The sequence below is a fragment of the Hemiscyllium ocellatum genome, chromosome 46 (genome assembly GCF_020745735.1).
Source record: "Hemiscyllium ocellatum isolate sHemOce1 chromosome 46, sHemOce1.pat.X.cur, whole genome shotgun sequence".
Lineage (NCBI taxonomy): Eukaryota > Metazoa > Chordata > Chondrichthyes > Orectolobiformes > Hemiscylliidae > Hemiscyllium > Hemiscyllium ocellatum.
In genome coordinates this window covers 353,899-498,077 of record NC_083446.1, presented here as the reverse complement: position 1 = coordinate 498,077, position 144,179 = coordinate 353,899, and the positions used below count along the sequence as shown (strand labels likewise).

General features: G+C 45.2%; 3 protein-coding genes and 1 non-coding gene across 8 annotated transcripts in view; 1 reads left to right on the top strand and 3 right to left on the bottom strand.

Moving 5' to 3' along the window:
• mark2b (MAP/microtubule affinity-regulating kinase 2b) overlaps positions 1-36,098 on the bottom strand; it is a 171,242-nt gene extending 135,144 nt beyond the window's left edge. For 2 of the 4 annotated variants that reach the window (XM_060855447.1, XM_060855448.1), the window contains exon 1: positions 35,410-36,097. In XM_060855447.1, coding sequence (XP_060711430.1) covers positions 35,410-35,454 — 45 coding nt within the window. In that variant the 5' untranslated portion in view covers positions 35,455-36,097. Of the gene's footprint in view, positions 1-23,073; positions 23,158-35,409 lie in introns of those variants that run through there. The other 2 variants (XM_060855450.1, XM_060855451.1) reach the window with 2 other exon arrangements.
• Positions 36,099-68,103: 32,005 nt separating this feature from the next.
• On the bottom strand, positions 68,104-68,176 carry trnat-ugu (transfer RNA threonine (anticodon UGU)). Its single transcript has one exon. It is a non-coding gene; the product is annotated as a tRNA-Thr (tRNA).
• Positions 68,177-76,280: 8,104 nt separating this feature from the next.
• Positions 76,281-104,862, top strand: LOC132836313 (zinc finger translocation-associated protein-like). Its single transcript, XM_060855723.1, has 5 exons — positions 76,281-76,612; positions 77,570-77,995; positions 97,146-97,862; positions 98,605-99,336; positions 103,255-104,862. Exons 1-5 carry the CDS (start codon positions 76,468-76,470, stop codon positions 103,731-103,733), a joined length of 2,499 nt encoding a protein of 832 aa, XP_060711706.1. The 5' UTR covers positions 76,281-76,467; the 3' UTR covers positions 103,734-104,862.
• Positions 104,863-107,986: 3,124 nt separating this feature from the next.
• On the bottom strand, positions 107,987-142,383 carry LOC132836357 (reticulon-3-A-like). 2 transcript variants are annotated; one of them, XM_060855838.1, is made up of 8 exons: positions 142,085-142,383; positions 128,098-128,142; positions 115,641-115,848; positions 112,266-112,404; positions 111,863-111,932; positions 111,360-111,406; positions 110,774-110,832; positions 107,987-109,881 (listed from the first exon to the last, which is right to left on the bottom strand). In XM_060855838.1, exons 1-8 carry the CDS (start codon positions 142,341-142,343, stop codon positions 109,839-109,841), a joined length of 870 nt encoding a protein of 289 aa, XP_060711821.1. In that variant the 5' UTR covers positions 142,344-142,383; the 3' UTR covers positions 107,987-109,838. The 2 variants fall into 2 exon arrangements, with proteins under 2 accessions (XP_060711821.1, XP_060711822.1); XM_060855839.1 differs by lacking the exon at positions 128,098-128,142 and having other exon boundaries at positions 142,085-142,325.
• Positions 142,384-144,179: the final 1,796 nt, after the last annotated feature.

The window sequence follows — 144,179 nt, the reverse complement described above, 5'->3', positions numbered from 1 at the left end:
CTCTTCTGAACCCTCTCTGCTTAATAATATCCTTACTATAAAAGGGTGATCAGACTGGACATAATACTCCAGAAGAGACCTCAGCAACATTCTGCATAAAGACGTGGCTATAACATGACATGAACTGGGATCTGAATATTGCAGGATATGGAATATCTTGGAAGGAGAAGAAGCTAGCGTAAGGTGGAGTGATGGCTTTGTTAGTTAGTGGTATTAGCACAATAGGGGTCCAAGTTTAACAAACCAGGATGTGGAAATGGTTCGAGTTGCGATAAGATAAAGACAAGAAGTCACTTGTGGGAGTGGTATACAGGCCCCTGACAATAACCACATGGTAAAGTGGAGCCTAAAGGAAGAAATAATGGAACCTTTCATGAAGGCACAAGAATTATAAGAGAATTTACATACAGATTTAAAAATTCAAATGTGCAAAGGGTTAGATGAAGAGTGCATAGAATACTTTCAGGATAGTTTTTAGAAACACAAGTTCTGGAGTCAACCAGGGAGCAGGCTATTATAGACCCATTGTTATGCAACAAGATACGATTACTTAATGTCAGGATTAATTAATTGAGAACACAAACAATATTCCAGAATTAACTACAAATCAGGGTGCAAAAGGGGAGAAAGGGAGGGATGACCTTGTAAAGCTGCAGGCTCAAGCCCTGACAGACTATACCCCAAAGTCTTAAAGGAAGTGACAAATGAGAAAGCTGTTGCACTGGTTTTAATTTTCCAAAATTTCCTGGATTTGGGGAATGTCACATTAGTTTGCAAGAAAGCAAACTTAATTACTCTGTTCAAAAAGGGAGACAGAAAGCACAATATCACAGGGAAGATGTTCGAAGCTATTATGAAATAATGATGAGATGAAATAAAGGAAAAGTTCAAGGCAATCAGGCACAGTCAACATGATTCTGGAACAAGGAAATCTTGTTTAACCAACCTACTGCAGCTTTTGAGGAAGTAATGTGTGCTCTGGCAGGAGGAGGGGGGGGGGGGGGGGAGGGCGCGAAGAATCAGTATGTCATTTAATACAGAGCCACAAAATGATATTGTGGAAAATAAAAGTACATGCTGTAGAAGGTAACCCCATTGTTGTATGGATAAAAATTTGACCTGCGAACAGGAAGCAGACAGCAAACATATATGGGTCATTTTCAGTTTGGTAAGATGCAACAAGTGGTGTCCCACAGGATGGTTATGGAGCTTCTGCATTCTTACCATTTACATAAATGACTTAGATGAAGGGAAGAAGAAATTTGATGAGGTAAAGATTGGGAGGAAAATACACCATGAGGAGTTCAGAAAGAGTTTACAAAAAGACACAGATAGGTTAAGTGAATGGACAAGATTTGAGAAATGGAGTACAATATTTTTGAATGTGTAAGTGCCCATTTTAACAACAAAAATAAAAATACATTATTTAAATGAAGAGAGATTGCAGATTTCAGAGATACAAAAGAGTCAGAGCATATGAAATGCCAAAGGCTAGTCTCCAGCTACCAAGAAAGCTAACACAACATAATTTATCACAAAAGAAAGCGAATTCAAAAGTAGGAAGGCTATTCTTCAGTCATACGGGGTACTGGTGAAACAGAGTCTGGACTACCATGAACTGTACTGGTCTAAGAGAGGGTGTGTAAATATTTTGGAGGCAGCTCAGAGAAGGTTTACCAAGGGTTGAGAGTACGGAGGTCCGAAATCAAGTTTCAGGGACACAAGATGGCACCGGCAAGCAAGAATTTGGTTTGAAGTGTGTCTATTTCAACGCCAGGAGCATCCGGAATAAGGTGGGTGAACTTGCAGCATGGGTTGGTACCTGGGACTTCGATGTTGTGGCCATTTCAGAGACATGGAGAGAGCAGGGACACGAATGGTTGTTGTTGGTTCCAGGATTTAGATGTTTCAGTAAGAACAGAGAAGATGGTAAAAGTGGGTGAGGTGTGGCATTGTTGGTCAAGGACAGTATTACAGTTGCAAAAAGGATGTTTAGGGACTCGTCAACTGAGGTAGTATGGGCTGAGGTTAGAAACAGGAAAGGAGAGGTCACCTTGTTGGGAGTTTCCTATAGGCCTCCGAATAGTTTCAGAGATGTACAGGAAAGGATAGCAAAGATGATTCTCGATAGGAGTGAGAGAGACAGGGTAGTTGTCATGGGGGACTTCAACTTTCCAAATATTGACTGGGAACACTATAGTACGAGTATTATAGATGGGTCAGTTTTTGTCCAGTGTGTGCAGGAGGGCTGCCTGACACAGTATGTAGACAGGTCAACAAGGGGCGAAGCCACATTAGATTTGATACTGGGTAATGAGCCCAGCCAGGTGTTAGACTTGGAAGTAGGTGAGCACTTTGGTGATAGCGATCACAGTTCTGTTATGTTTACTTCAGTGATAGAAAGGGATAGGTGTATACCACTGGGCAAGAGTTACAGTTGGGGGAAAGGCAATTACGATATGATTAGGCAAGATTTAGGAAGCATAGGATGGAGGAAGGAAACTGCAGGGGATGGGCACATTAGAAATTTGGAGCTTATTCAAGGAAAAGCTCCTGTGGGTCCTAGATAAGTATGTACCTGTCAGGCAGGGAGGAAGCTGTAGAGCGTGGGAGGCGTACGAAGAAAGTGGAATCTCTGGTCAAGAGGAAGAAGGCGGCTTATGTTAGGATGAGATGTGAAGGCTCAGTTAGGGCGCTTGAGGGTTACAAGGTAGCCAGGAAAGACCTAAAGAGAGCTCAGAAGAGCCAGGAGGAAACATGAGAAGTTGTTGGTGGATAGGATCAGGGTAAACCCTAAGGCTTTCTATAGGTATTTAAGGGATAAAAGAATGAAAAGAGTAAGATTAGGGTCAATCAAGGATAGTAGTGGGAAGTTGGGTGTGGAGTCAAAGGAGATAGGGGGAGCACTAAACGAGTATTTTTCAACAGTATTCACTCTAGAAAACAACAATGTTGTCGAGGAGAATACTGAGATACAGGCTACCAGACTAGTTGGGATTGAGGTTCACGAGGAAGAGGTATTAGAAATCCTGCAGAGTGTAAAAATAGATAAGTCCCCTGGGCCAGATGGAATTTATCCTAGGGTCCTCTGGGAAGCCAGGGAGGAGATTGCCGAGCCTTTAGCATTGATCTTTAAATCGTCATTGTCTACAGGAATAGTGCCAGAAGGCTGGAGGATAGCAAATGTGGTTCCCCTGTTCAAGAAGGGGAGTAGAGACAACCCTGGTAATTGTAGACTAGTGAGTCTTACTTCAGTTGTTGGTAAAGTGTTGGAAAAGGTTATAAGAGATAGGATTTATAATCACCAAGAAAAGAGTAATTTGATTAGGGATAGTCAGCACAGTTTTGTGAAGGGTAAGTCATGCCTCACAAACCTTATTGAGTTCTTTGAGAAGGTGATCAAACAGGTAGATGAGAGTAAACTGGTTGATGTGGTGTATATGGATTTCAGCAAGGCGTTCGATAAATTTCCCCACAGTAGGCTATTGTACAAAATGCAGAAGAATGGGATTGTGGGAGATACAGTAGTTTGGAATAGTAATTGGCTCTCTGAAAGAAGACAGAGGGTGGTGGTTGATAGGAAGTGTTCATCCTGGAGTCCAGTTACTAGTGGTGTACCACAAGGGTCGGTGTTGAGTCCATTTTTATAAACTACCTGGATGAGGGCGTAGAGGGTGGGTTAGTAAATTTGCAGACGACACTAAGGTCAGTGGAGTTGTGGATAGTGACGAAGGATGTTGTAGGTTGCAGTGAGACATAAATAAGCTGCAGAGCTGGGCTAAGAGGTGGCAAATGGAGTTTAATGCGGACAAGTGTGAGGTGATTCACTTTGGTTGGAGTAACCGGAATGCAAAGTATGGGCTAATGGCAAGATTCTTGGTAGTGTAGATGAGCAGAGAGATCTCGGTGTCCACGTACAGAGATCCTTGAAAGTTGCCACCCAGGTTGACAGGGTTGTTCAGAAGGCATACAGTGTTTTAGCTTTTATTAATAGAGGGATTGAGTTCCGGAACCATGAGGTTATGCTGCAGCTGTACAAAACTCTGGTGCAGCCACATTTGAAGTATTGTGTACGGTTCTGGTCACCGCATTATAAGAAGGATGTGGAAGCTTTGGAAAGGGTGCAGAGGAGATTCACCAGGATGTTGCCTAGTATGGAGGGAAGGTCTTACGAGGAAAAGCTGAGGGACTTAAGGCTGTTTTCGTTAGAGAGAAGAAGGTTGACTTAATAGAGACATATAAGATAAACAGAGGGTTAGATAGGATGGACAGGGAGAACCTTTTTCCAAGTATGGTGACAGCGAGCACAAGAGGGCATAGCTTTAAATTGAGGGGTGACAGGTGTCAGAGGTAGTTTCTTTACTCAGAGTAGTAAGGGTATGGAATGCTTTGCCTGCAACGGTAGTAGATTCGCCAACTTTAAGTACATTTAAGTCATCATTAGATAAGCGTATGGACATACATGGAATAGTGTAGGTTAGATGGGCTTCAGATTGGTATGACAGGTCGGCGCAACATCGAGGGCCGAAGGGCCTGTACTGTGCTGTGATGTTCTATGTTCTATACTAATATCTGGAATGAGCAGAAAGAAGAAATATTGGATAGGCTAGGCTTGTATCTGCTGCAGCTTAGAACAATGAGAAGCAACTTGTTGAAGATTATAGCATCCTGAGGATCAATTAAGAGAAGATTATTCCTCTTGTGAGAGAATCTAGAACTAGAGGTTTAGTAACTGTTTAAAAATTAAGGGGTTGCCCATTTAATACAGATCAGAGAGAAAAATATTTGCTCACAGAGGAAATTGAATTGAATTGAATTTATTGTCACATGTTGGAATATAAAAGCATCGTTGTGCTACTGAGACTTTATAAAGCTCTGGTTAGGCCTCATTTGGAGTACTATGTTCAGTTTTGGTCCCCGCATCTCAGGAAGGACATACTGGCACTGAAGCGTGTCCAGCGGAGAATCACACGGATGATCCCTGGAATGGTAGGTCTAACATACGAGGAACAGCTGAGGATTCTGGGATTGTATTCATTGGAATTTAGAAGATTAAGGGGAGATCTAATAGAAACTTACAAGATAATACATGGCTCTGAAAGGGTGGACGCTAGGAAATTGTTTCCGTTAGGCGAGGAGACTAGGACCTGTGAACACAGCCTTAGAATTAGATGGGGTAAATTCAGAACAGAAATGCGGAGACATTTGTTCAGCCAGAGAATGGTGGGCCTGTGGAATTCATTGCCGCAGAGTGCAGTGGAGGCCGGGACACTAAATATCTTCAAGGCAGAGATTGATAAATTCTTGATGTCACAAGGAATTAAGGGCTACGGGGAGAATGCGGGAAAGTGGAGTTGAAATGCCCATCAGCCATGATTGAATGGCGGAGTGGACTCAATGGGCCGAATGGCCTTACTTCCACTCCTATGTCTTATGGTCTTATGTGCATCTTTAGCCTGAACCTTTCCCAAAAAGGCAATGGAAACTGAGTCTTTGAACATTTTTCAAGTCAGGAGGCAAATAAGGGTATCAGAGGTAGGCAGCAATGCAGATTTCAGGTTACAATCAGATCAGCCATATGTTTACATGTTCCCACCTTGCTATGTATTGTGACTTCTCCTTACAATACTGGGTACTGTCTTAACCACATACAATCTTGGTTGTAGAATTTTTTTCCCAATAATTGCACCTTTTCTCTGTTGGTCTCTTACATGTGCACCTTGTCAGGCTTCAGCTCTGGAAACTTTTTTGTTCAGTGTCTATTGTTTAAAATTGAGCCCAACTGTTTCTTCATTCTTCTTCCTTTACTATCTTGTGGTTGTTTTATGTAATGCAAGGCCTTATGTGTTAGAGATGTAACTATGTCCTCAATCTCTCAGCAATGCTGATAGCGATAGTTCACTCTGAGGATCAATTACTCAACAGAGCAAGATTTAGGTCTGTATTTCTCTTCAGTGGAGCTTTAATTGTTCATACCCCTCTCTCAGCCTCAGTTTGCTTGAGGACAGCAAGGTGAATTGGTAAGACGATTCAAGTCATATTCATGTATGAAATTTTGAAATTTCTCACCAGAAAGTTTGGGGTGCATTGTCTGACATTACTATATCCAGAAACCTATTAATGGAGTAAATGTTTTTGAGGAATTGGATGACTGTAACTGTTGTGATACAATGCAAAGTTAACTTCAATGCATTTTAAATTATCAATAATCACACGGAACATTTTTCCCTTAAACACAAAAGAAATTAATTTCCAGGCACGCCCATAGCCTTGATGGAAAGGTGGTAATAAGTTTTCTTTATGTTCAGCACAAGGAACGTAGTTAGAAATCATTCCCTCAATGGAATGGAAAACACCTAGCCATCAAAGTAATTGTTGCACCTTTGCGTGGCACTCTGCAATCCCCAAATGTCTGGTGACATTTATGAAGCCTATCAAGCTGAAGTGCTCTTCACAGGACTAATTTCTGTTGGCTGGACTGTGTGCTTCGAGTAAAAAGTGAAGTCTGCAGATGCTGGAGATCAGAGCTGAAAATGTGTTGCTGGTTAAAGCACAGCAGGTCAGGCAGCATCAGGATCCTGATGCTGCCTGACCTGCTGTGCTTTAACCAGCAACACATTTTCATCTCTGGACTGTGTGCTTGCCTACTTGCTCAGAGATAAATCCACAAAGATTTTTGAACAGCCTTGGGACAGGAATACCTGGATACTGTCTTGTTGGCATGGTAACCAGTGAAAGAACTCCTTGTCGGTGAATCTTTTTGATTTCAGCTTTAACTGAAGTGTGCAGGTGACTTTCCTCAGCATGAATAAGCAGATCAATTTAGCATTGGGTGATGTGAGATTGTGTCTTCAGTTTGCTCAATCCTGACAACAGTTTTGGGAATTCACTTCAAAATTAAGTCATTTTTATAATCAGCAATCTCAACAACATTAAAGGCCCACCTCAGCTCCAAACATTCCTGAAGGTTCTGAATGGTAGCATTTCTTTTTTAATATTTGTACTTAACCAAGCGCTGCCCTTTACCTTTTAATGAAGTTTGCCAGGACCTTGGAATTTGATCATTAATAGTGGAAACTGAATTTGCTTGAGGCATTTTAGTTGCACCCGTAATATGGAAATGATGGTTCCTGTACCTAATTGTGAGGTGTCTATGTGCTTCTAGTTTAAAACTAGAATATTTGCTTTCAGTATCATATTTTTTCACAAAAGAATTTGATAATTTTTTTGTCGTTTTTCAACCTCTTGAATGAAGCATTAATTTAATAATTTCTCCCATTATTTTCCATTGTTTGCATTTTAAAACAACAAACTGCTTTAAAATGACCCACTTTTCCACAGCTGTGGCACATTGCACCTGTTTGTGAGGCTTGTTCGTGCTACACCAGAGGCAGTATAAAATGGTAGTGACATGCTTTTTCCTGTTTCAGCAGGTTCAGAATTACATGCACTTTCTCCTTTGGGGGCTTAGAATGGGCCATCAATTTTCCTTCTAAAGAATACTGAATTCTGTTAAGTTCAGTTTGCCTCATAATTTAACCACATTCTCCAGAACTAAATGGTATAGATGAGAATATAGAAGGTATGGTTAGTAAGTTTGCAGATGACATCAAGTTTGGTGGTATAATACACAGTGAAGAAGGTTATCTACAATTACAAAGAGATTTTGATCAATTGGGTCAATGGGCTGAGCACTGGCAGATGGAGTTTAGATTAGATTAGGCCTGTCGTGGGCGGCACGGTGGCACAGTGGTTAGCACTGCTGCCTCACAGCGCCTGAGACCCGGGTTCAATTCCCGACTCAGGCGACTGGCTGTGTGGAGTTTGCACGTTCTCCCCGTGTCAGCGTGGGTTTTCTCCGGGTGCTCCGGTTTCCTCCCACAGTCCAAAGATGTGCGGGTCAGGTGAATTGGCCATGCTAAATTGCCCATAGTGTTAGGTAAGGGGTAAATGTAGGGGTACGGGTGGGTTTCGCTTCAGCGGGTCGGTGTGGACTTGTTGGGCCGAAGGGCCTGTTTCCACACTGTAAATCTAATCTAAATCTAATCTAATCTGTTTAGATGCCATTTGGCCTGTCAAGACCACACTGGCCCTCCGAAGAGTAACACACGCAGACCCATTCCCCTACATTTACCCCTGACTAGTGCACTTAACACTATGGGCAATTTAGCATGGCAAATTCACACTAACCTGCACATCTTTGGATTATGGGAGGAAACCAGAACACCCAGAGGAAACCCACACAGACACGGGGAGAATGTACAAACTCCACACAGACAGTGGCCCGAGGGTGGAATCGAACCCAGGTCCCTGGCGCTGACAGGCAGCAACGCTAACTACTGAGTCACCATGCCGCCCAATTTGCAATTTGGACAAACAAAGGCAGGATTTATACAATTAAAAGTAGGGCCTTGAGCAGAGTTGTAGAACAGTGAGATCTAGGGGCTGAGGTACATAGTTCTTTGAAGTTTGCATCACATACCGATGGGGGTGATTAAGGCAGCACTAAGAACACTTGCTTTTATTGCTCACATCTTTCAGTATGGAAGTTAGGATATCATATTGAGGTTGTACAGGACGTTGGTGAGACTTGCCTGTAATACTATGTCCATTTTGGGTTGCCCTGCTATAGGAAGAATACAATTAAGCTGAAGAGGGATCAGAAGAGATTTACCAGGATATTGCTGGGAACGGAGGTTTGAGTAATGGGGAGAGGCTGGGATTTGTTTCACTGGACCTTAGGAGGTTGAGAGGTGACCTTATAGAGATTTATAAAATAATGAGAGGTACAGATGAGGTGTGTGGCAGGTGTCTTTTCCCTAGGGTGGGGGATTTCAAGACTAAGGGGCATATTTTAAATTGAGAGGAGAAAGATTTAAAGACGAGGGCCAAACTGTTTTTTTTACACCAAGTGTGGTTCGAGTGTGGAATGTACTGCCAGAAGAAATGGTGGATCAGAGTACATTTACAACGGTTAAAAGATATTTAACTAAGTACATGAATAAGAAAGGATTGGAGGGATATAGGCCAAATGCAGACAGATTAGACTAGTTTAGTTTGGGATTATGGTCAGCATGGACTAGTTGGACTGAATGGTCTGTTTCCATACTGTCTAATTATGAATGCATAAATCATTTCCAGGCTATGATTTGTCATTTGCCTCCCAAACAACAATCCACTTTAGAAATCAACTCTGTCTTCAAACCTTCCAAAATGCAGTTCTCTGCCAGCCTATTGAGGTCATTTCAATAACGTTTCCGTGCTTTCACTTGGCCTTTGCTTCTGTCAATTAAACTTCGCCCATTCAAAATTTAAATTCTGACAAACAAGGAAATGCAAGTCAAATGCATAGAACACTCCTTCAGAGGAAGCTGTAGTCTCATCAACTCCCTTGCTAACACCTTATTAGCAATACTGCCGACTAATGTACTGACCTGGCATTCCTTATTTAAGTTTGAAGCAGTTCAGTACCTGGTGAACTTTGTCTTCCATTTCTAGGCCTTGTGTGGTCCTTCAATTGCCTGGAATGTTTCTAGAAATGGCGGATTAGCTTCCACGCTTCCCCTGAAACCTCAAGCTCTCCTTACACTGCCCCACCATTCGCAGCTTTGAGTCTTTGCGAACAGCGGTTCTATCTCAGACATTGCTTTCTAGCTCACTGCTACTGCTCCTGAACAATTTTCCCAACACCTTAGTAAATTCTGTCGCTTCCTCTTAATTGCCTTACCTTCAAGGTTCTGTTGGTTTTGCCATTTATTTTTGGATCCTCCAATACCTCCATATTATCTATGAACGCTTCAGATATTAAACTTATTATAACCAATCCCCCCCCCCCTCCCCAGTCTTTGTCCCAATCATATTCAAACTCTATTCACTTGATACATCAGTGGTTCAACTAGAAGGCAAGTAAAAGATAAGCACTAAATACTGGCATTACCAGTGACAGTGAATGGATTTTAAACATACATGCATCATTCAAGCTTATAAAAATCACTCACGTATGATTAACTGTGATTTGCAGCAAACACCATGAGGCACTCAGTGATTAATCCTTAGGCACAGTCACTTGGGGTGCTGGGACTTCCTGTCATTATTTAATGGTCCATCCTCAGCAAATAAAAGCTTATGATTAACCATTTTCAACTGCATACACAGAGTCTTCACTGCACGTGGGCAGGTCATGAACTACAACATACATAGTTATTGCCACAGGAGCCAGCCTCTAGCACCTACTTACATTTATGTGCTCTTTTGTAGAAATCAGGCATTGGATTTCATTAAAATCTTCTTAGTTTGTTCTTTTGACATTGATCCAAACACCAGTTGCTCTTCTGTAATGCATCAATTAACTACGAGTGTGCGTGTCTCCCAGCTAATATACCATATAAGGAGACACTGTGAAGGGCCCTCCATTCCATCACCCCCTGCACAAGGCCATAAGACGTAGGAACAGAAGTAGGCCATTTGGTCCAGTTTGGCCTGCTATTTCATAAAACGGCTCATCTGATAATCCTCAATCCATTTTCCTGCTTTTTTGCCATAACCCTTTATTTCCTTACTCATTAAAAATCTTATCAATCGCAGCCTTGATTGTCGTTAATGGCCCAGCCTTGACCGCAGTCTGCAGTATATAATTCCACAGATTCACTACCCTCTGGGAGAAGGAATTCCTCATCTCTGTCTTAAATGGGTGACCCCCTTATTCGGAGACCACACCATTGGTCATATACTCTCCCAGAAGGTAAAACAAAACTCCACACCTGTCAAGCCCCCAAGATTCTTGTATATTTCACTAAGGTCTCCTCTCATTCTTGTAAGCTCTAACGAGTACCAAGTCCAGGTTACTCAACCTCAGAAGAAAATTCCTCCACATTTGGTATCAGCATATTGAACCTTCTCTGGACTGTCTCCAATATCAGTACATCTTTCCATAGATAATGGTCCCAAAACCATTCAGAGGATTCTACCTTGCTCTGACTCGCATTTTGTATAGTTTTAGCACAACCTTCCTATTTTTATACACTTTGAAATAAGACCCAAAATCCCATTTGCCTTTCTTACTACCCACTGAATTTGGATGCTGGCTTTTTGACATTGATGCACAAGGACCCCCCAAATGCCTTTGTACTGCAGCTTTCTGTAGTTTTCCTCCCCCCCACCATTGAAACAATAGTCAACTCTTCTATTCTTCCTGCAGAAGTGCAGAGCATCACTTTTTCCATTCTAATGCATCCACCAATTTTTTGCCAAATCAATTAATCTGTCTATACCCCTCTGTCGACTCTGTCATAGAGATGTACAGCATAGAAACAGACCCTTCGGTCCAACCCATCCACATCGACCAGATATTTCAACCCAATCTAGTCCCACTTGCCAGCACCCGGCCCATATCCCTCCAAACCCTTCTTATTTATATATCCATCCAAATGCCTCTTAAATGTTGCAATTGTACCAGCCTCCACCACCACCTCTGGCAGCTCATTCCATACACGTACCACCCTCTGCTTGAAAAAGTTGCCTCTTAGGTCTCTTTTATATCTTTCCCCTCTGACCCTAAACCTATGCCCTCTAGTTCTGGATCCCCAGCCCCAGGGAAAAGACTTTGTCTATTTATCCTATCCATGCCCCTCAATTTTGTAAACCTCTGTTAGGTCACCCCTCAGCTTCCGACGCTCCAAGGCCATCTCTACTTATCTTCACACTTATTTTTGTCTCGCCTGCAAATCTGGCGATATTACAGTCATGGTTCTCATTCAAGTCACGAATAAGTATTCTACATTATGGTTGACCCAAAATGGATCTGGGGCATGCCACTAGTTATAGACTGCCACCCTGACAGTCAAATTGTAACTCTGTCTTCTATTAGTTATCTAGTCTTCTATCCATGCCAATATACTGTCTCATTGCACTGTTTAATAACAGTATGTGCAGTGCCCTATTGAATGCCATTTGGAAATCCAAATACACCTCATCAACTGGCTTCTCCTTATCAATCCTGCTTGCTCCCTCCTTAAAAGGCCCGAACAAATTTGGCATACAGGTGAGAGAGAAATTGGAGTGCAAGAACTGTAAAAAGCACTACGTTGCACAAACAGGCAGAAAACTAGCCACCAGGATACATGAACATTAACTATCCACAAAACGACATGACCCTCTCTCACTAGCATCCTTACATACAGATAAGGGATAGCATTGCAGGTGTGCTGAGGGAGGATATTCCTGGAAATACATCCAGGGAAGTTATTTGGGTGGAACTGAGAAATAAGAAAGGGAGGATCACCTGATTGGGATTGTATTATAGACCACCCAATAGTCAGAGGGAAATTGAGAAACAAACTTGTAAGGAGATCTCAGCTATCTGTCAGAATAATAGGGTAGTTATGGTAGGGGATGTTAACTTTCCAAACATTGACTGGGACTGCCATAGTGTTAAGGGCTTAGATGGAGAGGGATTTCTTAAGTGTGTACAAGACAATTTTCTGATTCAGTATGTGGATGTACCTACTAGAGAAGGTGCAAAACTTGACCTACTCTTGGGAAATAACGCAGGGCAGGTGACTGAGGTGGCAGTGGGGGAGCACTTTGGGTAAAAAGTGAGGTCTGGAGATCAGAGCTGAAAATGTGTTGCTGGTTAAAGCATAGCAGGTTAGGCAGCATCCAAGGAACAGGAAATTCGACATTTCGGGCCAGAGCCCTTCATCAGGAATGGGCTCTGGCCCGAAACATCGAATTTCCTGTTCCAGGGGAGCACTTTGGGGCCAGCGACCATAATTCTATTTGTTTTAAAATAGTGATGGAAAAGGATAGACCAGGTCTAAAAGTTGAAGTTCTAAATTGGAGAAAGGCCAATTTTGACGGTATTAGGCCAGAACTTTCGAAAGTTAATTGGAGGCAAATGTTCACAGGTAAAAGGACGGCTGGAAAGTGGGAAGCCTTCAGAAATTAGATAACAAGAATCCAGAGAAAGTATATTCCTGTCAGGGTGAAAGGGAAGGCTGGTAGGTATAGGGAATGCTGGATGACTAAAGAAATTAAGGGTTTGGTTAAGAAAAAGAAGGAAGCATATGTCAGGTATAGACAGGAGTGATCGAGTAAATCCTTAGAAGAGTATAAAGGAAGTAGGAGTATACTTAAGAGGGAAATCAGGAGGGCAAAAAGGGGACATGACATAGCTTTGGCAAATAGAATTAAGGAGAATCCAAAGGGTTTTTACAAATATATTAAGGACAAAAGAATAACTAGGGAGAGAATAGGGCCCCTCAAAGATCAGCAAGGCGGCCTTTGTGTGGAGCCACAGAAAATGGGAGAGATACTAAATGAATATTTTGCATCAGTATTTATTGTGGAAAAGGATATGAAAGATATAGACTGTAGGGAAATAGATGGTGACATCTTGCAAAATGTCCAGATTACAGAGGAAGAAGTGCTGGATGTTTTGAAACAGTTAAAGGTGGATAAATCCCCAGGACCTGATCAGGTGAACCCGGGAACTCTGTGGGAAGCTAGAGAAGCGATTGCTGGGCCTCTTGCTGAGATATTTGTATCATGATAGTCACAGGTGAGGTGCCGAAAGACTGGAGGTTGGCAAACGTGGTGCCACTGTTTAAGAAGGGCGGTAAAGACAAGCCAGGGAACTCTCGACCGGTGAGCCATCGGTGGTGGGCAAGTTGTTGGAGGTACATCCTGCCCCTCAGGATTCCATGTATTTGGAAAGGCAAGGACTGATTCAGGCCAGTCAACATTGCTTTGTGCATGGGAAATCATGTCTCACAAACTTGACTGAGATTTTTGAAGAAGTAACAAAGATGATTGATGAGGGCAGAGCAGTAGATATGATCTATATGGACTTCAGTAAGGCGTTTGGCAAGCTTAGATCTCATGGAATACAGGGAGAACTAGCCATTTGGATGCAGAACTGGCTCAAAAGTAGAAGACAGAGGGTGGTGATGGAGGGTTGTTTTTCAGAATGGAGGCCTGTGACCAGTGGAGTGCCACAAGGATCGGTGCTGGGACCTCTACTTTTTGTCATTTACATCAATGATTTGGATGCGAGCACAAGAGGTACAGTTAGTAAGTTTGCAGATAACACCAAAATTGGAGGTGTAGTGGACAGCGAAGAGGGTTACCTCAGGTTACAACAGGATCTGGACCAGATGGGCCAATGGGCTGAGAAGTGGCAGACGGAGTTTAATTCAGATAAATGTGAGGTGCTGCATTTTGGGAAAGCAAATCTTAGCAGGATTTATACAATTAATGGTAAGGTCCTAGGGAGTGTTGCTGAACAAAGAGACCTTGGAGTGCAGGTTTGTAGCTTCTTAAAAATGGAGTCACAGGTAGATAGGATAGTGAAGACGACATTTGGTATGCTTTCCTTTATTGGTCAGAGTACTGAGTACAGGAGTTGGCAGGCCATGTTGCGGCTGTACAGGAGATTGGTTAGGCCACCGTTGAAGTATTGCGTGATATTCTGGTCTCCTTCCTATCGGAAAGATGTTGTGAAACTTGAAAGGGTTCAGAAAAGATTTACAAGGATGTTGCCAGGGTTGGTGGATCTGAGCTACAGGGAGAGGCTGAACAGGCCGGGGCTGTTATATGGGGGCATGGATAGGATAAATAGACAAAGTCTTTTCCCTGGGGCCGGGGAGTCCAGAACTAGAGGGCATAGGTTTAGGATGAGAGGGCAAAGATATAAAAGAGACCGAAGGGGCAAAGTTTTCACACAGAGGGTGGTATGTGTATGGAATGAGCTGCCAGTGGTGGAGGCTGGTACAATTGCAACATTTAAGAGGCATTTGGATGGATATATGAATAGGAAGGGTTTGGAGGATATGGGCCGGGTGCTGGCAGGTGGGACTAGATTGGGTTGGGATATCTGGTCAGCATGGACAGGTTGGACCAAAGGGTCTGTTTCATGCTGTACATCTCTATGACTCTATAAGGAAGGACACCACTTCGACTGGGACAGCACGTCCATTTTAGGACAAGCCAAACAGAGACACATACAAGAATTCCTAGAAGCATGGCATTCCAACCGGAACTCTATCAACAAACACATCGAGTTAGATACCATATACCACCCCCTGAGAAAAACAGGAAATGACATCACCAACCCAAAGAAACCCAAACACAAATAGAAAGCAGGAATCATGTACTGTGCTTCGCCTGAGGCCCAATGAAGATGTTACCTAGTAGGGTGATGAAACGTCTGGAAATGCACCTTCCAGCTCAGCAAGCAAACCTACATCCAGAACTTCAACCTGACCTACAAATCTTCTCAAAACTCGCTTCAACATCTTTTGGAACAAAGAAGATGCAAAACATCAAGTGATCTAATTTTCACCACTAGCATTTCTGCTTCACACAAGCCCCCTCCCAGCTTACTTTATCTCACCCTATTAACATAACCTTTCATTCTTTTCTCATCTACTTAACCAGTTTCCTGTTAAACTTGACCCTGCAGTGACACACACAAACTGAGTAAAAACATTTAATATTTGAGGTTTGTAGAAGCCAAGTGAGATCAGCCAACACCTAGAATCAAAGCCAGGAATAGCCCTGAAAATTAGACCATGTAACAAGGATTATATTGGCGCAGCTAGCCCTGTAATCCCACAATTCCCTACATACTACCAGCTCAATCTGAAGCATGTTGCAACATTGTAAAAAAATTTCAATTCCAGCATATACTGGTGAGTGGAAGATTAAAAAGACTACTAGCTCAGAGGTACAAACACATGGATACTGACAGCAAAACAACATGGGAATCACAGTTCCAAGCAGACATCAGCTCTGCCCTGACAATGTCAAGTTATGAAAGATTAAAGAGAAGGTTCCTGAACATGTTAATCCATGCCCCATTGTGTCATTTTCCTTCCTTGGGTAACCAAACACAATTTTACATCTGGGTAGCGCTCAGCAACAGGAAGTGAACACGGTTCAGAGCTCTTAATTAAATTGTAAACTGTGACAAGACAGCAGAAGGAGAAGTGTGGGCAGTTACAACTGAGAAAACAGACACAAGGTGCCAGCTTCAAGCTCAGTCTGCTGAGTGAGCCGAGAACAGGTTACATGTTGATGAGAACATATCAGGGGATGTTTGGCGTCCTCACGGTCAGAGTTAATGAATTTGGACAGGGTTCTCATTCTTGACCAAAACCAAAAGAACTGCAGATGCTGTAAATCAGAAACAAAAACATAAATTGCTCGAAATGCTCAGCAGGTTTGGCAGCATCTGTGGAAAGAAATTAAAGTTAACGCTTTGGATCAAGTGATCCTTCCTCAAAACTTAAGGGATCCTGAGGAAGAGTCACTTGAGCTGAAATGTTAGCTCTGATTTCTCTCCACAGATGCTGCCAAGCTTGCTGATCTTTTCCAGCAATTTCTGTTTTTGTTACCATTCTTAACCCCTTACTTGAGGAATGCATTCAAATTCCTTTTTTGCATTGATTCTTTCATGAGATGTGAGCAGAAGTGGCAAGTTATCATTGCTGGAACCATTCTGATAGCCTTTTCTTGGTCTCTCACCAAAGCATCACCAAGCACACACTGACCAAGTGTTTGACTCCACAGCAGTAACAACACAGTAGATGCACTCACATAAAACCCACAAGCCAGATGATGTACATCTTGGAGATGGGAGTCACAAGGAAGGCTGATGCTGGTATGTAGGTACTTGAGCACCTGACAACTGGAGGAGGCAAAAGTGCAGCATGAAAACCTCACACATGTCTTTTGTATTTTTTTAAAAGCACAAACGGTGTAAATGAGCTCACACAGAACATAGAAACAAGCTGTGGCACATTCATTATTTTTAAGATAGCCATCCAGCCATTCAAATTAGCACACGTTTGCCATAAATTTCTCTCCATCTCCACTCTTCCACTTAGTGTACTTTGTGAACTCAACGTATGGCCTTAAAATCACCCAGAAATACCCACATCCACTATGTTCACTGTCTCCCTATCTTTCAACACAGTAAATCAAATCAAGCCATACAGCACATGAACTGTAGCAGAAATATCTTTGAAACCTGGGATTCTCATGGCATGTGGGTGTCACTGGCAAGGTCAGCATTTGTTGCCTGTTCATAATTCCACTTAAACTGTGACTTATATGGCCATTTCAGACAGTAGTTAAGAGTCAACTACATTGATCTGGATCTGGAGTCAGGCTGGAGAAAGATGGCAGTTTTCCAACCCGAAAGGACATTTATTATAGTCATAGAGATGTACAGCATGGAAACAGACCCTTCAGTCCAACCCGTTGATCACCGCATTAACTATTATTTCAGAGTATAGTTTTCAATTCCACATTTCTTTTCACATTAATTGCATTTAAATTTCATGTTGTGTTTTGAACCCATGCCCCCAGAACATTAGCCTGGGCCTCTATGTCCAGCATTGGCTGTGTTTCTGCTGGAATCTCACACTACAGCTCTAACTTGCTAGGAGTTTCATCTAGAAATATAATTCTTATGACTTCTGTTTAGCATTGTAAAGACTACATGTTTTTATTTTCTTTTATTTTTAATTGTGAACTGAAATGGAAAAAGGGCTGTTTAAAAATAAAGGAAGGAAACTGCCACACTTTAGAATACAAGTTACTGAAGCGCATTGAGGTTTTGTTTACACTGTTGCTTTGCAAGCCGTGCGGAAAGGTGAGATAAGAGAGTACGGCACCAGGGAGGGGTTGGCTGGCAACAGGTAGCTGATAGGTTTGTGCAATTGTGACCAATAGTGGATGCCAAAGGTTACCAGCCTGCTGACAACTCTCTGATCGGCTCCTAAGCAGCTGAACAGCTTTGGGTATGAAAGTTACAATCAGAGAAGACTCTAGATTGCTGGAATAGCAGCAAATGCGTCTCTCTCTCTCTCTCTCTCTCTACAGTATCTAAAGTCTGAAGAAAGCCAGTTATGTTCTCTCACTAGGTGCTGTAAGCTGTTCCCTTTAACCAGTAATGAAGAAATTTTATAATTAGTGTTCTGATCGCTCTATAGATGCTGTGAAGTGGCAAATCTGGAGTAAGACTGAAGAACAGAAGATCTTGGAAAGCAAAAGGAAATCTCAGCGAATCTTGTGGCCAGGTACAGGTTGAACTGTATTCCTCCAGGTTTCTTCCCTCTACCATAACACATGTTTTTGTCTGAGAGAGTGTAGAAGTTTAAAAGATGGCGGGGTTAAAGTATCAATTAGTAAAATTATATGTTGATAGTTCATGGTTTTGTTCACAAAGCTAGTCAGTTTTTCCTGTTAACTTATTCCATTAGATTGGTAAATTAGGGACTTTGAGTACTTTGATTAGATCATTCACTTCTACAGTGACACCACAAACAGTGGGACTCAAGAACCATGCACTTTACCTAGCAGATCACAACAGTCATTAACAGTTATTGCACAGACCACCCCCGAATGAGGGCAGGCCACATTAAAACTTGAACCAGTACCATTATAAGAAAGTTACTACAACATTAAGAACTGTGTTTACAAGGCATCATTAGCATACTAACATGCTCCAAAGCACTTCACAAAAGCATAGTCAAATACTGTATTGTGTGGTAAAGGTATTAGGATAGATGACCAAATCCTTGGTCAAAGGGAATATGCTTAAAGAGGAGATGTTTAGAGAAAGAATTTCACAATTTAGGGCCCAAGCAGTTGAAGGCAATGATGGAACTTTGGGAATCATGGAATGTGCAAAAGGCAATAATTGGAAAATAGTGTTAAGCACATCTCTGTTGCTTGTTTCTGAGCTGCAGCCTGTAACACAGCATATTTCAAACTGATAGCTAACCTATCACAGAGCAGGCTCAGCCTCTGTTTACATAACAATTGGATTCTGTGACCTTCAAGAGATCTGGTAGAATTTTCTCGCGTTGATTTCATCATGAGCTACTTCTGCCATTTGTAAATCAGTAAGATGACAGGAAAGGTGTATTATATTTGGGGTCCAGTATAAAATAGTGTAAATCAATATTACCGAACACCATCAAAATGCCAGAAGACAGTTAAAATGCCTTTAGCTGCATCCGGAATGTACGAGCAGAAAAATTATTTTTTATTTGGCATTCCCCACTACACTTTCGAAGAACTGCATTTTTATAGTGCTTTTCACAACCAGAGACTGGACATCTCCTCGCTTTATAACCAACTGAGGACATTGAACAAGTGTGATTATTTTGTGGATAACCAAGACAATGTGAGAATGACCCAGATGATCTGTTTTTAATGATGTTGATTGATGGATAAATATTAGCTTCAGAACACTGGGGAGAGCTCTTCCCCGTTCTTCTTCAACATATCTCCACATCACCTTTTACATCAGCGCCACCAAAGGAGTTGGGCTCAGTTTTACACCTCACTAGATAGTACTTTTGACAATGCAATGCGCTGTCTATCCTGAAAAAGCAAAGGCAGGGTCAGGTCTCAAGCTGAATCATTTGCTGACACTTATCTACGAGATCAAGTCCCACCACAGACTCAAGTACCTAATCCAGTGTGGTATTTCAGCGCAGCACTGAGAGGGGTACTGAAGAGTTCAGACTGACAACATGGTCCATCATATCCATCTAGATGAAATCTGGTATTAAACTAGAAAGCAAATCATTCACAATATTAAAATAGGAGAACCAAAATACTATCACCAGCAATTGGCCTGAACAACCTCACTTCCAACTCAGATATCCACTCTCAGGATCTGACTTACCATGAGCAACCCCACAGGATATCTACCAGTTAATATCATAGAAGGCACACTTTAGAATTTGAACATGAACCCGATTGGCTGAAAAGACTTAAAATACATCATCTTTGTACACAGGTTAGTTCAAAATTAAAAAGAAACTCTATTGGCTTCAATCCAAACAAAAAGCTACCAAACTCCAGTTACTGCCCTCGGAGCCCCTTCTCCAACATCCTCCCGACTCCCCATCAGCAAAGACTTCTGGACTTCAATGAAATGTAGATCCCACAGGACTCAAAAACGTAGTTAACTCTCACACACACAACCCACAAAAGGAGTGCCTGCAGTCTTCCCTCCTGAACAAGGTTCTTCAAGAAAGGTAAGTTATGTGAGGGTGGCAATGAAACCAGATTAATTACTACTTGCCAGGGACAATTAACATATTTTTTGAGGGAAGCCAGCAAGCAACAGTACTCAGCTCTCAGTTAGGAGATGGAAGAGAGTTTTAACTCACTGAGAAAGGATCAGATGTTGGAAGTAAAAGAGAAGAGGTTTAAAGATATAGCTGACAACTCAATTAGCCACATGCCTTCCCATCTCAGCACAAGCTGCCTTCACCAACTCAGCCATGATTGAATTAAATGGCAGAACAGGTTTGAGGGGTTTCCTGACCTCCTCCTGCTCTGTGCAAGTCATTCCTGCAAAGGGTGTTCAATAAGGACATAGTCAGGTTACTGTCATCTCTCATAGCACGGACTCAGTCTCAATCTCACACACACAACAATGGAACCAGAAGAACCCATCACCAGGTCACTGCTGAGCATTCGGTGCCATCCAATCTCTTCCCAAATCTCCCATATACCCCTTCCACCTTTTCTCAATACCTGCCTAAATTCCACAACCTCCAAATGAAGGTCTCAGGAATCTTACTTGGTTCATGACAATCTCCCAACTTCAGCAGTTCCAGAATTGGTGCAAAAAATAAATCTGGGAATTTCCACATCGCGCATCCAACTTGAGCCTGCTCACTTCAATTACAACATATCTATCAATCTTGCCAAGGGAAAAGCTGATCCCAAAGCTCCTTGTACTTTCCACAAACTCCACCCCATTCCTCACCAAGTACCTCAAGACCAAATCCACCCATCCCTTCCCCAAACAGTATTGCCATCAGTCCCTGCCTCCCTCTAGTTCGCCTTTCCACCGTCGCCCTCACAACCACCCTGCACCTTTCCACTGTCACCCGCACAAACCACCCCGCGCCTTTCCACCGTCACCCCCACAACCCATAAACCACACTGCACATTTTCACCGTCACCCCCACAAACCACCCAGTGCCTTTCCACCGTCGCCCCCACAACCCACAAACCACCCTGCACCTTTCCACTGTCACCTGCACAAACCACCCCGTGCCTTTCCACCGTTGCCCCCACAACCCACAAACCACCCCGCGCCTTTCCACCGTCACCCCCACAACCCATAAACCACCCTGCACCTTTCCACTGTCACCTGCACAAACCACCCCGTGCCTTTCCACCGTTGCCCCCACAACCCACAGACTGCCCCGCGCCTTTCCACCGTCACCCCCACAACCCATAAACCACACTGCACATTTCCACCGTCACCCCCACAAACCACCCTGTACCTTTCCACAGTCGACCCCACAACCCAGAAACCGCCCATGCCTTTCCACCATCACCCCCACAAACCGCCCCGTGCCTTTCGACCATCGCCCCCACAACCCAGAAACCACACCTCGCTTTTCCACTGTCACCCCCCACAACCCACAAACCACCCCTCGCCTTTCCACCGTCGCCCCCACAACCCACAAAGCGCCTTTCCTCCATCACACCCACAACCAACAAACTGCCCCGCGCCGTGCCTTTCCACCGTCACCCCTACAACCCACAAACCACCCATGTCTTTCCACCGTCACCCCCACAAACTACCCCGCATCTTTCCACCATCGCCCCCACAAACCACAAACCACCCCACACCTTTCCACCGTCACCCTCACAACCCACAAACCGCCACACGCTTTTCCACCGTCACCCCCACAACCCACAAACCGCCACGTGCTTTTCCATCACCCCCACAAATCACAAACCACCCCGCGCCTTGCCACTGTCACCCCCACAAACCACCCCGCGCCTTGCCACCGTCACCCCCACAAACCATCCGCGCCTTGCCACTGTCACCCCCACAAACCACCCCGCACCTTGCCACCGTCACCCCCACAACCCACAAACCACCTGACACCTTTCCTCGTTGCCCACCCACCGCACGTCCCACACATTCCCTCTTCACCCCACACCCCACCCCATAATTTCCCCCTCACCACATTTCTCCTTCAGCTCCCCCCACCACACATCCCACCCCGTACATTTCCCCTTCACCACCATCACACACCCTACTCATACATTTCCCCCTTGCCCCATCATTACACATTCCGTAGTTTTCCCCCTCACCTCTTCCCCATCACGCGCCCCATATATTTCACCCTCACCCACCCCCCCCCACTGTGCACCCCATACCTTGCCCCCTTGCCCACCCATTGCACTCCTTGTACACTTTCCCCTTACACCCCCATAGCACTCCCTGCACATTTAACCCTCACTATCCACTACAGGGAGTGCTGTACAATGTGACTGCACAAGTTGTGCCTGTCCTGTGTCGCCCATGTTGACGGAGATGGATTGTGGATTCACATCCTCAATCATCATCAGCCCCTTCAGAACCTCACAGAAGTGACAGGATAGCAATGATGAGAGCCACTCAACCTCCCGTTTGATAACAGCAAGCACCAACAGCATCCCTCCAACAGTCCCCACCCCTGGAGGACACCCTTCCAGGCAGCAAACCGGAAATCCTTTGCCTCTCCTTAGTTGTGCTAATCATCAGGTAAGTTCACTCAACCACCAGGAAGACAAACATGCACTGGAACATCAATGCCAAATTAAGTCAACACCCTGGGTTCCAAGGCTCTCTCCAAAGCACAGCTGCCAACAGGCTGGTTGATAATCTATTGTGTGTGTCTATGACAGATCCGAAACACTTAAGTAATTGACAACCCGCAATATTAACCACAAAAATCTAAATGTGATCACTAAGACTGAGGAAAAGGGATTTAATATGCCGAAGAGGCTCGATGGGCTAAATGGTATACTATCATGTGCTAAGATTTGACAAAATCATCATTTTGGTTCATTCTTTTTTCTGTTCAACCTCTGATTACGAATGTGAAGAAAAACCGCAGGCAATGTATAATAAAAGGCAGAGGGGTAACAGTCAGGAAGAGAGATGCATACAACAGAGAAGCCGAGAGAGCGCGAACACGAGAGCTAGGGGGTGGGGGAAAGAAGGGAGGTAGGGAGCCACCACTGCTCCAGCCTTACCTATGTATGGAGATCAGCAACCTGTAGAACCTATATCCACAACGGCTCAGAGCTGCAGTACTCCAGCACATTAACTCATGTTGCTAAGGGGATCTTTGTGGAGACAGCTGGTTAACAGAATGTGCTGTTATGTGATTCAGGTGTTGCGACTGCACTGGCTCGCTGCACGATGCTAATTGCTATCTGCATAAAGCATGTGTGCAGGCACCAAAAGCTGGAGCGGATTCAGAGGTAACCGGAGGGAGCGTTGGTTTTCCTTACATCATTTCCACATCAGCTACAATACACATAGCTGATTCCCTTCCAGTCTCCAGGGTATAACTAACTGTCGGTGCTTTTCTAAAAATGTGTGTGGACCCAATTATCTGGCATTGACTCTGACCGACTCGTTTAAAAGTGCTTTATCGAAGGCCCATGAGAGACATCCTGCCACTGTCCTCTCTACTTGGAAACAGCAACAATGACCGTCCACACCAAGGCATTGTTTGCTTAGGAACTAGCTTGGGGCATAGATTTAAGGAGGGCTTATCTGCCAACATTCGCCTCCAACTTGCCCCCACTCATACCGTAAGGCAACAGCAATGTGTTAGACATATCCCAGTAAATCCAATCAAGACTTCAGGAGAAATCCCTTTACCCGGAGTGGGGAATTCACTACCTCAGGGAAGGATCAAGGTGAATATCATTGATATATTTAAGGGAATGCAGAGGGGGAGGGAGAAAGAAATGGCTAGGGTGAAGGGGACAATGAAGGAGGACAAGTGACAGAGAGCCGATTCGTCTCTTTCTGTATTCTGTAGGACTCACTTCCAATGATGCAACTTTAGACTTTAGATCAGATTAGGATTTACAAGCAACATGGGATGGGTGAGATGGGAGAGATTATTCCTCAAAGTGAATGAAGATTTGGCACTGACAAACATACCAACATTTACACAGTTGGGAAGAGCATTGCACATTATGAGCAATGCAGGCAATGTGGAGTTTTATAACCTGCTTCCATGCTGTTGCACTCTCAAAGGGAACACTAGGGACGTCCTGGAGAGTTCCTCCTTAAAAACAGCAACTGATTTCCACAGCAGCGCAGCAGAGATGCAAATGCTTACTCATGTCACCTTTGGTAGTTACAGCTGAGTCTGTTTCATTTACTTATTCAGTTTGTGCATTCCAGATGACAAAAACTCACTGTACAAAAATGTATTTCTTTGTTCCCCCGAGCCCGTGATTTTATATCAATTAGCTTCATCTGATGCCCTCTAGTCACCAATCAGCTGCCAGTGGAAATAAATAAGTAGATTACCTGTTAGCGATGCCAGCTAAGGAGTAAATATTGATTTCTGGACCCAAAGAACTAGACTGATCTTCTCCAAGGATGTTGTTGGATCACCTATATCAACCGAAGACTTAACAGGGCCTCAGTTTAATATCTTGCTTGGTAGACTGGCACTGCAAGAGCCAGCCTGGATTATGTGCTGGAATATTTGGAGTGGGTTCAAACTCATAACCTGAGAGAGAGCTGCATACCAAGTTCCAGCTGACACCTGTAGTCAGCACGAGAGGCTGATTGGGCCACAAGACTATCTGGGGCCAAGTCGAAGAGAGAAACAACTCCAAGATACCGCCATTTGGGGACAGATTGGGTTTTTCACTCTTGTTTTCCAGCTGGGAAGCCCAGCCTACAATTTACAACAACAGTGAAAAAAAGATCTGTTTCAGTGATCCAAGCATGAGAAACACCGATTCAAACTTGATAGCGCCACCACCAATCCTAACAACTCATACGGAGTTTCACATCACCCTGTTCCAAAGAACAGGCACCATGTGCTTGAAACGTTAACTTAGTTACCATCTCTACAGAAACTGCCAGACCTGCTACGTTTCTGCAGCGATTTCTGTTTCTATTTCAGATCGCCAGCATCCATAGTATTTTGCTTTTGCTTCCTGACACAGATTGGTTCCAGTGCAGGAACCTGAGCGCTAGGGTCATTGCAGTAAATGAGGGCAAAAAATCAGGTGTGGTGCAATCAGACAAGGATTTAAAAAAAAGAGATAGCAGGTTTCAGTGAATACTAAGTGCGTGTTGGTGTTTGGGTCACCAATGTATCTGATAATTGGAAGAAATACCTTCTTAAAATTAAGAATTCAGAATGAACAAGGCTTCTTAACAGCCACAGCCAATCCTCTTCAATTGCCACAGTCTCCGCCCCTCTCAGGGCAGAGGGTGCATATCCCAACGAGGGGATTTATTCTGAAACAGCACTTACACTTGCCTGGCCATCTTGCATATTCAAACCATCTACCAAGATTCTTTTCAGTCCCCAAGAGCAGAAAGCAAGAGATATTGAATGGGGACCAAAACTTCATTCAAAAGACATGTTTTGTAGATGTTTATAAAGGTAGTGTGAGGAGACATAGTGAAAGGGAATAAGAGAGACAGAAAAATTAGGAGACAGAGAAAACACAAAGGATTTAAAATTAAGTGAGCTTATCAGTCAGGAGTAGTACAGGTGATGAGGTCACGTTAATGTACAAGATGTTGTACAGTGCAGGATCATTTCCCAGTGTTGGAGAGCATGGCCTTCCTAAACTCCCCTTTAAAAACCCCAGACATAGGTATGAGTACTAGAGACCTGGGTAATGGTTATTTCACTCAGATATAGATGAGATTGTGCCAGCACAAGTAGGAATAAGCAAAGATTAACAAAACCGTGATCGTGTTGCTTCAAGAATGAAGGCTGCGGGAAGGGGCAGAAGAGTTCCAAGCGCAGTTTGTCCATGGCACTCTGCCAACCAATGGAGAGAGCTGCCAGAATTAGTGCACTGGGTTAGATACCTTGAGAAACAAGACATCCAATGGCACCAGGTGGAATCAGACAACTTAAAGATAAACTGAAATATACATTTTCACACAGAAGAACAGGAGGAGGCCATTCAACCCCTTGAGCCTGTTCATCTGTTTAATTTGATCATGGTCAATCTGTATTTTGACTTGGACCTGGTTTACAAGACACACCTGGAGGTATTCAATGAGCCATTGCTGCAACGTAGAGCTCTTACAATAGAATCTACATTGTACACCAATTTGTACTGCTTCAAACAACTTAACAAAAACAGTCAGATGATGACGTGGAGGAAGGCCAGGGTGAGGTGTAACCTCAGGTGGAGGTGGATTAGTCAGTGAGGTCATGATTAAATAGCCCAGCCGGTGACACCCATGTCCCACAAACTAACAAAAACAGGTCATGTTTAGCAATCAGAATATGTTGCCTGGATGGTTTAGGGCTGGCCTGCCTACCACCAATAGAATCCTATTCAACAGAAACCAACAAGCTGCTTGCCTTGGGGCACACAGAAACTGCAAGTATGGTGTTTTGCCTTGGAAAACCCAAGGAGAAGTCACTCTGATTGGAACTTTAAGGGACTCAAAAGCACAACACAAGTAGTAAAGGCACTGAACAAGCAACAAGTCAATTTGAGGCACATCCAAGGCCGGCAATTCCGCTCAGTACTCGGATGGCTTAAGTCCATTCAGCATCTCATAATTTCTGCAGTTACTAAGTACCAGGGAAAGGCAATCTCAGATCTACACTGAAATACATATGGCAGCCCTTGTGGTGCAGTGGTTCCATCCCCACCTCTAAGATAGGATGACGCGCTCAAGTCCCAGAACTGTGTAACATCATCTCTAAACCAGCTGATTAGAAAATACCTAAAGATGATTGTTCATTATAACCAGAAGTACAGGTGGTTCTTTGGGCAACATGTTCGACTGACATAGCAACTGGAGGTCAGAACTTCTGTTACATTACTTGGTTAGGCCCAGAACAGAAACAGGAGTGGCACGGTGGCTCTGTGTTTAGCAGTGCTGCCTCATAGTGCCAGAGACCCAGATTCAATTCCAGACTTGAATGACTGTGCAAAGTGTACAAATTCTCCCCATGTCTGCATGGGTTTCCCCTGGGTGCTCCAGTTTCCTTCCAAAATCCAAAGATGCACAGGTTAGGTGAATTGGCCATGCTAAATTGCCCATAGTATTCAGGTTAGGTACATTAGTTTGGGGTAAATGGAGGATATAGGGTAAGGGAATGAGTCTGAGTGGGTTACTCTTCGGAGGGTCAGTGTGGATTTGTTGGGCCAAAGGGCCTGTTTCCATACTGTAGGAATTCTATGATTCTCTCTCCTCTCCACTCTGTCAGGAGAAAGAACATTTAAGGAATGGCACCACTGTTCTAGCTGAAAACGAATCTTCCAGCTCAGTGAGCAAACCCTACATCCTGGTTAGACTGTATTCCATTAGGCATATGTTTGAATACAAATATTATGTGCAATTCTGGTCTCCATCCTATAGGAACGATGTTCAGCTCAAAGGCATAATTAGCAATGGTGCAGTTTTACACTCCTGATCTCTGTAGTGCTAGTTTAAATATCTAACGACCTCAGAATACTGGAGAAACTCCAAGCATCTGTGGAGAGAAAACACAGTTCATGTTTTGAGTCTGATACTTTTCCTTATTCATTTGACTCTGTTTTTCTCTCCACAGATAATGTCAGACATGCTGAGCTTCTTGAGGACTTTCTATGCTCGTCTCAGAATGCCAACATCCATAGTATTTAACAAACATAACAACCTCGCCAGAAAAACCTCCCTGGTTGATATTGTAAACCTCCCAATAGCCAGTTAGAGAAAAGACTGGGATATCTCCAAGAATCCACACAAACAAACAGTAGGTGAATAATGTCCCAGGATCATCAACTAATGTGAAAAGATTGGAGAAGCTGAGGGCAAAGAAAGTTGAGGAGGAGATTCATATGAGGCATTCAAAATTATCAAGGATTTAGAATTGGCAAATGAGAAGAAACTGTTTCCATTGGCAGGGGGTCAGACTAAAGAGAGTTAGTAAATGGAGATAAGGAGAATGTTTTTTCTTTAACTCAAAACGTTGTTGTGATCAGAAACATACTGCCTGAAAGAACAGAGAAAGCAAATTCAAGAGGAATTTTCAAAAGAGGAATTGAGAAGAAAAATGTGCAGGGTAACAGAAGAAGAAATCTGCAGATATTTTAAACTGTCAGCAATACACAATGGGCTAAATGGCCTCCTTGTATCATTGCGAATGGACTTCTTCTACATTATATATTCAGAAACTACAAGGATATCTGAACACTCCAGGCTCCCAATTCTGAGACCACAACAGAGGAAACCTTCAAGACCATCAATCATACCCTTACTGTCATAAAATTCACTAAAGGAGGAAAACAACAACAAACTACCATTCCTAGATGTCACAGTAGAGCGAACTGCCAATGGGCAACTTCAAACCAGTGTCTACAGGAAAACAACACATACGGACAAAATATTGAACTGCAGAAGCAATCATCCTAACATCCACGAATGAAGCTGCAATAGAACATTATTTTGACAAAACCACCACACACTGCAGCACAGAGGAACTATGCAGAGCAGAGGAAAATCATCTATACATTATATTCAAAAAGAATGGGTACTCAATGAACACAATCCACCAATTTCTCAGTGACAAACCCAAACAAGCAGACAAAACACATCCAGAAACCCATGCCAAACACCCCAAATCAAAGACATCTCGGAAATAACTATCAGACTACTCAGACCTCTTGGCATCATGGTAGCCCACAAACCCACCAACACACTAGAAAAGCAGCTAATGAACTTGAAAGACCCTATACAGACAAGCAAAACTCTTGTCATTTACAAAATACCTTGCAAGAACTGTAACAAACACTACATTGGGCAAACAGGCACACAACCAGCCACCAGGATGCATGAACATTAACTAGCCACAAAAAGACATGACACCCTCACTATATCTTTACATACAGATGAGGAAGGACACCACTTCGACTGGGACAACATATCCATCCTAGGACAAGCCAAATGGAGACATGCAGGAGAATTCCTAAAAGCATGGCATTCCAACCAGAACTCTACCAATAAATGGATTGACTTGGTTCCCATCTACCACCCCATGAGAAAATGAATAGGAAATGATGTCACCACAGGAAATGATGTCCGCAACCCAAGGAAACCTAACCACATGAATTAAAAAGCGGGCCATACTATCAGTGCTTCATCCAGAGGCTCACTGATGTTACCTAGTATGGTGACGAAATGTCTGAAAACAAACTTTCCAGCTCAGCGAGCAAACCTACATCCTGGTTAGACTTTATTCCATTAGGCAGATGTTTGAATACAAATATTATATGCAAGTGTGGTCTCCATCCTATAGGAACGATGTTGTGAAATTTGACAGGGTTCAGAAAAGATTTACAAGGATGTTGCCAGGATTAAAGGGTCTGAGCTACACGGAGAGGCTGAATAGGCTGGGGCTGTTTTTCCTGGACCATCAGAGGCTGAGGGGTGACCTGAAAGAGGTTTATGGAATCATGAGAGGCACGAATAGGGTAAATGGACAAGGTCTTTTCCCTGGGATGAGAGAGTCTAGAACTAGACAGTATAGGTTCAATTTGAGAAGGCAAAAATTTAAAACGGACCTAAGGGACAACTTTTTCACGCAGAGGGTGGTATATGTATGGAATAACCTGCCAAAGGAAGTCCTGGAGGCTGGTACAATTACATTTAAAAGGCATCTGGATAGGTATATGATTAGGAAGGGTTTGGAGAGATATGGGCCAAGTACTGGCAAATGGGACTCGATTAGGTTACAATATCTGGTTGGCATGGACAAGGTGTACAGAAGGGTCTGTTTCCATGCTGTACATCTCGGTGACTCTATGACCTACAAATAGATTCAAGGACAGCTTGTTCCCTGCTGTTATCAGACTTTTGAATGGACCTCTCAAATGCTAATTCTGATCTTTTTCTCTGCACTTACTCTGTGACTGTAACTCTGTATCCTGCACTGTCCTGCCACCACCAGTGCATGGTACCATCTGCCTGTAAAAAAACACGCAAAACAACACTTTTCACTGTATTTTGGTACAGGTGACAACAATAAATCAAACTCAAACACAGTGGATATTTGACCAAAGTCAATTGATTGCCTATTATTCCTGCTACTGGAAATCAGAACCACTCAAGGTAGTGCTGTGGATATGCCATAGAAACTGCAGTTTCTCTCACACACAATTTAACATGAACAAGTATACAACAATCAGCATAACAGAATGACTGTCACACATACAAAGCAGCTTTATTACAAGTTGCCAGACATGGCTGAATCTTCGGCGGTCCACAGACAGTTCTGATTCCCCTAACTAAGGGAAAACATACTGTAGAGAAGCTGATGTTGCACTGCGGCGGACAAAGTTAAAAACCACAACACCGGGTTATAGTCCAACAGGTTTATTTTGAAGCACTAGCTTTCAAAGCGCTGCTTAAAAGCTAATGCTTGGAAGCATACTGGCAGTGGAGGCAATCCAGAGAAAGTTCATTATATTTATCCCAGGTATGGAGTGACTGTCTTATGAGGAGAGAATGACTTACTTGGGCTGGTATTCATTGGAAAATGAAAGGAGACCTTATTGAAATATCGTAAGATTCTTCAGGAAGCTGGCAGGGTAGATGCAGGGAGTCCAGGACCAGAAAGCACAATCTCAAAGTCAAGGGTGACTAATAAGGACAGAGGAGGATAGTGCATTTGAGGAGGTTAGTGCATATGTGGAATTCCTTACGGCAGAGGGTTTATGGTAGAAGCTGGGTTAAGTATATTCAAGATTGGGATAGACAGATTTTTAATCAATAAGAGATTCAACGGTTATGGGAAAACGTCAAGAAAATGCAGCTGAGGATTGTCAGATTAGTCATGATTTCACCAAATGGTGGAACAGACTCGATGGGGTGAATGTCCTCCTTCTGCTTTTACACATCTTGTGTTCACCCAAATCAGAGGGCTGTACAAGGCAAGACAGGAATTTGACACTGCAACTTGATGTAGTCCTGGTTGAAGAGGTAGGGGAGGTTAATCTCCCCAAACCTTTTGACCCAAGACTTCTCAGGATAGATAGGCAAGTTTACAAGGCACCTTCCTGAATGCAACAAAGAAGCAAATATCTTCAAATTTTCTGGCCAATATCTATCTCTCATCCAATACCAAAGTCACAGGATCTGTTCTTTAATCTCATTCCTGGAACCCTGGTATGCACAGACCGAAATCTGCAATTCCAACATTGCAATAGAGTCTACATTTCAAACAAAATGCCTTGATTGGCTGTAAAACACTTAAGGATATTCTGACATCACGAAATATATTCTATAAATGCACTTTCTTTCTTCCAATAGATGACAGATATTTCCACAGTCAGTGTTGACTGTTAAATATCCACCAGTCTCTTAGCAATGAGGCCTACCATAAAGTGAGAAATACACCAGTCTTAAACTGAGTAGGGTTGCTGAATATTATCCACCTGACCGGGAATGCATCTTGTGCCATGACATGCAAAAGAACATTCTAATCAGAGTTAGAACTCAAAATGATTGATGGTCCTATGTCAGTCAATTCCAGCCAAACATTATCAAACTTTATTCTATTTCCCACATTCACAAAATAAATTTCTGACTGTCATTCATCAGAAACATTTTACAATCACCAGGTGTGGGAGCAGGGAAATGCACAATGAAGTGTTTGTCGCTCTTTGCCAGGATATTGGTTCCACAGTCACAAAGGCCTCTGCGCCTGAGACACTAGTAAAGGACATAAAGAAAGTTAATACTGAACATTGTCCTCACTCAATTGCCACACACTTGCCTGGTCAAAAAGGTTAGCTCAGCAGTGGACCAGTCATCAGGTAGTGCTGTCTTTCAGCTCAAACAATAAACAAATAGGCTGGTAAGATGGATGTTAAAGGGCCCACAAAGAGCAGTATTGGAAGAAAGTGGACTTCCCTAATGTCCTGGGCCCAGTTTCCTCTCTGGACCAGCATCCCTGTGACAAGAGTTTGCTGTCTGAGATTTGGATGTTATATTTGCTGTCATAATAATTCCATAGGTTATGAAACATCCTGACAACCTGAGAACAGTCTTCATCAGCTACTACTTCCTTCTCTCCCCAATGCAAGGGTGCTGATGGCATCAGTTTACAACAGCTAACTTCATACACCCTGCTTTTCATTTCTTCACCTGCTGCCTCCAACACAAGCAGGAATGACAGTAATCAAAGTGATAAAGAATTGTTGTCTGACATGGGCTTCCCAATGTTTACCCAAATCTCCAGGATGTGACTTATGGCATCCCACTCCCTCTCTTTGAGGATACCCTTTGTTATACCTCAACTTGAACTTTTTTTTAAAACTTAAGCAGAAGAAACATTGATTTAGAGCTGATCATGGATCCGTTCTGGCCACTTTCTGCTGCAATGTGAACCAACATTAGCTATTTGGACTGAGAACAAAATCTGTCAACACTTCACAAAGTTCGAGGCAATTTGAAATCATAAGGCAAGTAAGAAATTTCACCAATATTAATCACTTCTGTATTATAGGAACGGGGAATGTATGTCATGTATTTAAATCTCTGAACATATGAGAGGCAATCTATACAATGTACAAATCACTACTTGACATTAGCACTAAATCTTCAAAATATTAAACCTACTTTAATCCCAGCAGTGTTGCACAACCAGCTTATAATATATCTTAACAGTTATCAGAAACAAATATCACAAATCACAAAACATCAATTCAACAAACATCCTTTAACTCTTTTTTTAAGCAAGATTCTAATCAAGAGTTTGACTGATATTCCGAAACTCTTGGCCATATGGTGGCTCAGTGGTTAGCATTGCTGCCTCACAATGCCAGGAATCTGAGTTCAATTCCACCCTCGGACGACTGTACAAACTTCACACAGGCATTCTCTCCGCACTTTCGGCATGGATTTCCTCCTACTGTTCAAAGATGTACAGGTTTGGTGGATTGGTCATGCTATTGCCCATAGTGTGCAAGCTAAGTGAATTAACCATAGGAAATGTACAGATGGGATGATTGTTGGTGAGTCTGTGTGGACTCAGCCATACAGATTTACAGCACAGAAACAGACCCAACTTGTCCATATATTCCAATTTAATCTAGTCCCACCTGCCAGCACCCGTCCCATATCCCTCCAAACCTTTCCTATTCATATACCCATCCAGATGCCTTTCAAATGTTGCAATTGTACTAGCCTCCACCACTTCTTCTGGCAGCACATTCCATACATGTACCACTTTCTGCATGAAATGTTGCCCCTTAGATCTCTTTTATATCCTTCCCCTCTCATCCTAAACCTATGCCCTTTAGTTCCCTGACCCCAGGGAAAAGACCTTGTCTATTTACCCTATCCATGTCCCTCATGATTTTATTAACCTCTATAAGGTCACCCCTTAGCCTCTGACACTCCAGGGAAAACAGCCCCAGCCTGTTCAGCCTCTCCCTGTAGCTCAAATCCTCCAACCCGGCAAAATCCTTGTAAATCTTTTCTGAACCCTTTCAAGTTTCACAACATCTTTCTGGTCGGAAGAAGGCCACAACTGCATGCAATACTCCATCACTGGCCTAACCAATGTCCCGTACAGCCGCAACATGACCTCCCAACTCCTGTACTCAATACTCTGACCAATAAAGAAAAGAATACCAACGCCTTCTTCACAATTCTATCTACCTGCGACTTGACTTTCAAGGAGCTCTGAACCTGCATTCCCAAGTCTCTCTGTTCAGCAACACTCCCTCGGACCTTACCATTAAGTGCATAAGTCTTGACTCAATGGGCCACACTGTACGAATTCTATGATTCTATACTTGTTTTATCTGTGATGTCCTCACCATTGTCTCTTGATACTAACAGTTCCTGTACAGCCCTGTTAGTCTACGAATTATCAATAGGCTTCTACAGTATAACAACTGAAAGATTCCATTGAGTAAACCTTATCCATGGAAGCAGTTGCAATTGCTCAAATTATTTTCAATATGGTTCTGTTTTAACAAGAACCATCATCCTCTGCCATGTCTTTCTAGCCAGACCGAGAAACACACTGAATGAGATGGCAGTGAGCTTCACAGGCCAGGATGCCTGAGGATCATTGCCAATTTTTGCCCAATCAGATGCTCTCTGGTAGATGGGGAAAAATCAGGGCAGACACTGCAGTTCCCTTTCCTAAACCTACTTGACAGTCCAATTAACTGTAACAATAAAGAGTTATAGGGAAAGCAGTGGTAGATTTTGTTCAGATTGAAAAGAAAACCCAGGCCCCTTTTCCTGGAGGACACACTGTACTAATTAATGCAGTGAAGGAAGAGAGATCCCAAGGCAGACTTGTCTGTTTGGTGTCTGCTTGCAGCATTCAATCTGCTTTCACATCCCAAGAGACTGGCTCAGTAACAAATTCAACTGACCAAAAGTAAAGCATGTAAACAAGAGAGCTTCCGGCATAACCACACTCACCCACATGGGGGAGGGGGTACACAACTTTCACTTATGACTCATAAAACATCAACGCTCTTTGGTTATTTTTTTAAAATGCACTGAATTGAACAAGACAACAATTCTACATCACGAACTGTATAGAGATATAGCAACCGACAACAGAAAATACTAAAGAGACAAAGCACACTTCCCTTGAGTTCTCTCAGAATTCAACTGAAACTATGAAGCACTTCATCTCTCCCAAGCCTTCAACCACGACACTCACTTGTCCAGACTTCTACGAGCCAATATTTGAAAACAGTCATATTGGACTTGAAACGTTAATTCTGTTCCACAGATGTTGCCAGACCTCCTGAGTTTCTCAAGCACTTTGTTTTTATTTCAGATATTGAGCATTACTTGACCTCCACAGACAGCAAGATGCACTTCAGGTTCCATGTTCACACCCAGTTGCCCCCAAACCTGTCAATTCCCTCAGTTGAGGGGTGACAGCTTCAGGACAGAAGGGGCAGAGAACAGAGACTCAAAATCCATCAACATAAATTTACAAAAGACCATGCAACATGACCTTAGACATCCCAGGTTCGGTTGAATTAGACAGGCGGGGAGGTGCACGCAGGAGGGAAGGAAAGACCCCCTCTAAATACTTAATACACTCCCAAGCACTGACATCCAAAGGTAATGACAGAAATAGGACAGTGGCAAAACAAAGTTAGAAGGTAAACGGTTGCACGAATGGAAGTGTGTTGAGAGGGGAGCAGACCCAAGAGATTGATACCCTCCCAACACAACACATACAATCCTTCCCCAAAATCCCAGGGTTCCTAATCGGTGATGGTAAAATTAAGTTAATGGCGAATGTAAATCACTGAACAAATCATCCACTAGAAAATACACTGGCAAGGGAGTTTAAATGATCTGTAAAGTGTAGAAGGGCTTACCTGATCAGACTCATTGAGTGGAGGTAACGGTGTTCTGGTGGTCATCTCTGGACTTTGAAAAGGGGATCCCACACACGCACAGAGATGAAACAAGAACTTTTTAAATAAAAAAAGGAAGGGGGGGGGGGGGAGGAGGAACACTAGAGAATATTTACAGCGCACAGAGACATCCAACAGCCCCTAAAACAAACTAGTTTGAAATGATCAAAAATCAGGGACAAAAAAAACAGAATTGCAGCGTTGGTGCTGACAGGAAAGAGATTCCAGCAGAAAGAAAATCGTATAAAGATCATAAAAATTAACAAATAAAATTACAATAAAAGTTGCCCTGTCCGGGATTGGAAAGGTCGAGGGGAGAGGGTCCTCACATCTGCGGCGGTGATCGGCGGAACTGAGGAGCAACCCGGTTTGTTCTTCACTCGAGCCCCGAGGCTTCAGGGGCCGGGGAGGAATCCGGAGGGAGGTCTCCGAAAACTTGTGGGGTCAGGGGCTTGGGTCGGCGGGGGCGGGGGTTAAAACACCAACACACACCCGGGTGTTTGTATCTTACTTTCACCTCCCTCTTTCCCCCACCCCCGTTACCCTCCTGCCCCGGTTCTTGCTATTGCCCCCTCCCTCCCTCTCGATACCCGCCGGCGCCCGGACTTTCGCCTCTGAGGAGAAAGCCGGAACCCCACTCTCCCTCTCACTATCTGAACCCGGCAAGATGGCCGCCTCGGCAATCTTCGGCGAGTTCCGCCGTCTCCACCTCCCCACGATCCTGACGGCCCTTCCCATCCGAAAAGCCCCTCGGCCACCAATGAACCCTCTCGGCAATTTCCGCCATACACCCACCGTCCCTCCCTGGGAGGGGACGGTGCGTTCGGGAACCTTCGGTCGTTTCGGAATAGTCCGTGGGAGGAAAGCTACGTCAGAGGCGGGTTGTCTTTTCCTGAGAGCGCTTTCGGTACTTCTCGGTTCTTTCCGGAACCTGAGCACGGCTTTCGGATCGTTCCGGAGATGATCGGTCTTTTCCGCCGTCATGTCGATATTGCAGGAGGAATGAGTGAAGGAAGGGAGTGGGTTGAGGAAACATACAAACAGATAGAGTTAGATGGGGAGGAGGAGCACTTGAACTTGAAGAGAAATGGGATGGAGCACTTGAGAGATGTGAACCTGCAAACCCATCAGGAATAGAATGGGGTGATGACCACATCATGTTCAAATCTCCAGCCTTTGCAGTCCACTGCTTTTAAAGCTCAGTTTGTGATACAGAGTGATGCCAGCACTGTGGGTTCAATTCTTACACGGTTTGAGATTACTATGAGGGTTTCTCCTTCTCAAACTAGTAGCAAATTGCTGCAGATGCTGGAATCTGTACTGAAGACAACAAATGTTGGAGGTTATCTGATGAAGATTCATCTCAACTCAAAACTTTAGCTGACTCTCTCTCCATGGATGCTGCATGGCCAGCTGTGATTGTCAGCATTTATTGTTTTCAGTATCCTTCTCAACCTCTCCCTTCATTGCCAGTTATCTATTTCTCTCTGTCTCTCTCTCTCTAATGAGAGAGCCAGCCCTATGGTCTGGTAATACTATGGTGACTTTACCTTTTTTATTGCATTGAATGGATTGTTCGGCCTCTTCCTAGTCTAGAATGAATGTATAATTTCAAGTCCTCAGAATGTTCCTTTCAGCCAATGAAGGACTTTTTGAAATATAATCCTGTTATAGTGTCAGAAAACTGGCAGTAAATTTGTGCATCAAACATGGTCTGATAACGACTAGATCATCTACTTTAATTACAGTATAAAAATGTTGTATGTTGGCTCCAGCTGCTTCATCAATGACCTTCCCTCCACTTGAAGGTCAGAAATAGGGATGTTCACTGATGATTTCACAAAGTTCAATTCTTGCAGCTCCTCAGATACTGAAGCAGTCCATGTCCAAATGCAGCAAGTGCTAGACAATATACAGTTGTTAAATGACAAGTAATATTCATGACACACAACTGTCAGACAATAAGCATCTTCAACAAGAGAAAATCAAATCATCACCTCTCGTCATTCCATGCCATGACCATCACTGAATCTCCTGCTATAAACATCTGATGAGAATGAGCCATGTAAGTACTGTGGCTACACAAAAGCAAGTCAGAAAGTGCAGCAAGTTGCAAAATCAAAACTCCGAAACTCCCTCCTTAACAGCATTGTGAATACCCCAACAGCACAAGGACTGCAGTGGCTCAAGAAGGCAGCTCGCCACCACCTTCTCAAGGGGCAATTTAGGACAGGCAACAAATTCTGGCCCAACCAGCAATGCCCATATTTTATGAATGAATGAATAAAAGAAAAAGACTTTAGAAGTGCAGAAATAAACTGGGACTTAGTCCCTTCTCCAAGCAAAAGACCAAGGCACATTGCCATTTGAAAGTGGTTGCTATGTACAAATCCGGCAGTTCTTTGGCCTACAATACAACCAGGAGGAGAAAATGAGGACTGCAGATGCTGAAGGTCAGAGTTGAGAGTGAGGTATGACCATTCCCTCTGCGACTCCCTTGTCAGATCTACACCGCACACCAGTCCACACCCCACTCCCGGCACCTTCCACTGCCATTGCGGGAATTGCAAAACCTGCACCCACACCTCCCCCCTCACTTCCATCCAAGGCCCCAAAGGATCCTTCCACGTCCTACTCTCCATTAACCGACTAACCATGGACATTTACGACAAGCCCACCTCCTCCCACCCTACCTCCTGTAAAAACACTATCCCTTATTCCCATTTCCTCTATTTGCTCCGTATCCATTCCCAGGATGACCAATTCCACTTAGAAAATCCCAGATGGCCTCCTTAATCCAATACCGCAATATCCCTTCCCACGTGGTCGACGATGCTCTCCAGCAAATCTCTTCCACTTCCCATCCCTCCACCCTTGAACCACACCCCTCCTAACAAGGACAGAACCCCCAGTCCTCACCTTATACCCCACGAACCTCCATATACATTGCATCATCCTCCTCCACCTACAAACGGACCTCACCACCAGAGATATATTTCCTTTCCCACCCCTATCAGTGCTCCTAAGAGACCATTCCCTCTATGACTCCCTTGTCATTTCTTTTCTTTCATATATTTAAGTGCATTGTTTGGTTTTAATTAGTTGATATAAAGCTAAGGCTTACAATGGCAGGGGACTTCAGACCTGTGGCATGTGCCTCTTGCTTGATGTTGGAGCTCAGGGACGTGGCTGACGTTCCTGCCTCTTACGCTTGCAAGAAGTGTGTCCAGCTGCAGCTCTTGTTCAACCACGTGATGGCTCTGAAGCTGCAGATTGACTCACTGTGGAGCATCCGCGATGCTGAGGAAGTCATGGATAGCACGTTTAGTGAACTGGACACACCGCAGTTTTGAGTTGCTGAGAGAGAGAGAGAGAGAGACAGTGGATGGGTGACAAAAAGGCAGAAAAAGAGTAGGAAGGGAGTGCAGATGTCCCTTGCGATCATCTCCCTCCAAAACAGGTAATACTGTTTTGGATACTCGTGGGGGAGATGGCTCACCAGGGGAGGGCAGCAATTGCCAAGATCATGGCACCATGGCAGGCACTGCTGTTCAGAAGGGCGGGAAAAAGACTCATAGGGCCATAGTCATAGGGGATTCTATTGTAAGGGGAGTAGATAGGCGGTTCTGTGGCTGAAAATGGGACTCCCGGATGATATGTGGCCTCCCAAGTGCTCAGGTCAGGGATGTCACCAGACAGCTGCAGAGCTTTCTAAAAGGGGAGGGTGAACAGCCAGTTGTCTTGGCGCATATAGACACCAACAATATAAGTAAAAACCGAGATGAGGTCCTGAAAGCAGAATTCAGGGAGCTAGGAGAGAAGTTAAAAAGGAGGACCTCAAAGATAGTGCCATGTGCTAGCCAGCGTAGAAATGAAACAAATAGGCAGGATGAACACATGGCTTGAGGGATGGTGTAGGAGGGAGGGGCTCAGATTTGTTGGACATTGGGACTGGTTTTGGGGAAGGTGGGATTATTACAAATTGGACAGTCTACACCTGAACCAGACTGGAACTAATGTCCTTGGGGGAGTTTTTGCTACTGCTGTTGGGGAGGTTTTAAACTAATATGGCAGGGGGCTGGGAACCAGAAGAGAACAAGGTGGAAACTGGAGACTGTAAGAATCATGAAGTTAGCATTAATAAGGGGAAGAGTAGGCAGAGAGCAGATGAACGCAAAAGAACTGGTGGCCTGAAGTGCATATGCTTTCATGCAAGGAGTATAGTGGGTAAGGCAGATGAACTTAGGGCTTGGATTGGTGCCTGGGAGTATGACGTTATTGCCATCTCAGCGACTTGGTTGAAGGAAGAGCATGATTGGCAACTAAATGTTCCAGGATATAGTCGCTTCAGACAGAACAGGGAGGGAAGTAAAAGGGGGGGGGAGGTGTTGCGTTGCTGGTCAGGGATAATATCACAGCTGTGTTAAAGGAGGGCACTATGGAGGGCTTGAGTGGTGAGGCATTATGGGTGGAGCTGAGAAATAAGAAGGATGCAGTTACATTGTTCTGGCTGTATTACAGGCCTCCAAACAGTGAGCATGAGGTAGAAGAACAAATAGGTAAATAGATTATGGAAAGATATAGAGGCAACAGAGTGGTGGTGATGGGAGATTTTAATTTTCTGAATATTGACTGAGATACACTTAGTGTCAGAGGTCTGGATGGGACAGAATTTGTAAGAAGCATCCAGGAAAATTTTTGAGAGCAGTATGTCAATAGTCCGACAAGGGAAGGATCCATATGGACCTGATATTGGGGAATGAGCTAGGCCAGAGTAGAAGTTGCAATAGGGGATTTCTTTGGGAACAGTGACCACTTCTGTAAGTTTTAGAGTACTCATAGACAAAGATGAGAGTGGTCCTAAGGAAAGAGTACTAAACTGGGCCAAGGCCAATTATATCAAAATTAGGCAGGAGCTGGGAAATGTGGATTGGACACAGCTATTTGAAGGGAACTCCACATTTGAGATGTGTGGGAGGCTTTCAAAGATAGGTTAAAGATAGTACAGGATAGGCACGTCCCGTTGAAAGCAAAGGATAGAAATGGCAAGAGTCGTGAACCGTGGATGCCAGGAGAAATTGTACGACTAGCCAAGAGGAAAAGGGAAGCATACATAAGGTCCAGGCAGCTAAGAACAGAACAGGCCCTGGAGGAATATCGGGAAAATAGGACCAATATTAAACGAGGAATCAAGCGGGCTGACAGGGGTCATGAAATAGCTTTAGTGAGCAGAATTAAGGAGAATCCCAAAGCATTTTATTCTGATACAAGAAGCAAGCGGGCAACTAGAGAAAGGATTGGTTCACTCAAGGATAAGGAGGGAAGGTTGTGTGTTGAACCTGAGAAAATGGGTGAGATTCTGAATGATTACTTTGCATCAGTGTTCACTGAGGAGAGGGACATGATGAATCTTGAGATTAGAGATAGAAGTTTGGTTACTCTGGATCACGTTGACATAAGTAGGGAAGATGTGTTGAGTAGGCTAGAGATTATTAAGGTGGATAAATCCCCAGGACTGGATGGGATCTATCCCAGGTTGCTGAGGGAGGCGAGAGAGGAAATAGCTGGGGACCTGACAGATATCTTTGTAGCATCCTTAAACACAGGTGAGGTGCCGGAGGACTGGAGAGTTGCTCATGTTGTTCCCTTGAACAAGAAGGGTAGTAGGGATATTCCAGGTGACTACAGACCAGCGAGCCTGATGTCAGTGGTAGAAAAGTTTCTGGAGAAGGTACTGAGGGATAAAATCTATTTATATTTAGGAAAGAATCGACTTATCAGTGATAGGCAACATGGCTTTGTGCAAGGGAGATTGTGCCCTTACCAACCTAATAGAGTTCTTTGAGGAAGTGACCAAGTTGATAGATGAGGGAAAGACTGTAGATGTCATATACATGGACTTTAGTAAGGCATTTGATAAGGTTCCCCATGGTAAACTAATGGGAGAAAGTGAAGTCACATAGTGTGCAGGGTGTTCTAGCCAGGTGGATAAAGAACTGGTTGAGCAACAGGAGACAGAGAGTAGTAGTTGAAGGGAGTTTCTCGAAATGAAGAAGGTGACCAGTGGTGTTCCACAGGGATCAGTGCTGGGGCCACTGCTATTTGTGATATACATAAATGATTTGGAAGAGGGAACTGTCGGTATGATCAGCAAGTTTGTAGATGACACAAAAATTGGTGGAGTAGCAGAAAGCATAGGGGACTGTCAAAGAATACAGGAGAATATAGATAGACTGGTGAGTTGGACAAAGAAGTGGCAGATGGAGTTCAATCCAGGCAGATGTAAGGTGATGCATTTTGCAAAGTCTAATTCTAGAGCAAATTATACAGTAAATGGAAGAGCCTTGGGAAATGTTGATGAGCAGAGAGATCTGGGAGTTCAGAACCATTACACCCTGAAGATTGCTGCACAGGTGGATAGAGTGGTCAAGAAGGCATATGGTATGTTTGCCTTCATCGGATGGGGTAATGAATAGAAGAGCTGGCAGATCATGTTAAAATTGTACAAGACATTGGTTTGGCCACATTTAGAATACTGTGTACAGCTCTGGTCACCACATTACCAAACGGATGTGGACGCTTTGGAGAGGGTGCAGAGAAGGTTTGTGAGGATGTTGCCTGGTATGGAAGGTGCTCGCTATGAAGAGAGGTTGAGTAATTGAGGATTGTTTTCATTAGAAGAAAGGAGATTAAGGGGGGACCTGATTGAGATTTACAAAGTCATGAAGGGAATAGACAGGGTAGATAGAGATAAGCTTTTTCCCAAGGTGAAGTATTCAATAACGAGAGGTCACGCTTTCAAGGTAAGAGGTGAAAAGTTTAACGGGGACACACGCGGCAAGTACTTTACACAGAGGGTGGTAGGTGCCTGGAATGCATTGCCAGCAGAGGTAGTAGAGGCAGGCACAGTAGATTCATTTAAGATGCATCTGAATATATTCATGAGTAGATGAGGAGCAGAGGGATGCAGATGCTTAGGAATTGAGCGACAGGTTTGGACTGTGGATTTGGATCAGCTCAGGTATGGAGGGTCGAAGGGCCATACCTGAGCTGTAAATTTTCTTTGTTCTTTTTGTTCTTTGTCAGATTCATGCCCCCCACTAGCCCAGACCCCACTCCCAGCACCTTCCCCCTGCCACCACAGGAAGTGCAAAACCTCCACCCACACCTCCCCCCTCACCTACATCCAAGCAGTTGCTGGAGATTACAGCGGGTAAGGCAGCATCTCAGGCGCAGGAGAATCAATGTTTCGGGCAAAAGCCCTTCATCAGGAATGAGCTCTAGCTCATTCAGCACTACACTCCCAATTATAAACGATCCTTCCACATCCGACACACCACACAATACAGCCAGGTAGGGAACCAGAGAACTGCTTCATTAGCTGTGTCAAGTGAAAGGCCTCATCCGCATTTAGGGTTTATCATTCAATATCCAATCAATTTGTTGAGTGTACTCATCATCTGCCAGGCTGAGATCAGTCAACATTTGACACACAGCTGGTCAGGTAGAAGCCTGTCATCTGCTCTGAATGCTGCTTGCTGGTTTCACAGAAGTTTGAATGTTTGAGAATGTGGTCTGTTTCAGGAAGGATCACCACAGCCCACAGCATACTGGCTCAGGACGTGTCATCAGGAACAACTTTCATCTTACATAAGACAGTTATAACCACACATAGAACATAGAAAAATACAGTGCAGTACAGGCCCTTCAGCCCTCGATGTTGCACCGATCCAAGCCCACCTAACCTACACTAGCCCACTATCCTCCATATGCCTATCCAATGCCCGTTTAAATGCCCATAAAGAGGGAGAGTGCACCACTGTTACTGATAGGGCATTCCATAAACTCACGATTTGCTGAGTAAAGAATCTACCCCTAACATCAGTCCTATACCTACCACCCCTTAATTTATAGCTATGCCCCCTCGTAATATTTGACACCATAAGTGGAAAAAGGTTCTCATGGTCAACCCTATCTAAACCCCTAATCATCTTGTACACCTCTATCAAGTCACCCCTAAACCTTCTTTTCTCCAATGAAAACAGCCCCAAGTGCCTCAGCCTTTCCTCATACGATCTTCCTACCACACCAGGCAACATCCTGGTAAACCTTCTTTGCACCCGTTCCAGTGCCTCCACATCCTTCCTATAGTATGGCGACCAAAACTGCACACAATACTCCAGATGCGGCTGCACCAGAGTCTTATACAACTGCAACATGACTTCTGGAACTCAATTCCTCTACCAATAAAAGCCAGTACGCCATATGCCTTCTTCACAGCACTATTTACCTGGGTGGCAACTTTCAGAGATCTGTGTACATGGACACCAAGATCCCACTGCTCATCCACACTACCAAGTATCCGACCATTAGCCCAGTACTCCATCTTCTTGTTACTCTGACCAAAGTGAATCACTTCACACTTACCTACATCTGATCATAGAACATAGAAAAGTACAGCACAGAGGCTGATGTTGTGCTGAAGATTATTCCTAATTTAAAATAAAAATAACATAGCCTACGCACCCCTTAATTCATTGCTGTCCATGTGCATGTCCAGTAGTCGCTTCAATGTCCCTAATGACTCTGCTTCCACCACCACCGCTGGCAACGCATTTCACGCATTCACTCTCTGCGTAAAGAATCTAACTCTGACATCTCCTCTTTACCTTCCTCCTAATATCTTAAAATTATGACCCCTCGTGCCAGTCAATCTTGCCCTGGGGAAAAGTCTCTGGCTATTGACTCTATCATTACCTTGTATACTTCAATCAGGTCACCTCTTTTCCTCCTTTCCTTCAGAGAGAAAAGTCCGAGTTTTTTCAACCTCTCTTCGTAAGGCAAGCCCTCCAGTCAAGGCAGCATCCTTGTGAACCTTCTTTGCAGCCTCTCCAAAGCCTCCGTGTCTTCCCTATAATAGGGTGACTAGAACTGAACACAATATTCCAAGTGTGGTCTCACCAGGGTCTTGAAGAGCTGCAGCAAAATCTCGCAGCTCTTAAACCCGATCCCCCTGTTAATGAAAGCCAAAACACCATGTGCTTTCTTAACAACCCTATCCACTTGGGTGGCAACTTTGAGGGATCTATGCACTTGAACACCAAGGTCCCTCTGTTCCTCCACACTGCCAAGAATCCTGTTTTTAATCCTATATTCAGCATTCAACTTCAAGCTTCCAAAATGCAACACTTCGCATTTATTCAGGTTGAACTCCATCTGCCATTTCTCAGCCCAGTTCTGCATCCTGTCTGGGTCACGCTGCAGCCTGCAATAGTCCTCGATACTATCAACGGCACGTCCAACCTTTGTGTCCTTGGCAAATTTACTAACCCACCCCTCAACCTCCTCATGCAAGTCATTTATAAAAACTACAAAGAGCAGAGGCCCAAGAACAGAAACCTACAGGACACCACTCACCATTGACCTCCAGGCAGAATACTTTCCATCTACAATCAATCTTTGCCTTCTGTCAGCCAAGCAATTCTGAATCCAGATAGCCAAATCTCGCTGTATCTCATACCTCCTGACTTTATGAACGAGCTTACGATGGGGAACCTTATTAAATGCCGTGCTGAAGTCTATATACATCCACTCTCGACCTTCGTTGACCTGTCTCATCACCTCCTCAAAGGACTCAATAAGATTTGTGAGGCATGACCTGCCCCTCACAAAACCATGCTGACTGCCTTTAACCACGCTATACTTTTCCAAATAGTCATAAATCCTGTCCCTCGGAATTCTTTCCAAAACCGACTGACCACAAACGTAAGACTGACTAGTCTGCAATTGCTAGAGATTTCCCTATTTCCCTTCTTGAAAAGAGGAACAACATTCGCCTCCCTCCAATTCTCCAGTATGACTCCAGTGGAGAGTGAAGAAGCAAAGATCTTCGCCAGTAGCTTAGCAACCTCCTTTCTCACTTCCCGGAGCAACCTAGGGTAAATCTGGTCTGACCCTGGGGACTTATCAATCTTAATGTTTGCCAAAATTTCCAGCACATCAACTTCATCAATCTTGATCTGTTCAAGCCTGTTTCCCAGCTCCTCAAAGTTCTCATTCACAACAAAGTCCCTTTCCTTGGTGAAAACCAAAGCAAAAAACTCTTTAGGGCTTCCCCTATCTGCTCAGACTCTATGTGCAAGTTCCCTCCGCTATCCCTCACCGGTCCTACCTTCTCCCTGATCATTCTCTTATTCCTCACATATGAGTAAAATGCCTTTGCCTAATCCTTCCTGCCAAGCCTTTTTCATGCCCCCTCCAGACTCTCCTCAGTCCATTTCTGAGCTCCTTTCTAGTAAGCTTGTAATCTTTTAAAGCTGTGCCAGATCTTTGCTTCCTCCACCTTACATAAGTTGCCTTTTTCCTTTTGATGTGAAGCTCCTCTGTTCTCATCATCCAAGGCTCCTTAATCTTACCCTTTCTTGCCTGTCTCAGAGGAACAAACTTGTGCATCACTTGCAACATCTGCTCCTTAAACATGTCTGTTGTGCCCTTTCTGTGGAACAATTACTCCCAATCTGTACTTCCCAAGTCCTGTCTGATAGCGTCATAATTTCCTTTTCCCCAATTAAATATCTTCCCTTGGTAACTGCTCCTTTCTTTCTCCAAGGCTATGGTAAATGTGAGGCAGTTGTGGTCACTGTCACCAAAGTGTTCTCCCACTGCGAGACCTGACACCTGTCCTGGTTCATTGCCAAGCACCAAATCCAAAATGGCCTCTCCCCTTGTCAGTCTGTCTACTTACTGAGTAAGGAAACCCTCCTGAACACACCTGACAAAAACGGCTCCATCCAAACCATCTGCACTAAGGAGGTTCCAGTCGATATTGGGAAAGTTGAAGTAACCCATAACATCAACCCCACTACATCTGCATTTTTCCAAAATTTGCCAGCCTATGAGTTCTTCAATCTCACTACTGCTATTAGGGGCTCTGTAGAAAACCCCCAATGAGATAGCTGCTCCGTTGCTATTCCTAACTTCCACCCATACTGAATCAGTAGACAAACCTTCCTCAAAAACCTTCCTTTCTGTAGCTGTGATGGCACAGATCAATAGAGAATCTGTCATTCTTCTTATAAGTGGGAAATATTAAATGTTCAGTGTTTATCTTTGTTTAAATCTTGTGTGTACACTTACTATTCTTTAACACTTTTTATTGAGAACAGAGCCTAAGTAGTTAGATGTAATTGTTCACTTGGCTAATAGGGGGCAATGTGGGACAAGTTTCTGATTTGGCTGTTCTCAACCCTGTCAACACCTTGTGATAAAACAATCATAAAATCAACAAAACTGAGCACAGCCACATGCAATGTGCAAATAATGGGTAAAAGGTTGATTCTAGTGTGCTTGTAATGCAGTCATAGTGTCCCTAGCTCTGAACCAGGAGTCATAGACTTAGACAGCACAGAAACAGAATCTTTGGTCCAACTCATCTACACCGACCAGATATTTTAAACCGACTTAGTCCCATTTGTCAGCATTGGCCCATATGCCTCTAAACTCTTCCTATTCATATACCCATCCAGACACCTTTAAAATATTGTAATTGTATCAGCCTCTGCCAGCTCCTCCAACAGTTCATTCCATACACTCACCACCCTCTGCGTGAAAATATTGTCCCTCAGGTCCGTTTTACATCTTTCCCCTCTCACGTTAAATTTACACCTTCTAGTTTTGGACTTCCCTACCCTTGGCTATTCACTCTATCAATGCCCCTCATGATTTTATAAACTTCTATAAGGTCACAGTCCCATCTGCTCCAGAATTCTGTAATAGCATTCCTGAACAGGTTGATTAGAAAATAAAACTAAAAATCAATTCTAGTGCACTGTAGTTTAATGGTATGTCCCTACCTATGAGCCCGAAGACCCAGGTTTAAGTTCCATCTGCTCCTGAAGTCTGTAATAACATTTTGGAACAACTTAATAAGAAACCATAAAATTTGATTTTATACCATCAAAGACTTTCCAGATTTCAGGTATCCACTGATACACTATCAACAAGACCACAGTAATTTTACTCATTTACGTCTCTAAATAAGATTTTATTTTTAACTCCAATTACTCAACGAAGAAATGTTAAACCTTCATTAATCGTTGATCAGACTGTAGTACGACGATTGTGTCTAACTCCAGACTTTAACATAGAAAGGATGTCCCACTCCTGGGCAGCTTTGTGGTAAACACAGGCGTCCCAGGAAGTCTCCATGTAAACAAAGTTAAAAATCACATAATACCAGGTTATAGTCCAACAAGTTTATTTGGAAACACTAGCTTTTGGAGTGCTGCTCCTTCATCAGGTGCTTCCAAATAAACCTGTTGGAGTATAACCTGGGTTCTAGAATTGATTTTTAGTTTTATTTTCTAATCAACCTGTTCAGGAATGCTATTACAGAATTCTGGAGCAGATGGGACTGTGACCTTATAGAAGTTTATAAATCATCCCTGGAAACACTGACCCTTCCGCATGCAGTCTCCCCGTAAATGCAGGCCTGCTCCTGGTCAGTCTCCTTTTAACTCAGGTCTGCTCCCAAGAAGTTTCCCATTGTATACAGGCCCGCTCTGGGCTGGGGGGGGGGGGGGGGGGGGAGGTCCCTGTAAATGTGACATAGGACAACATACACTGTCTCAATGTAAACGGTTAGGCTGTGTACACTGTCTCAGTGTGAGAGACTAGTCTGTATACACTGTCTCAGTGTGTGGGGCTAGACGGTGTGTGTGTGTGTGTGTGTGTGTGTGTGTGTGTGTGTGTGTGTGTGTACGCGCATGCGCATGCATATGTGCACACACAGGGTGTATGTGTGTGTAAGTGTGTGGGTTTGTAAAACACAAGAAATAATTGATTTCAGTCAATGATCAGGTGGATGTAGGGAAGATTATTCCTCTTCTAGGAGGATGAAGGACAAGGTGATGTTTAAAAATCAGCAATTGCCCATTTAAGGCAAAGATGAAGAGAAATATTTTCTGTCAAAGAGTCATGTGTGTTTGAAACTCTCTGCCTCAAATTGCAAGGGAAGCAGAGTCTTTAAATATTTTTAAGTCCGAGGTGGATAGAAGTTTGATAAGCAAGGTGGTGAGAGTTTGTGGAAATGTGGAATAATCAGGTCAACTGCGATCTTACTGAAAGGACGCAGGCCCAAGGTGATGAATTACTTACTCATCCTCCTTATTTTGCCTTAGTGACACTTCCTTGCCTTGGGTTCACAAGTGCTATATAGTTGACCCTGGAAGGTTGGGGAGAGTGAGAAGATACAATTTCATTTCATGGGTCACGGAGTTTCACTTCTAAGGTCATGGAGTTATAGACCAGTACAGCAGGAAACAGAGCCTTCGGTCCAACTCGTCCATCCAAACAGACATCCTAAATTAATCTAATCCCATTTGCTAGCATTTGGCCCATATCGCTCTAAACCCTTCCTATTCATATAACCATCTGGATGCCTTTTAAATGCTGTATTTGTACAAACTTCCACCTCCTCCTTTGGCATCATCTTCTGTGTGAAAAAGTTGCCCCTTAGGTCCATTTTAAATCTTTCCACTCTCACCTTAAAGCTATGCCTTCTAGTTTCGGACAGGCCAACCATGGGAAAAGACCAGGGCTGTTCACCCTATCCATGCCCCTCAAGATTTTATGAACCTCTATAAGGTCACCCCTCAGCCCCTGACATGCCAGAGAAAATAGCCCCAGCCTATTCAGCCTCTCCCTATAGCTCAAAACCTCCAAACCTGGCAGCATCCAGGTAAATCTTTTCTGAACTGTTAGAGTGGGTGATGTTGGAAATGGGGTCAAAAAGTATGGCGCTGGAAAGCAGTCAGTCAGGCAGCATTTGAGGAGCGGGTGAGTCGATGTTTTGGGCATAAGCCCTTCATCAGGAACGCACCACACTTTTCGATTCTGACTCTCCCAACATCTGCAGTCCTCACTTTCTCCTAGATGCAAGAAACGGCATTGGATCCCGTTCCTTATGGGATTCTATGTGGCCAGCCCAGCTGCAGCGTAGATAGGATTAGGATCCTTATGATGGACATGATTCTCTGTGTACCTGAGCGGGTTATACCTGCAGCCTGGTGAGGAACTAAAATCCCTGAACTGACAAATCCTCTCCCCCTGTATCCTGTTATGGAGATTAGGGAAAAGGATGAGAAAATCCCAGGAATATTAATGCATGAAATTCCAAAGTTCCCAGAACAAAGTAATTTCCTAAACTGGCAGGATTGCCACCAGACACAGAAAGAACCAGCGACACCCAGTGGTGGCAGTGCTTGGCTGCAGTCACTCAGACTGGGAGTTTAACCTGAACATAATGCCAGAGAGCTGGGGTAGAGGGAGAGGGGATGGATCCTGATACATCACAGGGTGAAGGGCAGACAAAGGGTAAGGAGCAAATGGCGTTCATTACAAGAGGGTCTCAACTCAGAAGTAATTATACTTTGGTAAGGTTGCAACTGGAGTTTTGTGCATTTTGGGTCTCCTCGTATAAGAAAGGGTACACTTGCAGTGGAGGTTCACTCAGCTGATACCAGGGATACAATGTTAAAAATCACAATACCAGGTTATAGTCCAACAGGCTTAATTGGAAGCACTAGCTTTCGGAGAGTCGCTCCTTCATCAGGTGGTTGTGCTGGTGCTTCCAATTAAACCTGTTGGACTATAACCTGGTGTTGTGTGAGTTTTAACTTTGTACACCCCAGACCAACACCGGCATCTCCAAATCATGGATTCCAGGGATGGCAGACCTGTCCAGTGAGGAGAGATTGGTTTGACTTGGCCTGTATTCACTGGAGTTGAGAAGGATAGCCATGGACTAAGGAGTGGCAAATGGAGTTTAATTTAGATAAATGCAAGGTGCTGCATTTTGGAAAGGTAAATCAGGGCAGGATTTATACACTTAATGGTGAGGTCCTAGGGAGTGTTGCTGAATGAAGAGACCTTGGAGAGCAGATTCATAGTTCCTTGAAAGTGGAATTGCAGGTAGAGAGGATAGAGAAGCAGGTGTTTGGTATGCTTGCCTTTATTGGTTAGTGCAATTAGTATAGCAGTTGGGAGGTGATGTTGCGGCTGTACAGTACATGGTGCAGTTACTTTTGGAGTATTGCATGCAATTGTTGTCCCCCACTGACAGAAAGGATATTGTGAAACTTGCAAGTATTCAGAAAAGATTTAGGAGAATGTTGCCAGGTTTGGAAGATTTGAGCTATATGGTGAGGCTGAATAGCTGGGGTTATTTTTCCTGGAGATTCAGAGGCTGAGGGTTTAGGAAGTCATGAGGGGCATGGATAGGGTGAGTAATCAAGATCTTTTCCCAGGGTGGGGGAGTCCAAAGCTAGAGGACAAAACTTTAAAGTTAGAGGGGAAAGATATAAAAGGGGCAACTTTTCACGCAAAGGGTGATGTGTGTATAGAATGAGCTGCCAGATGATGTGTTGGAGGCTAGTATGAATACAACATTTTAAAGGCATTTGGATGGTTATATGAATAGGAAGGGTTTAGAGGCATATGGGCCAAGGGCTGGAAAATGGGACTAGATTTATATAGGATATATGGTCATCATGGATGTATTTTACCAAAGAATCTGTTTCCATGCTGTATATCTCTATGACTTTAAGAGATCAGATTGAAATGTACAGAATTCTAACAGGGCTGGACAGATGAGATGCAGGGAGGATGTTTTCCCTTATTGTGGAGTCTAGAACCAGGGGACACAGTCTTAGGATAGAGGATAGACCACTTAGGACTGGGATGAAGAAACATTTCTTCACTCAGAGGGGTAGTGAACCTGTGGAATTCTCCACGACACAAAGCTGTGGAGGCAGTCACTGGATAGACTAAAAAAAATAGGTAAATGCTTATGCTTATCTTCTAAAAGCATCAAGCCTTCTGCCTGCTATACCCCCACCCCCTCCTCTCCACCTCCTATCCACCTTCCTCTCCACCCATCCCCTCCTGACCCCCATCCCTCACCTTCTATCCACCCATGCTCTCCTATCCAATCATCCCCACCAATTGCCCACCCCTCCTATCCCTCATCTCCTCCTAACTGCCATCCCCTCCAGTCCATCCCTCTCTTCCGATTCCCCCACCCCTCCATTACATCCTATATTTCCTCCTATCCATCTTCCATTCCTCCACTATCCTCCCTCCATCCTCTCCTATCCCCCACCTGTCAATTTTCTTCCTGCATTCCTCCTCCTATCCCCCTCCCATTCCCTCCTCTTATATCCTTCCCACCTCCATTGTCCCTTCTAATCCCTCCGATCCCTCTCTATTCCCTTCATCGCTGTTATTCGCCCTCTCGATCCCCATTGTATTCTCCTTCCTATTCCCCTCCTATTTCTCCTCTCTAATCCCTCCATTCTTCTCCCATTTCCCCTGTCAATCCTGTCCATCCTCTCTTGCTTCTATTCCCCCTGCCATTTCACTCCTACCTCCCTTCCATATCCTCCTCCTAGTCCCTATATTATCTCCCTCTGTTCGTCCACTCCAACCCCATGCTGTCCCCTTTCCCCTATTCCGCTTCCTGGTTGCTGTCAATGTAACTTTCTGGATGACAGCCTCTGATTGGCTGTTGATGATGTCACCATCACTACTGACTCCCCAGGTCCTAGTCACTGCACCCCCCAACTTTCTGCACTACATCACCTGACATTTCCCCCCTACCCCCACACATATACCGCCCAACCCTCATATTAGATTAGATTAGATTACTACAATGTGGAAAAAGGCCCTTGGGCCCAACAAGTCCACACCGACCCGCCGAAGCGCAACCCACCCATACCCCTACATTTACCCCTTACCTAACACTACGGGCAATTTAGCATGGCCAATTCACCTGGCCCGCACATCTTTGGACTGTGGGAGGAAACCGGAGCACCCGGAGGAAACCCACGCAGACACGGGGAGAACGTGCAAACTCCACACAGTCAGTCGCCTGAGTTGGGAATTGAACCCGGGTCTCAGGCGCTGTGAGACAGCAGTGCTAACCACTGTGCCACCGTGCAGCCCACACATGTATGTATCTCCACACATACACTCTCCCACCCTCCAACACCTTCCTCACCCTCCAACACCTTCCCCACCCAAACACCTGCCAACACACACACATTTCCCCACCCACAAACCCCCCTACAAATACAGTCCCAGCACCGCACTACATCCCCCACACGCACACACATTATCCGCCCATTACACACTATTACATAATACACCTACACACACACACATTCTCCACCCTCACACCCTCCCACACACACACTCACATTCCCCCCATCACACACAACCCCCACGCTCCCCCTTCCCACACACACACACACACACACGTCACTCCTAACAGATATATCCCCCTGTCACCCCCCAGCTGACTGCAGATCCTTGTCCCTGCCGTCCCCCTAGCCCAGGCAGCCCCATCCCCAGCTCCTCCCGCTACCTCTGTCTCTGTTTTTGCACAAGAGGCCGCCCGGGTACATTCCAGGGGGATTTGCATTGAGCTGCCGCCTCAGAGGAGCGGGGGCTGGGAATGTTGCTGTGAGTCAGTCACTGCTGCAATGAGCCGGGGATTGCTGTGTGTCTGCATCAGTCAGTCTTCATTGTGCATTCATCCTGCCGCCTGGCTCTGCTCCCCCACCCCCAGCCCCCCGCAACCCTTACTCCTCCTCCCTCCCTCCCTCTGTCTCTCTCTCTCTGCTCTCTGCAATCTCCAATGCCTCCTTCTCTCTTTGATGAACGGCTGGTGGTTCAGGTACTGCAAAGGCCCCGGACACTGGCACTGCATCTCAACAAGACAGCACGTGTGGGGAGGACCCATCTGTCCCCCAGCCTGGACAGCCCTGAGATTACAGACCAGGTTCTGGGGCTGAAGAAGGCAAAGGCACTGGCTGAGAGCAGCAGGCAGTTCGGCCCAAAGTCAGTGGATAGCCCTCCACTGGATATTAGGGTCTCTGTGGGCCTGCCCCCACAAGACGTGGACAGCTTGCAGCTCTCCTTCAGGTCCCTGAGGAAGGCTTCCTTGGTTGGTCAGCAGCCCGGCCTCAGGGAGAGGGACAGTCCTTTGGAGGAGAGGCACGGGGCATCCCAAGCGCGTGGGGGTGCCTGCCTGCCTAGTCCCATGCCGTCCTGCCTCAGCGCCATGAAGCCTCTGAGGGGAAGCTGCTGGGGCTGCTGGAAGTTGGTGAGCCGTGATGAGCCGGTCTCCAGTTCCTGCCTGTCATGCAGAGGTGGCCTCAGGACCCTGGGATGTGGGTCGGCTCTCCGGAGAGTGGGCTGCTTGCCAAGCCTGCGGGCCATCAGCTGCCTCACCTGCGACCCCTCCCTAAGGTCTGTCAGCTCCTCCTGCAGTTTCTGCAGCAGTGACCCCATAGTGACCTTCAACCCCCGGGGCTCCAAGGCCAGCAAGGTGGAGGAGGCAGATGACAAGAAGGAGGAGGATGACTACAATGCCCACACCATCTGGCCAGAAGAGCTGGCCAAGAAGATGGGCAGCACCAAGGTCCAGCAGCAATCGGCTGTTATCCTGGACTGTCGCAATCTGGTGGAATTCACAAAGAGCCAACTGCAGGGTGCCATGAGGATCGGCTGGTCAGAGGGTCCAGGGAGGGGTGTGCCCGACCACGGGGGGCTGACCGTTTTTGATCTCCTCTCCAAAAACCAAGAGGCCAAGCCGCCGTGCGGAACAGCCTGGCACCAGCAGGCCAGCAGCTCCAAGCCAAGAGTCCGGAATCCCAGCAGATCCCTCACTCCACAGTCTCTCCACTTGATCCTGGATTCAATCCACAGGGAGGACCGGGACGGGCGAGGTAAGGATTGTGCAGTCAGTCTTAATTTCTACTGAGTTCTTGTGTATGTTTATGAGATGTTCTGCACTGTCTTGTTGGATGGAGGGGGAGGGTGTGTGTGCCTGAGAGAGAGAGTGTGTGTGCGTGTGTATACACATATTCATTCATGTTATTAAGAAGGCAAATAGAAAAGTGTCCTTCATTGCTAGAGGATGAAGTTTAAAAACAGGAAAGTTATGTTGCAGCTGTGTAGGGTGCTGGTGAGGCCACACCTGGAATACTGTGTACAGTTTCAGTCTCCTTACTTGAGAAAGGATTACAGTAGTGGGACTGGAGGAGGTTTGCTAGATTAATTCTGGAATTGTAAGGGTTGGCTTATGAGGACAGATTAAGTAGACTGTGACTATACTTATTGGAATTTAGAAGAATGCGGGGGGGGGGTTCTTATAGAAACATATAAAATTATGAAGGGAATAGATACGATAGAAGCAGGGAGGTTGTTTCTACTGGCAGGTGAAACTAGACCTAGGGGCATAGCCTCAAAATAAGACAAAGCAGATTTCAAATTGAGTTAAGGAGGAACTTCTTCATCCAAAGCGTTATGAATCTATGGAATTCCAGTGAAGCAGTAGAGACTACCGCGTTGAATATTTTTCAAGCGAAATAGATTTTTGAACAGTAAATTGAAAAATTGGAAGTGTAGTGGATAGCCAAGAAGGTAACCTCAGAGTACAACACGATCTTGATCAGATGGGCCAAGGAGTGGCAGGTGGAGTTTAGTTCAGATAAATGTGAGGTGCGGCATTTTGAAAAGGAAATCAGAGCAGGACTTATACACTTAATGGTAAGGTCCTGGGGAGTGGTGTTGAACAGAGACCGTTGGTGCAGGTTCATAGTTCCTTAAAAGTGGGGTTGCAGGTGATAGTGAAGAAGGCATTTGATTTGCTTACCTTTATTGGTTAGTGCATTGAGTATAGGAGTTGGGAGGTCATGTACAGGACATTGGTTTGGCCACGTTTGGAATGTTGCATGCAATTCTTGTCTCCCTTCGAAAGGAAGGATGTTGTGAAACCTGAGAAGGTTCAGAAAAGATTTACAAGGATGTTGCCAGGACTGGAAGGTTTGAGGTATAGGGAAAGGCTGAATAGGCTAGGTCTATTTTCCCTGGAGTGACAGAGGCTGAGGTGTGACCTTACAGAGGTTTATAAAACCATGAGGGCCATGGATAAGGTAAATAGGCAAGATCTTTTCCCCTGGATGGGAGAGTCCAAAACTAAAGGACATAGGCTTAATGTGAGAGGGGAAAGATTTAAAAAGGACCAAACGGGCAACTTTTTCACGCAGAGGGTGGTGCATGTATGGATTATGCTGACAGAGGAAGAGGTGGAGGCTGGTGCGATAACAACATTTGAAAGGTATCCCGATGGTGTCACGAACAAGAAGGATTTAGAGGGATATGAGCTAAAATGCTGGCAAATGGGACTAGATTTATAGAGGATACCTGGTCAATATGGATGAGTTGGACCGAAGGGTCTGTTTCTGTTCTGTATATGTCTATGACTCTAAAGGAATTAAGGGTTGTGGTGAGGGGTGGGTAAGTGGAGACCTGAGTCCACACAAAGATCGGCTATGATTTTATTGAATGGTGGAGCTGACTAATAGCCAAATGGCCTAACCCTGCTCCTTTTTTTTTATGTTTTTGTGTATTTAACTGTGTGTGTGTGTGTGTGTGTGTGTGTGTGTGTGTGTGTGTGTGTCTATAGCTATGTGCGTATGTTACTATGTATGTGTGAATGTATATTGTGTTCGATTGTATGTATGTATGCATTGTGTGTGAGAGAGAGAGAGAGCGCGTGCGCTTGATGAGTGTTTGTGTGTGTTTGTGCATGTGTGTTTACATGTGTGAGGGCGTGTGTGTGTGTATGCGTTTGTAAGAGTGTGTGTGAGAGAGAGATACTGTGTATGGGGTGGCAGGGCTCTGCTACAGCTCAGGACAGATTGCTGTCCACTCCAACTGCCCATCCCAGACAACAAGGACATGAATCTACCACCCCTTTCTCCCCAGTGTGTGATTAAAGAACACATCAGGGATTAGCAGACCTCGTACTTGGTTCTTATTTCATAAGACACTATCCATTCCCAACATCAGGATAAGAGAAATTGCCATCTGGATACTGGAGCTAATCCCTGGTGGGCCTATTCTCCAAACCCAGCCCCCTTCTCAATTCTGAATGTTGTAAATATGTGAGACCGATGCCAGAACCAAATTGAGCACACCTTTCCCCTCCTCAACCATTCCTGAGACTGCCCTCCACTATCTACTAACCCATCCTCCCCCATGCTTTTGGATTTTTCAGAAAAACAGGCAGGAAGGGATGGGTAGTGGACTGGTTTGTTAATATAAGATGGAATCAGTACATTAGCAAGAAATTATCTTGGATCAGAAATGTAAAATTCATAATGGTGAGGTAAGAAATAAAGAGGGGAAGAAGACCCTCATGGGCGTAGTCTGTAATCCCCCTGAAAGTAGCTATACTGCAGATGAGAGAATAAATCAGGAAATAATGAGGGCCTGTAACAAAGGCAGCACTTAATCTTCATGTAGGTTGGGAACATCAAATTGCAGAGGTAGCCATAACAAAAAATTTAGAGTGTATTCAGGGTGATTTCTCAGAACTATGTGTTGTGGATCCAACCAGGATAAGATTATTTTGGAGATGGTAACATGTAATGAGGCACAGTTGGTAAGTGATGCCAGGGTACAAAATTCCCCAATGAAACAATGATCATAACGTGCTAGAAGTTTGCACTGAGTTTCAGAGAGAGAAACCTGGGCCAGGAGCAACTGTGTCAAACTTAAGACAGTTGATGAAAAATGTTTAAAGAAGTGGTTCTGGACTTACAACAAAGATATTCCCGGAGAGGAAGAAGGATTCTGCGAAGGGGATAAACTGGCATGGTTAACCAGGGAAATTTAAAGATAGCATCAAATTGAAATTAAAAAACTTGCCAAGACTGACTGTAAGACAAAGGATTGAGAAAGTTTTATAAAGTAACAAAATGTGACCAAAAATTTGAAAAAGAGGGAGAAAACAAACTGTGAGATTAAACTAACAAGTAAAATAAAAAAGGATAGTAGATTTTTAATCTTTAAATTATAAAAGGGACAAAGTGAACATAAACCATTTCAGAACAGAAATGCGGAGACATTTCTTCAGCCAGAGGGTGGTGGGCCTGTGGAATTCATTGCCACGGAGTGCAGTGGAGGCCGGGACGCTAAATGTCTTCAAGGCCGAGATTTATAGATTCTTGTTGTCTCGAGGAATTAAGGGCTACGGGGAGAACGCTGGTAAGTGGAGTTGAAATGCCAATCAGCCATGATTGAATGGCGGAGTGGACTCGATGGGCCAAATGGCCTTACTTCCACTCCTATGTCTTAACCCCTCAGAGAATAAGACTGAGGGGATAGTAATGGGGAACCAGGAAATTGCAGCGGGGTTGAATAAATATTTTGTATCAGTCTTCACTGTAGAAGACATTAGAAAACATTTCTAGGGTTCTTGTGGTTCAGTGGTAGTGTCCCTATGTTTGAACCAGGAGGCCCATGTTCAAGTCCCACTTGCTCCAGAGGTGTTTGATTACATCTCTGAATAGAAAATATCTAGAAGACATTAGTGGCATTCCAAAAATATTAAATAATCAAGGGACAAAAGGAGAAGAGGAGATAAATGCAATAACTATTACTGTAGAAAACATACCAGGGAAACTAATCAGGGTGAAGGCTGATAGGTACCTGGATCTGAGAAGGTGCATCCTAAGATATTAAAGGAAATAGCTACAGAAATAGTGGATGCACTGGTCATAATCTTCTGAGAATCCTTAGATTCTGAAAAAGTCCCCAAGGTTGAAAAAGCGCCAGGATTCATTTGGTGAATCTCTTGTTGCAGATAATAAGTTTCACGCTTTGTCCCAATCCTGGGGGTACTTGTTTACAATATGATTTACTCCTGTTTTCGAGAATCTGATGCTATCTCTCCAAAGTTCCCTGTGTTTGTGGATGATACACAGTCAGCTTCAACTGTTTTCTACCCAAACTGCTGATGGTGTCCAGGAAAACGTTCAACATAAAGTTCAAACCCTGATCAGATTTTTCCTCAGTTGGTAGTCCACAACAAGTAAAAAACACATTTAAACTTTTCACAATTACCCAAGCTCTAGTTGTCCTTAAAGGAAGAGTTTCTGGAAATCAGGTTCTCATGTCCATAACTGTGAGAATATACTAATGACCTGCTTTTGTTTTTGATAATGGTCCTACACAATCTACTCTGTGCATAGTTCTGGTCGCCCTATTACAGGAAGGATGTGGAAGCATTGGAAAAGGTGCAGAGGAGATTTACCAAGGTGTTACCTGGTCTGGAGCAAAGGTCTTATGAGGAAAGGCTGAGTGACTTGGCTGTGTTCTCATTGGAGAAAAGAAGGCTAAGAGGGGATTTAATAGAGACATACAAGATGATCAGAGGATTAGATAGGATGGACAGTGAGAGTCTTTTTCCTAGGATGATGATGTTGGCTTGTATGAGGGAACATAGGGTGGCACAGTGGCTCAGTGATTAGCACTGCTGCCTCACAGCACCAAGGTCCCAGGTTCAATTCCAGCCTCGGACAACTGTCTGTGTGGAGTTTGTACATTCTCCCCGTGTGTGCGTGAGTTTCCTCTGGGTGCTCCAGTTTCCTCCCTCAGTCCAAAGACCTGCAGGTCAGGTGAATTGACCATGCTAAATTACCCATAGTGTTAGGTGCATTTGTCAGAAGGAAATGGGTCTGGGTGGGTTACTCTTCGGAGGGTCAGTGTGGATTTGTTGGCCTGTTTCTACACTGTAGGGAATCTAATCTAATTATTGCAAATTGAGGGGTGATAGATTTAAGACAGATGTCAGAGGCAGGTGCTTTACTCAGAGTGGTAAGGGCGTGGAATGCCTTACCTGCTAATGTAGTTAATTCAGCCACATTACGGGCATTTAAACAGTCCTTGGATAAGCACATGGATAATGATGGGATAGTGTAGGGTGAGAGAGATTAGATGGGTTTGATTATTTCACAGGTCGGCACAATATCAAGAGCTGAAGGGCCTATTCTGCGGTGTATTGAGACTTTGGAGTGCAGCTTCATAGCTTCTTGAAAGTGGAGTCACAGGTAGATAGGATAGTGAAGAAGGCGTTTGGTATGCTTTCCTTTATTGGTCAGAGTATTGAGTACAGGAGTTGGGAGGTCATGTTGCAGCTGTACAGGCCATTGGTTCGGCCACTGTTGGAATATTGTGTGCAATTCTGGTCTCCTTCCTATCAGAAAGATATTGTGAAACTTGAAAGGGTTCAGAAAAGATTTACAAGGATGTTGCCAGGGTTGGAGGATTTGAGCTATAGGGAGAGGCTGAACAGGCTGGGGCTGTTTTCCCAGGAGGGTTGGAGGCTGAGGGGTGATCTTAGAGGTTTACAAAATTATGAGGGGCATGGTTAGGGTAAATAGGCAAAGTCTTTTCCCTGGGGTCAGGGAGTCCAGAACTAGAGGGCATAGGTTTAAGATGAGAGGAGAAAGATATAAAAGAGACCTAAGGGGCAACTTTTTCACACAGAAGTTGGTACGTGTATGGAATGAGCTGCCAGAGGAAATGGTGCAGGCTGGTACAATTGCAACATTTAAGAGGCGTTTGGATGGGTATATGAATAGGAAGGGTTTGGGGATATGGGCTGGGTGCTGGCAGGTGGGACTAGATTAGGTTGGGATGTCTGGGCGGGTTGGACTGAAGTGTCTGTTTCCATGCTGTACATCTCTGTGACTCTGTGAGTACATAGAACATAGAGTCATAGCTGACTGAATGCTCACTCAAAACTGGTTTGGCTCTCAAAGGAGCTGGTTTAATTACATATGGAGTGATTTCCTACCACAGGGTTTACAGAATGGATCAAATCTTTATGAAGTTCTGAACAAATAAAATACCTGGCTATTAATGCCAGCGTTTTCCATATTCCTTCATCTTCTGACTTTGGAATTTCATAAGAAGCACTCTACAATATCCAGGTGGTACCACTACTCAATAAACAGTCGTCCATTCTTCCTTCTGTTTTTAGCAGCAGAGGGATCTGTAACCCAGTGGACACAGATTGAGGATGATCAGGAAAAGATTCTGAGGGTAAGTGATGAGAGATTTTGATTCTGAGGGAAATGCATTGTGATATTCTCTCTGCTCTGTTTTTCCAGAACCTGGGTATGAGAAGGAGGGTACCGCGCCCAGCTCTGCGTCAATGAGGCCACGGGATGAAGGGAACGAGGTGTTCGAAGGATCATATGGAGAATGTGAAGGCGCACTCCCCTTGACCCCTGACATTGAAAATGCTGAGCTGAGCCCCATCCTGCCATTCCTGTACCTGGGGAATGAGCGTGATGCCCAGGACCTGGTCAGGCTGCGCCAGTTAAATGTGGGATATGTCATCAATGTCACCACCCATCTTCCCCTGTACCATGCACAGACTGGCACTGTACATTACAAGAGGCTGCCAGCAACTGACAACAGCAAACAGAACCTCCGTCAGTACTTCGAGGAGGCTTTCGAATTCATCGGTGAGTGCAGAAGGCAATACACAGCTCTCTGTCTCACTGTGCTCTGTCACACTGCACATGGTCTCATTGCACATTGTCCTAATGTGCTCTGTCTCACTGTGCTCTGTCTCACTGTGCTCTGTCTCACCGCGCTCTGTCCGTCCGCGCTCTGTCCATCCGCGCTCTGTCTCGCCGCGCTCAGTCCCGCCGCGCTCTGTCACACTGCACATTGTCTCACCGCTCACTGTCTCACTGTGCTCTGTCACACTGCATACTGTCCCATTGCACAATCCTACTGCACTCTGCCACACTGCAACAGTCTTACTGCACTTTGCCACATTGCACACTGTCCCATCACACAGTCCTGCTGCGGACTGTCTCGCTGCGCACTGTCCCTCCGCTCACTGTCTCACTGCGCTCTGCCACACTGCACACTGTCCCATCGCACAGTCCTGCTGCGCTCTGTCACACGCATACTGTCTCGCTGCACACTGTCTCGCTGCACTCTGTCACATGCACACTGTCTCACTGCACACTGTCCCACTGGCCTCCACATTTTGTACAGTCTAGATACGGTCCTTTATTGGCTGAGGGTTGCATTGAAGGAAAACTTTGTGACATTTCTCAAGCTGGTTGTGATTGGGCCTTTTGCTGTGTTTTTTTGTTTTTAGAGGAAGCCCACCAATGCGGCAAGGGTGTTCTAATCCACTGCCAGGCAGGAGTCTCCCGTTCTGCCACCCTGGTCATTGCCTACCTGATGAAGCACACGCTGATGACTATGACAGATGCCTACAAATATGTAAAGGGCAAACGACCCATCATCTCCCCCAACCTCAACTTCATGGGGCAACTGCTGGAGTTTGAAATGGACCTGAACAAGGGGCTCACGCCCCGTATTCTCACACCAAAACTTAGTGGACTCGAGACCGAGGTGTAAGTATCCCCCACACCTATCCTCCACAACATCCCCACCGTAGACCCCAACAAATTCCGGGGCTGAGCAATGAACCTTAACTGGAGGCAAAACTGTCTCTCCCTCACTCTCTGTCCAACATGGATAAACAACCACATCCCATTTCAAAGGAAACTCCTCCGTCTCCTGTTCCAGCCGCAACACTGCGACCAGAATCTGAGAATTATTCATCTGAGCTCGGGCTGGTCAAGGGAGAACTCCCGGCTGGATTTGATTAATTGGGAGCTGGTTGAGTGAAAGAGTCATTTTATTTCATATGGGGTTCCCTTGGACTTGACTGGGGATGGGGTTTTGTTGGAGTTATGGGTGGGAAGGTGAGGGTTAGGAATGAGATCTTTCTATTGAGACAATTACTGTGAAACTGATCAAACTGAGCCAATGTCTTCCCCAGAGGTGCGCCTGTATGTGTGGACATTGCCTGCTGGACAGGGTACAGTGGCATTGCAACCAGATATCTGTAACCTGCACTGCCTTCCTTTGTCTTCCCCAGGGTGATGTGCCATTGGTGCCCTTACCCATCCCTGAAGTTACTCCCTCGACTGCTGCTTTGGTGCTAGGCTCCCTCCAAATAATTTTTTTCTGAAGCTCCAATATACATGCCCTAACAAGGTCCCCATATCAGCAAGCAGTAAACTCCCCATATCAGCAAGCAGTAAACTTCACTGTGGACTAATGTGACTTGGACCCCTGTGAGTGGGGGAGTGGGACCCTCACAATTGGGGAATTGGACCCTGACAATGGGGGAGTGGGATCATGATCAGTGGTGGATCTGGGACCTTGACAATGGGGAAACTGAGACCCTGACAATGGAGGAATGGGTCCCTGACAATGGGGGAATGGAAATGCGACCACTGGGGGAGTGGGTCCATCACCAGTGGTGCACTTGGACTCTCACCATTGAGGAATTGGAAGCCTCCCATGCTCAGGACAATGTAGTGGGGGGGGGGGGTCAGATGTCCCAGTGACATTGGTTGCCAGTAGCCCTGAGCATCTCTGCCCTCAGCTTCTGTCTGATTTTTCTCTGTCACCTCACATCACTATGCAGTGACTCAGGAGTGAGACATAGCAGTGGTTTGGCCTTATATGTTGTGTATATTGTACTAACATTAATATCCTCGTGAGATTCTGTTCATTTCTTTTTTCACACTGAGCTTCCTGTGAACAGACAGATTACCTGGTTCTCACTCCATCCTCAGACCCAGGGCTATCTGTCAGCACAAACAGCACCTCAACCATTACCATTGGGCACAAGGAATCGTTGCAGACATCTCCGGATGATTCCTGTCCCAGGAAACATGGTAAAAACAGACAAACTGTTGAAGCATTTTATATTGCAATCATCAGGATACAATTGCAAGAATGCCAAATGTCAACAGGAAAAATGATTTATACTGTATGAAATGTAGGAAACTGATTGGTTGGCAAGTGGATTCTATTTAGTTGAAACTTCTACAGTACATTTCATTTTCAGCCAATACAGAGATTCTATCAAGATCAAGGGTCTGTTTCTCCTGGGAGTGCATGATGGGGGGGACAGTGTAGAGGGAGCTTCACTCTGTATCCAACCCCATGCTGTCCCTGTCCTGGGAGTGTTTGATGCGGAATATTGTAGAGGGAGCTTTACACTGTATCTAATCCTGTGAACTCCTTCCTGGGAGTTTTTGAGGCAGTATTTTGCACTAGTTGCCATTATTCTTCTGACTGTGTGGAACCAGACTGCTGGGGTTCATCACGAATGCAATTATTCTAACTCCCCCATGGGTCTGAGCTGCTAGTGCCGAGTGGGATGCTTGTCATTGAGTGACGTTAACTCAGATGATGTGTAACCCAGGCTGAGTGAGCACAATGTCATGGAGCCCGGGTCTGTGTGACACTGCCCACCAATGCCATGATCTACCTCCTCTTCCCCACTTAGGCATCAAGTCACAAGGTGAAGCTGCTCCCAATCATTTACCTCACACTGGAGGTCAAAGGTGAAACCATGACCTTCGCCTGTAGGTCGTGTATCTGTCTCTGTGTTAATCTGTTGTCCTATGTATTTATTTATTTGTACAGTTTTGGTGTGAAGTCTCCATCTTGCTGATTTATTAAAATTCCATTTTTAAACACACTTTTGGGAATTTGTCTTTTTCTGGATCTCCCATTTCCTAACGCTCGAGGTGGGGGGATTGCAAGGGGAAGTGACAGTGTTAAAAATTGATAATATTGAGAGTATTGTGAACAGTTTTGGACCACATACCTCAGGAAGGATGTACTGGCCCTGGAGTGGGTGGGTCCAGAGGAGGTTCACGAGAATGATCCCAGGAATGAAAAGCTGAACATATGAGGAACATTTGAAGGTTCTGGCTCTATACTCCATGAAAATTAGAAGGATGAGCAGGGATCTAATTGAAACATACAGAATACTGAATAGCCTTGACAGAGTGGATGTTAGGAAAATTTTTCCATTGATAGGAAAGACTAGGACCTAACAGCATAGCCTTAGAGTAAAAGGAAGCCCCTTTACAATGGAGATGAAGAGAAACATCTTCAGCCAGCGAGTGGTGAATCTATGGAATTCAATCACACAAGGCTGCAGAGATCAGATCATTCGATATGTTTAAGTCAGAGATAGATAGATAGGTTCTTGAGTATCAAGAGCAGACTTAGAGTCATAGAGATGTACAGCATGGAAACAGACCCATCGGTCCAACCCGTCCATGCCATCCAGATATCCCAACCCAATCTAGTCCCACCTGCCAGCAACCGGCCCACATCCCTCCAAACCCTACCTATTCATATACCCATCCAAATGCCTTTTAAATGTTGCAATTGTACCAGCCTCCACCACTTCCTCGGGCAGCTCATTCCATATACATACTACCCTCTGAGTGAAAAAATTGCCCCTTAGGTTCATTTCATATCTTTCCCCTCTCACCCTAACCCTATGCCCTCTAGTTCTGGACTCCTGATCCCAGGGAAAAGACTTTGTCTATTTATCCTATCCATGCCCCTCATAATTTTGTAAATCTCTATAAGGTCACCCCTCAGTCTCTGACGCTCCAGGGAAAACAGCCTCAGCCTGTTCAGCCTCTCCCTATAGCTCAAATCCTCAAACCCTGGCAACATCCTTGTAAATCTTATCTGAACCCTTTCAAGTTTCACAACATCTTTCCGATAGGAGGGAAACCAGAATTGCATACAATATTCCAACAAGTGGCCTAACCAATGTCCTGTACAGCCGTACAGGACAGAGACTGACAGAGTGAGGGAGTGAGTGATAGAGTGAGTGAGAGTCAGTTAGGGAGAGTGAGACATTGAGTGAGAGTCAGTGAGGGAGACAGAGAATGAGTGAGGGAGAGTCAGTGAGGGGGTAGGGAGTCAGTGAGGAAGAGAGGAGAAGTAAGGGACAGTCAGTGACGGACAGACAGTGACGGTGAGTGAACGAGTCAGAGTGATTGAGGGGGAAAGATGGAGGGAGGGATAATAAGTGAGGAAGGGAGGAGGAGTGAGTGAGGGAGGGAGAGTGACTGAGTGTGAAAGAGAGAGCGGGAGTGAAGGAGAATGAGTGAGGAAGGAAGGGAGGGAGGAAGAGTGAATGAGGGAGGGACTGAGAATCAGTGAAGGAGGTACTGAGAGTCAGTGAGGGAGGGAAGGCGATCTGTCATTGTGGGGCCTGGCTTCTGTTGTTTGCCTGACCTTGTACATTGCTGTGAACAGTGTTTTGCTGCAGTGCTGATGAGCTCACGTCACCAGGGATCTGTGCGTTCTCACTGCCTCTGCCAGATGTCTGGGCTTTGATAAAGACAATCTGCAACCCCTCGGGAAAGAATCAGCTCAGTCTCCCTGAGCCCGCAGAGGCCTCATTCCCTGAAAATCAAACAGGTTCAGAGTCGGCGGCATTTCCCAGGAGCTTTCAGCCTCCTTTTGTCTAGACTCAGCGCTCAACCTCCTCTGTCTGGAGCCCTGCACCTCCTTTGTATGGTCTACCCTGGGCCCTCAGTCAGTCCTATCCAGGGGCACCCTCTCTGTCCTATACTGGAGCCCTCTGTCTTTCCTAGACTGGACCACCCCGCCTGTCCTACCCTGAGGCCCCGTGTCTGTCCTACCTTGGAGCTCACCTCTTCCTTTTTATTTAATTATTGGCTTGGAGGAAGGGAGGACTGCAGATGCTGGAGACCAGAGTCGAAATTGTGACGCTGGAAAAGCAAAGCAGGTCAGGCAACATCTGAACTGCAGGAGAGTCGACGTTTTGGATATAAGGCTCAGCTTAGTATTATTGTCCAACTCTACCTTGGAGTTCTCTGCCTTCACTGTCCAGGATATCTGTTTCCTCAACTGAGCACCCTCCACTCCCCCACCCTCAAGCTGTCTGTCATCTGTCCCTGAATCTCTCTATCTCCACTGTCCAAACAGATGAACCAGGAGCAGGACAAGCTCATTCGGCCCATTGAGTTACTACACCATTCAATATGTCCATGGCTGATCCTCAATCTCAACATCATGTTCCCACTTTCTACCAAAACCTTTGATGCCTTTAAAACATACCATTTATCCTTCTCTTTCTTGAAGTGACTTGATGTCCAGAACCCAAAGAGAGAAAATTCTGGAAAATCTCAGCAGGTCTGGCAGCATCTTTAAGGAGAGTAAAGAGCTGATGTTTCAAGTCTAACTGACCCTTTGTCAAAGCTGTCCAAAGCTTTGACAAAGGGTCAGTTAGACTTGAAACGTCAGCTCTTTACTCTCCTACAGATGCTGCCAGACCTGCTGAGATTTTCCAGCATTTCTCTTTTGGTTTCAGATTCCAGCATCCGCAATAATTTGTTTTTATCTTGATGTCCAGAACTTTCACTACTCTCAGACTGAAGGGTTTCTTCATCTCAGTCCTAAATGCTGTGTCCTGTATCCCCTGGTTCTGGACTCCACAATCAGGGAAAACATCCTCCCTGCATCTAGTCTATCCAGCTCTATTAGAATTTTCTACATTTCAATAATTTTTCTTACATCCTTCTAAACTCTAGTGAATAAAGGCCCAGTCACAGAGTCATAGATCTGTACAGCATGGAAACATACACTTTGACAATAGACAATAGACAATAGGTGCAGGAGTAGGCAATTCAGCCCTTCGAGCCTGCACCACCATTCAATATGATCATGGCTGATCATTCCTAATCAGTATCCGCTTCCTGCCTTATCTCCATAACTCTTGATTCCACTATCTTTGAGAGCTCAATCCAACTCTTTCTTAAATGAATCCAGAGACTGGGCCTCCACTGCCCTCTGGGGCAGAGCATTCCACACAGCCACCACTTTCTGGGTGAAGAAGTTTCTCCTCATCTCTGTCCTAAATGGTCTACCCCATATTTTTACGCTGTAACTTTGGTCCAACTCATCCATGCCGACCAGATATCCTAAGTTAATCCAGTCCCATTTGCCAGCACCTGGCGCATAGCCCTATCAACCCTTCCTATTCATGTACCATTCAACTGCCTTTTAAATGGTGTAATTGTACCAGCCTCCACCACTTCCTTAGCAGCTCATTCCATACTTGCACCATCCTCTGAGTGAAAAAGTTGTCCTTTTGGTCTCTATTACATTTTTCCTCTCTCAGCCTAAACCTATGCCCTCCAGTTTGGTCTCCACAACCCTGGGGAAAATACCTTGTCTTCCCGGCAACATCCTTGTAAATCTTTTCTGAATCCTTTCAAGTTTCACAATCCTTTCAAATCAGAGGGAGACCAGAGCTGAATACAGTATTCCAAAAGTGACCTCACCAATGTCCTGATTCTAAGTTTTTAGATCAACATTGATGCACCACAGCACATTGAGTTACAGACCAAGTGCTGGGAAATGGTATTAGATGTTTCATGTCTGGCATGGACATTATGGGCTGAAGGCTCGCTTTCCATTCTGTAAAATTCTGGAGGTAAACACAAATACTTATATTAAAATCTGGGCTGTTGGAATTAAATCCTGACTGACACTTTTAAATTGTAGCTGGCAGGCAGAATTCAGTTTTATTCAAATTCAAGAGCCCCTTTGTGTTCTTCTTCATTCCTTGGTCTTGCAACTCCTTCAACAAAAATATTTTCCTTTCGGTAAAATCTTGTCTTTCTGGAGCACCTCAAAAGGTGCCAAAGTTTTGCAACTAAACAAAGTGTCCTTGAGGTTCTGTACACTTCTGTAGCAGAAATTCTTCACTATTAACATTTCTCTTACATTTCAGTCTGAGGACTATGAGTAATGAAAATTAAAGAGGGAGGGGCGTAAAATTGTACTTGTGCGTGTTTTGTTCCATTTCATGGATTTAAAACAATATATGTAAAAAAATTAACCCAGAGGCCCCAGCGAGGATCGAACTCGCGACCCCTGGTTTACAAGACCAGTGCTCTAACCACTGAGCTATGGAGCCAGCTGCAACACACCGCTTGAAAATCATAGTAAAGACCGATAGAGAGCGCAACCTTGGTGCAGACAGAGACTGAGAGTTGTCTTTAAAGGGACAGGCCAGCAGGGGGCGACCATGGGACAAGTAGGCGCCCTACTGTGATCCTTAAAGAAAGTTAAAAAGTCACACGACACCAAGTTATAGTCCAACAGGTTTATTTGGATGCACTAGCTTTCGGACCACTGCTCTTTCATTAGGTGGTGTTGTGTGATTTTTAACTTTGTCCTTCCCAGTCCAACACCGGCATCTCCAAATCTTAAATAGACAGGTATTGTAGAATCCTTAAAGGGACAATTACAGAGGGTCTGATCTATACAGAGTCTGAGTTACAGAGTGACTGAGCTGCAGAGGAGGCAAGGAAAGAGATCCTGTGATTCAGCTGCAACCTTAAATTGACAGCATTGTGAGTGACTCCAGCAGCAACAACATCCTGGGTTTACTTCCATGCAACAACACTCCAGCACAATAGTTACACCTGGATGTCAACACAAGTTAGACCACGGCTCAAACATCCCCATTTATTCAAGAACTCTTGTTTTCAAACTCAAAGTGTCTGCCCAGTGTCCACCCAATCACATTTGCTCAGTTTTTCCTCTCATACACCCGTGTATCTTGTCCAAACGTCTTTCAAAAATGGGAACAATTTTATTTATTCATTCTTTAACCCCACGTAAACAATCCCAATGGCTCCAACAGAATTTTGTAACTAAACTCCCTCATTCCTGGCCCTATTCCAGTAAATCTCCTCCACAGCCTCTCATGGGCTCTGACATCCTTTCTAAAGTGTGGGGACTAGGACTGGATGCAATCCCTGGTTAAGGCCTAACCAGGGCTTTACAAAAGTCCAGCATCACTTCGCCCTTCTGAACTCAATGCATGTACAATATTTACAGTTTGCAGCAAGTTCTTCCTCCTTGAACAACCTATGAACACAGTCCCTACAGACCCTCCTTTGAAATGTGCCAGAGGGCAGAGAAACAGAAAGGCTTAGGAAGGGAGCTAGGGCTGCTGTAACACAGCTGATGGCAACATCGCCAATGATGGATCAATGTGAATTGGGTGTTGGGACGGCCTTCAATTTCTAGTGGTGTTGGACCATCAGCTGTCAGTGAATAAAGAGCACAATTGGAGGCCATTCAGCCTGTCCTACCTGTGCTGGCCTGTTTGAAGAGTCGATCCCACTTATTACTTATTCCCCATTGATATTTTTGTCTCCAATCCTAGCTCCTGTTGGGAGAGGCTACTCCCAGCTCTGTATCTGTCAGCAATCACATCCTTCTCCTAAAGACTGTTGATAGCTAAAAAAGCTTTGCCTCATATCGCCACCTGATTCTTTTGCCATCCTGTTCAATCTGTCTTTGAGTTATTGATCCTCCCACCACCAGAATCAGCTTTTCTCTTTATTTAATCACTCAAGACCCTTCCTTAATCTGAGACATCTCGATTAACTCCGTGTGTTCCATCAGTAAAGGGATCAGTAATTCTAACATAGAACATAAAAGAATACAGTGCAGGACCGAGCCGTTCGGCCCGCAATGCTGTGCTGAACATGACGCCAAATTAAACGAATCGCTTCTGCCTGCCCTCGATCCATATCCTTCCATTCCTTGCATATTCATGTGCTTACTTAAAAGTAACTTAAACGCCCCTACCGTATCTGCTTCCACCACCACCCCGGCAGCATGTTCTAGACTCCCATCACTCTGTAAAAAACTTACCCCTCACATCTTCTTTGAACTTTCCCCTCTCACCTTAAATGCATGACCCCTCATTTTAGACATTTCATCTCTGGGAAGAAGATTCTGACCGTCAACCCTATCTATGCATCTCATAATTTTATGAACTTCTATCAAGTCTCCCCTCAGCCTCCACCTCTCCAGAGAAAACAACCCAAGTTTTTCTAGCCTCTCCTTAAAGCTCATACCTTCTAATCCAGGCAGCATCCTCTTCTGCACACTCTCCAAGATCTCCACAATCTTCCTGTAATGTGGCAACCAGAACCGAATACAATACAATAAAGTGTGGCCTAACCAAAGTCTTATAAAGCTGCAACATAACATCCTGACTCTTGTACTCAATTCCTGACCAATAAAGGCAAGCATGTTCTATGCCTTCTACTGCACCCTATCTACTTGTGTTGCCACTCAGTAACAAGTCCATGACAAAGACTTACCATTAGTTGGGGTCTTTTCTGTTCTAATCAATTGCAAATGGGGTTAGCATCTCCCTATCACTGTCCTTTAGACCCAAAGATTAAACAGCATTCTCCTGGTAAAAGCAAACTCAAGCCAAAACAAAGGAAAGTGACATTTTGTTTGAGTTCACTTTTCCTTGTTAAATTTCTGCTTATTAATTATAAAAATATCAAGGGTGAGAAGCAGATGCCAATGGCATAGAATCTCCAGCAATATGATCAGCCAATGGCTGTCGTTCTACCTCCAGGGCAGTATGGAATCAGGGATTGGAAGAGGCATTCAGCCTAGAATTTGTGTAGATTAGAGTGGTGCTGGAAAAGCACAGCAGATCAGGCAGCATCCAAGGAGCAGGAAAATCGATGTTTCGGGCAAAAGCCCTTCATCAGGAATAGAGTTCCTCTATTCCTGATGAAGGGCTTTTGCCTGAAACGTCAATTTTCCTGCTCCTCGGATGCTGCCTGACCTGCTGTGCTTTTCCAGCACCACTCTAATCTAGACTCTGGTTTCTAGCATCTGGAGTCCTTGTTTTTACCTAGAATTTGTGTATGCTGTCTCACTGCAATAGCAAAGACAGGGCAATGAAAGAAATGTGATTATGAAAGATTATGTAAGGGTCAGACAGAGGAGTGGATGGGAAGGTACAGGAGCAGGAGTGGGGGAGATATTGTTATTGTGCTCATGTCACTGAATGAGTAATCCAGACATACAGGTTAATGCTCTAGGAATACAGGTTTGAATTCCACTACAGCAGTTAGTGGAATTTAGATTAATTCAGTAAACCCGGAACTGAAAGCTTGTCTCAGTGATAGTGACCATGAAACTATCCTCAATTCTCATAAACCCTCATCTATTTCATTATTTGTATCATTCATTGTAAATTCTATTTATAAGTTTGCTGACAATACAACCAGTGTTAATAGAATAGAAATCCTACAGTTTGGAAACAGGCTCTTCAGCCCAACAAGTCACATCAACCCTCCAAAGAGTAACCCACCCAGACCCATTATCCTACATTTACCCCTGACTAATGCACCTACCTACACGTCCCTGAACTCTGGACAATATGGCATAGCCAATTCACCTAACCTGCACATCTTTGTGATTGCGGGAGGAAACAGAAGCACCTAGATGAAATCCACACAGACACAGGGAGAACATGGAAACTCTACCCAGATAGTCACCCAAAGCTGGAATTGAGCCAAGGTCCCTGGCATTCTAAGGTAGCAGTGCTAGCCATTGAGCCAACATGCCAGACAACAATGAGACAGAATACAGGAAAGACAACAATCTCTCCATCAACACCAGCAAAGTGAAGGAGCTGGTCATTGATTTCAGGATGCAGGGTGGAGGGCAAGCCCCTGTCTGTATAAATGGTGCTGAGATAGAGATGGTCAAGAGTGTCAAGTTCCTGGCACTGATGATCACCATGTTGTCTAGTTCCTCATTAAACAAGTTAGACAACTCCTTCCAGAGCATTATGAATGGGTTTGCCCAGATGTCCCATAATACCAAAACGGTCAAATCAATATGAACACAATCCGATTCCAATGCAAAACAGTCCCAATCCTATTAGGAACAAATTTACAATAACCTTTAATAATAAACATCTCTAATCCTTTTTGGCCCTTTAAGGTTACGATACTTCCCAGGTCTCTTGTAGATTTTCCTCTCTCTCTCTTTCTGGCTCTGTCTCTGATTCACCAAAGCTGCTTTCTTCTCTCTCTCTCTCTCTCTCTCTCTCTCTCTCTCTCCAAATGGTCAGCTGGTCTTTGCCTCTTGCCATGCTGGTCTTCTTGGAGAACCTACAGAAGATTTCAAGAGAGAAGGCTGCAGGTGAATCCATCTATACTTCCTCCTGCCTCAGGAAAGCAACTAACATAATCAAAGGACCCTCCCACCCCGGTTGTTATACTCTCTTCCATCCTCTTTTATTGGGAAGAAGATATAAAAGTTTGAATACACGTATGAATAGGTTCTGGCTGTTATCAGACTTTCGAACGGACCTCTCAAACATTAATTCTGATCTCTCTCTCTGCACCTTCTCTGTAACATTGCAGTCTGCGCTCTGTTCTGCTACCCTGATGCACTTTGTATGGGATAATCTGCCTGTATAGCACTCAAAACAACACTTCATTGAATCTCAGTACATGTGACAAAAAATAAACCAATCAATCAATTGTCCTTAACTGAGAGAAATCTGCTGTCATGATCCAGTCTGGCCTACATGTGATTCCACACCCAATGTTTTTGACCCTCAGCTGCCCACTGACATGGCCGAGTAAGTCCCTTAGTGCAGGGGAAATTATACATGGGTAGTACGTATTAACCTTGCCAGCAATGTTCCCATCCATGAAAAAAACATGAGGGTCCATGCACATGAGTCTAAAAGATTCATTCGTTCACATGGACTCTGCCTGAAGGCAGGTCTTTGGGTCGTTTCTTGCTGAGGCTTCATTAGTAATAGTTTTTGCCACTTCTTTCCACTCTGGGGGGCATGTCAAGGATGCAGGTGCCAGATCCACCTCAGCTAGAACAGAACCAGGACCAAACCAGAGCTACTGGTATTATCATTATAATGTTATAGCAATGAAGGGTAAAGAAACGTATCAATTCAAACTAGTGACATATAAGTGTTAATTTTTTTTATTTAGAATCTCTATAGTGCAGAAGGAGGCCATTCAGCCCATTAAATCTGCACTGACCTTCCAAACAACGTCCCATCCTATCCCCATAGCCCTGCATTTTCCATGGCTAATCCACCTAGCCTGCACTTCTCTGGATACTATGGAACAATTTAGCATGGCCTATCCACTGAAGATGCACATCTTTGGACTGTGGCAGGAAACTGGAGCACCCAGCGGAAACCCACACAGACATGATGTGGAGGTGCTGGTGTTGGACTGGGGTGAATAAAGTCAGAAGTCACATGATTTCAAATCAACCTATTGGACTATAACCTGGTGTTGCGTGACTTCTAACTTTGTCCACACAGACAGTCACCCAAGGCTGGGATTGAACCCATGTTTCTGTTGCTGTGAGGTAGCAGTGCTAACTACTGAGCCACCAAGCCACAATGCCACACCAAAACCTTTTGCGAAAACTTTAAAAAATCTCGGTCAGTAAGTCTTTCTGGAACCTCGTCAGAGACCAGGGAACCCCTGCAGTGTTAATAGAAGATTGATAGTATTGTGCTTGTTTTATGACCAAGAATGGAAACATTGAGTGAAAAAGCTTTTTTCTACATTAAGATGATTAATAATTGATATTGGCTCAGGAAACCTAAAGATCAGAAGTTTTTGAGCAGTTTTGCAGGAGACCTGACTGGAGTCAGAATCACAGCAAGATATCTTTGTAGAAAGTTAGTTTCAGTAACTTCCAGACCAGGAGTGTTTGGTATAAGACATCGGCAGATTATTACAAAGCTGAGGAAGTCTAAGCTTTCAGTTTTGCGTGTTAGGCCTCACAGTGTACAGATGGAGCAGGGCACAATTAGTTACATTGAATTTGAAGAATTGTAATAGAGGGGGTAAAATCTCTGGACTTGATGCTGTGAAGTGTTAATGTCAGGAAATAGATGAAATATTTGTTTTCCTGTGTGTTTTAAGATCTTTCTTATTCTATTCTACATTTAGATAGCTTGGGTTGTTTTAATTTATTAGAATATAGAACATAGATCAGTAAAGCACAAGAACAGGCCCTTCGGCCCACAATATTGTGCCGACCATGACACCAAATTAATCTAATCTCTGCTGGTTGCCCTTGGTCCATATCCCTCCATTCCTAGTGTATTCATGTGGTTATCTAAAAGCCCCTTAAATGCGCATATTGTATCTGCCACTACCACCATCCCGGCAGCACATTCTAGGCACCTACCAGGTCTGTGTAAAAAACTTGTCTCTCATTTCTCCTTTGAATTTTCTCCCTCTTTCCTTAAATGCATGGCCCCTAGTATAAGATATTTCAACTCTGAGAAAGATTCTGACAACACTCTCTATGCCTCTCATAATTTTATAAATTTCTTTTGATTTCCTCTTGTAAAATAAACTTATGTTCCATTGTTAAAGAAATTCTCTAGCTACATATGTCTACGTTTTGGTGCTCATGGTACACCACAGCATTATATTAATTAAGAAACACACACCTCACCAACTGAGCAGCCCTCTGTGCCCAGGATGAAAGATTAGATTCCCTACAGTGTGGAAACAGGCCCTTTGGTCCAATAAGTCCACACCAACCCTCCGAAGAGCAACCCACCCAGACCCATTCCCCTACATTTACCCCTGAACCTAACACTATGGGCAATTTAGCATAGCTAATTCACCTGACCTGCACATGTTTGGACTGTGGGAGGAAACCGGAGCACCTGGAGGAAACTCATGCAGACACAGGGAGAATGTGCAAACTCCACACGGACAGTTGCCCGAGGCAAAAACTGAACGCAGGTCCCTGGCACTGTGAGGCAGCAGTGCTAACCACTGAGCCACCGTACCATCCCAAGATCAAAAATGTCAAAAGGAATGTGAGAGCAAAGGTCGCACGCACACAAATAGTTGACACTGTGGATACCATTTGCTTGGTGATTGAATGATGTAACTACGTGCAATGCAACTGGATCAATCATTGAGAAAAATGGTATTTGAGAGCAGGAATGTGATTGGAAATTTGTGGAGTATAGATGACAAGTTGAGCTGAATGGCCTTTGCTGGGACTTCTATGTACTTTTTCAGGGGGTTATGTTCATGATTCTGCTGTTGCTATTTACACCACCTCCAGACTCATCTTTTGCTTCTCTTTTACTTGTCTCATTATCACCCTGCTTGAGGGTTGACCCATTGAACTGACTGAAGATGGACAATTTTGATCAATAAGGGATTTAAGGGTCATGAGGGGCAGATAGGAAAGTGGAGATTAGCAGGTCTGCAGCAGCAGTGAAGAAAGCAAATGTTTCCACTCCATTGTGACTATTCTCTGGATTTGAGGTTGTTTTGAACTCAAAGTGCTGACTCAGCTCTTCAGACGCATCTAGACTTGTAGAGTTTTTTTGGAAGGAAAGTAAAATCCCACAGAAGCTGGAAATGTGAAATAAAAACAGAAAGTGTTGAAGAAACACAGCAGGTATGGCAGCATCAGTGGAGAGAGAAATATAGTTAATGTTTCAAGTCCAGTGTCACACTTCTCAGAACTGTAATGGAGACCCAAGCTGAGGGCCTGTAAGACTCCTTCAGCGGCTCCTACAAAGATTTAAAGAGGAAGTCACACATAAATGTGAACATAAAATAAATAAATCAGCCTGAAATATGCTTTACACAAGCAAGGCACTGAAATGAAGATGTCATACTAGCCTCAAAAGACTAACTTTTGTTTACAACAATATAAATGTCTGGGAAAGCTCAGCAGGTTTGGCAGCATCTGTGGACAGAAATCAGAGTTAACGATTCGAGTTCAGTGACCCTCAGAATTTTTTTTTAACAATCACTCATGAGATATGGACTTCACTGGCTGGGTCAGCATTTATTGTCTTCCCCTAGTTGCCCTTGATTGAGAATATGATGGTGAGCAGCTTTCTTAAACCCCTGTTGTCTGTGTTTCTCCTCCACCTGTGCTGGCAGACCAGCTGCGTTTCTCCAGCATTCTGTTCTTATTGTGTAGTTTTTGTCATTTCAGACCTCCAGCATCCACAATGTTGTGTTTTTGTAATACAGGAATCAGGACTCCAATCAGAACAGGCATGATCTTTCTGAGCAAAAGCAAAGTACTGGGGGTGCTGGAGACCTGAAATAAAATGTTCCTGTAGGCCTTCTCCTCCTCTTGTTTCTCATATAAAACATATATTTAGAATGTGTGACTTCCCCTTTAAATCTTCCCCGGAGCCCTTAAAGGAGCCTCAGGGGCCCTTAGGTGGGGCTCCAGAGCTCATTGGCTGCAGTTTGTACAGGGGCTGATGTTTGCACCAGGGTCAGGAGCAGCTTTGGGCTAGGAGAGGGTGGAAACAGCAGGTTCCTAGCTCTCTCTTTCCTCTCTGTATCTCTGGTGGTGCTGCTGACCACCCTCCCTCTCAGCATGGAGTACAAACCCAGGATGCCGAAAATGGAGCTTGATGCAGCAGAGGGGCCCCAAGGTTTGATAAAGCGCAGCCCGGAGCTGCAGCAGGCTACCTCACAGCAAGTCTCTGCAGTCATGGTTAAAGGGGAGAGCCCTGCAGCAGGTAAGACTGGGGAAGGGGAAGCTCAGTCCTGAGCGATCGCAAAGAGGAGGGGGTTTCTCTCTAGGATTCCCCTCCCCGCTCCAGACCCCAGACAAAGGCCAGTTGTCGTATGAGAGAGGTCGGAGATTGCGGCACACAGCTCCATCTGACGGATTTGACCAGAAATGGTCAAGGATGGCCCCAGCCAGCAGGATACAGAGGGACAGGAACGCTCTGACTCTCTCTCATACACACACACTGCCTGCCACTACAGGCCTCTACCACCAAGAGCCACATCCCTATTAGTACTGGGTTATTCCCAATCTCTGCCCACCGTCACGACAACCGTGTCTCTCTGTCCCTCGCCTTTCCTCCTGAAATATTAGCTGCTAAGCACACAACTTGAACCAGGATAAGGCCTGTGATCAATGCACACTCACCCTCTCAATTATACAGAGACTAGCAACGTCTCATTAACTGGATGGGGACAGTGTAGAGGAGTTTTTCTCTGGCTCTAACTCCATGCTGTCCTTGTCTTAGAAGTGTTTAATGGGCATAGTGCAGGGGCAACTTTATTGTGTAAATAAACCCTGCGCCAACCCTGTCCTGGAAGTGTTTGGTGGGAACAGCGCAGAGGGAGCTTTATTCTGTAAATAAACCCTGTGCTGTTCTTGCCCTGGCAATGTTTGATGGGGACAGTATAGAGAGAACTTTATTTTGTATCTAACCCTGTGCTGTCCATGTCCTGGGAGTGCTGACACTACAGAGGAATTGCTTGAGGGAGAAGGAAGGGGGAAAGTTTGAGGGTACAGTACCGATAGAATATTGACACAAGGTCACAGGTTTGAGTGGAAATAGGTGTCTTCTCACACACGCCAACAGAGCTGCTGCAGATGTCCAGCATTCTGTTTGACGGGAAAATGCTGAGGGCCCTGTTCAGATTGCAAATGACGATATTGTGCTCCTTCCTTGCTGCAGGATATGAAGCCTTTCCAAACTGCCAAGCTTCCGATGTCTCTGGAGCCACCGTTGAAACTGCATCGCTGACTCCAGCAGAACCCAGAGAGCTAATGAAATGGCAGAAACGCAGGAGCCGGCATCCTGGCAGGGATCACCGGAGATACTACCAGGAACGCTGGAAGATGGAGTACCTGATGGACTATGACTGCCTGCGACATGGCCTAGTCTGCATGGTGTGTGGCAGTGCCCTGGCCACCCTCAAACTCAGTACTATCAAGCGACACATCCTCCAGAAACACCAGGATACTATGCTCCTGACTCGTGCTGAGAAGGAGGTTGTCATTGCAACCTGGGTTGAGCACCTCCTGAGTCACAGTCACCACCAGGAGAAGTCTGATATGCTAGGAGCTGAGGCTAGAACAGTGCAGATCAATCCTGCCCCAGGTATGTATCAAACTACTCAATCAAGGAGACCTATAATCCTAGCAACTCTTGTTTCTGTTGTTGCTAGCTCTCCAACCTGCTTTCTCAGCCTGGGAACTTGAGATGGCCATTTAAACCCTCGGGCTGCTTCTTTTCAATTCAATAGTGCCTAATCAGTTTCTTCTTCACAATCTCCCACCACTTATATGGTCACCATGAATTTGTTACAGATGTAGTATGGGTGCCTTACATCCCAAGGACTGAAGCAGTTCAAGAATGCCACCTCTTTACCAGGGCACTTCAGGATGGGCAGTAAATGCTGGTACATCCGTTGATGCCCACATTCCATGAACGAATTTTTGAAATTATACAAATGGCCCATCAGCTTGTGGTTCTACTCCACTCAAGCCTCTTCTTCATCTCCCCTCACCTGATCCTTTTATTCCTTCGATTTATTAATGACTGTCTTCTCTTGATGGCCCCTAGTTCTGGTCTTCTTTCCTAGGAAAAACATCTTCTCCATGTTGACCCTGTCCCATCCATTAACAACATAAAGGTCTTGTCACAACTTTGGGTAAATTAAAATTTTGTAAGTAAATATGCAAAATCCCCAAACTACCTGATTTTCAGACCTAGGTTGATAGAAAGCAGAGATCAGATTCCTGTATTTAATAAGATTATTTATTAGAAATAATTAGATTTGAGCTGGAGGTAAACAATTAAACTAAATCAAACAACCTTTTTTACAAATTGAAACGGAATCACTTACAAACTTCCCCCCGCCACCCCGTCTCTCTCACATACACAGATAGTCGCACACACAAAAAAAATCACAAGCAGAGGGAAACTGATCAAAATGTTGAGTTGGTTCTTGCTGATCTGAAGGTTTCTCTTCAATGCTTCCATTTATTCTGAATACTTCCATTTATTCGCCAGAGGTACAGAGTGGCTGTTTCTCTGAATTCTGATTCAAAATCACAATTTGCAGCATTTGCTGAAGGGAAAGAGGAGCTTTTTTTTTCAGGTTTATAGTGGCTTAATGCAGGGAACTGAGTTTTTTGGCTGTGGCAGACCTGCTGATTTCTCTCCTGATCTGACTAGCTTCTCTTGATATTCAGTTACTTAACAGCCAATGATTTGGAGATACTAGTGTTGGATTCAGGTGTATAAAGTTAAAAATCACACACACCAGGTTATAGTCCAGCAGGTTTAATTGGAAGTACTAGCTTTCAGAGTGCTGCTCCTTCATCAGGTTGTTGTGGAATATAAGATTGTGAGGCACAGAATTTATAGCAAAAGTTCACAGTTATATCACACTGTAAACTTTTGCTTTAAATACTGTGTCTTACAATTGCATACAATTTCTTAGATGATAGGTTGAGACTATATTCATCTGAGTTCAGAGGAATGAGAAGTGACCTTATTGAAACATATAAGATTCCTAGGGGAATAAAATAAAACAAAGAACTGCGAATGAAGAAGATCTGAAACAAAATCAGAAACTGCTGGACAAAGTCAACAGATCTGCCACTGTATGTGGAAGGAAAGTATACTTAATGTTTTAAATCCAGTAACCCTTCAGAACCATTCTGAAGAAGGTTAACTGGTAAGTCAATGCTCCACAGATGTTGCAAGACATGTTGAATTTCTCCAATATTCTTTGGGTCTTGACAGAGTAGATGCAGAGAGGTTGTTTCCCCATGTAGAGGAGTCGAGGACCAGAAGGCTTAATCTCAGAGTAAAGCATAGCCATTTAAGACAGAGGTAAGGAGGAATGAAGGTAGTGAATCTGGAATCTTATTACTGCAGAGGACTGTAGTACTTGGGTCCTTAAGTACAGAATATGGAATATCCTTTTATTGTCACATGTACTCTGTTGTAGGAGTAGAGGGAAAAGTGTTTACAATGTCTGCTTTCTTATGGCAACCGTTTAGGTACAATCCTTGGATACAACACAGGAATAAAAGTAATTGCATTGCTTACAGAGTTGAAAATAAATTTTAAAATAGAACATCATTAAAGGGTTGACATTGCAGAAAGGTAGGAAATTTAAAATAGACATTAGTGTGGTACTCTGTGCGGGATCTCTGCATGTGGTCTGACCACCAGATCCCAATCTAGCAGCCATCCCCACTCTGCTCCAAGCTCATCTTCTCAGTGCAGCGCTGAACTGCTCCAAGGTAAGTGCCAGGACTGCCTCCCCATGCACCAATCTCCATCCACGACATGGTACACTGCTCTGTGGACTCGCTGCTGGCACCTGCTGCTGCTTAACTATTTACCTCCAGTGCTAAATGGAGAGAATAAAAACTGAGGAGCTCCGGCAGGACTGTCCTTCTCTGCTGTCACCTTGGGGTTCAAGGCTAAGATATATTTCTTTTATCAGTGAGGGAATCAAAAGTTAGACAGAAGGCAGAAAAGTGGAGTTGAGGAATTTCAGATCACCTCTGATTTTATTGAATGCCAAATGACCGAGTTCTGCTCCTACACCTTATGGAAAAGACAAATCCTCAAACAGTGAATAGAAGACTGAGAAGCAGTGTATCCTCAATCTTGAGTCAGCAGAAAAGAGTCAAAAGGATCAGAAAGGGAACAACTCATTGATCTCCATGATCTATACTGGTGCCAGAAATGTGCTCCACTAACTTTCCTTTCCTACCCATAATACCTATGTCTCGTCCCTATGTATCGGTCTGTACGTGGAAATTTTAAGAAGGGGTACAGAGCAAGTTATACTTAACAGTTCATTTCCTTTTTGCCATTGGTTAAAAACAATTTATTTGCAATGAAGTTATTTACTAGTCAATGGGAGGAAAGAAAAACTTGGTGTGTATATTATTTCAACCTGAATTGGACAATTCAGTAGCTTCATCCATTTTGACAACTCTTGGAATAGTGGGACTTGATTTTCAGTGAACTATCATTGTTGAGTTATGAACCTATCTGTGTCTCTTTCTCCACCTGTCTAGTGTCTTTCTTGTTCATCTCTGTGGGTCTAAATCTCCCTCTGTGAGGCTGTTTCTTTTGTGTGTCTTACATTACTGCTGCCTGTATGTATTTGGTTACTGAGTTTCTTGTTCTCTATAATATTTTTATCTGTGCGTATCTCTTACCATGTATATTTCTCATTCTCTTTCAGCCAGTCTGTATCTCACTATCTGCAGAGGTATCAAGCTCTTGATGGGTCAAATGGCTGGCTTCTACATTGTAGGGATTCTATGTGCACTTGGGTCTCTCTCTTTTGTGAGTTTGACTCTGTGCCTGTCTCATTTACTGTGTTTTTTTTTTGTTTATAGGATGTGATGATGGTGCCCAGGCCAGCATTTATTGCCCATTCCCTAATTACCCAGAGGGCAGTTAAGAATCAACCAAACTGAATAAGGAATAAGAAAATTCCTTCCTTAAAGGACTTAATTTTTTAAATAGAATCCCTACAGTGTGGGAACAGGTCATTCGGTCCATCAAGTCTGCACCAACCTTCCGAAGAACCCTGCAACCTCACATTTCTCATGGTTAATTCACCTAGCTTGCTAAATTACCCATAGTGTCTAGGGGTGTGCATGACCAATCCATGTAACTTGGTGAAAGTGAATTTTGCAGGTGCTGGAAAGGCACAACAGGTCAGGCAGCATCTGTGGAGCAGCAAAATCGATGTTGCAGACAAAAGCCGAGAGTCATAGAGATGTACAGCATAGAAACAGACCCTTTGGTCCAACCCGTTCATGCCGACCAGATATCCCAACCCAATCTAGTCCCACCTGCCAGCACCCGGCCCAATCCCTCCAAACCCTTCCTATTCATAAATCCATCCAAATGCCTCTTAAATGTCGCAATTGTACCAGACTCCACCACATCCTCTGGCAGCTCATTCCATACACGTACCACCCTCTGCATGAAAAAGTTGCCACTTATGACTCTTATCTTTCCCCTCTCACCTTAAACCTATGCCCTCTAGTTCTGTACTCTCCCACCCTAAGGAAAAGGCTTTGTCTATTTAGAACATAGAACATAGAAAAATACAGCGCAGTACAGGCCCTTCGGCCCTCGATGTTGCGCCGACCGAATCCTACCTAACCTACACTAGCCCAATAACTTCCAAATGCCTATCCAATGCCCGCTTAAATGACCATAAAGAGGGAGAGTTCACCACTACTACTGGCAGGGCATTCCATGAACTCACAACCCGCTGTGTAAAGAATCTACCCCTAACATCTGTCCTATACCTTCCACCCCTTAATTTAAAGCTGTGTCCCCTTGTAACAGCTGACTCCATTAGCGGTAAAAGGTTCTCAGTGTCTACCCTATCTAAACCCCTAATCATCTTGTACACCTCTATCAAATCTCCCCTAAACCTTCTTTTCTCCAATGAGAACAGCCCCAAGTGCCTCAGTCTTTCCTCATACGGTTTTCCTACCATACCAGGCAACATCCTGGTAAACCTCCTCTGCACTCGTTCCAATGCCTCCACATCCTTCCTATAGTATGGCGACCAAAACTGCACACAACACTCCAGATGAGGCCGCACCAGAGTCTTATACAACTGCAACATGACCTCAGGACTCCGGAACTCAATTCCTCTGCCAATAAAGCCCAGTACACCATATGCCTTCCTCACAGCACTATTTACCTGGGTGGCAACTTTCAGAGATCTGTGTACATGGACACCAAGATCCCTCTGCTCATCCACACTACCAAGTAGCCTACCATTAGCCCAGTAATCCATCTTCTTGTTACTCCTACCAAAGTGAATGACTTCACACTTAGCTACATTGAATTCCATTTGCCACCTTTCTGCCCAGCTTTGCAACTTGTCTATATCCCGCTGTAACCTGCCACATCCTTCCTCACTATCCACAACTCCACCGACTTTTGTGTCATCCGCAAACTTACTCACCCAGCTTTCAAGCCCCTCCTCTAGATCATTTATAAAGACAACAAAAAGCAATGGTCCCAAAACAGATCCTTGAGGTACACCGCTAGTAACTGCACTCCAAGATGAACCTATACCATCAACTACTACCCTCTGTCTCCTTCCAGCCAGCCAATTTCTAATCCAAACCTCTAAAGCACCCTCAATGCCATACCTCCATAGTTTTTGCATTAGCCTACCATGGGGTACCTTATCGAACGCCTTACTAAAATCCATATACACAACATCTACTGCTTTACCCTCGTCCACCTCCTTAGTCACCTGCTCAAAGAACTCAATAAGGTTTGTGAGGCACGACCTGCCCTTCACAAAACCATGCTGACTATCCTTGATCACGTTATTCCTATCCAGATGTTCATAAATCTTATCCCTTACAATTCTCTCTAAGACTTTGCCCACCACAGAAGTCAGACTCACTGGCCTATAGTTACTCGGGCTATCCCTACTCCCCTTCTTGAACAAGGGGACCACATTCGCCATCCTCCAGTCTTCTGGTACTATTCCCGTTGACAATGACAACATAAAAATCCAGGCCAATGGCTCTGCTATCTCCTCCCATGCCCCTCATAATTTTGTAAACCTCTATAAGGTCACCCCTCAGCCTCTGACGCTCCAGGGAAAACAGCCCCAGCCTGTTCAGCCTTTCCCTGTAGCTCAGATCCTCCAACCTTGGCAACATCCTTGTAAATCTTTTCTGAACCCTTTCAAGTTTCACAACATCTTTCCAATAGGAAGGAGACCAGAATTGCACGCAATATTCCAACAGTGGCCTAACCTATGTCCTGTACAGCCATAACATGACCTCCCAACTCCTGTACTCAATACTCTGACCAATAAAGGAAAGCATACCAAACGCCTTCTTCAATATCCTATCTACCTGCAACTCCACTTTCAAGGAGCTATGAACCTGCACTCCAAGGTCTCTTTGTTCAGCAACACTCCCTAGGACCTTACCATTAAGTGTATAAGTCCTGCTAAGATTTGCTTTCCCAAAATGCAACACCTCGCATTTATCTGAATTAAACTCCATCTGCCACTCCTCAGCCCATTGGTCCATCTGGTCCAGATCCTGTTGTAATCTGAGGTAACCCTCTTCACTGTCCACTACACCTCCAATTTTGGTGTCATCCGCAAACTTACTAACTGTACCTCTTATGTTCACATCCAAATCATTTATGTAAATGACAGAAAGTAGAGGGCAGAGCGCCGATCCTTGTGGCACTTCACTGGTCATAGGCCTCCAGTCTGAAAAACAACCCTCCACCACCACCACCCTCTGTCTTCTACCTTTGAGCCAGTTCTGCATCCAATTGGCAAGTTCTCTCTGTATTCCATGAGATCTAACCTTGCTGACCAGTTCTCCATGGGGAACCTTGTTGAACGCCTGACTGAAGTCCATATAGATCACATCTACTGCTCTGCCCTCATCAATCTTCTTTGTTACTTCTTCAAAAAACTCAATCAAGTTTGTGAGACATGATTTCCCACGCACATAGCCATGTTGACTATCCCGAATCAGTCCTTGCCTTTCTAAATACATGTATATCCAGCCCCTCAGGATTCCCTCCAATAACTTGCCCACCACCGAGGTCAAGGTCACCAGTCTATAGTTCCCTGCCTTGTCTTTACCGCCCTTCTTAATCAGTGGCACCACGTTTGCCAACTTCCAGTCTTCCGGCACCTCACCTGTGACTATCGATGATACAAATATCTTAGCAAGAGGCCCAGCAATCACTTCTTTAGCTTCCCACAGAGTTCTTGGGCACACCTGATCAGGTCCTGGGGATTTATCCACCTTTAACCGTTTCAAGACATGCAGCACTTCCTCCTCTGTAATCTGGACATTTTGCAAGATGTCACCATCTATTTCCCTACATTCTATATCTTCCATATCCTTTTCCACAATAAATACTGATGCAAAGTATTAATTTAGTATCTCCCCCATTTTCTGTGGCTCCACACAAAGGCCGCCTTGCTGCTCTTTGAGGGGCCCTATTCTCTCCCTAGCTACCCTTTTGTCCTTAATATATTTGTAAAAATCCTTTGGATTTTCCATAATTCTATTTGCCAAAGCTATGTCATGTCCCCATTTTGCCCTCCTGATTTCCCTCAAGTATACTCCTACTTTCTTTGTAGTCTTCTAAGGATTCACTCGATCTATCCTGTTTATACCTGACATATGCTTCCTTCTTTTTCTTAACTGAACCCTCAATTTCTTTAGTCATCCAGCATTCCCTATACCTACCAGCCTTCCCTTTCACCCTGACAGGAACATACTTTCGCTGGGCTCTCATTATCTGATTTCTGAAGGCTTTCCAGTTTCTAGCTGTCCTTTTACCTGCAAACATCTGCCTCCAATCAGCTTTCGAAAGTTCTTGCCTAATACCATCAAAATTGGCCTTTCTTCAATTTAGAATTTCAACTTTTAGATCTGGTCTATCCTTTTCCATCACTATTTTAAAACGAATAGATTATGGTCACTGGCCCCAAAGTGCTCCCCCACTGACACCTCAGTCACCTGCCCTGGCTTATTCCCCAAGAGTAGGTCATGTTTTGCACCTTCTCTAGTAGGTACATCCACATACTAAATCAGAAGACTGTCTTGTACACACTTAAGAAATTCCTCTCCATCTAAACCTTTAACACTCCGGCAGTCCCAGTCGATGTCTGGAAAGTTAAAATTCCCTACCATAACTACCCTATTATTCTTACAGATAGCTGAGATCTCCTTACAAGTTTGTTGATGAAGGGCTTTTGCTCGAAACGTTGATCTTCATGCTTCTCAGATGCTGCCTGACCTGCAGTGCCTTTCCACCACCATAATCCACGTGACCTGCACATCTTTGGACCATGGGAGGAAACCCACACAGACATGGGAAGAACCTGCAAACTCCACCCAGACAGTTGCCCGAGGGTGGAATCACACCGAGGTCCCTGGCTCTGTGAGGAGCAGTATTAACCACTGAACCGCTGTGCCACCCAGAGGCAGATCTAGTCATCCAGATGTTTATATTACACCAATCATCAATGGTTACATGGTCACCATTTTTTTAATTAGATTCAAATTTCACCATCTGCAATGACTGGATATGAACCTATGTCCCCAAGACCTTAATCTGGGGTTTTGGATGCTAGTCCATTGACATTATCATTACAGCACAATCTCAGTCTATTTTTTTAATCTGTATGCTTTTCTGTTTGTGTCTGTCTCATTATTTATGACACGTGCATCTCTGAGTGTATGTCTGTATCTGCAATTGTGTGTGTGTGTGTGTGTTCGTGTCTCCTTCTATTTACTTAAGTCTCTGTATCTGTGTATGTTTCTCTCATCTGTATTTTTTTTCTCTCTAGAAAAATATCTCCTTCTTTGTGTCTCATTCCTTCTTTCCAAGTGGGTTTCACACTGCCTTCGTGTGTACGTCTTTTACTTTCTCTTCATGTGTCTCACTGTCTCCCTTTAGTCTCATTAACCCAGAGTCGCTACAAATGTTAAGATTTAATGAAAGTACCAAAAATCTTAGTTTGTTTAAGTGACTGCTGCCCATGATCAAAGCAAACCAAACCAGGTTTTCTCAGCAATAAAACTTCCACTGATTGCAATTTTCTTTGCTTTCACTGTTCTTGTTAAAGTTTTCTAATTTATATACCTTAAATTTTAGCCCTTTTAAAAATTCAGAAAAAATAGAAGTCAGTAGAACATAGTTCTGTATCACCAGTCCAAGTCACAAAACCAAATAGTTGGTTTCACAATCCTTTTCCTTTCTTTGATGATGTCCTGATGTTATCTGCACAATGATGATTAGTCTCGAGTTTGGTGGTTGCTTGGTTGGACTCGGGTGTTTCTTCTTGTTTTCAGGTTTTAGAATATTTTTTCAGCATCTCCAAATGTAGTTTCTCTGTTCTTTTAACAGAAAATTAGAGAGAGCAACTTTAAGGAGAAAGGGGAGAGATTTATGTAGCTACATTTACAAGATCTGTGTTGCATAAATTTATGCAGCTAACTTCTAGAGGTCTTCTTGCTTCTCTGTTTCACTCCCTTCATAGGATTGAGATCTGACCAATCTGAGTTGGTTTATGCTGAATTTTTCTGAACCCACAACAAATAGTGCCCATTTATCTGGCTTTAATCCACAAAAAACAAAATGATTTCTCATGCATTTGTTAGCTTCACTTTTTTTTGTCTTAAGCCAGTGTTGATACAATGTGCCAAATGGCTGCTGCTTACAACATAACACTTCATGGAATCCCTACTCTGAGGAACGAGACCATTTAGTCCATCAAGTCTGCACTGACTCTCCAAACAGCACCCCACCCAAGGCTGGGATTGATCCTGCGTCATTGGTGCTGTGAGGCAGCAGTGCTAACCACTACTGCCCCAGTTATGTGAAGCTGCAACCAACTCCTTGTACATTCTCCCCCTTTTTAAGTTAGGTGGATTGACCATGATAAATTGCCCCAAAGTCTCCAAGGCATTTGCAGGGTAGGTGTATCAGCTATGGAGGTTTCTATTCAGACAATAGCCTTTGAAGAGCTTTGAACCCTTTGAAAGCTCAGTGTAGACTAAATGGGACAAATGGCCCCCTCTTTCTGGAGGGATTCTACATCTATGATGAAAGTTCAGAATATTTTATCATTGTTATTTGGAATTTTGGTTTCTCAAGTGGACACAGCCATGTATGGCCTTATTAAAAGTAAAGTTCTGTGGATGCCTGAAATCTGAAATAAAAACAAAGTGCTAGTGAAACTCATGAGATCTGACAGACTCTGTAAATATAGGAACAGAGTTAACCGTTCAAATTCAATATCATACTGTACTTGAAATGTTAACTCTTTCTATAGATGTTGCCAGAAGGAAGAAGCTTGTTTCATTTATGAGTTCTGAGAGTGGTGGGTGGCTGGACTGCTGGCTTATGATACAGAATGATGCCAACCGTGAGGGTTCAATTCCTATACTTGCTGAGGTTACCAGAAAGACTACCATAACCTCTCTCCTCACCCAAGGTGCAGTGACCCTCCGGTTAAACCACCACCAGTCAGTTCTCTCTAATTAGAGGTGGACGATGGTATCTTTATCATTTTTATTGGATGTCTGGATAAAGTATTTAAAGACATTTAGGATACCCCACTCTCTTTCTATATTAGTTTAAAGCCTCCCAAATAGCATAAGCAAATCTCCCCATCAGGATATTGGTCCCTCTCCAGTTCATGCATAACCCAACCCTCTTGTGCATGTCACTTCTGTATAAGAGAAAAGGCAATTTAAAAAAAAGGTACATAGTTCAGTGATTCAGGAGGGAAAAGAAAACGAGGAAGAGGGGGGATCTGTCACCTAATGGTCAGTCAATAAGTGATTACATTGTTCAACTTTCCTTTTGAGTTATACAGTAGAAGCCCCATATCCGCAGATTTGGTTTCTGGGTTTCAGTTATCCGCAGTACACCGCAGGGGGCTTCTGGGGAAGTAGGTTTCCCATTTAAATGATAGGGTTTGCTACAATTTGTGGTTTCAGGCATCTGTGGTAGGTCTTGGAACGTATCACACACAGATACAGGGGGGACACCTGTATGTTTAAAAACCCAGTTCATTCTCTGCAGCAAGCAGCCCAAACTTCAACTTTTCCAATTTGGTTCAAAAAGCTGCCTACTTTTTACCATAAAATTACTTTGGAGAAACAGCTGAGCAAAGACCATAAGACATAGGAGTGGAAGTAAGGCCATTCGGCCCATCGAGTCCACTCCACCATTCAATCATGGCTGATGGGCATTTCAACTCCACTTACCAGCATTCTCTCCGTAGCCCTTAATTCCTCGAGACAACAAGAATCTATCAATCTCGGCCTTGAAGACATTTAGTGTCCCGGCCTCCACTGCACTCTGTGGCAATGAATTCCACAGGCCCACCACTCTCTGGCTGAAGAAATGTCTCCGCATTTCTGTTCTGAATTGACCCCCTCTAATTCTAAGGCTGTGTCCACGGGTCCTAGTCTCCTCGCCTAACGGAAACAATTTCCTAGCATCCACCCTTTCCAAGCCATGTATTATCTTAAAGCTTCCAAGCAGATAAGAGATGGGGAGTTAATGCTTTTATTACTTTAAAAAAAACTTGCTTTGAGAGAATTGGGGATCTATATGCTAAGAGTTACCGAGCAACCTGCGCTGGTATTCAGGCTCTGCTCTGCAGGCCACTGAATCAATGTAAAGAAGACACCACTGAAGCTGTCCAACTCTCTCCTGAAATCCTATTTTCAGTAAAAGTTTCTGGGAAAAAAACTGTGGACGGCACGGAGGTACAATGGTTAGCACTGCTGCCTCACAGTGCCAGAGACCTGGGTTCAATTCCCACCTCAGGCGACTGACTGTGTGGAGTTTGAACATTCTCCCTGCAGAGCAGAGCCTGAACACCAGCGCAGGTTGCTCGGTTTCCTCCGGGTGCTCTGGTTTCCTCCCACAGTCCAAAAATATGCGGGTTAGGTGAATTGGCCATGCTTAATTTCCCATAGTGTTAGGTGAAGGGGTAAATGTAGGGGGATGGGTCTGGGTAGGTTGCACTTCGGTGGGTCGGTGTGGACTTGTTGGGCCGAAGGGCCTGTTTCCACACTGTAAGTAATCTAATCTAAGAACTGTAAATCAGAAATAAAAACAGAAGTTGCTGAAAGAGCTTAGCAGGCCTGTCAGCATCTGTGAAGAGAAATCAAAGTTAATGTTTCAGGAACGGTGACCCTTCCTCAGGAAAATATGGTTGGTTTATATGCAGACGATAGAGTGGGGGGAGCACATAAGGAGTAAATGATAGGTAGGGATATAGCCCAAAGAGAGAGGAGGACAGTTGGACAGACAAAATAGTCGATAATGATCTGACTGGTACGGTAAATAGCTGTTACTGGAGACTGTTCGTGGCTAACAATAGGTAGGATGTAATGGCAGACAACGGCTGGTGTGTGTGGTAGGGGGCTAGGACATGGGGAAGTTCAGGCCCTAAAATTATTGAACTCCAAATTAAATCTGGAGGGCTGCAGGGTTCCCAAGTTGTTGTTCTTCCAGCCTGCACTCAGTTTCGCTGGAGCACTACAACAAGCCTGAGACAGATGTTAACCAGATGTGGTAAAGAGGCAAGCAACTAGGAGCTCAGGGTCTTTTTTGCAGAAAGAACATAGATGTTCTGTGAAGCAGTCACCCAGTCTATGCTTCGTTTCCCCAGTGTAGAGGAAACCACATTGTGAACAGCGAATGCAATAGACTAGATTGTGAGAAATGTTGCTAAAGTACTGCTTCACCTGGAAGGTATGTTTGGGCCCTTGAATACTAAGGAGGGAAAAGGTAAATGGGCAGGTGTTACACCTTTGGCAGTTGCAGGGGTAGGTGCCGTGGGGCTGTGGTTGCTGGGGGTGAACTGGGAACAGTCCCTGCAGAAGGCAGACAAGAGAGGAGAGGGGAGGAGATGTTTCTGGGAACCTGTTGGTAGTATGCAAATACCAGTACTTTTGTATACCTGGTAAAACCCGAACGAGTGGTCCCTGATCATTTTCTTGCAACTTAAGTCCAAGTTAACTGGAAACAGAGTTCAAAATACCAACAGATCAGCCATGATCTTATTAAATGACTAGGCAGGCTGGAAGAATGGAACAACCTACTTCTATTACTGATTTTGAAGTTTTTATGTTTGTAGAACTGTGCATCTACCATCAATTTACAGCTGTTAGTAATTCAGCATCATTGATAAGAAATTTAGTGGATGTGAAAAATCATTATATTTTACTTTTTTCCTTCCAGACTGTACTCCCCTGGCATGGTCTATCCCCTTCTGTTTCTTTTTAAAACCATTATCTCTGAAGAGACTTGTATAGATATACACAACAGAAAAAGACGTGGCATTGAGGATCCACAGCTTTAATTCAGATTGTAGCTTAGATGTTAATTTGTTTTTCCCCACTGAGAGTCATAGATGTACAGCATAGAAACAGACCTCTCAGTCCAACTCGAACATGCAGACCAGATATCCTTACCTAATCTCGTCCTGTTTACCAGCATTTGGTCCATATCCCTCTAACCTTTCCTATTCATATACCCATCCAGATTAAATGCCTTTTAACATAGAACAATACAGCACAGAACAGGTCCTTCGGCCCGCGATGTTGTGCCAAACATTTGTCCTAGCTTAAGCACCTATCCATGTACCTATCCAATTGCTGCTTAAAGGTCACCAATGATTCTGACTCTGCCACTCCTACAGGCAGTGCATTCCATGCCCCCACCACTCTCTGGGTAAAGAACCTACCCCTGACATCCCCCCTATACCTTCCACCCTTCACCTTAAATTTATGTCCCCTTGTAACACTCTGTTGTACCCGGGGAAAAAGTCTCTGACTGTCTACTCTATCTATTCCCCTGATCATCTTAAAAACCTCTATCAAGTCAACCCTCATCCTTCACCGTTCCAATGAGAAAAGGCCTAGCACTCTCAACCTTTCCTCGTACGACCTATTCTCCATTCCAGGCAACATCCTGGTAAATCTCCTCTGCACCCTCTCCAAAGCTTCCACATCTTTCCTAAAGTGAGGCGACCAGAACTGCACACAGTACTCCAAATGTGGCCTTACCAAGGTCTTGTACAGCTGCAACATCACCTCACGACTCTTGAATTCAATCCCTCTGCTAATGAATGCTAATACACCATAGGCCTCCTTACAAGCTCTATCCACCTGAGTGGCAACTTTCAAAGAGCTATGAACATAGACCCCAAGATCCCTCTGCTCCTCCACCTTACTAAGAACCCTATTGTTAACCCTGTATTCCGCATTCTTATTTGTCCTTCCAAAATGGACAACCTCACACTTGACAGGGTTGAATTCCATCAGCCACTCCTCAGCCCAGCTCTGCATCATATCTAAGTCCCTTTGCAGCTGACCAACAGCCCTCCTCACTATCCACAACTCCACCAATCTTCGTATCGTCTGCAAATTTACTGACCCACCCTTCAACTCCCTCTTCCAAGTCATTAATAAAGATTACAAACAGCAGAGGACCCAGAACTGATCCTTGTGGAACTCCACTCGTAACTGGGCTCCAGGCTGAATATTTACCATCTACCACCACTCTCTTACTTTGACCGGTTAGCCAGTTCTCTATCCAACTGGCCAAATTTCCCACTATCCCATGCCTCCTGACTTTCTGCATAAACCTACCATGGGGAACCTTATCAAATGCCTTACTAAAATCCATGTATACTACATCCACTGCTCTACCCTCACCAACATGCTTGGTCACCTCCTCAAAGAATAAGACTTGTAAGGCAAGACCTACCCCTCACAAATCCGTGCTGGCTGTCCCTAGTCAAGCAGTGTCTTTCCAGATATTCATAAATCCTATCCCTCGGTACCCTTTCCGTTACTTTGCCTACCACCGAAGTAAGACTAACTGGCCTGTAATTCCCGGGGTTATCCCTATTCCCTTTTTTGAACAGGGGCACAACATTTGCCACTCTCCAGTCCCCTGGTACCACCCCCATTGACAGTGAAGACGAAAAGATCATTGCCAACAGCTCTGCAATTTCCTCTCTTGCTTCCCACATAATCCAAGGATATATCCCATCAGGCCCAGGGGACTTGTCAATCCTCAAGTTTTTCAAAATGCCCAACACATCTTCCTTCCTAACAAGTATCTTTTCTAGCTTATCAAGCTTACCAGTCCGTTTCATACTCTCCTCTTCAACAATACGGTCCCTCTCATTTATAAATTCTGAAGAAAAGTACTCATTCAAGATCTCCTATATCTTTCGACTCAATACACAGTCTCCCACTGCTGTCCTTGATTGATCCTACCCTCGTTCTCGTCATTCTCATGTTTCTCACATACGCATAAAAGGCCTTGGGGGTTATCCTTGATCCTACCCGCCAAAGATTTTTCATGCCCTCTCTTAGCTCTCCTAATCCCTTTCTTCAGCTCCCTCCTGGCTATCCTATATCCCTCCAATGCTCTGTCTGAACCTTGTTTCCTCAACCTTATGTAAGCCTCCTTCTTCCTCTTTACTAGACATTCAACCTCCCTCGTCAACCAAGGTTCCCTCACACGACCATCTCTTTCCTGCCTGACAGGTACATACATATCAAGGACACGTCGTATCTGTTCCTTGAAAAAGTTCCACATTTCAATGACATCCTTCCCTGATAGCCTATGCTCCCAACTTATGCTCCTCAGATCCTGTCTTGCAGCATCGTATTTACCCTTCCCCCAATTGTAAAACCTACCCTGTTGCATGCACCTATCTCTCTCCATAACCAAGGTGAAAGTCACAGAATTGTGGTCACCATCACCAAAATGCTCACCCACTAATAAGCCCATCACTTGTCCCGGTTCGTTACCGAGTACCAAATCCAATATGGCCTCCCTTCTGGTCGGACAATCTACATACTGAGTTAGAAAAGCTTACTGGACACACTGCACAAACACCGCCCTGTCCAATCTACTTGATCTAAAGAACTTCCAATCAATATTTGGGAAGTTGAAATCGCCCATGCCTACTATCCTGTGGCTTTTGCACCTTTCCAAAATCTGTTTCTCCACATCTCTGCTGCTATTGGGGGGCCTATAGTAAACACCCAACAAGGTGACTGCTCCTTTCCTATTTCTGACTTCAGCCCATACTACCTCCAAAGGCAGATCCCCCTCGAACTGCCTTTCTGCAGCCATTATACCATTTCTAATTAGCAACGCCACACCCCCTCCATTTTTACCACCCTCCCTAATCTTACTGAAACATCTGTAACCAGGAACCTCCAACGATCATTCCTGTCCCTCTTCTATCCACATTTCCATGATGGCCACAACATCGTAGTCCCAAGTACTAATCCACGCCTTATGTTTACCCACCTTATTTAAATGTTGTCATTGTACCAGCCTCCACCACATCCTCTGGCAGCTCATTTCATACACGCACCATCCTCTGTGAGAAAAAGTTGCCCCTTAGGTCCCTTTTATATCTTTTTCCTCTCACCCTAATCCTCCACCCCAGGGAAAATACCTTGTCTGTTTATCATATTCATGCCCCTCATGATTTCATAAACCTCTATAAGATCACCTCTTAGCCTCTGACGCTCCAGTGAAAATAGCCCCAGCCTATTCAGCCTCTCCCTGTAGCTCAAATCCTACAATCCTGGCAACATCCTTGTAAATCTTTTCTGAATCCTTTCAAGTTTCACAACATCCTCCCAATAGAAGGGAGACCAGAATTGCATGCTACAATCCAAAAGTGTCCCAACCAGCATCTGTACAGCTGCAACATGACCTCCTAACACTCAATAAGCTGACCAATAAAGAAAAGCATACCAAATGCCTTATTCACAATCCTAACTACCTGTGACCAGTTTCAAGGAACTATGAACTTGCGCTCTAAGCTGTCTTTGTTCAGCAACACTCCCTAGGAACTTACCATTAAGTGCATAAGTCTGGCTAAGATTTGCTTTTCCAAAGTGCAGCACCTCACATTTATCTAAATTAAACTCCATCTGCCACTCCTCAGCCCATTGACCTGTCTGATCAAGATCCTGTTGTACTCTGAGATAACCTTCTTTGCTGTCCACTACACCTCCAAATTTTGGTGTCATCTGCAAACGTACTAACTATACCATCTATGTTAACATCCAAATCATTTATATAAATGACGAAATGTAGTGGACCCAGCACCAATCCTTGTGGCACTCCACTGGTCACAGGCTTCCAGTCTGAAAGGCAACTCTTCACCACCACTCTCTGTCTTCTACCTTCAAGACAGTCCTGGTTTTAATAAGGTTTGTTCATAATGAACAGATGATTTTGAGTTATTAAAAAAGTCTCATGGATGTTTCTTTCATTTTCTTTAGTTGTACTAAAGAGAAACAATTGGACATTTTGTTAATTGCTACTACACTTTATTATACTAATGTATAATTAGTGGTATAGTGGGATTTGAGTATCCATGCATTCATCCCATGGTTGATGTTGAGAGTATTGGGCTTGTATCTTTATTACACGTACAGGAACTAACTGAAATGTAAAATAGTGTTTCATTTCTCTGTTGTGTATGATAAACTGTATTTCAGGCTGGGCCAATAACTTTCTCCTGCGTCGTAACAGATTCTGTAAAAAACAAACAATGCTCATTTCGGAAGCCAGTGGAACATAATGGGCTGAAGGGTCTCTTTCCAAGCTTTATGTGAAGGTTACGAGCTGTCGCCTCATGAAACGAAAATCACATGATTAATTTATTTTCAAGGAAGTCTCAGAGTGGAGAACCAGATGTGTTATTTTTAAACTTTTGGAAAATATTCAAAGTACCTCAAAAGGTCAAGTCATAAAATAAAAACCATTGGTGTTGGACATAGTATATTTTTGCGGATAAAGAATGGGCTAATCATCGAGTCATACAGCACGGAAACAGACCCTTTGGTCCAACTGGTACATGCCAACTATAATACTAAACTAAACTAGTCCCACCTACCTGCTCCTGGCCCATATCCTTCCAAACCTTTCCTATTCGTGTACTTACCCAAGTATCTTTTAAATATTGTAATTGTAACCACTTCCTCAGGATGTTTATTCCACACATGAAGCACCCTTTTAGAACAATTGCCCTTCATGTCTTTTTTAAATCTCTCTCCTCTCATCTTAAAAATGTGCCTCCTATTCTTGAAATCGCCCATCCTAGGGAAAAGACAACTACCATTAATTCTATCTACAAGGCAGACCAACCATTTAAATACAACACTGTATGAGATGCGCACCATCTTCTGAATGGCATTGAGAGATAGGCAGATAATTCTGACCTACCTGCAACAGACATAAATGAATAAAAACAAGATCACCAGGTCATTTCCCTGCATTTGTCCCTTGTGGGATCTTGCTATCTTTCCTCTGGCTTTGAAAGTAATTGGTTTGCCATTTGAGTGTGGCTGTTCAGCACTGCAGCACATTACTACCTTGATCACAGAGCAAATGAGAATTTATTGCCCTCGAGAGTTTTAAACCTCTAACAACACAAGAAACCAGTGGGGTTCCACAGGGATCAGTGCTGGGATTGCACATGTTTACTATATATTGGACACGAAGTTGGCAACTGAAGTATAGGATGTGTGCAAAGATGTGTTGTTTCTTTTGAAATGGGGGAACAAAAGAACATTATTATTTAAATGGAGAGAAACTGCAACACATAGGGTCTTGAGGTAATCAGGAAGGCTAATGTTATTTCAAGGAGATCGGAGTGTAAGAGTAGGAAGTCTCACCACAACTGTCCAAGGTGCTGGTGAGACCACATCTGGAGTACTGACAACAGTATTTGTTCCCTTATTTAAGGAAACATATAATTTCATTGGAGGCTGTACAGAGAAGATTCGCTGGATTGATCCCCAATATGAAGGAATTGTTATGAACAAAGGCTAACCTGTTGGGACTCTACCATTTTACCTCAAGCATTGGAGGCTGAGGGGTAACCTTTTAGAGGTTTATAAAATCATGAAGGGTATAGATGGAGTGAATAGCCAAAGTCTTTTTTTCCCCAGGTTAGCAGAGTCTAAACTGTGAAAGCAGAACAATATCAAAGGGACCTAAGGGGCAATGTTTTCATGCAGAAGGTAATGCGTGTATGGAATGGGCTGCCAGAGGAAATGATGGAAGCTGGTATAATTGCAACATGTAAAAGGCATCTGAATTGGTATATAAATAGGAAGGATTCAGAGGTTTATGGGCCAAATGCTGGCAAATGGGACTAGATTAATTTAGGATACCTAGTCCACATGGACCGAAGGGCCTGTTTCATGCTGAGATCTTTACAACTCTACTCACTGGAGTTGAGAAGAGCGAAAGGTGGTCTCATAGAGACATATGGGATTCTTAAGGATCTCGACAAGTAAATGCTGAGTAGATGTTTCCCCTCATGGAAGAGTCAAGGATCAATGGGCATAGTCAAGGAAAAGATGAGCACCAACTGAAAACTGAGGTAAAGGAGGAATTTATTTTCTCTCAAGAGTGTTGTGAGACTTTGAAACCCTTTGCCACAAAGCGCTGTGGGGGGCAAAGTCCTTGTAAGGTTTCAATAAATAGATTCTGATCAGTCAGGGAATCAAGGAAAGGGTCAGGAAAGTGGACATGAGGAATGGGATAACAGGCTCGAGGGGCAGAATGGCTTCCGGGGGGGGGGGGGGGGAGCCAGATTGAATTTCTGGGAAACATTCAAGAGACGTCCAACGGATGTGCCATTTTTATCCTCCCACAGGGATACCTCCAGCCGCGGATCAAAGGTCGGCTGAGGCCGCTCCGGGTAGGATGTCTCCTCCAAGGCCGGAGCCGGCAAAGGGGGCGCTGAGCCGGCGGCCTGTGAGGCGTTACTACCAGGAGCGCTGGCGGACGGAGTACCTGATGGATTACGATGGCGTGCGACATGGCCTGGTGTGTATGGTGTGCGGTAGCGGCCTGGCCACTCTCAAGCTGAGCACCATAAAGCGGCACATCCTCCAAAGGCACCAGGCCTCACTCAGTCTGACTGCCCGTCAGCGACGTATCGTCATGGCGACTTGGATGGATCGACTCCTGCACCAATCACAGCCCTCCTTAACCGGAGCGGGACACCTAAGGCACCGCCTCCTCTCTCACACAGACCAATCAGCGGCCGACAACTCTGCTCCCGCCGTTTCGCACCAATCGGGCCTCGAATTGCACGGGACCCGGTTTCCCGCTCTATCTCACGGCGACGGTCAGTTAGCGCAGCTGCCAGGGGAGAGTACTATGCTGCTCGACCAATCAGTTCCAGGGAAGCCCACCTCTATGATGGACAGCGTCGTTGACCAATCGAGCGTCGACCAAGTGCGACAGGTGCCAGGAAATGTGACACATCGATTCTATTCGGACTGCTCTATAGGGGAGGGGCGCAACGAGTGTCACCAATCAGAGAGTAGTAACCGGCAGCCAGGGGTGGAGCCAGAGACACTGACAGGTACACAGCAGCTCCAGCTCAACCAAGTTCTGAGGCCAAGTCCCTCCGCGTGCACCCAACCGCCTGGTTCCCGCGCGCACCCAACCGCCTGGTCTTGAGGCCAACTCCCTCCGCGCGCACCCAACCGCCTGGTCCTGAGGCCAACTCCCTCCGCGCGCACCCAGCCGCCTGGTCCTGAGGCCAACTCCCTCCGCGCGCACCCAACCACCTGGTCCTGAGGCCAACTCCCTCCAGCCTCACCCCCAACCACCTGGTCCTGAGGCCAACTCCCTCCAGCCTCACCCCCAACCGCCTGGTCTTGAGGCCAACTCCCTCTGCTCGCACCCAACCACCTGGTCCTGAGGCCAACTCCCTCCGCGCGCACCCAGCCGCCTGGTCCTGAGGCCAACTCCCTCCGCGCGCACCCAACCACCTGGTCCTGAGGCCAACTCCCTCCAGCCTCACCCCCAACCGCCTGGTCTTGAGGCCAACTCCCTCTGCTCGCACCCAACCACCTGGTCCTGAGGCCAACTCCCTCCGCGCGCACCCAACCGCCTGGTCTTGAGGCCAACTCCCTCTGCTCGCACCCAACCACCTGGTCCTGAGGCCAACTCCTTTTCCCCTCCCCCAGCCACATGGGGAATGCATTGAAGGGGGCAGGGGAGCCAATGTGGGGGTGGGAAATCATGGGTGGGGTCCAATGTGGGGTGAGGAGGAGTGAGTGTGTCACTATCTGCTGGTGAATTTATGATGTTTTCCCTAGTTCCTGAAGGGACCGAAGTCCGGTTGGATCCTCTTCATGTTGGCTCAGTTGTCGAGGTGGTGGGTTTTCCTGTGTTGCTGGATCAGCCACAACCCTCTGTTGATAATAACCAGGTGGTGCCACAGCACAACCCACTGGCTCCGTTGCCCAGTAAAGGTATCCGTCGTTACTACCAGGAACGCTGGAGGTTTGAACACCTGATGGACTATGACTGGTGGCGGCATGGCCTGGTCTGCATGGTGTGTGGCAAATCCCTGGCTACTCTCACCCTCAGCACCATCAAACGACACATCCTCCAAAACCATCCGCACTCGCTGCACTTCAACCAGGCCGAGAAGGAGAACATTCTGGAAGCCTGGAATGAGAGGGCTTTGCAGCGCGACTGCACAGCGGTGCAACTGGTGATGCCCAGGACAGGTTCTAACTGGTCAGCCGGTAAGAGGCCACGCTGTCACTACCAAGAGCACTGGCGGTTTGAGTACCTGATGGACTATGACCAGTGGTGGCACACCCTCGTCTGCATGGTGTGTGGAAAATCATTGGCTACTGTCGCCCTCTGCACCATCAAACGCCACATCCTCCAGAACCACCCGCACTCCCTTAACTTCAATCAGGCCGAGAGGAAGAATGTTCTGGATGTCTGGAAGAAAACCATATCTCTGCAGGAGAGTGCGGTGATCGAATCACGGGAAGAGGAATTGTCAGCCCTTAGAATACAGTCTGCAGTTACAGGTAAAGTCATTGCTATCAGATCTCTTGACTATCAAGAGTTCACACACCTCCAATCTATAATTCTGAGGCAGTTATCCACAAGAAGTTTCTCCCAAGGAAAACTGACCATGTCAAAATATCATGCTGTCATTATAGCTTCCTACATCTTGTAGCTGTGTAGACCCATCATCATGCAACTTCCATAAAACTATAAGAACTTTGAACAGGAGCAGGCTGTTTGGCCCCTCAATCCTGCTTCGCCATTCAATAGGTTCATGGCTGATCCAACGTCTCATATCCAGAATAGCACAAGAACAGGCTTGGGCCTGATAGAGAAATCGTCGATTACCTACTGTAACAACTTGGTAAATTATACCAAGAAGGGGCTAGTATTGAGAGTCAGCACTGTGTGCTCAATTGGATGTTGAGTCTCAAAGGAGAGGTGCATTAGAGGGGAGCGAGTACTGGGCAAGATATGACCCAGAGCCTGATTGACATACCTTAATGTTCTGGGTTCAGGTTCCCAAGTGTATCCAGAGCAGTATCAGAACCATGAGTGAATATTAGTGTGTTTGATTTGATGACACATCACAGATGGCAATTGTTGTGGTTCTGTTCGCCGAGCTGGAAGTTTTTGCTGCAAACGTTTCGTTCCCTGGCTAGGGAACATCATCAGTGCTATTGGAGCCTCCTGTGAAGCGCTGCTTTGCTGTTTCTTCCGGTATTTATACTGGTTTGTTCTTGCCGCTTCCGGGTGTCAGTTTCAGCTGTAGTAGTTTGTATGTGGGGTCCAGGTCGATGTGTCTGTTGATGGATGTTCTTGCCGTTTCCGGGTGTCAGTTTCAGCTGTAGTGGTTTGTATATGGGGTCTAGGTCTATGTGTCTGTTAATGGAGTTTGTGGATGAATGCCATGCCTCTAGGAATTCCCTGGCTATTCTCTGTCTGGCTTGTCCTATGATGGTAGTGTTTTCCCAGTCAAATTCATGTTCCTGGTTGTCTGAGTGTATGCTACTAGGGATAGCTGGTCGTGTCGTTTTGTGGCTAGCTGATGTTCATGAATGCGGATTGTTAGCTGTCTTCCTGTTTGTCCTATATAGTGTTTTGTGCAGTCCTTGCATGGTATTTTGTAAACTACGTTGGTTTGGCTCGTGCTGGCTATTGGGTCCTTTGTTCTAGTGAGTTGTCTGAGTGTGGAAGTTGGCTTGTGTGCTGTTATGAGTCCTAAGGGTCGCAGTAGTCTGGCTGTCAGTTCTGAGACGCTCCTGACGTATGGTAGTGTGGCTAGTCCTTTTGGTTGTGGCATGTCCTCGTTCCGTGGTCTATCTCTTAGGCATCTGGTGATTAAAGTTGCGTGGGTATCCGTTTTTGGCGAATACCTTGTATAGGTGTTCCTCTTCCTCTTTTCGCAGTTCTGGTGTACTGCAGTGTGTTGTGGCTCTTTTGAATAGTGTCCTGATGCAGCTTCGTTTGTGTGTGTTGGGGTGGTTACTTTCATAGTTTAGGACTTGGTCTGTGTGTGTTGGTTTCCTGTGTACCCTTGTGGTGAATTCTCCGTTGGGTGTTCTCTCTACTAACACGTCTAGGAATGGGAGTTGGCTATCCTTTTCCTCTTCTCTCGTGAATCGTATTCCTGTGAGTGTGGCGTTGATGATTCACAGAAATAGAAAAAACACACCGAATCATCACCGAAACAGAACCACAACAACGGACACCCGGGCTACAAATCTTCAAACAGATGGCAATCATGGGGAAATCCTAGTTAACCCATTATTCTGTGTTCTCAGAACCTGATCCATCAATGGTTCCACTTCTAAACTCTCTTCCTTGATTTCAATCCCTTTGTGACCTTCACACCCCTCCCCCAGCAGTCACCTCCAGTACCTACAACTCTTCCTGTCTAACATCCTCCAATTCTGATCTTTTGAGTTTACCGCAAATCCCATTGCTCCATCCCTGGCAGTGTATCTTTGGATGTCTGTGGTCCTAAGCTCTGGAATCCACTCTATAACTGATGTCTTCATCCTGTGAAACGCTCCTTAAAACAGATTGCTCTGACCTCACATTTCATTGCAAGTCCCTGTTTCTTTCTACATGGCTAGTATTCAAATGCAATCTGAATGACACTTCTGTGAAGGGTTCTGTGATGGATATTATCTACCTGGATTTAAAGGCCTTTGACAAGGTACACATTGGAGGCTACTGAGTAAGATAAGGATCCATGGTGTTAGAGGCAAGGCGCTAGCATGGATAGAAACTTGGCTCTCTGGCAGAGAGCAGAGTGGGGATAAAAGGGTCCTTCTCAGAGTGGCAGCCGGTGACAAGTGGTGTTCCACAAGGGTCAGTGTTGGGACCACAACTTTACACTTTATACATTAACGATCTAGATGAAGGCACTGAGAGCATTCTGGTTACGTTTGCAGATGATACAAAGATAGGTAGAGGGACTGGTAGCATTGAGGAGACAGGAAGGCTGCAGAAGGATTTGGACAGGTTGGGAAACTGGGCAAGTGGCAGATTGGTACAGTGTGGGAAAGTGTGAGGTCATGCACTTTGGTAGGAAGAATAGAGGCATGGACTATTTTCTAAATGGGCAGAAAATTCAGAAATCTGAAGTGCAAAGAGACTTGGGAGTTCTAGTCTCGGAGTCTCTCAAGGTAAACTTGTAGGTTGAGTCAGTAGTTAAGGTGGAAAATGAAATTATGGCATTTATTTTGGGAGGACTGGAAGATAAAAGCAGGGATGTACTTGAGGGTCTGGTCAGACCACATTTGGAAAACAGTAGAACTTTGACTATCCCAATGAGATGGACAGGGGACCATTTTTTTCAGATAGTTGATCATTCTGATAATCAACCTGATCGTAAACGAACAGTAGTTTATAAGTGCCGGTTATCCGAACATTTTTCAATTATCCGGCAACGCACACCATATGCCGTTTTCACGGGACCTTGAGATCTTGTTCAGATAATCTGAAATTCAGATAATTGAGATTGTATTGTATTGTGCGTAGTTTCAGGCCCCATATCTCAGGAAGGACATACTGGCCCTAGAGTGTGTTCAGAGGAGATTCATAACAATGGTCCCAGAATTTTTTGTTTTCTTAGATTAGTTAGAGTATGGGAACAGGCCCTTCAGCCCAACAAGTCCACACGGACCCGCCGAGGCGCACCCACCCAGACCCATTCCCCTACATTTACCCTTGCACCTAACACTACGGGCAATTTAGCATAGCTAATTCACCTGACCTGCACATTTTTGGACTGTGGGAAGAAACCGGAGCACGCAGAGGAAACCCACGCAGACACGGGGAGAATGTGCAAACTCCACCCAGACAGTTGCCCGAGGAGGAAATTGAACCCGGGTCTCTGGTGCTGTGAGGCAGCAGTGCTAACCATTGTGCCACCGTGCCACCCACAATGAAAAGCTTAACATTTGAGGACTCAGTCTATATTCGATGGAGTTGTGAAGGATTGGGGGGGGTGGGGGAGGAGGAGTGGGAAGAATCTAATTGAAACTTATAGAATACTGAATGGCCTGAACAGAGTAGATATTGGGAAAATGTTTCCATTGGCAAGAGATTAGGACCCAAGCATACAGCCTTAGAGTAAAGGGAAGATCTTTCAGAACGGATAGAAGGAGAAACTTCTTCAGTCAGAGATTGGTGAATCTATGGAATTCATTGCCACAGAAGGCATGGAGGTCAGATCTTTCAGTATATTTAAGACTGTGATAGATAGGCTCTTGAGGGTCAAGGGGATCAAGGGTTATGGAGAAAAAGCAGGGGAATGGGGTTGAGAATCTTATCAGCCATGATTGAATGGCAGAGCAGACTCTATCGGTTGAATGGCCTAATTTCTGCTCCCATGTCTTATAGATGTTTTAGTGTGCTGCACGTGGTATTAAAATGCAATTTGTTACTGTCCTGTTTTTGCATTGTAGAGGAAAATCCAGTCGTGGAGTTTGCAAAGGACATGTCCCCGAGTTGGGATGGAGAGAGGGATGGGAATACGAGCCCTGTGGAAATTGAAGTGTGCGTGGAGGAGCCAGATCTGAACTTACCGACACAGACAGTCAGGGGCCGGGCCCGAGGCCGGGGCCAAGGGAAGGACCATTGGAGGAACTATCAGGAGCGCTGGCGTCTCGAGTACCTGATGGACTATGACCAGTGGCGACATGGCCTGGTCTGCATGGTGTGTGGCAGTGCCCTGGCCACCCTCAAGCTCAGTACCATCAAGAGGCACATTCTCCAGAAACACCAGGACACCATGGATTACACACTAGCCGAGAAGGTGATGGTTGTGGATGAGTGGAACAAGAAAATCGCTACTGTTGCGAAGATGGACTTCTGGCAACTGTCTTCCAGTAGGAACAGGAGTCCTCCCAGGCAGCCAGGAGGAATGATCTGTGCCCAGCATTAATTTTTGACACCCATGCACACATCCTGTAGGGTCTGTGCAAATACAGGACTGGGGGAGGAGGCAGTTAACATTGGCTTTAATGCCTGACAGTATCACCCCTCCCAAAAGCTGTTCTCAGTTAAATGCTCACACCCACAACTAGCAGGAGCGGAGCAAGAGGTGTCCATCAGGAAACACCCCAGAACCACCCTATTTTGCACCAATTCTGATGTCAAGTGTGGCTGAAGGTAGCGTCTGTGCTCCAAGGAGAAGGTATCAGCCACTCCTGCCGGTAGACTAAGGTGACTGTGGGAGGGATTGGGGCAGGGAGCTTGGACTGTCTGGGCTGTGACACCCCCTTCCCTTAACTGGCGGCAGAGAGTCAAAAGATGTGAGAAACTGGTTTCTCAGGGAGTGACTGGGACATGGGTCAAAGGGCCAAAAAATAACCAGGAGCAAATATATATATCAGTTCATGATGCCACCCTTGGATTGAAGAGTAAAACAAGTTGGTGTGCAACTACTTTTGAGTCTCTGGCGTGGATGATGTTACTCAGTCGAGTCAGCATGGAGCTAATTCAGCGAAAAATACAACAAAATATAAGAGACCTAAGGGGCAACATTTTCACATTCAGGGTGGTACGTGTATGGAATAAGCTGCCAGAGGAAGTGGTGCAGGCCGGTACAATTGCAACATTTAAGAGGCATTTGGATGGGTAAATGAATAGGAAAGGTTTGGAGGGATATGGGCCAGGTGCTTGCAGGTGGGACTAGATTGGATTAGGCTATCCGGTTGGCATGGATGGGTTGGACCGAAAAGACTGTTTCCATGCTGTATATCTCTGTGACTCCATGACTCTAAAAGGAACAGACCCTTCAGCACACCAAGACTATGCCAACCCTTGATGACTTTTTAAAACTAAAATTTTGTCTCTATGCTATCCGTATCCCTCTATTCCCTGCCTATTCATATATCTGTCAAGATACCACTTAAACATTGCAATTGTACACACCTTCACCTCCTAATCTGGCAGCACTTTCCAGGTAGTTACCATCATAGGTGTAAAAATAAAACCTGCTTTTCCCATCCCTTTTAAAGTTAACCCCTTTTACCTTAAACCTATCTTCCCTAGTAATTGACATTGCTGTCCTGAGAAACAAATTCTCCTCACTATCCATGCCTCTCAATTTTATTTTTAAGACTCTTTAGAATGAGATAGGAAATGGTTAAACACTAGCAGTCACATCTGGATCCAGTCTTGTCCTCATACTCCCAACACCCATTCCCCAACCAAACCCTGCAACATTTTGTTGCAAAGTTCTTAGGCTTGGCTAGGATACAGCACACCTGTGAATCACACCTGTGGAGATGTGGTCTTATGTCATGATCCCCAACCCAGGGAGATCACCCAACAGAAATGGACCCTCGGTCGGCTCTGACCCAACAAGAGGGCAATCAGCTCTTCAGAACACCCAATGGGGTCTGAAAGTTCCTGCCGTGACTTAGGATTCTGCCTGACTGCAGTGAAGCATACATTTCCACTCCTTTATGACCTTCTGACTTGTATACATCAAAAGTGAAGGGGCAGTGACCTATATTTAAAGCAATGGGTTGAAGGAGTGGATGGGAGACAAGGAAAGTTTTTTTTTACCACCCAGATGGCAGTAAGGGTCTGGAATACCCAGGCTGGAAGGGAGAGTAAAGACAGAAACCATTGACTTATTGAGAAAGTATCAGGACCCAAACCTTAAATATTCCCTGCAGGACTATGGACTAAATGTTGGGAAGTGGGATTACCCTGGATAGCTCGAATTTCTGCAGCAGAGTCAATTGACCAGTGGCCTCTCTCTATATACTGTAAATTTATTATTCAGACAAATCCCAAAATATTAAAATGTTAAAACATCCTTCTTGTTCATCACAACATATAACAATTCCTACACTGTCCCCATCAAATATGGAGGAGAAAGTGAGGACTGCAGATGCTGGAGATCAGAGCTGAAAAACATGGTGCTGGAAAAGCGCAGCAGGTCAGGCAGCATCCAAGAAGCAGGCGCATCGACATTTCGGGCATAAGCCCTTCACCCCCATCAAATACACCCAGAACAAGTACAGCACCGAGTTAGAAACAGAGTAAAGCTCTCTCTACTCCTTTAAACTGAAAGTCAAGCTACTTCCATACTGTCCCCAAACGTTTCCAGGATAGGGGCAGTGGTGTCTCTATTGATCTAAAAGTAAACAAAGTAAGGCTTTCCTCGACACTGACCCTATCAAATATTCCCAGGACAGGGACAGCAAGTAAAGCTCCCTCTACAGTGTCCCCATCAAAAACTCCTAGGGCCAGGACAGTTTGGAGTTAGATATGGATCAAAGATCCCTGCAGACAAGTCCCCATGACAGATACAGTGCAGGATTGAATGGAATTCATGAATTGACAGGATCACCCTCCCTGACCATAAAGCCTAACTATTGACATAATGAGAGCCAATTTGGACTGGAAACCATGATGGAGAGTTCAATCAAAGTTTCATTGCCATCAAGGCAAACCTCAGAAGTTGAATTGGAGTTTGTGGGAATTCTTTTGTTGGGCAGGATTTTTCCTGTGGCTTCCATGTTTCACTTGCTATAAAAGGTTTTGCAATGCACTTTTGGCCAAGCTGTTCCTGTGCAGGTACAACGCTAGCATTTATCCCACACGGAAAATTGTCTAAGTATATCCTGTACACACAAAGCAAGACAAATCCAACTCGACCAGTCTACTCTTGATAATCAGTGTTGGAAGGTATTGTCAAAAGTGCGATCAAGCAGCACTTGCTCAATAACAACCTGCTTAGTGATGCCCAGTTTGGGTTCCACCAGGGCCAGTTAGTTCCTGATTTCATTACAGCTTTGGTTCAAAAATGGATAAAAGAACTGAATTCTGGAGGTGAGGTGAGATGAGATGAGAATGACAGCCGTTTACAACAATGCCACACTTGAACAAGTATGGCATCAAGGAGACCTAGCAACACTGGAGTTAAGGGGAATCTGGGGAAAGGTTCTCCATATGTTAGAACCATATCTGACACAAAAGGAAGGTGATTGTGGTTGGTGGAATTCAGCCATCTCAGGGTAGTGCCCTCTGCTCAACCATCTTCAGATGCTTCATCAATGACCTTCCCTGCATCATCAGGTCAGAAGTAGGATATTTCCCTATGATTGCACAACATTCAACACCATTTACAACTCCTCAGTTATTGAGGAGTCCATATCTAAATGTAACAAGACCTGGACAATATCCATGTTTGAGTTGACAAGTGGCAAGTTACATTTGCACCACACTACTACCAGACAATGACTAACTGCAATAGGAGAATCTAAACATCATCCCTTTACATTCAATGACATGATCACCAAATTCCCCACTGCCAATATCTTGGGGCTTACCATTGACCTGAGACTGAACTGTCTACCATCTACAGGGCACAAGTCAGGAATGGTGATGAAATTCTCTCCACGTGCATAGATGGGTACAGCTCTGACAACACTCAAAAAGTTTAATACCATCCAGATCAAAGCAACCCCTATTTTGGCACCCAATCCACCACTTTCAATGTTCACTCCATCCAATGCTTCGGTAATGGCAGTGTGTCCTACCCACAAGATGCACCGAAGAGGCTCCTGAGACAGCACTTTCCAAACCCAGGAGTGCTACTTTCTTGAAGGACAAAGGCAACAGAGGAACACCATCCCCTGCAAGTTTCTCTTAGAGCCCCATACCATCCTTATGTGGAAATACATTAGCATTTTCTCAGTGTCAATGGGTCAAAGTGCTAGAACTCCCTCAGAGCTTTGTGGATTTACCTCTAAATGAACCATAGCATTTCAAGAAGGCAGCTCACTAGATGGTAGTGGTTGTGGTTTTGGAAGGTGCAGATTGAATGGTAGTGTTGGTGTGTGGGGGGTGGTTTGGCCACAATGGTTGCTGATTAGAATTAAGGGGTGAACATGGTAGGATCAGCATATAAATAAGGAGCAGCAGAAGGTGCATAAGCAAACTGGAGTGGAGTTATACAGAGTGGGATTGGTCCAGCGTCTACTTAACATCCAGTTAGTTTGGTTACTACTTACAATATGACTTGCCAAGACAATTCAGAAACCCCTGCTGGAACTATCTGCGCCACCCCCAGCTGAGAGACTGCAGCATTTGCACTTAGAGGAATATACCTCAATTTATCAGAAATCAGCTTGTAAAATTCAAAAGAAATCTCTTACACATAGAAAGGAGACCAGGTAAACAATAAGGATGTAATTTAATTATCAACTTCACAATAACATTTTTGCAGGAATTGTCTGATTCTCAACAGTTCCATCTAATCCTAACATACACAGATTTCCAAGCACTCAGTTATACTTCCCCTGTTCAGTTCGCTCCCTCAAAAACACAATTGGCTCCAAAAAGCCTGACCTTACTAGACAAACATTAAAACATCAGGTTTCAACTGCCCAAACAGTCCTGCAGTGGGTGGGAAGTTAGAGAATGGAAAGACGGAGGGAAGGTATAACTGCAGTTATAATGTTATCTCAGGCTGTATGTAGCTACAGCAATGTCCTGACATGAATTCATAAGGGCTTTAGCCAACAGATAGGGTGGCTAACCTCACCCTTAAGTATTTGTATGGATAAACCTAAGCTCAGTGAAGAATGCTATAGCACACAGTGGCCAAACCTCTCGACTCATGATTTACATACCACCCCTCAGAAGCTAATTTCAACTTTTCACTTGGTCAAAAGCTGAATCCTGACATGGAAGTAGATTAATTCAGAGTTTTGGGCCAACAATGAGGATGTTATGCCTTTATGATGTGCGCTCTTGGTGCAGCACAGTAAGGGAGGGAAGTGAATCATAAACTACAAAGTTAAGCAATTAAAATTAACAACAACCAATTAAATGTCTAGGAGCTTGTTTAAGTACAATCAAAGCAATAGGAATTCTGTTTTTTTAAAAAAGGTAGCAGGTTCTACTGTGTCCATGCAAGCCCCCAATACAGGGCAGGCCTTTATTAGGTAGGGAGAGGACAACCGCACACCTTGCAGTCCTACACTACTTCGCCCTCCAGTGTTCTATACAGAGTTACAACTGTGCGAGTACACAGAGTCAGAAAGAGGTCGACATGGGCTTTGTCCTGCTATTATCTGCCCTGCCCTCCTACATGGGGCATATTCCAAAGATCATAGCTCCTCCCCTAAACACGCACCCGTCCTTCTAATCAATAGCTTATTGGCCAGTGTACCTTGAGGTTAACCATTTTATTGAGATTGCCATGCCATCCCTTGGTGAAGTTTGCTGCAGGAATATCTCATAATGGAATGACAATCTGTGGTTATCTCACACAATGGACCAAGCAGGCAAGTGGGGAATGAAATGAGAACAGCACCTCAAGAGCATAGTGTCCTCTTCAAACAAGACTCAAGGACAGGGGGTGGGAGGGGGAAGGACAGTTACTTTTGCAAAGCCAGTACTGAAACCTGGTAGGGGGAATGGGGCAGATTGAATGGCATATATATACACACACACACACACACACTAACTACAGACATACATCACTTACAATTCAGAAATTCATCTGTCACTTGCCTATTTCCTACTCCTCCTCCCCCAGTTTCTCAAAGACTGTTCAGTTAACAGTGACAAATATTTTCACATGCACCCTCAATTATATACACAATTGGGGGAAGGAGATTGGTTCTCTCTTGATCTCCACCCTGTAGCTCAGTAATTTCTACAGCAGTTTACAGACAGTGTTTTTCAGAGAAGGGCAAAACAGAAAATATATATATTTATAATCTCTTTGAAACAGAAGCAGCAGAAAAGGAATGTGTCTTAAGCCAGTGATCAACAGACACACAACGTACTAGTGACCCCCTTGCTGGCTGAGATCGACCGGGGGGTAGAGGGTGAGGGTGTGGGGGAGGCAAGAACAAATAGCAAAATCCTGGAAGCAGTCCACAACAGCAGGAATGGTGGCACGCAGGCCCAAGCAGACAGACAGCAAGCATTTAGCTCCAATACAGAGTTTTAGTTTAGTAGTGAGGACAAAGGGAGGAGTGGCAATGGAGGGTGCTGAGCGGGGTCTCCCCTGCTGTTACTCGCTCTTTCGTTTTGCGCCTGGAAGCTTCTCTTGGATCCTGAGGAGAGAGAGACACACACACATTCACAGGTTAGCATTATCTGGAAAATTCGTCAGAACCAAAAGCACAAATGCACTATCTGGGGACTGAAAACAGAAAATTATCTGAATGAACAACATACAAAGCGGAGGGCTGATTTTGCAAGAACAGATTTGTTCTTTGGAATAATGTGCATATCACAGAATCCCTACAGTGTGGAAGCAGGCCATTTGGCCCAGCGAGTTCACACCGAACCTCCAAATAGCATACCACTCAGACCCACCCCCTTACGCTGCATTTTCCAAAGCTAACCCTCACTATGGACAATTTAGCTGGCAAGTCCAACCTAACCTGCACAACTTTGGACTGTGGGAGGAACCCGGAACATCTGGTAGAAACCCATACATTCACAAGAGAGAAAATGCAAACTCCACAGAGATAGTCACCCGAGGGTGGAATTGAACCCAGACCTCTCAGTGCCAACCACTGTGCCACTGAGATATAGCGACAGATTGGGTGAGGGCTTTCAATTTAAAGAAGAGAAATGCTGAATATTCTGTGCCAAGAGTTGGGGTGAAGGCAGAGATCACTGCCTCAAAACTGAGACAGTGACATCTCTTCAAGGGAAGAGAGTTGTTAGAGGAGGGATTCAGATTCTTTGCCTGGACTTCACTCTAATACAGCCACGCACAGCGATCCCACATATTGAACAGAACCAGATACCAGAGAGTCAGGCTTAACTGGGAAAACATTTGGCTTTGTCCCCTCAGTCCTCCCCAGAAGTCAGATTCCAGGGACTGAGTGGAGGAGTAATCATTTATCTCCACCGCACTGGTGGTACTTTCCCATATCCCCAGCTTGAATAAGTCCCCCCATAAGAAGCATTTCAGAGAATTTAAAGAATACTTACTTCCCAAAAGCACAGGCTGCCTGCTTCTGAACTAGTTCAATGTAATGATCAATCTGTGTCTGTATTAAAAAAAACACAAAGGAGTTACAGTTCCTCCTGAAATAACTTTCCAAATCACATCTCTGCTGATCTCAGGGGCAGTGACCACAGACAGATCCTTGTGGAGCCCCACAGTCTGAAGCCAGCAACCCAAACACACCACAGAATCCTAGCACTCACTCAGCCCCCAAAACACATGCACCTTGAGATCCTGATGAGACCCTGAAAGATTCAGCCCACCTTGTCCCATTCCAGGTAAAATTGCCATAGTGCTACTGGACCACAGGGCTGCTCTTTCATCAGACAGAGATGGTGAGTGGGGTTTCGGGTGGTTGTTCCTTAATGATCATTTCAGCTGGTGGGGGCAGGAATTGAACCCAAGCTTTTGGCATTTCTCTGTATTGCCAGCCATCCAGCCAACAGAGCTAACTGATTCCCCGCCTGTCCCACTATTCAACAGGACACACACAACAGGGTGCGAGGGAATAACCCCAGGGCGCGCACACTGCCTACAGCAGCACCCCGCCTCCCCCCATCAAGAACCTACCTGGTAAGCTTGATAGATGATTGGGATGCTGAAGGTCAACAGTACCGCTAGACAGAGCAAAGGAGAGAAATAACCACAGTTAGAACAAGCTACAAATACACACAATGTTGACAGCTATCCGACACAATGCACCAGTTCCAGTCTCTCCCATCTCATCCCGTACCAGATCCCACCCAGCCCCAGGCAAACACCAAATCTTCCCCCACCCACACAAAGGGTCTAAGCTCCTCCTGCCACCACCCTGAGATCTCCCTCCCCTACCCACCCAAACAGGCTCTCTCCCAATCCACATCCTGAATATGCACCCCCTTACCCAAACCTCACCTACCCACAGTGTCCCACCCTACCCATACCCAGAACATGGCCCACCCCAAATCACCCCCAATCCCTGCACACAGTTTCACCCCTCCTCCACAACAGTTCTCCAGCCCTGGGTTTCTCTTCCACAGGAAATGACTTTGTTCAGATTCACAATAATTGAACAGCCTGAGGCTATAACATACCCAAAATCAGGAGAGTCAACCCATTGAAGACAGCTCCAACGTAGGTCATTAGCCACATGAGAACTGCAAGCTGCGGACAGAACAGGCAAATGTCAGGCATAAGATGATGGAGTGCAAGCTTCCTAGACCCAGCTCAGTCCCAACCCCAGAAAACCTGCACCCACACCAGGAAAGGGGCAAGAGGGATCGACAGGTGAGACAGAGTGAGAGAGGGGAGGGAGAGAGAGAGAGAGAGAGAGAGAAGGGGGCAGAGAAAAAAAACGGGGGGTGGGGGGGGGGAAAGAGGGGGAAGGGAGCAGGTTGGAGGGAGAGAAGAGAAAGTGGGAGAAGCCAGGTTTTATTGCAAATTCATCATGGTCTGAAATTAAAATCAGAGCCCAAACATTACAGTTCAGTCACTAACCTTCAGTGAATCCACTAGATCCTGGACCAGGAAAAGCTGCAGCAGATATTTCAGCACTCTGTTCAAGTGGGTGAAGCCTATGGTGCAGTATTTATGGAATGTTTCCGAAGACATGGTGATATCCTGTTCCAGATAAGGCCTGGACAGAGTGAAGACAGATCCTGTCACTGGAACAGCCTAGGTTTCAAGACAAATTCGACCCGCTGTTCCCCATCCAATTCAGGCAGTTCCGTTTAATCACTGGCTGTTCTGAAGAGCAGGCCAGTTGTGGGGGGGTAGGGAATCCATGTAATCCGGCTCCAACACCCTGAACCATCAAACAAGATCTGGGGAAGGTGGGACCTCTATAAACAGGATGGTCTACACCTGAACCTGAGGGGCACCAGTATCCTTGGGGGGAGGTTTGCTAGTGCTCTTTGGGAGGGTTTAAACTAACTCTGCAGGGGCATGGGAACCTAGACTGTAGCTTTAGGGTACAGGACCTGGAGTGTAGGGAGGTTAGGAACATGGCATCAATCTTGAAGGAGGGTGCCTGTAAACAGGAAGGTGGCTTGAAGTGTGTAGACTTCAATGCGAGAAGTATATGAAATAAGGTAGGTGAACTTGCAGCGTGGGTTGGTACTTGGGAGTTCGATGTTGTGGCTATTACGGAGACATGGGTAGAACAGGGACAGGATTGGTTGTTGCAGGTTCCAGGATTCAGGAGAAGAGTGAAAGTAATATGGTGGTTGTTATGGGGGACTTTAACTTTCCAGATATTGTCTGGGAAAGCTATAGCTCAAGTATGTTAGATGGGTCGGTGTTTGTCCAATGTGTGCAGGAGGGTTTCCTGACACAATATGTAGACAGGCCAACAAGAGGGGAGGCCAAACTGGATTTGGTTCTGGGTAACGAACCAGGCCAGGTGAATTGGAGGTAGGTGAGCACTTTGGGGACAGTGACCATAATTCGGTGACTTTTATTCTAGTGATGGAGAGGGATAAGTGTGCACTGCAGGGCAAGAGTTATAGCTGGGGGCAGGGAAATTATGATGCATTGAGGCATGACTTAGGATGCGTGGCTTGGAAAAGTAGGCTTCAAGGGAAGGGTGCAATCGATATGTTGAGCTTGTTCAAGGAGCAACTACTGAGTGTCCTTGATAAGTATGTACCTGTCAGGCAGGGAGGAAAGGGTCGTGTGAGGGAGCTGTGGTTTAATAAGGAATTGGAATCCCGTGTTAAAGGGAAGAGGGCGGCCTATGTAAAGATGAGGCATGAAGGTTCAATTGGGGCGATTGAGAGTTATAAGGTAGCCAGGAAGGATCTAAAGAGAGAGCTAAGAGCAGCAAGGAGGGGACATGAAAAGTCCTTGGTTGGTAGGATTAGGGAAAACCCAAAGGCTTTCTATAGATATGTCAGGAATAAAAGGATGACTAGGGTAGGAATAGGTCCAGTCAAGGATAGTAGTGAGAAGTTGCGTGTGGAGGCTGAAGAAATTGGGGAGACACTGAATGAATACTTTTCGTCAGTATTCACTCAGGAACAGGACATTGTTGCCGATGTGAATATTGAGTCACAATTAATTAGAATGGATGGCTTTGAGATATATAGGGAAGAGGTGTTGGAAATTCTGGAAAGGGTGAATGTAGATAAGTCCCCTGGGCCTGATGGCATTTATCCTAGGATTCTCTGGGAAGCAATGGAGGAGATTGCAGAGCCATTGGCCTCGATTTTTATGTCCTCATTGTTTACAGGAATAGTGCCAGAAGACTGCAGGATAGCAAATGTGGTTCCCTTGTTCAAGAAGGGGAGTAGGGATAACCCCTAGTAACTATAGGCCGGTGAGTCTTACCTTTGTTGTGGGCAAAGTCTTAGAGAGAATTGTAAGGGATAGGATTTATGAACATCTGGATAGGAATAATGTGATCAAGGATAGTCAGCATGGTTTTGTGAAGGGCAGGTCGTGCCTCACAAACCTTATTGAATTCTTTGAGAAGGTGACCAAGGAGGTGGATGAGGGTAAAGCGGTAGATGTGGTGTGTATGGATTTTAGTAAGGCGTTTGATAAGGTTCCCCATGGTAGGCTACTGCAAAAACTACGGAGGTATGGCATTGAGGGTGAGTTGGAGGTTTGGATTAGGAATTGGCTGGCTGGAAGGAGACAGAGGGTAGTAGTTGATGGTAAAGGTTCATCTTGGAGTGCAGTTACCAGCGGTGTTCCGCAAGGATCTGTTTTGGGACCATTGCTGTTTGCCATTTTTATAAATGACCTGGAGGAGGGGCTAGAAGGTTGAGTGAGCAAGTTTGCGGAGTTGTTGACAGTGAGGAAGGATGTGGCAGGTTACAGCGGGATATAGATAAGCTGCAGAGCTGGGCAGAAAGGTGGCAAATGGAGTTCAATGTAGATAAGTGTGAAGTTTTTCACTTTGGTAAGAATAACAAGAAGATGGAGTGCTGGGCTAATGGTCAGATACTTGGTAGTGTGGATGAGCAGAGGGATCTTGGTGTCCATGTACACAGATCTCTGAAAGTTGCCACCCAGGTAAATAGTGCTGTGAGGAAGGCATATGGCGTACTGGCTTTTATTGGTAGAGGAATTGAGTTCCGGAGTCCTGAGGTCATGTTGCAGTTGTATAAGACTCTGGTGCGGCCTCATCTGGAGTATTGTGAGCAGTTTTGGTCGCCATACTACAGGAAGGATGTGGAGGCACTGGAACGGGTGCAAAGAAGGTTTACCAGGATGTTGCCTGGTATGGTAGGAAAATCATATGAGGAAAGGCTGAGGCACTTGGGGTTATTTTCATTGGAGAAAAGAAGGTTTAGGAGTGACTTGATAGAGGTGTACAAGATGATTAGGGGTTTAGATAGGGTTGACCATGAGAACCTTTTTCTACGTATGGAGTCAGATATTACGAGGGGGCATAGCTTTAAATTAAGGGGTGGGAGGTATAGGACTGATGTTAGGGGTAGATTCTTTACTCAGCGAGTCATGAGTTCATGGAATGCCCTGCCAGTAACAGTGGTGGACTCTCCCTCTTTATGGGCATTTAAACGGGCATTGGATAGGCATATGGAGGCAAGTGGGTTAGTGTAGGTTAGGTGGGCTTGGATCGGTGCAACATTGAGGGCCAAGGGCCTGTACTGCTCTGTATTTTTCTATGTTCTATGTTCTAAGACAGGGATGCCGGAGTCCTCCATACAATCTGCAAGACGGTGTCTCTGGATGGAACCACACACTGCCCAAAGACTATGAAATATCTGTGAATCTTCAGATATGCTATACCCCACCCCACCCTAAACCACAACCCCAACCTCAGGGGAGGAACTGGAGGGGGAATAGGAAGTGGAAATGATCAAATAGACATTTGCTGAAATGGCTTTTGAAGCGCAATCTTACTTGAAGGGATTTCCATCGTTGGTTTTCTGCACAGCCTGTACCACGGACTTGTAGATGCGGAAACTGATGGTGACGGACAGCAAAGCCAGCACAAGATAGGCCAACACACTGACCACACTAAACACTGCCAGCGAGACCAACAAGGTCAGAATGGACCCAAACACAACCCCTGTCTTCTTAGGATCACGCCAGTAGATCAAATCCTTCACTGTAGAGGGAGAGAGAGAAAAACCATATTCATCAGGAACCATGGCAGATACATTCCTAGTGCACCCTCGGTCTCTCCCCAAGGCACATCTACAGCAGTGATGGAAGGGGTGGAAGGTGGTGCGTGGGTGTGAAATGAACAACCTTGGATGTGTCAATCTAAAAGCACTCAGTCTCTTGGGTCATGCACAAGGCCTCTGAGCCAGGTGTGGGCATGTTGCCCCACTCACACCTTGCCTAGCCCTATGCACCTCACTATGAAGCATTTACTTGCCCAAATCAAAGTGGGAGACACCCCACAGTCTCATCCATCCACACACCATTAAAGCTTGGGACACCCCCTGATAAAGGACTGAACCAACCTGAAGCTGAAGCCAGGTACTCAAGTGACAGTCCAATGGGTCTAACACCAAACTCTCCCCAGCGGGTGTGCATGTGGGCCAGGCCCCATCCCCACCCCAGTGATCACTGGAATGAGGTGACCTCTCTCAATGGGAACATGGTGGTGCAGGTAGAACAGTGAGCCTCCAGGGGCTAGGGATAACATGTGGGAGCTACGTTTGGTGTGAACACTAAGTGAGGCTGCAAGCAGCAGCACTGTCATCACCAGCACGTGGACAGATAGACAATAAACACAATGAGTTGTGTGTCAGAGACCAGGCAGCCACGATACAGGTATAGGGACAATCAAACACTTTCAGTGGCTAGAGGGAGAGGGCACAAGTGAGAGCAAGAGAAAGAGAAAAAAAAAGGAGAGGGCGAGGGGGGCGGAAGGAGAGAGCGGTGGGGGTGAAGGCGTGGGGTGAGAGAGAGCGGGGCAAACAGAGAGAAAGAGAGGGTGAGAAATAGAGGATGAGGAAAAAAAAGAGGGAGACACACACACACAAATGACCAGCAGCCCAGGGAGTCCCTATGGGCTGTTCAGCCCACACAGCCAATATCACCCATCCTTCCCCTCTCTGGTAATCTCTGTAAAAATGAATACTTATTTATTGAAGGCATTAACATCATATCCCATACTGCCACAGTCACACCTGGGGAATAAAGGAGCAGGAGACAGAGGGAAAATAAGGAGAGTCGTCAGAATGCATCAAAGCTGTGACTGATTCGGAGCTGAGAGTGTGAAGCAGCTGACTGGATAACAGAGCAATGACCTAATCTACTCTTTGTACACAAACAACTCATTCACACAGACTGTACAAACAAGATTACTGACACAATCCAAATCAGTCCCCAACATAACCTTCTTCAAATCAGAGCCAGTGAAAATAAGGCCATGCCTCAAGGGCAAACTGTAGACCATTCAGCCCATTAAGTCTACCCCTCCCCATTGAATGTGATCTGATAATCCTCAATGCCACTTTCCTGCCTTTTCCCCATAACCCTTCATTCCCTTAGTAATTAAAGATCTGTCTCTCTCAATCCCGATATACTTACACAGCAGCCCTCTGCAGTGAACGATTCCCCAGATTGCTAGCCTCAAAGAAGCTTGTTGGTCTTAAAAGGGTGACCTCAGATTGTGCTCTCTGATTGTAAACTCATCCAAAAAGGGGAAACAACCTCTTTGCAGCTACATTATCAAGTCTAAGAATCTTGAATATTTTTAGTTCTTCCAACTTCCAACTTCAGTCTCCCTCCTCACCCAGGATCAGCCAAGTGAACCTTCTGTGGACTCTCTCCAATACTAGCGTATCTTTCTTATTATAAGGGGATGAAAACTGTTTACAATATTCCAGCTGAGACCTGACTAGTGCCTTGTATAGTTTAAGCAAAAACTCCCTATTTTATGTTCCATTTGAAATAAATGCCAACATTTGCCTTCTCTATTACCCAATGAACTTGGATGCTCACTTTTTGTGATTCATGAATGAGGACTCCCCACCTCCCTCTGTTCTGCTGCTTTCTGCAGTTTTTCTCCATTGAAATAATATTCAGCTTTTGTATTCTTCCTGCCAAAGTGCAGAACCTCGCAGCTTCCCACATTATATTCCATCTGTCAAGTTTTACCACTCACTCAACCAGTCTGTATCCCTCTGCAGACTTGGTGTCATCCTCAGCATTTAACTTCCCACCTATTTTTGTCATCCACAAGCTCAATTACAGCATTTTTCGTTTCTTCATAAAAGTCATCAACAGATATTGTCAATAATTGCAGCCTCAGCTCTACTAGTTACAGGTTGAAATCCTGAAAATGGATGCCACATTCCACCACTTAGTCTTCATTAGCTAATCCTCTATCCATGCTAAATACTACCCTCATGGGCTCTTGGCTTATTAGATAGCTGTATGTGCAGTACCATAGAGGGGAGGTGATGGACTAATGGTATTATCGCTGGACTGTTAATCCAGAGACCCAGGTCATGTTCTGGAGATTCGGATTTGAATCCTGCCAAGGCAGATGGTGGAATTTGAATTAAATAAAAATATCTGGAATTAGGATCTAAAGGTGGCCATGGATCCAGTATTGGAAAAAAAACCCATCTGGTTCACTAATGTCATTTAGGGAAGGAAACGGCCATCCTTACCTGATCTGATCTACATTTCACTCCAGACACACAGCAATGTGGTTAACTCTTAACTGCCCTCTGGGCAATTAGGGATGGACAGTAAATGCTGGTCTAGCCAGTGACGTCCACATCCCATGAATGAATTAAACAAAATCCTTATCAGATGCCTTTTGGAAATCCGACATATTTTGTTTACTGCTTCCCCTTTATCTATCCTGACTGCTATCTGTTCAAAGAACTGTAATAAACTTGTCAGACATGGTTTCCCCCTCATGAAGTCATGCTGTCTTTGCTCTATCACATTACACATTTCCAAATACTCTGCTGTGAACATTCCTTCTAGACCCTGACTCTGACCTTCCATGCCCAGGGATTGTTGTGTTGAAGAAGGGCTTTTGCCCAAAACATTGATTTTACTGGTCCTTGGATGTTGCCTGAACTGCTGTGCTCTTCCAGCACCACTAATCCAGAATCTGGTTTCCAGCATCTGCAGTCATTGTTTTTACCTTGTTGTGTTGACACCATTCGCAGCATTGGTTTCTGAGTCAGATCTCAGAGATTGTCACAGAAGAAAATAAAAAATTTGTAAGAACACTGCACTATTACCTCCTTTAGAATACAGTCTAGTGTTTTCCCAATGACAGATGTTAAGGTAATGAGCAAGTTACTTCGGCTGTCTCTTTCATCTTTTAGACTATAAAGGTTTTAGTATTCTTTAGTACGCTAGGCTGCATCCAAACAGGTCTGGGGGGGCGGGGGGGGGGGGGGGATTCCTCAGTCTTTAGCACCATTCAGTCCCTTTCCCCCAGCACTGATAGGTGTGTGTGTGTGTGTGTGTGTGTGTGTGTGTGTGTGTGTGTGTGTGTGTGTGTGTGTGTGTGTGTGTGTGTGTGTTTTGGGGTGGGGGTCGTCAGATTAACGACAGCAATTATGGGATATTTATGAGGGTGCACAGGGGAGAATGCCCCTGAGAAATCCACAATGCAAATGCAAAGTCCAGGCTTGGGAATACGCTAGGGTAAGGACAACACAGGAACTAGGAGCAGGAGTAGACGATATGGCCAGTCAAGCCTGCTCCGCCATTCAATAAGATTATGGCTGATTTCTTTGTGGACTCAGCTCCACTTACCTGTCCTCTTACCATAACTCTTCATTCCTTTGCTGTTCAAAAATCTAACTTTGCTTTAAAAACATTTAAATGAGGTAGTCTCAACTGCTTCACTGGGCAGGGAATTCCATAGATTCACAACACTTTGGGTGAAGAGATTCCTCCTCAACTCAGTCTGAAATCTGTTCCCCTGTATTTTGAGGCTATGACCCCTAGTTCTAGTTTCACCCACCGGTGGGAACAACCTCCCTGGTTATCTATTCCCTTCATAATTTTATATGTTTCTTTAAGATTTCCAACACCCCACTCTCCATTCTTCTAAATTCCACTGAGTAAGCATTCTTCATTCATCTCGATTCACTAGGATAAATCACTACATGAAAATTCCACTCTGAAATTAACCACTAAACTCATAGCATGATACAGTCACAAGGAGCAGAGACACCCTCATGACCTCATCTTTCACCAAGCAGTTAGTTTTACAGTATACTGCACATAAACAATACACCCCTCCCCCATTATAAATTCCTGCCTGTTCATTTATAACAACTGTCAACAGACACACTGTAATGACTCAATCCCTACCTGACGAGACTATCCCACAAGGGGATTTGGAGGAGACTAGGCCTGGATTCTCCAGAGTTTCGAAGAATGAGAGGTAATCTCATTGCAACACGCACAACTCTTACAAGGCTCGACAAATTGGAAGTAGACAGGACCATGGAATCCCCACAGTACAGAAAGAGGCCATGCGGCCCATTGAGTCTACCCGCCAAACAACTGTTTTCCCCAGCCTGGGAGGAGGGAGCAGCATCTCGAAGCTGGGATGATTTCAGGGAAAGGGCAGACCATTCAGGACAGAGATAAGGAGGAATCCCTTCAGTCAGAGGATAGTGAATCTTTGTGGATTTCTATATCCCAGAGGCTTTGGATACTCTATCAATGGGCAGGTTAATGAATTCACAGGTTTCTAAATGACAAAGACACCAAAGCAAATGAGGTAGGACAGAAATATGGTGTTGAGGGGGAAGGTTAGCTATGATCTGGTTGAATGATGGAACAGGCCTAAGGGGCCGAATGGCCTACTCCTGGTCTTTATTTTTTGTATTCCAGTTTGGGAGTGGGGTGGGAGATCATTGAACAACCAATAAGGGAGGAGGTGTAATTACAACATAACATGTTTACAGGAGGACATTTCTGTTACTAATGCGATCATTGAACCTACTCGTTTAAAACTCAGGATCAAGTCTGGAGTTAATAACATCTCCAGTTCCTGGTCCAGTTTTCCTCCACTCTCTCATTGCAACTCAATGTGGGCAGCACACTGGTTAGCACTGTTGCTACATAGTGCCAGGGACCCGATTTGATTCCAGCCTCAAGCGACTGTCTGTGTGGAGTTTGCACATTCTCCAAGTGTCTGTGTTTCCCCTCCGGGTGTTCCAATTTCTTCCCACAATCCAAAAACGTGCAGGTTAGGTGAATTGACCATGCTAAATTTCCCTAAGTGTTCACAGATATGTAGGTTAGGTGCATTAGTCAGGGGTAAATATAGGGTAGGGGAATGGGTCTAAGTGGGTTTCTCTTGAGAGGCTCAGTGTGGACTTGTTAGGCCAAAGGGCCTGTTTCCACGCTGCAGAGATTCTATGATGACAAGGATTGTGTTTAAATTTGGCCTCAACAGCTCACCACATGGGACACTGATTATTCTGCATGTCCCACTGTCATAATCCTCAGTAACACTTTCTGAATGTTTAAGCATTCGATTTGCCAATATAAACATTCAAAATAGAAGCATGTAAACCATTCCCTGTCACAGGGTAGCGAAAGTCTATAGCCAGCAGGCAGCAAAGTTGAGTAAGTCTCAGGCATCGCAGACAAGGAATAAAGAGCTCTTCTATTCATGGAATGCCTGTGAACAACATGCAGAAAACTTACTAAAGAACATTTTCAAAATTAACCCTTTGCCCCTATTCTATAACAAATCAGAGGGCCAAAGGTGAAGCAATAGGGGTGACTGCAAAGTGCAGAGGAGTGTGGGTGGTAGCAGAAACAAACTGAATGTTGGAGAAACCCGGCAGGTCTGACTGCATCAATGGAGAGAGAAATAGTTCAGAATTCGATTCTGGTCTGACTCTTCTTCAGTTCTACTGCAGAAGAAACATATTTTGAGTAGCTTCTTTGAGGAACGGGGGAACATAACCCCTTCAACACCTCTCCTTTCCCCACAACTTGCAAAAGATCCTCTCACCTGACATGGGAGAAGGTCGATCCCGGTCTCACCAAAGAACTTGACTGCATCTTCCAGGCTAATACTCCCAGCGCAGTGCTGTGGCAGTGCTACGCTGGCTACACAACATCATTCAAATTGACGATCTGACCAGTCTCGTATGCCGTGCCTGGGATCTTGCTGTGCCCTACTGCGAAGGCAATGGTTTAGGGATACCATCAATCCAGAAACTCAGTTAATGCATTTGGGACCCGAATTCAAATCCCATTATGGCAGATGCAGGGATTTGAACTGAATAAAGAATCGAGAATTAAGAGTCTACTGATGACCACGGAAACTATTGTTGATTGTCAGAATAACCATCTGGGTCACTAACATCCTTCAGTGAAAGAAATCTGCCATTCTTACCTGGTCTGGCCTATATGTGACTCCAGATCCACAACAACATGGGTGACATAATTACCCACTGGACAATTAGGGACGGGCATTAAGTGCTGGCCTAGCCAGAGATGCACCCATCTAGTGAGCCTCTACTTTGCAGCAACATAAACCATAAGGGGAGGCAATGACCTAGTGGTTTTATAACTAAGCTATTAACCCAGAGAGTCGGGCAATATCCCAGAGACTTGGGTTTGAATCCTGCCATTGCGGATGTTGGAGATTGAATTTAATAAATGGTGCAGAGGGCACTGAATGAGGGAGGTAAAAATCAACAAAACTAGAACTGGCCAATAGCAGAACCAACGTGTATTCTGCTCCATCAGTCACTCAGAACAGGAATTTTGTCAACTGGTTTACAAACATTTCCCATCCAAAATCTAACTCAACTCCAGATAAATCCAGTCACCACTACCTCCTACAGAACACAGATTTCTGAATACTAATCACCCTGTGACACAAGACATTTGTCCACATCTGTCCTCAATAAGAGTGCCCTTTCCCTCAAACTTCCTCTGGCCTCCACCCCTCCTATCAGTTCCAGCCTATCCTCTAGGCATTCAGCCTGTCCAGACCTTCCAGCATCTTTTACCTTTCAATGAGATCACCTCTCCTTCTTGGTTTTAATATCTGGGAGTGTTACCACCCACAACCAAATGACCTTCCCACCACCAACTCACCATGAGTTATACCATCATCAAAAGCGAGGACTCGGAGTAGGGAGAATGAGAACCTCTCAGCCTTCTAACCTCCAGGAGACCAGGAGGGGGAGGGAGAGATGCAGAGAGGTTTAGGGAGGGAATTCCCAAGTCTGGGCCCCAGGTGCCTCCAATGGTGGAGCAATGGGAACTGGGGGATGCTGGAGAGGCCAGAACCCGAGGTAGTGACAGAGATTGGGAGGGATTGCAGGGGCTGGAGGAGGACACAGAGATAGGGAGAATATATAGGGGCCGGAGGAGGTCATAGAGATAGGGAGGAGTGTGGGGGATTGTAGGAAGTGAGAGAGATAGAGAGGGTTAAGGCCACAGAGGGATTTGAACATGGGGTGATAATCTAAACAAATAAACCAACAGGATCTCACACACCTTGAGGCTGTTGGTGGGGATTCACACAGACAGACTTCAGCAGACAGACAGCTCAGTGCACGTAGGTCAGATTTATGAAGGGGATGACAAATGGGTTAAAGACAATGGGTGCAGTTCATCAAATGAGGAAGGTACAGAGAGCAAAGCTTTTACCTGCCATTTTACTCAGCCTATCAGAAGCCGCCCCACCAACAGGCCTTTCCATCTGCACAGGCTCCAAGACAGTTTGTGGTTTCAGCTCTGGTCTCACTTTGGAATCACTGGGAGGGGCTATGTCCACGAGGGGCTGGGCCAGACAAGGGGCTGTGCCTTTGACTATTCCCGTTTTCTCGATGGCAGGGTATTGCTGGGGGGTTAGTTTGCTCAGTGCCTGGGGAGTTGTGGTTAACTGGGGCTGGGCTCTGTCACCAGACCCTAAGGAGCTCTGTCCATCTTTGGCTCTTAGATCATTCTGTGTGTCCCTCCTTCCTGAAGGGCTGGGTTTGGTGACTTCCTGTTTCACAGCTGGTTGTTGGACTCCAGTCAATCCCACTGAAGATGGTGACATGGAATCGGAAGCCTTGGCTGCTCCCTCACCTGCTCCCTCCTGGACCCTCACCGCTCCTGTGGCAACTCCCTCTGGCGCCTTTGCTGTTCCCTCAGCCGCTCCCTCCAGGGCCCTCGCTGTTCCCTCAGCCGCTCCCTCCAGGGCCCTCGCTGTTCCCTCAGCAGCTCCCTCCAGGGCCCCTCCTGGTCCAGAGGTTGATTTGACAATGAGTGAAGGGGTTTCAATGGCTATGGGTGTGGATTTGACAACGATTGATTGGGGTGGAGCTGTTGCCACTGGGGCAGGCTGCATTCCCCCGAGAACGTGGCCCCTTTGCGATCTTGCTGATCTCCAGATCATCTCTTGTAAAGGAGAAGGTCCTTCCACCATAGAAAGCTCTTCAGTATCAGCACCGTCAGCGGAGACAGGAGAGTCTGCTGACAGCTGCGTGGTGGCAGGATCAGTTGGAGACAGGCCAGGTGGGTGCCAGTGTGATTGGTCCACATCAGACAAGGTTGACAAGATCGGAGAACTGGATCTTGGCTCACATTTGCCAGTTCCTTCCTCCGTAGACATATGCATATCTAACTGGTGACTGGCAGCTGCAGATGGGTAAGGGGAAACACCAGTATCTGAAGGTACCACTTCTTGTGAAGTTATTGGTATTTGCTCCAGCACCATGTCTCCACTGTGACCAAGCCCAGGTGAGGCTCCAGGCAGTATTGGACTTTCTGCTGGATGGTCTTTGGTTTCTGCAGATTGTGTTCTATCTCCTCCAGGGCCTGTGGATTGAAGGTTCACAGACTCTCTCTGTCGGTCACTCAGCACCTGTTCTCTGCTTTCCCTAACATTTAATACTGGAGCACAAACCAGTTTCTCAGTGGTGCCTATATCACCCAATTTCTCCTTCCTATACAGTAGGGTCCCCACTGGACTGGATTTGACATCTTCAATAACAGTGTCATCTGATTCTCCAGAACTATCTGCCTCTGCCATCTCCAATCTTGCAGATAGAACATGGTCAAGGGCAGTGGTTCCTTCAAGTGTTGGACATTGCGAGCTGCCCCAGTTTAAAGTTGGATCTTCAGGGGGTTGGCGAGTTTCCTTACCGGGAGAAATCTCCTTTGCTTCTTTCTTCAAAGGCTGTGGCTCATCCACTGGGTCTCTGGATGGTACCTCTGCTAAGGGCTCACTGCTCTTACTTACAGGGTCAATCGGATACCCGTGTCCAACATCAGGCAGAGTCTTGATGCCTGCACTGGTGGATGTGGGTATTTGCACTGAAGGGTTCACAGCCTCATCTGGGGTAATCTTGATCAGCGAATAAGGAGAGAGTCCATCAGTTCCAGGGCCGCGTGCTGGCTCCAATATCCTCTCAGAAAGATCCAGGTCCATTTCAAGACCGCAGACTACCTTTCTTTTATCAAACGGCTGAGACAGTGGGTCTCCAGGAATCAAATCCTGTGGTCTACTCATTGATCCACATACAGAAGGTTGAAAGCTTTTGGAAGCTATGTCCGCGGACATCCCGCCTCCTGTGGTGGCATTTGGCCTGAAGACATCTTCTGCAATGTTGCTTTGTCCATCAGGAATCTCCGGCTGGTCACCCACTCGAGGGCAGTGCAAAGCCTGTGGAAGGTCTCCTGTCTTCAAATCAGACCTTGGTCCAATGGCAGCAACTGTTTCGGCTTTGTGTTTGGACACTGCTTCACTCAATGGATCAGTCTTAATCCCTCCTGTGATTGGGAGAGGCTTCTGAGGCAGGTTCAGATCCACCCTGCGCTCATCCACAATGAGTGATGACTTTGGTGTCTCTTCAGCACAAGGTCCCTTCTCTTGCATTTCAGCAAGGACCTCGAAAGGGGAGTCAGGACTAATTCTTTCCAATGAATCTTCTTCTTGTGAAGAATCAATTGAAGAAGGGTCACTTTTTGCTGGCTCCTCAGGAGCATGCACTGCCCCAGTCCCATGGTGAACTCTCTCAATTTGACAAACCTTGACTGCTTCCGGTACTTGTTGAGACTCCTGCTTCCCAAACACCAGCTTGGGTTGGCTCATCCAACTGTAGTTATCAAAGACACTTCCTCCAGGCTGAGAGCCCCTGAAGGTTGTGTCATTCACAAAATCATTCCCATAGAGGTTGCTCATTCCCTGAGTGACTGCTGGTCCAAAACATTCCTTCTCAGTGTCTGACAGAGCAGTCTTCTTCAACGAGGGGATCAAGGCAGAAGATCCACCTTGACCTGACAGCATGTCAGATGTCACAACAGAGCCAAGGGCAGAAGGTTGGAAAGACCCCATCGACTCAGAAACGCTCACACAGCTCGGCTGTTGTGCAGACAGACTGTGACCAGAGAGGAGCGTTTGGAGTTGCAATCTCTCTGTGAGCAGACAGCAAGAGAAATTCAGAAAACCATAAAAACCAGACAAACCAGTCTCACAGCATGCAATGCTATGTGGATGCAAGGGGAACAGAAACGATCTCAGCAGCCATGCATGGAAGGAGACTTGCCTCACAAATAATCAGCAACAGCAATGCAGCTTCAAGCAAAATGCACTCCTCACCAACCCCCTCCTTACGAGATGGAGAGGTTAGGAAGAAAAATGGCAAACAAAGAGGGAACAGAAAACTCAACATAAACATGTGACAACATCTGCAGCCAGTAATAGGCATCAAGACTACAACTCAAAGAGAAAAGGATAGGTCTTATTGGATAATCTTCTGCCTTTAGAAAGGGCATTGTCACCACTGAATAAATACATTTAACTTCACCTTCTGCAACCCCACTCCCTCCCACAATCCCACACCTCAACACCAGAGATGCTAGAACATTACATTGAGACACCAGGATAAAGACAATTCCCATGGAAAGGGCCCTTTGAATTATCGCAACAGACACAAAAACAAATAAAGCCAAGCAACTCAGAGTCTAAGAACTGACTCCTCAAACTCAATGACAATTATTTTCATGCGTGGGTTCGTGGTCAGTGTTTAATCTGATCTGGTCTGAGGGAGGTCATAGTGAACTTATATAGGACACTGGTTAGAATTCAGATAGAATTTATGGTTCTGTGGACCACATTATAGGAAGAATCTAAATACACTGGAGAGACAGCAGAAAAGATTGGAGAATGGTTTCAGCGATAAGACACTTCAATGATGAGGATGGATTGAGAAATGGAGACTGTCTTCTCCTCTGCAAGAAAAACTAAGAGGAGGAGACTAGACGAAGTTTTCAAAAAACAACAAGGTATTTGGTCAGAAACTATAGAGAGATAAACTGCTCCCCCCTTGTCTTGTGAATCCGGATCACTCCACAATAAGGTCGGAAGTGATTTGCAAAAGCAGCAAATTGAAAAAAGAGAACGTTTTCTTAGACACTGAGTGGTTGGGTCAGGGCCTGGAAGTATAGTGGAGGCTGGTTCAGACAAGCCATTCAAGAGGGTGCTAGAAAATTATTTAAACTGAAGCAATGTGCAGGGTTACCAGGAAAACAGAGGAGACTGGCATCAAATTAAAATGCTGAGATAGCTGATGCAAACATGAGGGGCTGAATGGTCTCACTGCACCATAACAATTCAGGACAGACTCCCAATCACTACCACAGTCTCAATATATATTTGCAGATTCATTAAAGTATGATTAAAAGATTGCATTTAGAAACTTTTAAAAACTTTATTTGTGGGATGTGGGTATCACTGGCTGGGTCAGTTTTATTGCCCGTCCCTAGATGTCTCTTGAGAAGGTGGTAGTGAGCTGCCTTCTTGAACTGCTGCAGTCTACCAACATAGACTGATAATGATCAGCTTGTGTTCATGTCCATTGGCCTTTCCACTCACCTCGCTCTTTTGGGTTTGATGTGCTGGTACCTGGGTAATTAATAATCCAATGTTCAACAGAAAATGTGGCCATTTTTAACAGAAAGCTTAAATAAAATGATCCTAAAATGGATTTTCACAAAGCAGAACGAGGAGACATACTTCTGTTACCCATGGGGGAGACCAAAGAAAGGCCAGCATTACCCCTTGGGGTGAATCCCTCCATGTTCATCCAGGGCACTCAATGGCTGGGCCTTAACTCTAGGCTAGATCTCCACGGTCAATCTCTCCACCTCCCCCAGGAGTCACAATCCAAGGGTCAGCCACCCCCTCCTCACAACTGGAAACAGGTTGGGTTTTGGTGAGACGGTGGGGCAAAAGTGGGCAGATACCCCACGATTGACTCCAGATGGTAATCTAGGCCCTGGGCTCAGTGATAAGCTGGCTAAACTGACATTGAAGATTCTATTTTTATAATTTACAAACCTATAAACACTGTTATAGGGAAATGAGAGTAAAGGTAGAGAGGGTTAAACTTGCCTTCAGTTACAGAGATATGCTGAGAGGAAGAAGAAAGCAAATTATCTGAAAAATATAAAAATAGCAAATAATTAGACCCTGAGGGAATCTGTAACACAGTGACAGAATGGGTCTCCTGCCTCTGCCCATTTCCCAGCTGAGATACTCAGACTCCTCATCATCACCCCTCCCCGCCCCCACCCCCACCCCCACCAGTACAGACAAGTTCAGAGATAGCCATTAACACTGTCCGCACAGCTTGTAACATCTCCTATCCTCTGCTTTTGAATCATCAGAAACATCTACTCTCACCATCAATGTCCTCATTTCTCTAGGCTCACTGATCTTCCATGGCATTGCTTGTGGTGAGCCAGAGGATGGGTCAGATGACAGTAGTGCTCCAAAGTGTATTATTCCACTCAAGTTCAGCAAGATACCTTTCAAAGTCACAAGGATTACTGCCTCTCAATAAGTTCTGAGGCTAATTGGATTCAGAACTTATTGAGAGGCACCTTCCCATCCAATATCAGAAGGTGTTACACTTGATCGTTCACTTACACCCCCTCATTGTCCAAGGCCCCAAACAATCTCCCAGCTGAAGCAGCATTTCACTTGTACTTCTTTCAATCTGGTCAGCTGTATTCATTGCTCACAAAGCAGACTCCTATACACTGGGTAGGCCAAACTCAGACTGGGTGACCGCTTTGCAGCACACCTCCTCTCTGTGCTTAGAAATGACCTAAATCTTCCAGTAGCTTGTTTTTTAAACACACCATCCCCTGCATGGAAATGTTTCCATCCTGGGGCTTGCTGTTGTGTTTCAATTAGACTGAATGCAAGCTGAGCAAACACCACTTCATTTTTCATTTTGACACTTTACAGCCTTCAGGACTCAACACGGAGTTCAACATGATCACTGTCCTTCATTCTGACTCCACACTCCCCAACCTCGTCTCTTGTTTGCTCTCAGTTGGGCTGACCTATTTTCTGCTATTAACACCTACTCTTCATCTATGGCACTCCTCTATTACAGTTAACAATCCCTTTTATCTTTTTTCTCTGGGCACTTCTCTATCTGTTCCCCTCAATCCTCCTCCATCCCTCTGACAGTAGCACAAACCTACTATTTTTCAGTAGGTTCAGCCCTAAAGCTGGACTCAAAATGTTAACTGTTTTTCTCTCTCTTGATGCTGCCAGACCTGCCAAATTTCACCAGCACTCTGACTGTTTCTGGGATTTAACAGCCAGCAGGTGGGATTAGAGGTGGGAAGTCATCACTTCCAGAATCTCAGCAAGTTCCCAAATGCCTCCATCAGGGCTGGGTGAGGCAGGGAGTCATTACATCATGGAATCCATTCTCAGAGCAAGTGGAAGAGGTAAACAGTTCAGTTGTTCCAACAAGAAAACAAGATGATCAGCTGGAAGCAGATAACTGCAGTGAAGGAGTCAGTAGGCACTAGCACCAACTCAATGGAGCAAATGGCCTGGTTCAGAGTTGTACATGTATAAAAATGTCTTGTTCTCAAAAATAATCAAATCATGTAGAACCACACAGAGAAGGTGGAGGGTTATTCATCCCACTGTGCCTGTACTGCCTTTCTGAAAGATCTTCCCAATTCGTCCACTTCCCTGCCTCAGCTCTTTCTCCTACAGCGCTGCAAAACTTTCCAATTCCCCCTCCTTTTGAATGTTCCTGTTGAATCTGCTCTCCCCTGCCCTTTCAGGCAGTGCATCCCAGGTCACAACCACTCGCTGTCTCAAATAAAACATTCTCATCTCCCCCCCCCTCAGGTCCTTTTCCCGATTTTCCTCAACCTGGTTACCTCTGGTGACCAATACCTCTTGCCAAACAGTATCTTATTCACCATAAGAAATCACCATCGTTTCAGAGAGATGGAGAACTTCAGTTTCCCAGTCTCCCCCTCAGAGGTTACAACTCCGTTCCAATGCATCGACAGTGACACACACAATACCATCCACTACACTGATGCCACTCTCCATCTCAGAGTTTGGGGACACACCACATCAGATTATTTGATCTGTGCTGGACAGTCTAGAAAATGCACACCTGGAAGAAACATAGGAACATTAGTAGGCCATTCAGCCCATCAAGCCTGCTCTACTCATGACTGATCATCGATAAAACCACCCACGCCACTTTATATCACCTACTATCATTAATCTCCAGAAATCTAGCAATCTCAGTATTGAATGTACTCTCAGTGATTGAGCTTCCACAGTTTTTGGGCTAGAGAACACCAAACATTTTCTCATCATTCTCTGAGTACCAAACATTTTCTCACCATTGCTCCTCATTTCATTCCTCAGTATACTGCCTCTTATCCTGAGATTACGCCCCCTGGTTCTGGACTCAATCTGGGAAAACCTGCTCTCACTACATCTACCCTGTCGGGCTATTTGATTGTATAAGTTTCAACGAAGTCATGCCTCAGGCTGTAAACAAGTGAATACAGACCCAGTCCAAATGCAGTGAAACCTAGACAACACCCAGGCTGAAGGTGATGAATAATATTTGCATCACACAAAGCCAGGCACTGACCATCTCCATAAGAGAATCTAACCATCACCCCAATTTATTAAATAACATCACTGAATGCCACAGTATCCACAGCACCAGGAACCCAGGTTCGATTCCATTCTTGGGCAACTGTCTATGTGGAGTTTGCACATTCTCCCCATGTCTGTGTGAGTTTCTCCGGGTGCTCTGGTTTCCTCCCACAGTCCAAAGACATGCAGGTTAGGTAAACTGGCCATTCTAAATTGCCCGTAGTGTTAGGTGCATTAGTCAGAGGGAAATGGGTCTGGGTGGGTTACTCTTCAGAGGATTGGTGTGGACTTGTTGGGCCGAAGAGCCTGTTTCCACACTGTAGGGAATCTAATCTAAAAACAAACTCCCCTCGTGACTCCCCAAAGCCTGTCCCACCATCTATAAAGCACAAAGGAGTGAGATGGAATACTTCCCACTTGCCTAGATGGATGCAGCTCCAACAACATTTGATAAGCCAGACACCATCCAGAACAAAGCAGGCCACTCGATTGGCACCACATCCACAAACATTCACTCCCTATCACTGGCACTTAGCAATGTGTTTTATGTTTTCTTTATTGATTCACAAGATGTGGGCACCGCTGGCTGTGCCAGCATTTATTGCCCACCCCTAATTGCACAGAGAGCAGTTAAGAGTCAACCACATTGCAGTGGTTCGGGAATCATATTTAGGCCAGACCAAGGAAAGATGGCATTTCCTTCCTAGCTGACCTTTTCCTTTTCACATAATTCAAACAGTTTTTACACTTCACCCTTATGCTACTCATTGATTTGTATTTATAATTTTCATTAGCCTTCCTTGATGAGTTGCTTGGTCATTCTTTGAGGGGTTCTAAATTGCTCCCAATCTTCAAGTTTACCAGTCTTACTGGCATTGTTATAAGGACACTTCCTTCGACACAACACAGTGAGGTCATCTTTCCCATTAGTGCTTGTGCCTTAGAGACCATGGAATACTGGAAATTACCAGCATTGCTCATCTATTGCCCCAATCCTTTATGGGAACCAACTAATCTGTCATAACCAGTGGGTTCTTCATATCTTCATGATTTCCTTTCTTTAGATTTACACAAGTTACAAAATTAATTACATAATGTTCAAATCTAAAGCAAAATTTGATATTTCCTAACAGCAATATATTATTAATTAATTCTCATTACCTAATGCTAACCCTTAAATAGTCTGAAACCTCATTGGCTGCCCAACAGACCATTCCAGAAACTCAACAGATACACACTCCAGTAATTCATCATACACACCATTAGTGTTAATTTGATTCATCTAGAAAGTGTAAATTAAGTTGCGATTATAACATTGTATGCATAATTAATTTCATGGCTTACTCCATGCCTGACCTTACCACTATTGTTTGGCTGTAAACTGTTCCCTCATGTTCTCCGCCTCTTCCTGTTTCCTAACTTCTATCAAAACTGATGGAACATTTGGTCATTCCTTGCAAATTCATGTGCCCACGTAAAAGTCCCTGAAACACCCCGATTGTATCTGCCTCCACCACCACCCCTGGTAATACATTCCACACCACCATTCTGTAAAAACCCCCTCCCTAACATCTCCTTTGAAATTTCCCCTTCTTACCTCAAATGCAAACCCCCTCATTTTGAACATTTCAATTCTGGGAAAAAGATTCTGAATGTCAACCCTATCCATTCCTCTCATAATTTTATAGACTTCTATTAAGCCTCACTCAGCCTCTGCTATCTAGAGAAAACAACCAGAGTTTTTCTAGCCCCTCCTTAAAGCTCATAACCCCTAATCCAGATAGCATCCTGGTAAAATTCTTCTGCACACTCTCCAAAGCCTCCACATCCTTCTTGTACTGTGGCAATTAGAATCAAATGCAGTACTTTAAATGTGGCCCAACCAAAGACTTACAGAGCTGCAACATAGCATCCATACTCTTGTATTCAATTCCCCAAACAATAAAGGCAAGTATGCCATACGCCGCCTTCACCACCCTGTCTGCTTTTGTTGCCACTTTCAGGGAGAATTAAGAATACGTGAAGCTCAACCTCCTTTTCCTTTTTGCTATTATTTCTAAAAGACCACTATCCCTGGACATACAGCTCCCAATCTTGGTCATCTTGTTGCCACTTTACATCAAACTCCTTGACCTCAATTTTTCTCAAATCATCAACAATGTTGGGTATATTATGTGCATTCAGATAACGTGCCTTTGATCATGCCTAAGATTCTTCTCATTAGTATCCAGATTCTATTAGATTCTTGCCTTTATTTCACCTGTTCCTAATTTCACTTATTGCATTTCTACTTGCTATTCACAGTTCTGTTTCCCTCTGATCCAAACTCCCTTTCAATTCCTCAATCCCCTGCCTGTCCAGTTTAAATTCTCCCCAACAGCAAATCTTCTTGAGGCTATTAATTCCAGTCCTACTAGAATGCAACCTGTCCATCTTGTACAGTCCCATCCATCCCACAACCAGTTGCAATGCCTCAGAAATCTGATCTGAAAATATATTGCTGGTTAAAGCGCAGCAGGTCAGGCAGCATCCAAGGAACAGGAAATTCGACGTTTCGGGCATAAGCCCTTCATCAGGAATGAGGAAAGTGTGTCCAGCAGGCTAAGATAAAAGGTAGGGAGGAGGGACTTGCGGGAGGGGCAATGGAGATGTGATAGATGGAAGGAAGTCAAGGTGAGGGTGATAGGCCGGAGTGGGGTGGGGGCGGAGAGGTCAGGAGGGCGGTGCTGAGTTCGAGGGAATCGACTGAGAAAAGGTGGGGGAGGGGAAATTAGGAAACTGGAGAAATCTGAGTTCATCCCTTGTGGTTGGAGGGTTCCCAGGCGGAAGATGAGGCGCTCTTCCTCCAACCGTCATGTTGTTATGTTCTGGCGATGGAGGAGTCCAAGGACCTGCATGTCCTTGGTGGAGTGGGAGGGGGAGTTAAAGTGTTGAGCCACAGGGTGGTTGGGTTGGTTGGTCCGGGCGTCCCAGAGGTGTTCCATGAAGCGTTCCACAAGAAGGCGGCCCGTCTCCCCAGTATAGGGGAGGCCACATCGGGTGCAGCAGATGCAATAGATGATGTGTGTGGAGGTGCAGGAGAATTTGTGGCGGATATGGAAGGATCCCTTGGGGTCTTGGAGAGAAGTAAGGGAGGAGGTGTGGGCGCAAGTTTTGCATTTCCTGCGGTTGCAGGGGAAGGTGCCGGGAGTGGAGGTTGGGTTGGTGGGGGGGTGTGGACCTGACGAGGGAGTCACGGAGGGAGTGGTCTTTGCGGAACGCTGATAGGGTAGGGGAGGGAAATATATCCCTGGTGGTGGGGTCCGTGTGGAGGTGGCGGAAATGACGGCGGATGATATGCTGTATACGGAGGTTGGTGGGATGGTAAGTGAGGTGGTAGGCGAGCCCCGCCCCTCCAACCGCCACCAGGACAGAACCCCACTGGTTACTCCCACCCTGCCCCCTGTAAAAATGCCATCCCATATTCCCAATTCCTTCGTCTCCGCCGCATCTGCTCCCAGGAGGACCAGTTCCAATACCGTATCACCCTCACCTTGACCTCCTTCCACCTATCACATCTCCACTGCCCCTCCCGCAAGTCCCTCCTCCCTACCTTTTATCTTAGCCTGCTGGACACACTTTCCTCATTCCTGATGAAGGGCTTATGCCCGAAACGTCGAATTTCCTGTTCCTTGGATGCTGCCTGACCTGCTGCGCTTTAACCAGCAACATATTTTCAGATCAGATTTCTGAGGCATTGCAACTGGTTGTGGGATGGATGGGACTGTACAAGATGGACAGGTTGCATTCTAGTAGGACTGGAATTAATAGCCTCAAGAAGATTTGCTGTTGGGGAGAATTTAAACTGGACAGGCAGGGGATTGAGGAATTGAAAGGGAGTTTGGATCAGAGGGAAACAGAACTGTGAATAGCAAGTAGAAATGCAATAAGTGAAATTAGGAACAGGTGAAATAAAGGCAAGAATCTAATAGAATCTGGATACTAATGAGAAGAATCTTAGGCATGATCAAAGGCACGTTATCTGAATGCACATAATATACCCAACATTGTTGATGATTTGAGAAAAATTGAGGTCAAGGAGTTTGATGCAAAGTGGCAACAAGATGACCAAGATTGGGAGCTGTATGTCCAGGGATATTGGTCTTTTAGAAATAATAGCAAAAAGGAAAAGGAGGTTGAGCTTCACGTATTCTTAATTCTCCCTGAAAGTGGCAACAAAAGCAGACAGGGTGGTGAAGGCGGCGTATGGCATACTTGCCTTTATTGTTTGGGGAATTGAATACAAGAGTATGGATGCTATGTTGCAGCTCTGTAAGTCTTTGGTTGGGCCACATTTAAAGTACTGCATTTGATTCTAATTGCCACAGTACAAGAAGGATGTGGAGGCTTTGGAGAGTGTGCAGAAGAGTTTTACCAGGATGCTATCTGGATTAGGGGTTATGAGCTTTAAGGAGGGGCTAGAAAAACTCTGGTTGTTTTCTCTAGATAGCAGAGGCTGAGTGAGGCTTAATAGAAGTCTATAAAATTATGAGAGGGATGGATAGGGTTGACATTCAGAATCTTTTTCCCAGAACTGAAGTGTTCAAAATGAGGGGGTTTGCATTTGAGGTAAGAAGGGGAAATTTCAAAGGAGATGGGCGGCACGGTGGCACAGTGGTTAGCACTGCTGCCTCACAGCGCCTGAGACCCGGGTTCAATTCCCGACTCAGGCGACTGACTGTGTGGAGTTTGCACGTTCTCCCTGTATCTGCGTGGGTGTGCTCCGGTTTCCTCCCACAGTCCAAAGATGTGCGGGTCAGGTGAATTGGCCATGCTAAATTGCCCGTAGTGTTAGGTAAGGAGTAATGTAGAGGTATGGGTGGCTTGCGCTTTGGCGGGTCGGTGTGGACTTGTTGGGCCGAAGGGCCTGTTTCCACACTAAGTAATCTAATCTAACAGGGACGGGGTTTTTACAGAATGGTGGTGTGGAATGCATTGCCAGGGGTGGTGGTGGAGGCAGATACAATCGGGGTGTTTAAGGGACTTTCACATAGGCACACGAATTTCCTATCTGCCTGCACACTCCCAATGTGTGATGGCATGACCATCATCACAATGACTCTAGGCTCCACTGAGCCCTCAAACCCTTATGCAGCCAGTCATAGAGATGTACAGCACAGAAACAGACCTTTTGGTTCAACTTGTCCATGCCGACTAGATATCCCAACCCAATCTAGTCCCACCTGCCAGCACCCTGCCCATATCCCTCCAAACCCTTCCTATTCACATACCCACCCAGATGCTTTTTTAAATGTTGCAATTGTGCTAAGCTCCACCACATCCTCAGGCAGCTCATTCCATACACGTACCACCCTCTGAGTGAAAAAGTTGCCCCTTAGGTCTCTTTCATATCTTTCCCCTCTCACCCTAAACCTTCACCCTCAAGTTCTGGACTTGCCCACTCCAGGGAAAAGACTTTGTCTATTTATCCTATCCATGCCGCTTATGATTTTATAAACCTCTATAGTGACGGACACTTGTTTATCAAGAACATGGTGCATTCATACCAGCCCACATGCCAATTGGCTGAGTTGCCCTGTCATATTTTAATGTTACAGACTATTCGTTGCAAGCATACTAATCTACAGTTGCTCCTTCTACAGAGGTAGGAACTGAATAATGGAGAACAAAAAACGTAATTAAAATAATTTCGTGAATTCCCTGTTAGCCAAACTCTTATCTGCAATCTGCACTATGAGCTTTAGGTTTATAAATATTTTAAAACAACCAGTTCAGACGTGGTATAACACACCTCTGGACTGGGAGGACTAGAACACAGACTTCCTGAGCAAATTCAAGATGGCGGCAGGGCAGCAGGGCTCAGTCCCAGGACTCGTCCACACCCATCTATTTCCTTTCTTTTTTTTCTTTTAAAAAAATCTTATTTTGCTTTGTTTTATTGTTTTTAAAACCTAGTGAATGACAGGTGAAGGAGGTAGTCTCCGGTGGCAGGAATGACAGGATAAGCCGGACACTGTTCTACCCTAACATGGTGTCTCCCAGAGAATGAGGAGCAGGTCATGTTCAGGTTGAGACTGCCCCAGACCAGCCGCAGTCTCTACCTATCTCTCTCTCTCTCTCTCTCTCTCTCTCTCTCTTCATATTTTTTACTTGTTCTTTTTTTTCCATCTTTCTGACGTCCCGCTGGATCAGTGTCAGCGGGAACTCCTGGCTGCAGTTGACCCAGAGCAGGGACGCTGCAGAAGCCTTTTTTGAGACCCCAGCCAACGAAGGTCAACTCTATTTAGTATTTTCCTTTACTCTTCTTGTAACTCAAAATGGCACCAGCTTATGTCAATGCAATACATTTTCACTGCCTTTCCATGTGACAACAATCAATCATTCATTCATTCATTCAAAGGCAAGGCCAAAAGAAATAGGAACAGGAGTTGGCTATTTGGCCCCTCAAACCTGCTCGGCTATTCAACAAGAACAGTGCTGATCCAATGGTCCTCTCAAACACTTTAGAGTAAGCCTTGATTCCCCAACTGATCAAGAATTTCACTCAGCATTAAATATACTACTGTCTGCCACAAGAGTTTATACTCTTAGCTGAACTGCAGAAATAGATTTTACTGATTACCTAATTAACTAATCAACTGCTCTCTCGTACTGCCAAAGACTGAAAGAAACCTATTTTCAATTTGTGATTAGTGTTCACACCCTCTCCCAGTGAAGCTGATTTTATACTACAGCTGCCAATAAAATAAAAAGATATTGATGAATAGATAACCAGACCAGACACAATGGGCTGAAGGGACTCTCTCCGTGCTGTAACTAGACAATCTGACTCTGAACAAGCCACCAACCAATATCTACCTCCCTGTCTGCAACATCACACTGTTCAGAAGATAGAACCAGGGAGGTTGCTCCCACTGGCGGGTGAGACTAGACCTAAGGGGTACAGCCTCAAAATAAGGTGGAGCAGATTTAGGACTGAGTTGAGGAGGAACTTCTTCATCCAAAGGGTTGTGAATCTGTGAAATTCCCTGCACAGTGAAGCAGTCGAGGCTTCCTCATTGAATATTTATAAGGTGAAGATAGATATATTTTTGAAGAGTAAAGGAATTAAGGGTTATGGTGGGCAGGCAGCTAAGTGGAGCTGAGTCCAAAAAAAAGCTCAGCGACAATCGTATTGAATGGCAAAGCAGGTTAGAGGGACCAACTGGCCTACTCCTGCCCCTCATTCTCATGTTCTTACATAAGGTGCCAGAGTGTTATCTACAACATGGCTTTATTACCATTCTGGCTGAGGTCACTGTGAAACCCTGAGCTATGGTGATCCTCCAGGGTAAACTCACCCTGAAAGACAGCAGCCTGCTCTCCTCTCTGACTATGTACTTCATAGTCAGGATGGATGTACTGTTACCCAAGGCCAGGGGAAGCTGACAAACAAACACAAGCTCAATCCAGAGCTCAGTTCTCTGCAAAGGGAATTTCATAGGGATCGAACTGCCTGTACTTTCTGAAGGCAGCAAGCATTTTGATATTACCCACTATAAACAAACAGCCAGAAAATGTGAGCCCAAGACACATTACAGTAGTATTACACACTGATTGTGTTAGGATACAGAATGTGCCAGTGTTCAAGTTCACCTTCCTTCCCAATTCTCTTGGTACCTATCTCCCCTCCAACAGCTCAGCTTCCTCCCCGTCATGGATCAGCAGCACTACCCCACTAAACACACAAAGTCGGGGGGTACTCCACCACAGGCATCAGCTATGCACTCTCAACTCTGCTGAACTCACCCAAGAGATTGCCACTTCCTCACAAGCGGGGCATGGCAGAGAGCAAGAGCAGGCAATTCCCACAGAATCCCTAAAGTGCAGAAACAGGCCATTCAGCCCAACAAGTCCACACCAACTCTCCTAAGAGCATCCTACCTAGACGTACCCTTCATCCTATCCTTGCGACTCCCTCGGCTAATCTGCCTAACCTATACATTCCTGGACACCAAGGGAAATTTAGGATGGCCGATCCAACTAACCTGCAAATCTTTGGACTAAGGGAGGAAACCCAGACAGACATGGGGAGAATGTGCATACTCCACACAGACTGAGATTGACCTTGGGTCCCTGGTATTGAGAAGCCACAGTACTAACCACTGAACCACTGTGCCATCCTGGCAATTCTATTCCAGGAGGCATCCCAGGTAATGCTTTCATTTTGCAGCTGAAAAATGACCTCCTGCCCCCCAAATCCACGCCCTAGACACAGTGATCTCAGGAATCAAGGGCTTGTCATAGGAGAAGCAGTTGAGGACTCTGGGTCTATACTCAATAGAGTTTAGAAAGATGAGATGGAATGTCTCTGAAACCTACTAAAAGCTGAGATCTGGATAGCATGGATGTGGAGAACATGCTTTCACTTGTAGGAGAGACTAAGATTTGAGGGCAAAGTGTCAGGAATTACCCTTTTGAACTGAGATGAGGAGGAATTTCTTCAGAATTTCTTCAGGTGGTGGAGCTAATTGACACAGAGGCCTGTAGAGACCAAGTAATCGCATGCATGTAAGACTGAGATATATAGGTTCTTGTTTAGTAAGGGGATCAAAAGTTATGGGGAGACGGAAGGCAAATGGGTTGAGAAACATATCAGCCATGATTGAATGGAGAAGCAGACTCGATGGGCCAAATGGTCTTGTGGCCTGGAGCTCAAGTCCAGCAAAGAAGAGTTTAGCAGAGGGCAGCATCTCATCCTGAGCACATTTAGGACCACTGAGGAGAAAGTGTCAAATGACCATGTCAGATGGGACCAAGAGAGGCCAGGGCAGGGATGTCAATTTTGTTTTTTTTAAAAAAACGTCATCATGAGGGGTATGGTTAAGGTGAATAGCCAAGATCTTTTCCCCAGGGTAGGGGAGTCTAAAATTAGACAGCATTGGTTTAAGATGAGGAGGGGAAAGATGTAAAAGAAAAGTGACCCAAAGGGCAGCTTTTTCACACAGAGGGTGGTACGTGTATGGATCGAGCTGCCAGAGGAAGTGGTGGAGGCTGGTACAATTACAACATTTAAAAGGCATCTGGATGGGAATGAATAGGAAGAGTTTAGAGGGATATGGGCCAAATGCTGGAAAATGGGACTAGATTAATTTAGGATACCTGGTCAGCATGGACAAGTTGTACTGAAGGGTCTGTTTCCTTGCTGTACATCTCTATGACTCTCAAATATTGCAACGAATCACAATACAACAGTGAATTAGTTTGTATTGTAATAGTGCATTGCATTTCTTATGAGTGAGATTCCACAAACACTTAGGAAAACCACTGTGGCCCCATCAAACTAGCAGCTCAGATTGGGGATTGAGGTCCATCAATTCCAAAAGATGGAAAAGGCAGAAAGTAAATATCAGGGTGTCAAAAGCTGTTGGCTGTGTAACGGTTCACGAGCAGCTGAGTGTCACAATCACACTGTCAGTGAGGTAAAAAATAAACCACAAACAAAGTGAACATGTAGTCCCGTGTCTGGTCATTAGATGTTGCAACCCAAGTTGTTATCAGTGACACAGTTCCCCTGGCTGCTTCTTTCATATCCTGACCGGCTGATGAAAGAGATCAAGCAAGCTCACAAGACAGTGTGAGCACAAGATGCATGAGGAAGCCCACTCAGTCCTAACCTATTTGGACCTACTGTCCCCTCAACAGCATGTCTGGTCAGGAAGAAAGGAAGCAGGATTGCAAAAGAGGTCTTCCAGGGAGGGCAAAGCCGCCTTCACACCCCCTCCTCCTCAGAAAGAGCACAGAAACAGTAGATCTTGAACCTACTTCACCAAATAAATCTGATCATTGAACTCTGTTCCTGCTGTATTCCCATCCCCTTTAATCCCTTTTTCTCCAAGAACAAAACCTAACCCCTCCCAGAACATATTCATTGTCTTGGCCTTAACCCCGCCTATTGTACCTTTCAATCATCGTCCCATGTCACTCACATCTTAAACTTTTAAAGATGTATTTTTTTGTGCCCTGGGATGTGGGTGTGTCTGGCTGGGCATTTATTGCCCATCGAGAAAGTGGGAGTGAACCGCTGTAGTCCATTTGGTACAGGTAGCCCCCAGTGTTGTGAGAAAGGGAGTGCCAAGACTTTGACCCCCAGTGACATTTTTTCACTGGGATTATCCTGCAGAAAATATTTACATCTTTCACAATCTCAATGATCCAAAACATTTCACAACCAAAGACTACCTCACTCGAATAGGTTTGAAGCGTACTATAGGAAATGCAGTCTATTTGCATGCAGTAAGCTCCCACCAACAGCTACACGATAATTACCAGACCTCCTCTTTTGAAAGGGTGGCCATGACACAAGGGAGAACGCAGCAGTTCTTCAAGATAATGCAGTGGAAAATGCTACAACCAGCCACCAAGGTAGATAAAGATTCTAATGACCAATGGTGCATTATCTGAACACTAACACCTCCACCAAAGGCCCATCCTCAGTATTTTTCAGAAATTTCAACCTACATGATATGCTCTTTTTTGGGGGGGTGGGGGTGTCCAGTCCAGAGTGTATCAACATGGATAACACTGGCACTTCATTTATTCAAAAGGGGAGTACAGGAGATGGAGAGTGTCAGGGGCAACAATGCAGACCTCTCCTTGAATACTCTGTCACCCCAATGTCAGCTACAAGGGAGCAAAGGAGAGTTACAGAACGTCAACTCATGGGGGGGGGGGAAACGTCATTGTTGATAGGAGCTGGGGGGGCAGTGATTGTGGGAAGAAGATGGGGGCAAAGGGGGGGATGTAGGTGGGGGGAGTGTAAAGGTGCGGGGGGGGGAGTGTAAGGGGGCAGGGAGGAGTATAGGTGGGGGGGAGAGAGTATAGATGGGGGGAAGAGTGTAGGTGGGGGGAAGAGTGTAGGGGGGCGGGGGAGTGTAGGGGGGCGGGGGAGTGAAGGGGGGCGGGGGAGTGAAGGGGGGCGGGGGAGTGAAGGGGGGCGGGGGAGTGAAGGGGGGGGGGGAGTGAAGGGGGGTGGGGGAGTGAAGGGGGCGGGGGAGTGAAGGGGGGCGGGGGAGTGAAGGGGGCGGGGGAGTGAAGGGGGGCGGGGGAGTGAAGGGGGGCGGGGGAGTGAAGGGGGGTGGGGGAGTGAAGGGGGGTGGGGGAGTGAAGGGGGCGGGGGAGTGAAGGGGGGCGGGGGAGTGTAGGTGAGGGGGTAAAAGTTTGGGGATCCCCCTCTGTGCCTTGCCCCTTCCGACGCCCAATTCCCCTTCCGTTTTCCGTTTCCCGTTCACCCCCCCCACCCCAGTCCATTACCCCCTCTGGTGCCTGCGCATCTCTGTCCCTTCCTGCCCTGCCCTGTCCTTGTCCCTGATGGTGCTGTTCAGGGCCCCAGGCCCTGCCTGGGATCGGGCTGTGCAATGCGGTGCTTTCAGGAGGGAATGTCGCCGCAGTCCTGACTCACCCAGAGACACTCCCGAAGAGGAAACCGCTGCATCCCCGCTTTCTCCAGACGAGGTAACGAGGGAAGACTGGTTCTGAGATTCCATGCTGCAACCGCCTTGTTCCCAGCTCCTCTCCTGCTGAAACTGCCCCAGACTCTGGACGCGAAAGGCAGAGAGCCTCTGCTCACTGGGAGGAGCCCTGAGCAAAGAGTCCTCTCTCTCTCTCTCTGTTTGAGGAGGAGGATCTCGACCTTTGAAGAAGGGCGGGGACGCTACCATAAAAACACAGACTGATTGACACTGGGTTAGACAGCCCCGGCCCAGTCCAACACAACACCAGCAAGATGGCCAGTGAGGGAGCAATGTAATGTGGGCACTGGGGAATGATCCCACACACTGCAACTAGACAGTCACCTGCTTACAGTCAATGCTGAATTTCAGGAGAATATTATTGCACTTTCTTTACGCTAGTGATTGCGCGGGGGTGGGGGAAGCGTCAGTGTAAGGATCTGAGTTTACTCCCTCCTAAATTACAACAGTTCGCCAAACGCTGCAAAGTGCAGAGACAGCCTGAAGTGGTTGAAGGAGCTGTAACAAAGTGGCAAGCCATTTTTAAAAACATATATCAAGTACATTCAAAAGATGCAAAAAATTGAATATTACAGGAATGATTGACCCTCCGACAGTGCGGCACTCCCTCAATACTGACCATCCAACAGTGTCCGCTCCCTCAGCACTGTTGCTCTGACAGTGTGACGTTCCCTCAGCACTGACCCTCCAACAGTGCCTCGTCCCTCAGCATTGAACCTCTGACAGTGCTCACTCCCTCAGCACTGACCTTCTGACAGTGCCCGCTCCCTCAGCGCTGACCCTGCAACAATGCGGTGCTCCCTCAGCACTGACCCTCCAACAGCGCCTGTTCCCTCAGCAATGAATCTCTGACAGTGCCGGGTCCCTCAGCACTGAACCTCTGACAGTGCCTGCTCCCTCAGCACTGACCCTCTGACTCACACGACAGAGTGGCCCTCCTTCAGCAATGAATCTCTGACATTGCCTGCTCCCTCAGCACTGAACCTCTGACAGTGCCTGCTCCCTCAGCACTGACCTTCTGATAGTGCCCGCTCCCTCAGCACTGACCCTCCAACAGTGCCTGCTCCCTCAGCACTGACCCTCTGACTCTCACGACAGAGTGGACCTCCTTCAGCACTGAACCTCTGATAGTGCCCGCTCCCTCAGCACTGACTCTCCAACAGTGCGGTGCTCCCTCAGCACTGACAGTGCTCCCTCACCCTCAGCACTGACCCTCCAACAGTGCCTGCTCCCTCAGCACTGACCCTCTGACTCTCACGACAGAGTGGCCCTCCTTCAGCACTGACCCTCCAACAGTGCCTGCTCCCTCAGCACTGACCCTCTGACTCTCACGACAGAGTGGCCCTCCTTCAGCACTGACCCTCCGACAGTGCCTGCTCCCTCAGCACGGACCCTCCGACAGTGCCTGCTCCCTCAGCACTGACCCTCCAACAGTGCCTGCTCCCTCAGCACTGACCCTCCGACAGTGCCTGCTCCCTCAGCACTGACCCTCCGACAGTGCCTGCTCCCTCAGCACTGACCCTCCGACAGTGCCTGCTCCTTCAGTACATAACGATCTGGACAAAGGAATTGAGGGCATTGTTGCTAAATTTTTAGATGACACCAAAATGGATAGATGCACAGGAAGTGTTGAGGAGGCTGCAGAAAGACTTAGAAATGCTCAGAGAATGGGCAAAGAAGTGGCAGATGGAATAAAATATGGGAAAGGGTGAGATTATGTACTTTGCCCAGAAGATTAGAGGTGTAGACTATTTTCTAGATGGGGAAAGGCTTTGAAATCTGAAGCACAAAGAGAGTTATGATTCCTCATTCAGGATTCTCAAGGTTAATATGGAGGTTCATTTGGCAGTTAGGAAGGCAAATGTAATATTAGCATTCTTTTCAAGAGGATTAGAATACAAGAGCAGGGAATTTTTGACTCTATGACTCTATGTACTGCTGAGGCTGTATAAGACTTTGGTCAAACCACATTTAGAATATTGTGAGCAGTTTTAGACCCTGTATCTAAGGAAGGATGATCTGGCA

Bases quoted from the DNA above. Each gene is read 5' to 3' on its own strand.
- LOC132836357 (XM_060855838.1), bottom strand. From the start codon at position 142,343: ATGGTAGCGTCCCCGCCCTTCTTCAAAGGTCGAGATCCTCCTCCTCAA. The intron at 112,405-115,640 runs GTAAGATTGCGC...CACTCTGTCCAG, and splicing joins AACGATGGAAATCCCTTCAA to GCCTTATCTGGAACAGGATA. The intron at 111,407-111,862 runs GTATGTTATAGC...TGCTCTGTCTAG, and splicing joins GTTGACTCTCCTGATTTTGG to CGGTACTGTTGACCTTCAGC.
- LOC132836313 (XM_060855723.1), top strand. From the start codon at position 76,468: ATGGAGTACAAACCCAGGATGCCGAAAATGGAGCTTGATGCAGCAGAG. The intron at 76,613-77,569 runs GTAAGACTGGGG...TCCTTGCTGCAG, and splicing joins AGGGGAGAGCCCTGCAGCAG to GATATGAAGCCTTTCCAAAC. The intron at 99,337-103,254 runs GTAAAGTCATTG...TTTGCATTGTAG, and splicing joins AATACAGTCTGCAGTTACAG to AGGAAAATCCAGTCGTGGAG.